The sequence below is a fragment of the Trichosurus vulpecula genome, chromosome 1 (assembly GCF_011100635.1).
Source record: "Trichosurus vulpecula isolate mTriVul1 chromosome 1, mTriVul1.pri, whole genome shotgun sequence".
NCBI lineage: Eukaryota > Metazoa > Chordata > Mammalia > Diprotodontia > Phalangeridae > Trichosurus > Trichosurus vulpecula.
In genome coordinates this window covers 484,590,348-484,734,526 of record NC_050573.1, presented here as the reverse complement: position 1 = coordinate 484,734,526, position 144,179 = coordinate 484,590,348, and positions in this window count along the sequence as shown.

Sequence of the window (144,179 nt, the reverse complement as noted above, 5' to 3'; positions counted from 1 at the left end):
GTTCATGCATCTGAGTATGACAGATAAAAAAAACCCATTAATGTCGCAGCTTAAACAGTTTAATGTAAAGATTATCCCAAATCTTCAAATATATTTTGTGAAACTGGAAAGTCCTAAATTCATCAATTGGAGTGTGGGATAAAATAGTAATCAATAAAGATCCATAAACAAGTTGTGGTATATGATGGAATATTACTGTACTACAAGAAATGAAAAGCAGGATGACTACGGAAAAAACTTTGAAAGACTCTTGTGAAATGATGCAAAGTGAAGAGAGCAGAACCAGGAGAACATTATATACAGTAAAAGCAATATTGCAGATGAAGAATTGTAAATGTCTTAGCTATTCTCTGCAATACAATGATCCAAGACAATCCTAAAGGACTCATGATGAAACATGCTATCTGCCTCCAGAGAAAGAATTGATACTGTCTGAATATCTGAATACAAACTGAAGCATGATATTCTCTCTCTCTCTCTCTCTCTCTCTCTCTCTCTCTCTCTCTCTCTCTCTCTCTCCTCCCTCCCTCCCTCCCTCCCTCCCTCCCTTCTTTCCTCCCTCCCTCCCTCCCTTCTTTCATGATTGACCATGTATAAATTTTATCAGGTTGCTTACTCTCTCAGGGTGGGAGAGGGGAGGTAGGAAGGTAGGGATACAATTTAGAACTCAAATTTTTTTTTAAATGTTAAAAACTATTTAACATATAATTGGGGAAAATATAATATATAAAATAGATGTGTGCAGTAGTGAGAGAATAAAGTGTGAAGACTTCACAGGGAATATATATGTATTTATATCTAAAATGTTTGAGAGTCGATATTTAGAGGAAAGGGAAATGGGGTAAATTTGAGTCTGTGGGAATCTGATTATTTAGCCTTTAGGAATGTCTTCCTTCCCTGAAGTTTTTGTTCTTTCTTCTGGTTCTGGTTTAAAGATTTACCAAATAAGAATAGGGTCACTGTGACCTGCTTCTCTTTACCGTGAGAGAGAGAGAAGGGTGTTTTCCCCTCCCCTTACCTTATTCTCTTTCTTTAGATTTATAGATACCACCTCAGTAACAGTTATTAAATAGAGAAAGTGGGGGTTATATTGTTTGTGCTTGGTTTCCCAGTTCTTGTCTGCCTTTTTGCGCTCAGATTGTAAGCCCACCTCCCAGCTAATGGTGAGAAGGGACAGAAGAAGGTGGGATTTTCTTGCCTTAGGAGGATGTATTTATTTGTGCTTTGTTCCTTGTGCCTTTGCCTCCTCCTTCTAGTCCCATCCTGGCAGAGGGTGCCCTTTTCTTGTGAGAACTCAATAAAATTTATTTCTGTTCCCACGTTGAGATGGCTCTTTATTAAAAATTAATTTTTTCATAATTGGTGAGGGTCTTTCACCCTACACATAGAGATCCAGTATTACCTATTTTAATAAATCTAAAAAGCTGCCTTCATTAAACTGATAAGGAGCTAAAATTAGGTTCAATTCAGATGACATTCTATAAAATACAATTTCAGTTATATAGTATTTTTGATAACATAGGATTTGAATCACAAATTAATATTGAGTATCTACGGGTCCACTTAGGGAACTCATTTAAACTTTGTGAGTCTTAGTTTTTTCATCTCTAAAAATGGCAGATTTGTAATAAGTACTTCCAAAAGTCCATTCCAGACATTTTAACATTTTAAAACACTACTGAACAATATACCCAGTTTGGGGAAGAAGGAGTGACTAGTGGAATACAGAAAGGTATTCTCCTGTCCTTCCCATGTGGCCACAGTGACACATTTATCCATGCACACTATATATTTGCTCACAAAGGAAATATTTCCATGTCTGCAAAATCTGATTAGAAAGAGAAAACCTACCAAACTACTGGCTCTAGCCTTTGGAAGAACTCATCAAAATCCCAGTCCAAAGTTTATGTTTCATTATTGCAAGCTCCATTAACCATTGCAAAAAATGATTAGTTAACACTATCAGTTTTAAGAGTGTCCCATGGCAATTTAAATTTGATTGGAATTTCATTATCTCATCAAAGTACTAGATAGAGGAATTTTTGCCCTAAAGCTCAAAAGAATTGATGAATTAAGGAAGGTAGAAGGAGGTGCTGCAAATTGGGGGCAGGGAAGGGGTTGAGGGGGTGGATTTTGCTTTTGCTACCCTCATGTAAAAGGTTTTTTTTAAGTCATTAAGTAATTAAGTAGGTATTTTATGGTGCCTTTTTAAAAAAAATTCAGTGTAATATTAGGGTTTTTTTCATATTAATTAAATTTAATTAAAGTAATGCATTTAAGGGGGAAATCTGTGTGTGTGTGTGTGTGTGTGTGTTTTCATTAGAGATAAGATGTTAAGTGTAAAAATTAAATGACCTGAAGTTAACAAACAAACAAAACACTTCTACAAGCCCTAGCCTCTTGACTTCATTACAATAAGAGTCAAAATACTCTTCCTCTTCTATCTTTGCCATTTTACTATTCAGCAACCTTTTAACACTGTTACAGGCCTCTGGAGTACAGGGATGAAAATTTTGAAGTGCTTTGTGTTCCTGGAAGCCATTCCATTGAAGAGAGAAAGTTCAATGGCACATATACCACTATATTTGTCTATTCATTACTTTCAGTGGAAGCAAAAATAAAAACGAGTGGATAGATGTGACAAGAAGCAAAATTTGTATGGTTATATATAGTGTCAAATAATCAAACTTGTAGGATAAAGGTGACAAAATGAGAGACTTTACAAAAGAAGACAATGCAGAAGAAAAAAGAAAAATCTGAATTAGATGCATTCATTTTTTTTTTAAATATTAAATGTCTATTGTTGGCAGAGCATTGTGCTAAGAACCAGGGAGTGAGGAGAGAAAACAAAGTTTGGGTGAAATGTTCTCTGAATTTAAGGAAATTTACAGTCAAATAAGGGAATTAGTCTCTAAAAGATAAGTATAATTCTATAGAGATCCGAAGGAATAAAAGTCAATAAAGGATCTAGGGAAGGCTTCTTCAAGGGTATTTTATATAAGTTGGGCTCTAAGGGATTCTGTGATCCACCTCATAAAACTGACTTATGTTTCAGCAGGTTTAAGCCATGGATAGCATTTTTAGAATATCAGCATTCTTCTTCAAGGTCACTCTTCAAAACTGATCTTCCAAAGTTACTCCTAGAAGTGTCCCAGGAGAAGACAGTTTTAAATTCAATACTGTTCAAAATTCTTATGTTTATCACTCTGTTAATAAGTAAAGAGTAACAATAATTTGATGTACTCCTTACTCTTTACACAAGCATTCTATGGTTATATATATATATATATATATATATATATATATATATATATATATATATATATGTATGTATAAAACTTGAAATAAGTTCTTCATATTGTTTTGGGGAAAGTGTTATATAATAGGTGATAAATGACTTTCTCAAATGTAGATCTATCCAAATATGGAAAAGTTTTTCTAAAGAAATAATATCTTCCCTACCTGCCAAATTACACAGTGGAACTATATGAATAAAATTACAAAACCCTTTTTATACAAAAAAAGACATGTGAATATTGTAGAAATATTCATTGTTCATTCATTGCTCATGATAAAAATGACAATTCTGTCTTACTTAATTGGCTTATTCAGTGCCATGCAATCAAAATACCAAAGATTTGTTATAGAGCTAGAAAAAATGATAAGAAAATTCATCTGTTAGAACAAAAGATCAAATCAATCAATGGAGTCAATTAAAAAAATGTGAAGGAAGGTGGTCAAACAAGTACAAAAATCAGACTATATTTGAGAGCAGTAGTTTTCAAAACAACCTGGTAATGACTAAGAAAGATTGCTTGATTAGTAGAATAGATTAGGTACACTACATATAGTAGTAAATGACTCATAATCTAGTGTTTGATAAAGTCAGTGTTCCAAGATTTGGAGGCAAGAGCTCAGTATTTGACAAAAACTTCTGGGAAACTGGAAAGTATTCTTACAGAAGCTAAGCATAGACCAACATCTGACAACACATACAAGATAAAGTCAAAATAGGTACATGATTTAGACATAAAGGTTGATATCATAAACAAATTAGAGAAGCGTAGCAAAATTTACTTATCAGATCTCTGGAAAAGGGAAGATTTTGTGATCAAATCAGAAACAGAGATCACAGGGGATAGAATGGATAATTTTATTTTCATGAAATTAAAGTTTTTGTACACGCAAAACCGATGTAGCCAAAATTAGAAGAAAAGCAGGAAACTAGGGGAAAATTTTACAGCCAAGTTTCTCTGATAAAGGCCTCATTTCTAAAATATTTAGGGAACTGAATCACACACACACACACACACACACACACACACACATATATATATATGTGTGTATAGGCATGCACATATACATATATACACATACATACATATATACAACTAACCAATACATGCATTATATATACATACATACACACATACATACATACATATACATGCATCTATCTATCTATCTATCTACCTATCTAATGTATGCATTAGTTGGTTGTTGTCTTTCTTTCTTGAAGAACACTAAAAAGACATAACTATGCTAGAATCAAATTACAGTGTGTCCGACTGTGGATGATCAGAACAATGCCAGCTCAGAATGTTCTACCACAAATGAGGCACAAATAGTCCATGTGAACTTTTGGGGTAGATTCTCTAAATTTGTACATCTTGCATTTCTTTTGAGCCACTTTAGTTCTACTTTGCTTATAGAGCACAGCACCTTCTCTGATGTGGGCAAGCCATGCTGAACAGTCTTGAGCCAGTTTCTCCCCTGTCACACAATCAATTCCACAGTTTTTAAGAGAGACCTTGAGACTGTCCTTGTATCACTTCTTTTGACCAATACGTGAACTCCTGCCCTGTGTGAGTTCTGCATATATAATCTTTTTTGGCAAGTGTAGGTTTTGCATTCAAAACTATCGCTAGCCCATAGGAGTTGTACTCTTTGAAGTAGAATTTGAACGATCGGCAGTTCAGTTCAAGAAGGGACCTCAGTGTCTGGTATCTCACCCTCCCAGGTGATCTTTCAAATCTTCCTAATTCAAATGGAAGCAATTAAGTTTCCTGGCATGGTGCTGGTATACTGTTCAGGTTTCATAGACATACAACAATGAGATTGGCACAATGGCTCTGTAGACCCTCAGGTTGGTAGTCAGTCTAATACCTCTTTTCTCCCACACTTTCCTTTGGAGCCCCCCAAAAAGTGAGCTAGCTCTAACAATATATGCATCATCCTGATTATCAATGTGTACATTCCTGCAGAGCACACTAACAAGGTAACTGAATTCATCCACAACATTCAAAACTTCTCTATTTGCTGTAACCAATGGTTCCACATATGTGTGGTATGGTGGTGGTTGATGGAGCACCTGTATTTTCTTGGTGTTATTTGTTAGGCCAAAATTAGCACAAGCAACAGAGAATCGATCCATACTTTGTTGAATCTCAGCTTGAGAGGCTTCGTTAGTGCACAATCATGTGCAAATAAAAAATCATGCACCAATACTCCTTTCACTTTGATCTTGGCTTGTAGCCTTATCAAGTTGAAGAATTTATCATCAGTGTGATAGCTGACCTTGATGCCATGTTCATCCTTACTAAAGACATTTGACAACATGACTAAAATCATCATGTTAAAAAGCATGGGAGCAAGTATACTGGCTTGTTTCACTCCATTGGTAATTGGGAAAACACAAGAGCATTATCCTTTATCTAGAATGCAGGCAAGCATGCCATTATGAAATGTATGTACAATGCTGATGAACTTCTGTATTAGTAAGGCAAAATTCATGATTTTAAGGATGACCATGAACATGCTGGCATGGTTCAGAATTGCAAAGTATGAAAAACTCTCTAGGTAGAAGGCAGAAGAAGTATAACATTTATTTAGAAACCAGAGAATCCATTTCCAAGACTAATGAATCTAATTCGATATAACAGTAATTATATTCCAAAACCAGTAAGCCCACCTCAGTGTAGCAACAAAGAAATTATAACACAGTATTATAGCAAGGAACCAAGTCATCCTGTAACCTTCCCCCGCTGCTGGGGCCTCCCCATAAACACTCACAAATCCTAACTGTCTGCTTGCTTGTATTCTCTCCCCGCTCAATTCTCTGGTCTCTGCAGCTTCCTGGTTTTCAGTCTCCACTAAGCACTCTTTCTGCAGCTCTGTTGTCTTGGAATTCTTACTTCTCTTCTTTGCGCTGGATTCTGAATTTTCACTTCTGACTTCTGAATTCTCAGTTCTCAATGGTTACCTTCTGGATGTATATACTCTTTTTAGGGCCCAAGGGCTTCACTCCCAATCAGCAAAAAAGTGTGGGCCTGAGACTTAGTGCCTAGTAAGTAAAGACCTGCCTACAAACAAATTTTAACCAAGCTTCCCTTTATTGGCCCCACCTGAGACCTGTTGAATGCGTGGGAAAGATCTTTAATCACTTATTGGCATCACAACTTCTCCAGGCAAACAAATTTTGACATAATTTTCCATAAGCTCCCAAGACTGACAGTATCAAAGTCCTTGGTCAGAAGTATGAAGGTTGTATATGGACCTCTGTTCTGCTCCTGGTATTTCACCTGGAGTTGGCAGGCAGTACATAGCATATCGACCATTCCTCAGTCATTTCTGAAGCTACACTGGCTCTCAGGTAGATAAACATCTTCCAGGTGAAGGATCAGCCTATTAAGGAGGATTCTGTCAAGAACCTGCCGGCAAAAATGGTGGAGTGAAAGCAGGGACTTGTTTGAGCTCTCCCTCAAACTCCTCCAAATACCTATAAGAAATTACTCTAAACAAATTCTAGAAGAGCAGAACCCACAAAATGACAGAGTGAAACAAATTTCCAGCTCAAGACAACCTGGAAGGTTGACAAAAAAGCTCTGTTGCACTAGTCTGAGAGAAGAGAGAAGTCCAGAGTGGGCCACGGTGGCACAGATGGGGCAGGAGCAGGCCTCATTGAAATGAATCACTGGTGATTGTGGTGGTTTCCAAACCTCTAAACCCACAAATGCCAAAGACTACTTAAAAGGTCAGTAGGAAGGGCCTGTCAGACCTGGATGAGAGAGGAGAAAGGCCCAGCCCTGGCCCCAGCCCTAGGGTAGCTGCAATGGCTGATTCAGGAGCTCTCAGCCCACAGACAGTGAGGGGATCCAACGGCTTATCAGAGATGAATTGCAGGGATCTCTGGTGGTACTGTGGCAGGAGAACTGCTTTGATATTCTAGTACCGGAGAAGAAAATAGATATTGAAAGAATCTACCAAACACCTCCTAAAAGTGATCCCTAAAGGAAAACTCCTGGGAATGTTGTAACCAAATTCCAGTATTATCAGGTCAAGCAGAAAATATTGCAAGCAGCCAGAAAGAAACAATTTGAGTATTGTAGAAACACAATCAGGATAAAATAAGATTTAGCATCCTCTATATTAAGGGATCAAAGGGCTTGGAATATGATATTCTGGAGGTCAAAGGAGCTAGGATTAAAACCAAGAATCACCTACCCAGCAAAACTGAGTATAATACTTCAGGGCAAAAAAAAAAATGGATATTCAATGAAATAGAAAAGGTGACTTTCAAATAAAAGAGTCAAGAGAAGCATGAAAAGGTAAACCAGAAAGAGAAATCATAAGGGACTTATTAAAGTGGAACTGTTTACATTCCTATGTGGAAAGATGATATTTGTAACTCTTGAGACTTTTCTCAGTATTAGGGTAGTTGGAGGGGACATCTATCTATCTATCTATCTATCTATCTATCTATCTACATATATATACATATACACATATACATATATACATATAGATACAGATATATTGCAATGGAGGGGAAGAGGAAGGAGGTGAGAGGGAATGAGTGGATTTTACTCTCATCAGATTTGGCTTAAAGAAGGAATAACATACACACTTAATTGGGTATGGAAATCTACTGTACCCTACAGGAAAGTAGGGGGGAGGGGGATAAGAGAGGAGGGTGATAGAAGGGAGGAGGGGGTAGTCAGAAGCAAACACTTTTGAGGAGGACAGGGTCAAAAGAGAGAATAGAACAAATGGGGGAAGGGCGAGATAGGATGGAAGGAAATATAGTTATCCTTTCTTGACATAACTGTTATGGAAGTGTTTTGCATGACTACACATGTATTCTATATCAAATTGCTTGCCTTATCAATGAGAGTGGGAGGGGAAGGAGGAAGAAAGATAATGTGGAACTCAAAGTTGTAAAAACAAATGTTAAAATTTGGTTTTACACGCAACAGGTAAATAAGACATACAGGCATTGGTGTATAGAAATCCATCTTGCCCTACAGGAAAAGGGAAAGGGAAAGAGGAGGGGAGTGATGGAAGGGAGGGTAATCAGAATGCACACCATTTTGGGGTGAGGTGATGGGAGAGATATGGGAGAAAATTTATAACCCCAAAACTTTTGGAAGTGAATGTTGAAAACTAAAAATAAATTAATAAAAAAATTTAAAAAAGAATCTTTCCAGCCATGACTAAGAGACCCCCATGTGATTGTCACAGAACAACCTATTTCCTTCACATTTATAGAGATGGACAATGGGGGCATCATTGAACTCCTAGGAATAACCTCCTGTTGCCATATAACCTGAAAATTTTAGTCAGCTTTTGCATAAGCAATGGATCCCCTACCTTGTAAATCTCAGCTGGAATAAAATCAATGCCACGTGCTTTGCCACATAAAAGGAGTGTAATGGCAATCCAAAATTCTTCTTCGGTTGCAACTTCAGCTAGGGAGGTATTGACTTCAACCTGAGGTAAATGGTCAGTGACTTCAGCATTGATTGCTAATGGTCTATTGAGAACATTATGGAAATGTTCAGCCCATCTCTCTAAGATCATGTCCTTATCACTCATCATAGTGACTCCATCAGCACTGAGTAATTAAGAGGCACTATAGGCCTTTGACCCGTAAGTAGCATTCAGGGCACCATAAAAGTGCTTTGGATTGTTACTGTAAGCATAAAACTGAGTTTAATCTGCCTTCTTACTGAGCCAAGAATCCTGCATCTCACTAAGTTTTACTTGTGCTTTACTTTTGATGGAATTAAATGTGCCTTCTCAGAGATGTTGGTAAACCCCATGGAGTTCTCATTTTTCATTTAGCAGGTTCTGAATTTCCCCATCATTTTCATCAGACAAGTTTTGATGTTTGCCAGTGTTCTGACCCAGATGAGTAAATGCAGTGCTGTACATCAAATCTCTGAAAGCTGCCCACTCCTTTTCTGCTCCATTGGTGCCAGCTATGTGTTGACTCAACTTTCCCTCCAAGTTAGCAACAAACTGTTCCTGCTCAGAGAAGAGCTCTAATCTGTTGGCATTAATTCTTCTGGTAGTCATTTTGCCTTGGGGATGCTGCCTTTGTTGAGTGAAAATATTTAGATTGTAGAGGATAAGTCTATGATCAGTCTAGCACTTGAACTACTTACTGTCTTTGTCATTCTCACATCTTGTCAGTCTCTTCTCACAATCACATAGTCTATTAAATGCTAATGTTTGCTGTGAGGGGGCATCAATGGTTTTATTGCATTTAAGTAAATGGAAGACAGTGTTGGTGATGAGAAGGTTATGAGATGCAAAAGTCATCAGTAGTAAGTCAGCATTGCTGTTACTGTTTCCAACTCTATTCCTCTCTGGGATTCCCTGACAATTCTACTAGTCTGAACTGACTCTGGCATTAAAGTCATCCAGAATAATAAGCTTGTACTTTTTTGGCACATGGCTGATAAGAGTCTCCAGATCTTCATAAAATTTTTCTTTGACCTCTTTAGGGTTTGTCAGAATGAGAGCATAGGCATTGATGATGGTTGCATGACGTTTTCCTGCAAGGGGCAATCACATTGTCACGAGCCTGTCATTCACTCCTTTTGGTAGGCATATAAGCTCATTGACTAGATTAGTCATGATTGCAAATCCTACACCAGCTTCCTAGTGCTCCCCTTCACTGCAGCCACTCCAAAAAACATGTATCCAGCTCCAACTTCAGTAAGCTGGCCTTCATTGGCCAGTCTTGTTTCACTCGGTGTTGCTATTTGGATGAGATACGTGCTGAGTTCTCTTGCAAGAAGAGCTGTTAGTCTTTCTGGTCTACTGGGTTTTTTTCTCTGTAAGTGTACTCATTCCATGTGCTGATGGTGAGTGGAATCATCTTTGCAGATTTTTTTTGTACCTGCTGGAACCAGGAGACAGTTGGGTAAGCAGGCAATTTTAGGGTACCTTTTGTAGCCCTTCATTCATACCAGGAGGTGAGCAGTGCAATCCTTAAAAGGCTGCTTAGACACCCAGGAGGCTGCTGAATTCCACTGCTGCTTCCAGTGAGAAAAGGACCCTATTACCTGGGCTGTCTGTGTGCAGGATTGTGATTACAATTCCAGTGTGTCCACATCTGCTGCTTTGTTGCTTAGCTGTCACCACAGGACTTTGAGATAGGTAAAATATGGTAAAATGGTATGTCTTTTGATTTGTGTGTAAATTGGATTTTATTGAGGCTGAGTTGCACAATGTGTTCAGCCTCACTCTCTTATCCAGAATCATCTTGAGATGCAGCGGACGATCTTGGTATCTTTAATGTTTAACCAAGCTCTAAGTGATCCATAGTGCCTGCTTCAGCTGTCTTCTTGGATCCTGGAACAAATTGTTCTCATCCACCCATTACAACAGGGGATGTCTTCACGTGCTTTGGGTAGACATCCCCTTAACTCACCAATGGGTTTGAGACCCCTCAGTTACCCTCAACCTAGTTTAGCCCATCTGTCAAAATGGCTTATGGAGGTGTGATCACTGCACATGCTACAGCTTCTTGGAACTACAGGTGAGAGTTAGGTGGAACAGGTGGAAACCAAAGGTGGAAAGTAGCCCTGGAAAGGGCTCAGCAGCCATAACATCAGAGGTACTAGTCTTCCCTGAACACACCCTATACCCCTTATATATTGGAATACACACACACACACACATACATACATATAAAATATATATGCCATTTAGTTAATTAATCAATAAGAGTCAATTAATAAATGGTTGAATCATATGAACAGGAAGTTTTCAGAAGAAGAAATCAAAACTACCAAGTCATATGAAAAAACACTCTAAATTACTAATAATTAGAGAAATGCCCATTAAAACAACTCTGTTACAATCTCAATCCTCTCAGATTAGCTAACATTACAAAAAAGAAAGAAATGATAAATTCTGGAGGGGATGTGAAAAAAATTAGGTAGACTAATACATTGTTGGTGGAGTTTTGAACTAGTCCTACCATTGTGAAAAACAATTTGGAACTCTGCTCCAAGGCCTATAAAGCTTTACGTTCTTCTCTCCCATCTGTGCCTCTACTAGATCTGAATTCCAAGGAGATCAAACGAATAGAACATATATGCACAAAAATATAAATAACAGCTCTTTTTTGTTGTGGGAAAGAATTGGAAATTGAGAGGATGCCAATCAATTGAGGAATGGTTGAAGAAGTTACAGTATAATATTGTGATGGAATATTATTTTGCTAGAAGACATAATTAGGGGAATTGTTTTATAAGACTTATCTGAACTGATACAAAGTAAAGAGCAAAATTAGGAAAATACTGTACATAGTAATAGAACTGATATAATCATGATCAACTTGTGAAAGCCTTAGCTACTCTGATCAAAACAATGATCCAAGACAATTCCAAAGGACTCATGATCAAAAATGCTTGCTATTCATCTCCAGAGAGGGAACTAATGAATTCTGGGGGCAGATTAAAACATATTGTTTTTTTTTTAACTTTCTTGTTTTTATAACTATTTTTGCAATACGGATAATGTTCAAATATGTTTACATGACTTCACATGCATAATGGGTATCATATTGCTTGCCTTCTCAATGTATGGGAGAGGGGCTGGAGGGAAGGAGAGAATTTAGAACTAAAAGTTTAAAAACTAATAAAAAAAGTATGTGCTCCTTCCCCATCACCAGGTCTTTAATCAAAGGCTTGGTTAGATTTACTATAAATTCTTGTTGTTGATTCTTGTGAAAGAGTGGTTTCAGTGAGATGTCTAACCATCCCATCCAAATCTGAGATCTGACTTTGTGATTCAGTGGAGAAAGTTGAGTAAGTATATAAAATTAGGAGTAATATGTGGAACACCATAATTTCATGCTTGCTCAAAATATATAACACACCATACCATCATGGTGTCTGAATAGCCACCATTAAATACGTTCCACTCCTTTCAATTATCTTATTATTTAAATAGTATAAACGATTTATATTCATCTAACTGAAAGTAGATTCCTTTGAGAATTAAACATAGGACAAGGAACAGTTCCAAGGGTCCTAAATCACAGAGCTGTATTTTGTGGATAGAGCACAGGCCTTGGTGAGGTGGTAGAATTGAAGACAATCTCCACAAAGGAATAGACACATTCCAAAATTGGGTGGAGTGTTGAAAACCTATTACATCATAATTCTGATTACTGACATTTCTGGTTCTGTCTATGAGCCTCTATGAAGTCATATGCCTTTCCAAAGACTTCTGAAGAATTGAATTGGACTTGTGCAATAATATTTTAGGTTTGAAATTGTCAGTGGCAAAAGGTATTGTAGGGTTTCTACAAAATTAGAAGAAAAAAAATGTTGTATTTCTTTAGAAAATTTTGGTCCTATTCTGTTTTCCAACAAATGCATTTTTTCCTAATAGTAAAATTGAGCTAAAGATACACAATGGCACAGAAATCAATTCCCAACCTCCACATGGAATGTTGTTTTAATTTTCTGGGATTAATGAATGATTAATCTTTCTGGATAAACAAGGATTTTACCCTTTAGAGGAATGCTGATACTTTGAAAATCAGATGGCACATTGCCTATAATGCACATGCAGCAGCAGCAGTAGTGTTTTATGTCTGTCCCTTCAAGGCTGAGCTGTAGGTGAACTTGTTTTTGTTCCAGGATGCAGATCCCTCTAGACTACTGTCTGGCTGTTGCTGGCTCTACTTTGCTAACAGAGTGTTTCCTCTTTGTTCTTTATAACTTCTACCACTGTCATTGCCAGTAGCACCATTCTTCTTATTTCAGCCTCTCTCTTCTCACTGCTCTTCTTTCTTTTCTTTTCTGTCTTTTGAAAATGCACTTGTTTTTTGTTTGTTTTGTTTAGACCTTGGCTGTCAGAGAAGTCTTTCCCTGATCAAATTCAATAATGATAGCATATCAGGTGTTTAATCTTCGCTTCCCCTTCACTATTTTCATCATTGTTCAACAACCTTTTCTTCAGTAATGGGATAGCTTTCCCTATTCTTTCTTGTGCCTCTGTTTAACACTGTATTGGCCAACTACCTCCAGGTAGAAACAGAATAGGCTGTACTACAAAGAACATCTATACAGGGGATAATTTCCTTGTGAGTGTGAGCGAGGTTATATGAGAAGTCCTGTTTTTTAAACAAATACAATTTTATTTTAAAGATAATTTAAATGATCTTCACTAAAACTTTTCTTGTATCTATGTGTCTATCTATCTTTAGAGACACACATGTGTATGTATATATCACATGTGATATATACACAGATACATATATATGTATACACACACACAAGCAAACAGCATATGTTGTACTTGATGGCCTTTAAATTTCTTCTAACTCTAAGATTTTATGATTCTGTGGAGACATCAGCATTTTATGTCTGCCTAGGAACCAGTGTTTTGGCCCCAATATACAAAATTCCCCTGTGGTTATTAATGCACAACAGTCTGACATAATCTGTCAACTTCACTGTTCTTCCATAGAAATGAGTATTGCTTCCTCTGCTAAAAACATTTTGTTTCTGATCCTATAATGAAGGAAAGGAGACAAAAAAGTAAGGGTTGTCCTATGGGTTCAGTCCAGGCTGCCACCGTTTTGCTGCCATTGAGGTGAGCAGTCCAGGAAATTGCAGACTGTCTGCCCCAACTCCATGAACTTTTTCTCCCTGTTCAAATATAATTGGAATGGTTCCTTCAACCCCAGCTGAATAACATTGGCCCAAGCCCAGCCAGAACACTCCTTACATCTCTAGATACTAGGGACACCAACACAATAAAGTAAACACAGGCTTATTCCGTCCCTTTTCCCACCTTTTATTTTGATATTGCTTAAATATCTCATTGTATCACTCTACCCTCTGAATGAATCACTTCATATATCATTTTTAAAAAAAATAAATATCAAGAATTTTTTAAAGAAAGTATCAGGTACAACATAGAAAGAACAATCACTAGATATGCAGTAATGCATAGGAGGCAGGATCAAGGAAAAAAAGTTGATGTCCTCAGATATTCAGATACATGCACAGAATATCAGCAATGTAGTAAGTGTGATCATATTCAAAACAAGCAAGTCACCAGCATACAGAGGTAATGAATAAAAAAGCCATTCTATGAATTTGACTGAAAAAGGAGAAACTGGGTTTCCAAATTATAAGGCATGAGAAACTTCAGAGGATATGACCGTGCTTATTAACATATTGAGATGACCTGCTTGGCATTGATTGATAGATATCCTAGATTTCAGGAGAGATATTAAAATGATTTTAAAATAATATGTAGGATACTATTGGCTCAAATTCTATAAGGAAAGTTATCTCAGTAGGAAAAGGATGCATTCAAATATGGAAACCTGGCAAGAAATAAAACATATGGTTTGAATTAAGACAAAGAGAAGGAGCTAAGCAGAGAAATTGATGTGGCTGCCTAGGCAACTCATCAACCAAGTCCTTTAAATAAAAGACATGCAAAAGATGGGAACAAGGGCAGGCAGCAAAAATAAAAGCTGTAATATAATACAGGTCTGTAAAAAGATGTCAGGAATGCTAAAGCCCAGAGAAATGAGAGATTTGAAATGAATGGTAAGACATGTTTGTATCGGAGGCAAGAGAAGATCAAGGAAAGGATCACATGGAGTAAATAGGACAATTATAGCAAAAGAGAAGAACTACTTTTATGCTACTACTTTACCTATGAAGAAAAATTCTTTCCAGATTGTTAAATGCAAATCAAAAGTCATTAATAGTGAACTGAAATAAGCATAAGTGAAGATCTTTTAATAATAGCTTGGTGTTTTCAGTGCATTTAAGACATTAGTCTCAGAAGATGTAGAATATAGTGCCCTGATAACACACTTTTGATGACCTTTGAAAAATCATGCAAATACAGGAGGGTGGAGGGGGATGTGGCTAGTCAAAGATTCCTATTTTTTTAAAAAAAGGATTTTACTAAACTACATGCTCAATATGATTTAACAGTATAATTTGGCAGCCAAAAGCAAGTCTTTTCAAAAAAAAATTTAACTTTAAGAAGAATCAATAGAAAGAATTATACTGTTCTAAAATTATAGTTATACTTCTGCTATACTCTACCATGTTGCATTATTGCTACCTATCTTCCCCTAGCATGCCACCCAGATTCCATCAGTGAGCCTCTGCAGGGTTCCTGAAAAAATTAGGACTCACAGAAATTTTCCCTATGACCTGATGCTGGCAGCTACAACATTCATGAGAGCTGCCTAAAGAGCTATAATGATGAATAGATCATATAAATATATATATATATATATATATATATATATATATATATATATATATATATATATATATATATATATGGCAAAAGTAAAAAAAAAGATAAGAAAAAATAAATTATCTGAAAAAAACTAAGTAGAATCTTAAAGGGGAAGAATGGACCTTTTAAAAAAATATTTCATTAAATATTTTTCAATCGCATTGAAAAATTTTAGCATTCATTTTTTATAAAATTTGAACTCCAAATAACCTCCCCCAACCCATTCTATGCCACTTGAGAAGGAAAACATGATATCAATTATACATGTGACATGCAACACATATTTCCATGTTGGCTACTTTGTAAAAGAAAACACAGACAGAAAAACCAGGAAAAATAAGGAAAGTTAAAAAAAATGCTTCAATATGCACTGATAATTCATCAGTTCTCTATCTGTAGTCAGATGGCATTTTTTTTATTGTTATCATGTATCCTTTGGATTTGTCTTGGGTCATTGTCTTAATCAGAGTAACTAATTCTTTCACAGTTGATCATCATTGCAATATTGTGTTAATGTGTGAAGTCTTCAACTGTTTGTGTTTACTTCACTTTGCATCAGTTGATACAAGTCTTCACAGGTTTTTCCGAAACTATCACCCTCATCATTTCTCATAATACAACAATATTCAATCAAAAATATAACTTCAACTTGTTCAGCCATTCCCCAATTGATGGGCATCCCCTCAATTTCTAACTCTTTGCAACCACAAAAAGAACCACTATATATTTCTAATAACAAGACACTTTTTCTTTCCTTTATCTCTTTGGGATATAACAGTAGTAGTGTTATTGCTGGTTCAAAGTAGATGGACAGTTTTATAGAGTTTTGGACATAGCTTCAAATTGACCTCCAAAAATTTTCAGCAGTTTGCAACTCCATCAACAATGCATTAGTGTCCTTATTTTTCCACTAGCATTTATTACTTTCCTTTTCTGTCATGTAGAACAATCTAATAGTTGTAAAGTGATAATTCAGATTTGTTTTAATTTGTATTTCTCTAATCAATAGTTATTTAGGGCATTTTTAATGTAACTATTGATATCTTTATTTTCTTCTGAAAGCGGTTCATATCTTTTGACCATTTATCAACTGGGTAATGACACGTTTATTATATATTTGGTTCAAGTTTTTTAGATGTTTGAGAAATGAGACCTTTACTAGAGAAATGTACTGTAACCTACCCCCCCCCCCCGTTTACTTCTTTCCTTCTAATTTTGGCTGCATTAGTTTTGTTTGTAAAAATGTTTTTTGTTTTTAATTTCATGTAATCAAAATTATCCAGTTTATATTCTCTTATCCTCTCTATTTCTTGTTTGATAATAAACTTCTTAATCTATAGATCTGACAAGTAAACTTTTTCATGCTCTCCTAATTTGCTTATATCAAACTTTGTGTCTAAATCATTTTTTCATTTTGACATTATCTTGGAATATTATGAAGGATGTTGGTCTATACCTAGTTTCTGCCATAGTGTTTTCCAGTTTTCCCAGAAATCTCTGTCAAATCAGAAATTCTTGCCCCAAAAGCTTTAGGTTTATTAGAAACTAGATTACTTTGTCATTTATTATTGCATATCTAATCTATTCCACTGACCCACAACTCTATTTCTTAGCCAGTACCTGATTGTTTTAACTTTGTAATATAGTTTGAAATTTGGTACTACTAGGCCTTCAAACCTGTCATGGTTTTCATTGGTTGCCTTGAAATTTTGACCTTTTATTCTTCCAGATGAATTTTTTATTATATTTTCTGTCTCTATAAAATAATGTTGTTAGTTTGATTGGTATGTCATTGAATAATTAAATTAATTTAGGTAGAATTGTCATTTTTAAAATATTGACTTTGCCTAGCCATGAGCAAGAAATATTTCTCCAATTGTTTAGATCTGACTTTATTTATGTGAATAGTGTTTCATAATTGTGTTCCCATAGCCCGGGTGTCTGTCCTGGCAGGTAGAATCCCAAATATACTTATTGTCTGTACTTATTTTAAGTAGAATTTCTCTTTTTATCTCTTTCTGGTGGATTTTGTTGGTTGTATCTAGAAATGCTAATATTTATGTGGGTTTATTTTATATCCTGCAACTTCACTAAAGTTAGTAACTGTTTAAACACATTTTTAATTTTTTTTTATTTTTAGTTTACAACACTTACTTCCACAAGTTTTTGAGTTCCAAACTTTCTCTCCCACCCTCTCCCCACCTTGCCACAAGACAGCATGCAATCTGATAAAAGTTCTACATATACCTTCATATTAAACTTATTTACACAATAGTCAATTTGTAAAGAAGAATTATAACCAATGGATAATTCTTCCTCTGGATGTGTATAGCTTTTTCCATCATGAGTCTTTTGGAGCTGTCTTTGAACCTTGTACTGCTGAGAAGAGCCAAGTCTATCAAAGTTAGTCATCACAGATACTGTGTGTCTGTAATTGTGTATAATGTTCTCCTGGTTCTGCTCCCCTCTCTCAGCATCAGATCATGTAAATCTTTCCAGGTTATTATTAGGTCTGTCTGCTCCTCATTTCTTATAGCACAGTAGTGTTCCATTACATTCATATACCACAACTTGTTTAGCCATTCCCCAATTGATGGGCATCCCCTTGGTTGCCAATTCTTTGCCACCACAAAAAGAGCTGCTATAAATATTTTTGTCAATATGGGTCACTCCCACACTTGTGTGATCTCTTTAGGATACAGCCCTAGAAGTGGTATTGCTGGGTCAAAGGGTGTGCACTTTTTTATAGCACTTTGGGTATGCCCAAATCACTCCGTAGTATGGCTGGATTAAACACATTTCTAATAATTACTTCATGGTTCCAAAGCATACCTTCATATTATCTGTGAGTGAGATGACAGACCTTTAAAAGAATAAAGAATTTTTAAGAATTCTTGATTTAAAAAGAAAGGTTGTTGGAGTCTTTGATAAGCAATAGAAGGGGCAAAATGATGATCTAAGTGCTTATATTTAACAGGGGAGAAAAGACAAGTGCCTTCATATTTCACTGCCTATGAATCATAGAAGGGGAAAAAGAAAGGCAAATTTAGAGACCAGCATGGTTTTGTTCTACTTTTTGAGGGAGGGAGTTTTAAGCAAGGAATGAACTTGATGTGAAAAGGAATTAGTAAATAAATTATGATTAAGTGGAGAAATTTGCTGTTTCTCAAAGTTTGGGAGTGCCACAAGAAGAGTATAAAAATGGAAGATGGGGTAGGAGCAAGGCTACCTCATGAATCTCATGCTATCTGAACTGGGTAAAGAAGAGTTGAATACATATATACATACTTACATATATACATATTTTAAATTCAGGAGGGGCAAGGATGGTTTTGCACAAGTTGAAGTATGATGGATGTATTAAAAAGAAGTTGATAAATGGGGAGAAAGTGTAAGAACCAGTGATTGGGATACAGGCTAGGTAAAGAGAAGAGGGATGATGTATCAACAACATTGTTTGCAGCTGCTGTGGAGGTGTATATCAGTAAAGCAAGATTCATTACTTCAAGGATGACTGTGAACACCCCTGAATGGTTCAGAATTGCAAAGTATAAGAAATTCTCTAAGTAGAAGGCAGAGGAAGTATAATATTTATTTAGATATGAGAGAGTCCAATCCCAGGACCACTAATTCCAATTCCATACTGTAGGAATTATAGTCCAAAACCAGTAAGCCCGACTCAATGTAGTAACAAGGAAATTATAATAAAGTATTATATCAAGGAGCCAAGCCATCCTGCAACATCCCCCCCTTCCCTTTTCACTCCTTCCCCGCTGCCCCCCCCACCCCACTAGGGCCTTCCTATAAACAATTGCTCACGAATCCTAACTCTCCACTCATCGCTCTCTCCTCCAGCTCTGTGGACTTTGAGTTCCTTCATCTCCACAACTCTCTCTTGTTCTGCACTCTCCACTCTGCAGTCTCTCTTGATGCTGGCTGTCTCTCAACGTCTGCTGCCTCAATGTCCACTTGATTTCTGCTTCTGAATCCTGGCACTCTCAGTTCCACTGCTCCCAGCTCTACTGCTTTCAGTTCTGGGCTCTCTTTTTGTACGGTAATAGCCAGCATCTGATTGACTAGAACTCAGTGCACATACCATTGGCTCTGGTCTTAGCAACTCCTCTTCTCTTAGCAACTCCCCTTTGGGCCCTGAGGGTTTCATGCACACATCAGTTTAACTAGCAAAAGAGGGTGGGCCTGGGGTGTCACACCAAGTTAGCAAAATGATGTGGGCCTGCCTCTAATCAGGTCTCCCTTTGTTATCCCCACCTGAGGCCTATTCCATAGGCAGGAAAGATCTTTCACTTACTGATTGGCCTTACAAGGTGTAAGATCAATAACACCAGTATGTAGGAGAGCTGCTAGCACAGCTTCTTTGATCTGCTTTTCAAAGAAAGCAACTTTAGGGGGTTTACACTCTCATTTTAATTAAACATACATATATCTTTCACTTAGTTCAGGTGAAAAAGTCAGCACCCTGAACTTCAGAGCAAATACAAACAGAAATTACAAACAGAGAAAATATAAATGGAACAAATAACACAAATCAACAGACAAGCTTCTAGCTGTCAGACCAAAGCTATGCATACCTAGTTCCCAAAGAGAGAAGCATCAACATCTGGGTTTTCAAAGCTGAGGGGCTCCTTAATGGCTACCCAGAGTCTTCACTCCAACACTCTTGCAATGAGTGAGCCCCAAACAAAATGCTAACCTCAGAGTATATATACACTTCTTCAGGGTCAGAGCACTTCACACCTCCTGAGGGTTCACACCTCTCATGACCTAATTAGCAAAAGAGTGTGGGCCTTCCTACAAAGAGAGGCAAAGCTCAATCAAAGACACTTGGTTGCCTTAGTGCTAAGAAGCACTCCAAAAGAAAAAAAACAGCAAAAAGTCCCACTTTGCTTGCAAGCCATTACAGATGAAAGTAAAAATAGACCATGTGAGGAGTAGAATATATTGCTGTAGAGTATATTGATATGATGAATGGGAAAATTGAATTAATAATCATAACAGTTAAAGTGAACAAAATGAACTCAGCCAAAAAATAAACAAGTATGGGGAAATGGATTGGTAAGCAGAATTCAACAAGAAGTAATTTAGAAGAACATAGATGAAACACAAAAACTCACATGGGATTAACAGTTTATAAAAGGAAATTTATTAGTTATAACATAGAAAATTTATCTAAAAAGGATACTCCAGTGATTTACTTAGGTAGACATAATCCTCTTGTCTCCATGTGGAAACATTCTAGTCATATGGGCAAAGTGTGGTGACATGTGAGGTCTTAAGACATATTCCAAGTCTGAAGGGCCTTGACCCCTCATGAGTGGGTCTTTTTGATATCCTTAGATGACCAGAAAGCCAAATCAATATGGCCAGACTACCAAAAAGCTTAGGCAAGAGAGATGTAGTTCTGGATTAATCAATTCCCATGGATAGTTTTGTGGCCTTTTAGGGGAAATATAGCCTATTCTGTGTTTAAACATGGTAAATATCAGTGCTATCACAGACATTTAGACATAAAATTCACTCCTCACTGTGATTCAGAAAGCTAGGAAATACATATCTCTATGGTTTCAAAAATATTTCACTAGGAGGTCTGTATTTATTACATGTTACCCTTCTCACCACTATCATTGGTTCCCCAAATTTCCTGAAGGGAAGTGAATCTTCAAACACAAACCAGTCCCTATAAACTTGTTTTTTTCATAATTATTTAAATCTCTATGAGCCAGTCATAGAGTTGCATTTTTCTAACAGCTCCACACAAAGCTGAGAAATCTCTATATCATTCTGTCTGTCTGTCTGTCTATGTCTATCTAGCTATAATCCTTTTTATTTGTATCCAATAATTGCCAGATATTTACTGTATCTAACTTTTCTAAAATTATATTTAGGTCTTTAATTTCTATCCCAACATTAATCATGAACTACCAGGCTACTAACCTGAGTCAGGCCTAGCCATAATAACATCACAACTACAAATTCTTTTACTAATATCTAAATGCCTTTTACTGTTTGTTTTACAAAAAAAAAAACAGTGCTGGGGCAACACTCAAATTCAAATATTTCAGTTTAGTTGGAAATCATTTGACTTCTATAGATACTGTACAAGATATTAGCTGAAAGCCTAAGTAAAGTTATTTTATCTTTTTAAATCTGAACTCAAATTTTCGCATATAGTTTACTGTAAAACTGAATGAATATAAAATGTAATGATATTTCTTGCAACAGATGGTGACATTGTAGATAGATAATTATGAAAATAAGGTAAAATGCTGGCATTATGTATCTTAGAGTCTAAATAACAAGTGACATAAAATTGTCATCAATCATCAGTATTTTCATTTTCATTATGGCTCAGACTTTAATTGTGAAAGTTCATCTAGGTTTTGTTATTGCTTTTTTCTTTTTTCTCAAACTAAAGACTTCGAAACAGATTTGATTTTATTGAACTACCACATTTTAAAAGTGTTTTTAAAGAAGGTTCTGATGTTCCAATTGAGAGTTCAGAGAACTAAATTTTTAGTTCTAAGTCATTAGTATTCTTTTTTAAGCCATCGCTGGTAATTAAGAAAACTAAAACACAGCTTTAAAAAACAGCTAAAATTTTCTTTTATGCTAGCCTTTGTCAAAATTAATTTTAGAATATTCCTTTCAGGGACAAGGCAAAAATTTAGCATTTTTAAATGGGTCAGGAAACTAAACAACATGCTTTACCTTAAACTTCAAAGCGAGCACAGTTGTTATGAGCCCTTCAACCAAAATCCTCTCAAAATGAAGTAATATGATAGTCAAAAATAAAACAGAAAATATAGCTATTTTTTTTCTTTAATTTCATATGGGAAACTCAAATTGAGAAGAAAACACCGAGAATTAAATGGAATGGTTGCTAAAATATTTACAATCTAGATATTAAAATATTTAATATGTTCAGAAAAGAAGGGAATATGTTGGAATAGTATGCCTCCAAGACTTAATTTAGCATAACACTACAATATAAGAATCATTTGGAAAAAATTCAGATTATTAAATAGTTTTAATATTCTACCTACTTTCTGAAATATTTTCCTTGTCAATAGCTAGTGCCAACACTAAACATTCATTTCAAATACTGTATTTGCAAACTATGAGATTAGTACATACAAAGGACCTTTCTTGTTCAAGCTTAAAACCTGGCCGAGGCAGGAGTAGATCTAATGGGGAAATGTTTCCCAGTAGAAATTTCAAGATCAAATTTCTTCACTCAGTGCACAAAGCTAAAATGAAAGTCTGGCTTGTCAGCAAATGTTTTAACGCCAGTGAAGTTCAAGCCTACCTTCGGTAAACTAATTGTATATTTCTACATAATTCGACTATGTGACATTCTGTGTCATAACCCTAGAGGAGGCTTACATTAAAACTCCCTTGTAATTAATATGCACTGAACATTTTGAGTGTCAACTTCCTTAGGAGACAGTCATAGAGAATAGAAAGTTATGTGAATTTAAGGACTGAAACAATTCCAAGAATGTTACACTTGTAAGATGAAACTCTCTTTAAGTCTGGAAAGAAAAATAATTCTTTACTACCAAATAATGTAATACTATCACTATAAGAAAGGACAAAAATAATAAAGTCAATAAAATGAAGTGTTCATAAAAGGAACCTTCATCAACATTAGCATAATGTCAGCCATGGAAATCTAAGTTTAATGGCCGAGTGAATGAAATAGGCTAGGCTATTTCAATGAAGATTTTTTTTTTCCACTTAGAGCAAAATGCAAAAGTAGGAAAAATGAAAAACAAAAAGAACACTCTCATCTTCATTTTATAGAAGGAAGTTTCCTGCTAAGTAAGAGAGAGAAATCAAGAGTCAAGGAATGCAGTTTGTGGGCTGAATACAAATTCACCAATGTCAGATGGGAGTAAGCAGATTCGCAAAACAAAAGAGCAGGTTAATGTCAGACACAGGGCAAAGCTGGAGAAGATAGACAAGCAGCTACAAATAAGAGCAAAGCAATTTGCACACTAAAGGGATTCTGTGGTAGTACAAATTTGGCCACAGGGTGGCCATTAACTGTCTCTTTTTAGGTTCTTTAAGGACCAGTGACTTGATTACCACAAGATCAAGCCACCTGACTGGAGAAGTCTTTTTCCAATTTCCTCTTTCATATCCAAGAAGGCAGGGATACATTACTATTTAAAATTTGTTGAAGCAAACGCATTTTGATGAAATAAAAAGTCCTGAATTTCAGTGATTGTTTAGATAATGATATTCATGTTGTGAATCAAGGTTTTAATTAAACTTCTTTTAAAACTGAAGGATAGTTTGTTTTGTATTTCATCTAAATGATTGTTATGTGTGCTTGTATCTGGAGTTCTTTAAAGTTAGTCTATGAAATGAAATCCCTAGAAATTCATTCATTGAGATGATTTCCAGGAAAATTTTATATACGTCATATATACCATATATTCACACATACATCTAGACACATGCACACACATACACACGCACGCACACACATATATATATATCCATATACATATCTAGACATAAATACATATACACACACAAATAGCTAGACTACAGATGAATAGATGCCTATTCACCTAGATATATAGCTATATGTGTGTATACATATTTATGTCTAGATATATATGTATATATATATGTGTGTGTGTGTATATATGCATATGTTCCCAATTACTCAATATCTATTTCCCATTTTTATTAAAATGCTGAAACTTTTCATGTAAATACATCATCATTTTAAAGTAGAAATATGAAATATCCTGAAGATCAAAGAAAAATTCCATGAAGCCATTAGATGTACAAAGAAAAGGTTGAAATGTGTGGCAGCAAATCTATTAATATCACATTTTAACTTGCCTACATATAAAAGCTTTGATTTCAAGAGAATTATAGAGGCCATGGATTAAAACAGTTTGGGTTTTATTAAATTAATAAATGTAGTCACTTCATTAGTTTCCAGAAACAAAGATAATTTACTTCTGTTAGTTTAGGAAAAATCCTTATTATTTAACAAAAAAATTTAAATTAGGTATTTTCTATAGTAATTACTTAAGAAGTATAATACATAGCCATGTGAAAAATTACTTAAATATTAACCAAACAAGTAGACATTTTATTCTTTATTTCTGCTGCAAATTCAAGTGTGAATTGATTGGATACTGATATGAAAACATATCTTTTAACCTCAAAATGTGTATTTGTTGGATTAGACCATTCTGTGATCTAAAATGGATCCCTTCTCATGAAGGGACTATGTAAAGAAGAAGAAAAAGTCCTTAAAAATTCCTGGACACAGATCTGCAAATATAGAATTCAGGAATGGTTTTAAAGGTTCTCTCTTGACTTGAAGCAATTTAAATCAAATGCCACTCCTTCAAGGAATATTTACCCACCTAAATCAACCAGCACCAAGAACTTAGTCAGTATGAGAGATCTGATTTCCTTTGATTTCTTGGTAACATTTATTACAAAATGGAAAAGTCTTTATGATTCTACAGCTAAGATACTGATGCAGGTTCTTAAAAAGAGGATATCCTCCCTTCAATGCCTGGGATTCCTACCTCCATTTGCCTTAATTCTTCCACATATATGACTCTCAGAAAACAAATAGGTATTATATGAGAGGTAACTTTTACTTTGAAGAAAACAAGGACCTTGAGTTATTCCAATAAAGGAGAAGAAGAAAATAAAGCTAATTGTTTCTGGTCAACAAGAATAAAACCATCGTATGTCAAAGTTTTGAAGGATGTAGAATTTCCAGGATTCTCTTATTTTATAAGGAATTCTGGGTGCCTAAGGAAAGAAGAGTTTGGAATGTTATTTTTCATTTTTCCAAGATGTCAAGGCAATAGAAAAACTTAGAAAACTCAGTTTAAAAAGTCATATCACATATGAAAAATAGTATGTAATTAATGAACATTTGTTGAATTTATATTTATTGATTTTTGCTCTCTCACCCACCACTTTCCTCAAAAAAGCAGATAGATAAATAGATGGACAGATAGATAGATAGATAGATAGATAGATAGATAGATAGGTAGATAGATAGATAGGTAGATAGATAGATAGATAGATAGATAGATAGATAGATAGATAGATAGGTAGATAGATAGATAGAGATAGGTAGGTAGGTAGATGATAATGCTGCCCATTTGGGGGGGAAATGTGATCAAAACTGTAAATGTTATCAAATAACTTGAAGGAAAATAAAGCCTTAGAAAAAATGGAAGAAATGCTAGAAAACAAGGGCTTTTGACATAAATAAATGACTCACTAATCCCAAGACAAGAACCTTTACATTGCGATACCATGAAGAAAATAAGCTTGTATTTTATGTTGGTCATAAGACTTGCTTTTATTTGTACATATCTTATCAAGATTTGTGCCTTATTAAATGTCACTATCCCCTGCCACTCAGTTTCATCTCCTTAATATAGCCTCCAAAGACTCTTTAGTTAATGTGCATTTGAAGTGCCATTCTACTTAAAATGAACTGTGGTGAAAAGTATTATCAAGCCCTTAGCACAGAAAGAAATCAATCTAGTGATGGTAAATGGTCTGTGGTCTCACAGGGATAGACTCATGTTAAAACTTTAAAGCTATACAAATCAAATATCCTTTGCTTTGAGAGGGGACTATTTTATATGGAATCCATGTACTTTAACTCAGAAAGCTAAGGATTTTTCAGTTCTTGTAAGACATAGTTATGTCCTTATGTCACCATGAAAATGATCATTTTCAGATAAATTCCTTCTCCCTTCTATCTTCCATGGTCATAATGATAAAATTATAGGCCATTGACTTATCTTCAGATAAATATCTGATTGTCGTCATCATCATCATCATTGCCAGTAACATTTATATAATGCTTTAAGGTTTGCAAAGTGCTTAATATATACTATCTGTTTTTATCCTCACAACAATTTTGGGAAATAGGTTCTATTATTAGCCCCATTTTAAAGCCAAGGAAACTAAGATAAGCAGACGTTAAGTGACTTGCCCATGGTGTCACAGTAAGTAATTGTCTGAAGCCGGATTTAAAGTTAGGTCTTCTGATTACCAGTCCATCACTTTATTCACTGTTCCCAAACTGCTTCTTATTTTAGATAATTTAATGAAATAATAGAATCAAATGACAGATCAATTGTCTGAACTTAATTCTAAAACATTTGGGGTGGGGTGTACAAGTGAAAGCTATACTACCACTAATTGCAATTTGTGTTTATAATGATGAATACTATGTTAAAAGAAAGGTGCTCACAAAGAAAATCATAACCTCTCTGTTGTTTTGGAAGGAGGAGGGCAGGGCAATTGGGGTTGAGTGACTTGCCCAAGGTCACATGGCTAGTAAGTGTGTCAAGTGTCTGAGGCTGGATTTGAGCTCAGGTCCTCCTGACTCCAGGGCTGATGCTCTATTCGCTGTGCCAACTAGCTGTCCCTCATAACCTCTCAAATGTAGAGTAATAAGAGTGAAAATCAAAGTTATGCCAGTCTTTTAGTGCCATGAAACCAAAATATACACCCAATACCAAGAAAAACAAGAAAATGAAGTAGCCAAAATAAATTTTAAAATTCAGAGAATTGTCCAGTTAATTTTTATCTTTAAAAATGAACAAATGAATCAAACTACTTTTAGAAACTTTTTTTAAATAAATAAGGTGATGCTCACTGATGAAATATTAATAATTTTGGAGGTATTGTACACTTTAAAGTTATCAAAAATCTAATGGCTCTTTAAGCTATGTAGGAAAACCTTTCATATGCTTTAAAACATATATGTCTAAATAAGAGGGAATGAACTTCGATCTATGTAAACAAAGTGAGATTAGATGAAAAGTTAGCAACATTTGCCCCTTGGATAATATAAAAATTTGATTTTTTTTCAGAAACAATAGTATTCCATGATTAAAGTCACAGAGAATTGTCAAAAGAACACTGTTTTTTTAAATGATTGGATTTTTTTGGTTTTGTGTCTGTGTATCAGGAAAAAACTTGAGGTCACTGGATAAACTGCATAGTCCTTCTTTTTTCCTCCAAATTTATTCAAGATATGTATACTGGTGGACCAGACTGACATTCTTTCAAGTACGTATTTAGTCTGGACATTTTTTTATTCACTTGGTGTTTTGTTGGTTTGTAAGTTATAGAAAACATTATAGATAATGTTACTATCCCAAAACATTACCATCCAAAAACAGTAGAACATTAACAACTATTAGCAATAGGCTTACTTTCTTATCTTCATAAAATCTTTTGGGGAAGTCGTGAATCACAGGAATCTGATGAAATTTTGGGATTGAAAGGTTTTCTTTCAAAGTCCATATATTTAAAGACCACATTTGTTCCAGATATTGCACCTTCATGGTTATGCAGTTGACTGAGAGGCATAGGGAAAATGTGTCTGTTATGTTAATTGCTTCATAATTACACACACACATACACACACACACACACACGCACACACACACATTTTCATTAGTGTAAAATTCAGCCTTATATTCTATCTTCCGAAATGATGTATCCCATGAAGGGATTAAGCTCATATAAAATTCTATGATAGATGTGACCATGGTGATAATTTGGGCAATGATTCATTGAGTATTAATATTAAATGAAGTACAAAACTTAAATTTTGAATTTTATTCCACCATTGGTGTTTCCTTACCGTGAAGAATACTTGACATAAAGAACTAATTAAAGGAGGCCAAACTTCTTAAGATGCTCCTGTTTTGTGCATGACATTGGGTTGACTGCATGAGTAGAACAACTTCTTCATAACATAATCACTAAGAAAGGATGGAATCTACATGGTAAAAGTAATGAATGGTGGATGCGTGATACCCAGATTATTGCATGGATATGAGACCAATTCAATAAATTAGTCCACTAGTACTTATATTTTGGGTAGAAATGAATATATATTTTGGCCCAGAAATGAATAGGGGATGATCAGAGAGAATTGCTTTGCACAATACTTTCAAAGAGGCCAAGTTGTTCAACTCCACAGAAGAATTTCTTTTAATAACATTTTTTTGCAGTGATGCTAAATGGCTGCAAATCAGGGAAATCTATGATTCAAACAAAGTTTCAATTTCATATCATTCAAACAGCAATAGTATGGGCAGATGGGTGTAAGAATGCTTCAATATTCTATGCATGCTGGGTATAATTCAGTTTCAACATACTCTCTTAGATAATTTGTTCCTGAAAAGTGATATAAAATATGTATTATAAAAGATGCTCTAAAACTATAAAGGAGATGGTTATTTCATGTAGAAAGAAGACAACCTGAATGTTGTACTGTTAACCACAAAGTATTAAAAGAATCAGAGGAAGGTTTCTAGAGTGTTGAGCACATCTTTTTGAGGAAGATTTATGATAAGACAGGGACAAGAATCACATAGGATAAAACAGTCTAGTGAGTTATGACCTGCTTAGAGTAGGGGAAGATATTCCTTCCCAGGGGGCAATATACAATCACATGCAGCTCGTAAGTGACCAATTTACAACTTTGATTTATTTCTTAGACTCAAAAATAATTATTTTGAAATAAGAATTGTTAAATTTGACCAAACTATTTAGAACTGTTTAGTCTTACTCCCTAAAGATTTTAAGTAAATATATAATTTAGTTTTGATATTTTTCTACCAATAAATAGTGGACTAGACTAGAAAATTCATATCTCTATATCTCTAGATATCTATATAACTATTAAAATGCATCTATCTGTATTTATCTTTAGACATCCAGCTCCATAGAATTTGTGATATTGAGGGAGGACTAGCACCTTGAGTTTGAGGGCTAGCTAAACCATTTTCAAGGTTACTCAACCATTTTTGATGTTCACCTGTCACCCAAATCTCACCGGTGGTTTCAAGAAGCTGCAGCATATACAGAGACTATACCCTGGTATGGTATATACCTGGTATGGGCTAAACCAGGTTGAGTGTAGCTGACAGTCTTAAACCCTTTGGTGAGTTAGGGGGATGCGATGCCTACCCCCAAGCATGCAAAAACTTCCCCTGGCTAAGTGGGTAGATGAGAACAATTTATTTCAATGGCTGTGAAGGTGGCTGCAGCAGGCACCACTGAACACTTAGCACTTGTCATATATCGAAGATCATTTACTGCATCCTGGGCCATTGCCAATCATCCTGACTTTTGTCCTGCCACTGGGCTTTGAAGACTCTGGAACAGTGAACAAAACTGATGACTTTCCATAACTCTGCCTCACTTAAATCCAATTCACATGGAAGACAAGATATCATCCCATGATCTAATTGGTCTTCTTTGAAAATGAAGGACAAACAACATAAATCTTCTACATTCATATCTCTATTCCCATAGATCAATAAAGAGATTATATATGTTTGTGTGTTTACACACATACATATACACACACATACATATATGGTTACATATACCCTTTGTATATATGTATACAGAGACATACATACATTATTTTTTCTATATGTACATACACATACCCATATGCATATACACATATATGTGTATATATGTAAATATATGCATATATGCATATACATACATACACTCATATGTATCTATATCTATACACACACACAATACAGCCTCTCTCCCTTAAACTTCACTACCACATCACCAATGGCATATTGGACATTTCAAACCCAGTGCTCCAGAGACATCTTAAACTCAACTTGTTCAAAATCATTCATTATGTACTATTCTCAACTCCTCTTTGACCTCACTGACATATGAAATCAGTTGCCAAATCTTGCTGATTCTACCTTCACAGCTTCTGTCATGTTCAAGCCCATTTCTCCATTCATACAGCTATCACCTTATTTCAGGCTCCTATCATTTCTCATCTGATTATTTCTAATGCTTTCCTGCCTCAAGTATTACCTACTCAATCCTACACACCGCTGCCAAAGTAAATTTCCTTACACACAGAATTAACTATGATACTTTTCTACTCAATCAATACTGGTTGCTTCCTATTGCCTCCAAGATGACATATAACTTCTCCATTAGCTTTTATAGCCCTATGCCATCTGGCCTCAAACTATCTTTCCCTATCTCCTTTCTGTACTCTGTAATTTAGTCAAAATGGCCCCCTTTCTGTTCTTACCCACAGTATTCCATTTACAATCTCTGTGTCTTACTTACTTGCTGATCTCGTGACTGAAATGCACTCTCTGATTCTTCTACCTCACAGAGGTAGAAAAAACTTTAAGACTCAGCTCAAGTACCATCTTACATATGAAGCCTTTCCTGATGATGTAAACTGCTAATATCTTCCCTTACAAACTGTCTTGTGTGAATCAAACAATCAGTCAATTAACCAACATTTATTAAGCCCCTACTATGCCTGAGGCACTGTGTTAAGCACCAGGAATACAAAAAGAAACAAATGACAGTTCCTGCTTTCAAGGAGCTTACAATCTAATGAGGGAGATAAGATGCAAACAAATATATACAAAGCAAACTATGTAGAGGATAAACAGAAAATAATTAAAAAAGTACTAGAATTAAGAGGGACTAGAGAAGTCTTCCTGTAGAAGATAGGATTTAATGGAAGTCAAGGAAGTCAATACTGGTAGCAGAGAAGGGAGAGCATTCCAGGTGTGGAGGACAGTCAGAGAAAAATGCCCAGAGACATACTTTTTTGCATTTGATTTTTATATATATCTGTGTGTATACATATATATGTGTATATATACATACATACATATACATGTATGTGCAAATACGTACACACGTATACATATACACAAACATACACGCATAAATACATCCATATACACACATACTTATACCTACATGCATATACATATACATACATACAATCCATATATATATATGTATATGTATCAATTTTTTCATTACTTGTTTGGTTTTCTTTAATTCAATGCATTGCTACATGTAGAGAGTCTGGAGCTTCCTACATCTGGTGGTGAAGTTAAGACTTTTCTCTTTCAGGGAATTTGCAAAGTTCGTTTGTTTGGTCCACCATTGAATGGGTTAAAACATATATCTGAAGATAAATCCAACAGAAAGCTCAAGAAACAAAAGCAAATGCATTAGATGAAGAGAAAGAAGGTAGATAAAGCTGTATCCTGAGCATCTTGAAACTATTGATGATGCATTATTGTGTGTCTCAATAGAATAGAAGCTGCTTTTGAGCAGAACATATTTGATTTTTTTGTACTTGTATCCCTTAGAACCTAGCAAGTGCCTACTATATGTCAGAAAGTTTAAAATAATTATATGTTTGATTGGTTAGAATTTAAACGAGAGTTAAGTTGAAGGAGATGATTCAATATATGTAATTCTTTGGGTACTTCAATGAATTAACATAGTTTTCATTCAATTATAGTACCTAGTCCAAGATGAATGTCAACCATCAGTCAACAAACATTTATGCAGTACTAATACTAGTAAGTACTGGTAAGTACTAGAGATAAAAAGAGACAAAAAACATGGTTTCAAGGAGTTCACGGTATAATAGAGGAAACAACACGCAAATGCCTGTATATAAAAGACCTATATGTTTCTCTATATATGTAAATATGTGTATGTGTGTGTGTGTGTATGGAAAATTACCTCAGAGGGAAGGGATTAGCAACAGAGAGTAATGAGAAAGGTCACCAGCAGAAGGTGAGATTGAACTAAATCTTCATGGAAATTTAGCAATGACAGGGCATCTAGGAAGCAGAGCTGCAGAGGGTGAACATTCTAGGCGTATCGGATAGTCAGTGCAACTACAGAGTCAGGAGAAGGAGTTTAATAGTGTAGTTTGGTAGAGTAGTGTAGCTGAATCAGAATTCATGGAGGGGAAGAAAGTTTAAGAAGATTGGAAATAGAGGAGTAGCTAAGTTATGAAAAACCTTAAATGCCAAATATGAGAGCTACTGTTCTATACTGAATGTGTGGGGAGGCGGTAGAAAACATGGTCAAATAACATGCAAAGTCAATTCAGTAGTTGAGAAGAGTAGGAATAGAGTGGGGAGAGACTTGAAGGAGGATGACCAATTACAAGGCCATTGCCATAATCCAGGAAAGAGGGCCGGTACAAGGGTGATAGCTGCATGTGAACGGTGAAAGGGGACATATAGAAAAGGTATTGTGAAAATTAAAATGATTATATTTGACAACAGATTGGATAAATAGTGTGAAAGCTAAGAGATGAGCTATGACTGAATGAGATGATAGTGGTACCCCCCCACAAAATGAAAAATAATTGGAATGGTAAGAAAATTTAAAGGAATTAAGGCAATTGATTGGATAGTGATTTTTAAAAATTGATTTCTTGTGAAATACTGGTGACAATTATTTCATGTGTTTATTCTAATCTTTCTACCTAGATCCTAAAGTTTTCAATGACATAAATTATATTTCTCTTATGTCCCCAACTGGGCCTAGCACAGTGATGATTGCATAGCAGAGATTAAATAATTCTTGTAAGATTTATTTTTAATTGTTACCAGTTGGTAAATCTAAGCCAATTACTTGTACATGCCCTTCAATTCTTCACTTTTTGTAATATGTGGAGATAGCCAAAGATAGACATAAACATAAAACCTATCATGAACTTCTAGTGAAACTATGGATCAGAATATTTCCTCTGTTGATGGATTTAAATAACTTAAGATTCAACCATACTTAAAGCAGAAAGACAATGTCTAGGTGAGCAATACAGAAAAATATTATTTTAATCCTTCAGTCAATCAATGTGCATTTACTAAGCATATGCTATGTGGCTATTACTGTACCATCTACTAGGGACACAGCAAAAAAAATCAATAGTCCCTGCCCTCAAAGAGCTTTCATTCTAGTTGAGATTTAACATGTAAATATATAAGTAGAGGCAAAATAGATACAGAGTAAATTAAAGGAATTAAGAATGGAGAGTATATGAAGAATGTTTGTACTGTAATTTTCACTATGTAAGCAATCCATTTTAGAGAGACAGAGTGCCTCTCCTGAATATTATGAGACTGTGATTACTTTATGGAAACCACATATCCTAGAATAACCTCTTTTCCATTATAACATAAATAAGAATTCTTTATTGTCTGGGCCAAGTTGGTGTGTGTGTTTTTTAATGTCTTGAGAATATAAAATGGCAATCCAGACTGTTGAATGGCACTTCTGGTAGAACTTTGTGGCTAATGTGGAACTTTGAATGACAGCATGCCAACCAATCAAAGCTAACCTCTAGTTGAAGCCGCTTTCAAAATCTTACATAATGAAAAACAGATTGCAACCCATGAGCTTGTCCCCAAGCCTAGAGTCCTTCTCAATGTACATTTAAAAAAATAAATGGCCTCCTTTTTTCTTGCTTGGGAACAAGAACTATAGCAACTTGGTCACACCATAGTATCACATATTGTGTATGTTCCAACCATACAAACAAATTACTCATCAAAACTGACATGAAAGTAATGACAATTCAGAATATTTGTTATTTCTTCATAGCATTTATTTTAAAAAATTCAATACTAAAAGAAAGTTAAGTTTTAAAATACTTTATTTAGATTAATTTTATAGGAAATTTCCAATGGCAAATGAACAAATTAAAATGAAAGTATCAAGATGATTTTTTCTTTTTTCCCTTCCTTCTTTCCTTTTTTCCTTCCTTCCTTCCTTCCTTCATCCCTTCTAAATTAACTGAATTGCATGGTTTCTTTCAGCTTCTGAAGTGAGGATAAAGAAATTGTATAAATGGGACCATTAAGAATAATAGATCTTCTAGAAATATTGTCTTAGCTGTTGGAAAACATACATACATACATACATACATACATACATACATACATACACAGACACACAGAGACATATATACATATGTGTGTATGTGTGTGTGTGTATGTATATTCCATTGACTAGCAAGTTCACTCTTGCAGAAACAACTATATCAATATTGGTTTTTGTACTATAAATTAAATAAGAAGATATATAGAATTGTAACTAATTGGAAGGATGGAGGAGAGCCAAGGGAGGACTAGAAAATAAGCATTTATTTAGTGCCTATGTGCCAGGCAACGTGCTTAAGCACTTTAAAAATATTGTCACATTTGATCCTAGAAAAAACTCTGCAAAGTAGGTATTGTTATTATCCCCATTTTACACTTCAGGAAACTGAGGCAACAAAGATTAAGTGGTTTGCCAAAGGTTGCACAGCAAGTAAATGCCTGAGACTGGATTTGAACTCAAGTCTTTCTAACTCCATGCCCAGTGCTCTATTTACTGTGCCACCAGCTGCCTCTAATCTAGCAGGGTTCCTAGATTCTCCTGAGACAAATAAAGTAGTTCATACAATTAGGTAATGTGAATCATCATTTCTTGTCATTACAAAGACAATCCTAAGTATGTCAAAATATGAGAATAAAGCTATATGGGTCAGTAATTTTATCATTCACTAAAACTTGAGAAGAGATCAAGAAGGCTTCAAGTATTATTTTCTGTAGCAGACAATATATTTTGATCATGCAACCTACTAACAGATACAAAGAGATGCTACTTTGTTCATAACTTATTGATCTTTAAAATGCATTCGTTGCAGTAAAATGAAAACTTGGTAGTTTTTTAAGATTTGTTCCATTCATATGTTAAAATTATATACAATTCTATATCTGTTGGAAGTGTATAGATAATGTTTTCACTGATCTACTAAGATATTTTCCTTTCCCAATACAAAAATTGTCAAAGGATATGAATAAACATCTCTCAAAAGAAGAATTTCAAAGTATTCACAATCACATAAAAAATAATCCTAATCACAAATTATGGGGCAGCTAGGTGGTGCAGTGGATAGACTACCAGACCTGGAGTCAAGAAGACTCATCTTCTTGAGTTCAACTCTGGCCTCACACACTTACTATCTATATAGCCCTGGGGAAGTCACTCATCCCAGTTTGCCTAATTTTCTTCATCTGTCAAGTGATCTGGAGAAGGACAAGGCAAATCACTCTAGTACCTTTGCTAAGAAAACTCCAAATGGGGCCACAAAGAATTGGACATGACTAAAAATGACTGAACAACACCAATCACTAATGATAAAACAATTGCAAATCCAAACAATCCTGCAGTTTCAGGTCATTCTGCAAACTGGCAAAAGAAAATGATAAAAAAAAAAGGGGAAACAGTCAACATTGGAGAGGCTGTAGAAAGATTTTAACTCATTGGTGGAGGTGTGAAATGGTATGACCATTTTGGAAAATAATTTGAAAATATGTAAATGAAGTGACTAAAATGTCCATACTCTTTAACCAGAGACTCTATTACTGATTTTATGCCCAAAGCAAGATAGTCTCCATTTACTCCAAAATATTAATAATAACACTTTTTGTGAGAGTGAAGAATTGAAAATAAAGTAGATGTGCATCAACTGAGCAATAGCCAAACAAAGTGTGGCAAATGAATGTAATAGAAAATATTATTACCTACAATATTGATCTTTCAAAGAGAGGTGTTCTGATTGGCTTGAGTATCATCATTGAACCAAAGTACCTGCCTTCTCCTTCGTTAATAGGATAAGCTCTTATTCTACTACAATAGAGTGTTATAGCCCCTATATCCAGCATAGTTATGTACCCAATCTCTGATATTTTTCTAAGTTCATCAACCTGATTATTCATCTTAGCAGGAAGTTATTATGGATCTGATGGGCATTAACACACCACAGAAAAAGGTGGATATGTTAGGAGGCATCAGCAAAATTCCTCCATGGGTTCTGACCCAAAAGGTCCAGTCTTCTTCTCTCCAAGACCCAGACTAGTAAATCAAACTCATGGTTATTACCTAGGAATCAAGATAGATGAAGATCTTATCCAACACATCCTTCACCCACTGGACAAATTTGCCAGTTCCACCATCTGTCATGGTAATCTCCATTACTGGATTTATGGTTGCTGAGGTACAAGTAACTATTTTCTATCGTAATGGGCAGGGTCATTAGTGAGCCAAATAATAAACAGCTGCTCAAAAATAAATACTCCTTAGGCTGGGATTCATGGGGCCACTGGAAGCACAATAGACATTGAAGTTGGGACTTTTAAGTCTCTTAGTTTCTAAGAAGTCATTCTAAGAAGAGATTAATACTTGAGGGGTCCAAGTAGGCAAATACAATATTGAATATGCCATTTTCATTTAATAATGGAAGCCTGCTACTCCCTAACCATCTAATCAAAAGGACTATCAACACCTAATTCATAATGGGCAAATTTGCCCAAAGGATAACTGTCTGACAACAGGTACAAAATTGCTTTTCCTTAAGTAGTTTATTAAGTATCTAGGGTGTATGGGGTGTTTGAGGAAAACTAGACCCTCTGGTGTGAGGGCTTGCTGAGGCCTTTTTAGGGCTGCTCATCCTCCTTTAGTATCCACTTGTAGTCAAACTCTCAACTGTGGCTTCAAGGAGTTACAGCATATATGGTGCCCACATTCTGGTAAAAATGATTCCAGCAAACAGGCTAAACCAGGTTAAGAGCAACCAACAGGCTCAAACCCTTCATTGACTTAAGCAATTGTCTACCCCAAGCACGTGATGACTTCCCACCACCAACAAATTATTCCAATGGCCATAAAAGAGGCTAAAGAAGGTGCCATGAAGCACTTAGAGCTAGGGTCAGATATCAAAGATGCCAAGGTCATCCATTGCATCTGTATCATCATCAATCACCCTGACTTTTTATCCTGCCACTGAACTTAGATGACTTTGGAAGAGAGAATGAAGCTGATGACTTTGTGCAACTCTGCTTCATTTAAATCCAATTCCAGTGCAAGTCAAGACATCACCTGTTGATGTCATTGATTCTCTTCAAAAAATGAATAATGAACAAGAAGCAACAACATTAAGTGTCTAGTTCAAGGAGCCTATGTCCCTAGAAGCCTAGTGGTCACATAATATAGCCATCTCTTGGTGCTTTCCATAGGCTTCATTTACCTTGATCCTTGCATACAAAGACCTCCAAAATCATAGGTGATAAACAGGACCTATGACTCATGGAGAATAGACTACTTAATGGTCTATTTTAGGTTTTCCAAGTCATCAATAAGCATTTATTAAAGCATCTCCTACGTGCCAAGAATTGGGCTAAACACTGGAAGTACACAGAAATGCAAAAAACATTCCTTACCCTCAAGAAATTAACAATCTGGTGGAAGAGATACAATGCAAACAACTGTGTATAAACAAGAAATATACAGAAAAAATTGTAGGTAATCACCAAGAGAAGTTGTTAACATTTAGGAGGACAGCAAAAGACTTCTTGCAAAAAGTGGGATTTTAGCTGAGATCTGAAGGAAAGTAGGAGGCAGAAATGAGGAAGAAGAACATTCTAGTCATGGGAATATCTAGTTAGAACACAGAAAATCAAGAGATAGAGTCCTGTGTGAAGTGAAGCAAGGAGACCAGAGTTACTAGATGAGTAATAGTTTCCTGCCACCCTGCAGAAGGATCAACTGGATTCTTTCAATCCACTGCATTCCCTAAACTTAACTGAGCAGGTTGGGCCCTGGATGTTCTTAGGATTGATTTCCCACCTCTTTTCCATGGTATGGGCTACCATTCAACTTTGGGCCTCAGCCATTGTTGCCTCACACACAGCAATGTCTCCAGGAAGCAGAATCTCTTTTCAGCTCTCTACCCCTTAAATTATGGCATTATGATGGAGAATTCTAGTGTCCCAAGGAAGGATGGTGAAAATTGCATTCTTTCATAGGTAAAAGCAAACTTTCCCCCAAAGGTTTCAGCCATTAGAATAGAGAAAATGTCATTGGAGTGATCTATAATCCCATACCATTTACCTCTGACTCTGAGCTACCTGGTCCATTACATTAATGAGATCAAATCTGCACTAATTGACAGAACAACTTTAATTGAGCTCTCTGTAAAGTATAGTGAGCTACCTTTTTCATCGTCCACTTAGGGTTATTATGAGGGGAATTTGAATATGGAAGCACCTCTGCCTCCTTCTTCTACATCATTAAGGACAGATATGTTTCACTGCTATTCCCCCACTGCATACTTGCACACACGTGCACACACACACACACACACACACACACACAAACACAAACATACACACCTTACATCATTTAAGATTAACTATAGCAGATACTTCAGGCAACTACAAGTTTTCAGGGCAGCTACATGGTGCAGTAGATAGAGTGCCACACCTGAAGTCAAGAAGACTCATCTTCCTGAGTACAAATCTGGCCTCAGGTACTTATAAGCTATGAGACCCTTGGCAAGTTATTTATCCCTGCTTGCCTCAGTTTCTTCATTTGTAAAATGATTTTGGAGAAGAAAATGATAAACCACTCCAGGATCTCTTCCAAAAAACACCCAGAAGTGATCACAAAGAGTCTGACATGACAGACCAATAATAATAAAGGTCTCTATTTGGCCCTACCCACAATAAAAAGCTTAGTAGTGACTGTAAGAGTAGTTATACATAAGCAAATAGTAGTTACTATATGTATATTGTATATGTGTATATATGTATGTGTGTATGTATTTATGTATGTATAGGTACCATTTGTACTGTCCTACAGTAGAGTCATTCTAATTAGAAACCAAATTGTGACCCAGACAGGGAGCCTTTCAAACACTTCAAACTGAGCAGGGATGTTCCATTCTTCATTGGTAAGGTTTCCATCAAGGATTTTAGGGTTAACACACTAAAATCTCTGAAGGAAACTATGGTGTTTCTGTGGAAGTGGCCCGACAATGAAGGTCAGTATGTAGAAGGCTTTTTATATGTCTGAGAGCTATTGCTTCTCTCAAGACAACCTGATACATTCTACCAATCTCAAAGCTAGAACAGCACCAGACTCAAGGCAACGATAGTCTTTGCCCTAAGGAGATTCATCCAAAGAGCCTGTCAAACCTTGATGCAAAGACCTAATGATGGGGTGCTTGGGTGCTTGCATTTGGACCCTAATTCTAACATCACATTTTTCCTTAGCCTCTGCTTGGGTGCCTGTGCCTAGACCCCAATTCCAAAACCCTATCCAGCTCTAAAATCACAATTTTCCCTAGCTTCAAAATACTGTCTCAGGCAGTTCCTCTCCAGTTCATGGGCAGCATTCCCTAGCAAAACACTTCTCTCTCCTCCTGATACTATGGCCAGCTGTACCTGCAGAATTTATTAGTTCAGACTCCCTGTCTGTGTGCTAAACTGGCTGTGTACTGGGTCATAGAGATATTTACTACTCACTGGCCTATGACGTGCATGCTACACTCAGACATATGTATATTCCCTTACATTTATCTTGTCTAACAAGACATTGATGGAAGCAGTCTGGATATTTCCAGGCAGCCCTGACCATTAGTTGACTTAGTGACATTTCAGGGCTAATACCACACCTCCATGTAGCCCCACCTTGGGCTATTTCTTAGTGAACTCTGGGTAAGATACCTGCTCAGCACATGTTCCTTCAAGAACTGAAAACCCTTAACCACTTCCTAATCCCACCCTAAAACAATTGATTAACATATTTGGCATGTTTCACCCCAAAATATCCTATAAAAACTTTAACTGCACCCCTGTAAGGTTGCTGGTTCTCTAAGAACTCTTTTCTGCCAAAAAGCATAATAAATTTTTGCTAGCTTGACTTAAAGAATGCTTGGGTCTGTGAATTCATTCCAGACAGCCTGACCCCCTCCAGTACTTGGGTCCTTGAGGGGTATTCCCCCTCAGCTATACCGTCTGGGGACTCTAGTCTTGGGGTTCCCGGACTTCATCTTGCTCAACCCTCAACACTAGGAGGCTCAGAACATACAAATGGAGGAATACTCTGGGGAGTATTCTAAATTTCAGTGGGACAGAAGGACCTTTAATGCCCTAATCCTAAATAACTAGATATAGTTTCATTAATTTCCCCACAGGTGAGCTGAAAATCAGCTTTTTTTTTCTTAACATAATCTCATAATCCACAGAACACCTATAAGACTTTTAGGCAACACAGCCAATAGAAGTGTTGCGTCTAGAGTCAAGAAGACCTGAGTTCAAATCCAGCATCAGATACTAGCTGTGTCACCCATAGCAAAACACTTAATTACTGCTTGCCTCAGTTTCCTCATCTCTAAGATGGGGACAAAAGTAACACCTATATCCCGTGGTTGTTGTGAGAATCAAATTAGATAATATTTGCAAAGAACGTAGCACAGTGCCTGACACATAGTAGGTGCTATACAAATGCTAGACATTATCATCATTATTATTGTTACTAATTTGTGTAGGCAATCATATTTGCTAAGGTAGCCAGTGAGGCTCTCCTACTATCTCTGTTGAATTTCAAAAGTCATTCTGCACAGGCCCCTGTGGTACTGCGTTAGGGGAGCCCCATAGTTAAGCCTGATGTTCAGGTAAAGCTTGCCAAGAGTGACATGGTTTGAAGGGGTTGGGTGAAGGTAATATAAACCCAATTAACCAAACCTACCACTTTTAGGAATTTGACCTTTTTCCTAGATGACCCCATTGGGAAGCCAGCTACAGAGTAACTCATCTTTATGGAGCCAGGTATGAATGATAACGCTATCTTAGTTGCCTAAAAAGGGTTATAGAAAACTTCCCTTCAAGGGCCTCTAACTTATTTAACTGACTTTGCAAAAGGAAAATTGGGAGTGGGGACCTCCACAAACAAGTACAATTCAGCAGAGCTGATAAGCTCAATATTGTTCCTAAAAGACTGTGCCCTCTATCAATTAATCAATGAATATTCACTTCCTACTAGGTACAGGTGGCAATTCTATGGTAATCCCAAACAATGCAAATACAACGAAAGATATAATCCCAACTACCAAGGAGCTCATGTTATAATGTGGCAGACAATAAGAACATATGTATGTACAGAATAAATATAAAGAAAAAAACATAAATGCCAAGTAAAGACAAGGTCCTTTTGTGGGAGTTAGGGAGCTAGCAGGTGAGGTGACCAGAAAAGACATCAGAATGTAAAAGATAGTGCTTGAGATTTATCTTGACATTGAAGGATTCTTTGAAGTAGAGGTAAAGATGCAGCGCATTTCAGGTATGAGGCAGCCCTTACCTAAGCACAGGAATGGGAAATAAGTTGCTCTTTGTAAGAAAGAGAGAGAAGGCCAATATGACTAGATGGCACAATATAGGAACCTTCCAATGAGGCTAGAAAGATAGATTGGGATAAGATTGAAAATGGCTTTAAAAACTAAAAAGAGGAGGTATAATGTATATATATACATATATATGAATATATACATAATTATTTTAAGAGCATCAGGACAACACTGGGTGTGATTGGGCAGGGAAGTGACCTGGTCAGATCTGTGCTTAAGGAATATCTGAGAACAGGGAGAATAATCAAGAGGCTCTTGGAATAAAGGCACCAGTTGGATGAGGGCCTGTACTAGTGTGGTGGCCCTGACTGATGAGGTTTCTGTTTAAACTTCTACTTCAACTCCCAAATTCCTTAGAGTTTACCTGCACTAATTCCTTATGTGTCCTCTAACCACTCTGAGGAGGAAATCACATTCCAGGAGGTAGTAATAAAATAAGCCTCAGGCTTTCTTACCGACTGTGCTAGTTCCCTGTTCTCACCTTTGCTCCCACTCCTTTTGTCCTCCTAATAGCTCTAATCTCAGCAGGATATAATGCATTATCTGAAAGTCATTGGAGAGGCAGTGTTTACCACATGCAGACTACTAGTCTTTGCCCCCTTCAGCATAGAATTTTTTCACTTGTACTGTTACTAAGTCTATGAATGGCCCCTCTGTTTTTAAGGTACAATCTTTAAAAATCAAAAGGCCATTCATATCTCTCTGCAACTGGCCAGTATTGCACAAACAATTTATTTTCATTTACCTTATACTGGCAATATAGATTTCCTAAAACTGTTAGAAATGGTTATAGGATACTGACTTTTACAAAATGTTTTTTATTCCTGTCAAATTCCATAAAGTATCCATAAGACTAGTTCTACAGGGTCACTGAGAGCTTCCACATAGACGGTTACCACTATACAATTAAAATGTCACAGCAAAAGTATACCAGAGTGTCATATCTGACTACAATCACCTGAGGCTTCTTTTCCACCTAACTCATCCTTCCTCCCACTTCAGCCACACAGCTGGAAAATAATTGCAGTTGAATATTTCCCATTAATGCCAGCTATTCCATGCCAGGCCTGACTCAGATCAGTCAAATAACTCAGGCTTAGGACTGGAAAAAATTAATGGACAATAAAATTCAATAGAATAACCATTGCTATAACAAAGAATTAAAAGCATATAATTATTAAAAAGGAAAAAAATGTTGCTCCCCTCTAACTCTACATTCAGCAGGGTTGCAAAGCTGGGTCAAAAGATGTCTCTTTTGGAAGTGGGAATTTGGCCAGATTACAAGAACACTAACTCAAGAGCTTTCAGCTACTTTAGGTCCCTAGTACTCTGGACCAACTAAATTTTGATGACAACTGCCTTACCTCCCGGAAGACAAACCATTCCATACAATGTAAAATAAATGTTGTTCCTATTACATGGAAAATGACTGGCATGTGGATATAATGGAGTGTTATTGTTCTGAAAACAGAACGAAAGAAAAACTTGGGAGGATTTTATGAAATTGTTAAAGCATGAGGTAGATAGATTTAAGATGATAATTTATGCAATCTTTCTAACACTGTAAAGAAAAACAACTATAAAAGAAACAATGATCAACAAAATGACCAGTGACAAATCCAGAGAGTGATAATGATTTTTACGTCCCTCCATGTCTTGAAGAGAGGTCACAGACCAGAGTTACAGAATGACTGACATATTTTCAGACACAGCATGTGGATTTCTTTTAATGACTAAGTTTATTTATTACAAGCAAGTTTTATTTTAATTTATATCTGGAAAGGTGAGTGTTAGGACTATGTGGATAGTGATAGTGATACTTTAAAAAAGGAAAACAAATTTTTTTTTAGTTCATTTTAAAATTTTAATAGTTCAAAATTGTACTAAGGCTTTTGGAGCAGTCTTTGTATCCTTATCATTTAGCATAGTGGTTGACAAATATTTAATAAATGCTTTTTTTTAATTAATTTTTTTTATTTTTAGTTTACAACACACGGTTCTACATAATTTTGAGATCCAGATTTTCTCCCCTCCCTCCCCCTTCCCTCCCCAAGACGGCATGGAATCTCATATAACTACCATGTATAACTTCGCATTGAATTAATTTATACACTAGTCAAGTTGTGGAAAAGAATTATGACCAATGGGGTGAATCATGAGAAAGAAGAGACAGAACCAAAAAAAAAAAACCCAAAAACAAAAACAAAAGAGAAGAAAAAAGGCGAGCATGAAGTGTGCCTCAATCTGCGTTCAAACTTCACAGTTCTTTCTCTGGATGAAGATAGCATTCTCCATCGCGAGTCCCCTGGAGTTGTCCTTGCACCTTACGTTGCTGAGAAGAGCGAAGTATGTCAGGGTTGGTCCTCACAGAATCCATACATCTGTGGTTGTGTACAATGTTCTCCTGGCTCTGCTCCGCTCACTCAGCATTATGTTGTGTAGGTTTTTCCAGATTGTTACTAAGTCCATATCATCCCCATTTCTTATGGCACAATAGTATTCCATTACTTTCATATAACACAGCTTGTTCAGCCATTCCCCAATTGATGGGCATCCCTTTGATTTCCATTTCTTGGCTATCACAAAAAGAGCTGCTATAAATATCCTTGTACATATGGGTCCTTTTCCCGCTTGTGTGATTTCTTTGGGATACAACCCTAGAAGTGGTATTGCTGGGTCAAAGGGTATGAACATATCTACAGCCCTTTGGGCATAGTTCCAAATTGCTCTCCAAAATGGCTGGATCAGCTCACAACTCCACCAGCAATGTAGCAATGTTCCAATTTTCCCACATCCTCTCCAGCATTTGTTATCCTCTTGTTTTGTTATTTTAGCCAATCTGACAGGAGAGATGTGGTGTCTAAGAGTTGTTTTGATTTGCATTTCTCTAATCAGCAGTGATCCAGAGCATTTTTTCATATGCCTATAGATATCTTTAATTTCTTCCTCTGAAAACTGCCTGTTCATATCCTTTGACCATTTCTCAATTGGGGAATGGCTTGTATTCCTATATAATTGGCTCAGTTCCCTGTATATTTTAGAAATGGGGCCTTTATCAGAGAAACTAGTTGCAAAGATTTTCTCCCAATTTTCTGCTTCCCTCCTAATTCTTGTTGCATTGGCTTTTTTTTGTACAAAAACCTTTCAATTTAACATAATCAAAATTATCTATTTTGCATTTTGTAATGCTCTCTATCTCTTGTTGGGTCATGAATTCTTTACTTTTCCATAAATCTGATAAGTAAACTATTCCTTGCTTTCCCAAGTTACTTATAGTATCAGATTTTACTCCTAGATCATGAACCCATTTTGACTTTATTTTGGTGTATGGTGTGAGATATTGGTCTATGCCCAGTTTCTGCCCTACCATTTTCCAATTTTCCCAACAGTTTTTGTGAAATAGTGAATTATTAGGCCAGAAGCTGACCTCTTCAGGTTTATCAAAGAGTAGATTGCTAAACTTGTTGATTTCTCCTACTTGTGTGCCTATCCTATTCCACTGATCCACACTCCTATTTCTTAACCAGTACCAGGCATTTTTGATGACTGCTGCTCTGTAGTACAGTTTAATATCTGGTATGGCAAGGCCACCTTCTCTAGCATTTCTTTTCATTAATACCCTAGATATTCTAGACCTCTTGTTTTTCCAGATGAATTTTGTTATTATTTTGTCCAGCTCAGTAAAATAGTTTTTTGGTAGTTTGATTGGTATGGCACTGAATAGATAGATTAATTTAGGTAAAATTGTCATTTTTATTATATTAGCTCGGCCTAACCACGAGCAACTGATATTTTTCCATTTATTTAGATCTGATTTTACTCGCGTGAAAAGTGTGTCATAGTTATGTTCATATAGGCCCTGGGTTTGTCTTGGCAAATAGACTCCCAAATATTTTATAGTGTCTATAGTAACATTGAATGGAATTTCTCTTTCTGTCTCTTGCTGTTGGGATTTGTCAGTAATGTATAGGAATGCTGAGGATTTATATGGGTTTATTTTATATCCTGCAACTTTGCTAAAGTTGTTTATTATTTCAAGTAGTTTTTTACTTGATTCTCTAGGATTCTCTAAATAAATCATCATATCATCTGCAAAAAGTGATAATTTAGTTTCTTCTTTTCCTATTCTAATTCCTTCAATTTCTTTTTCTCCTCTTATTGCTACAGCTAAAGTTTCTAGTACCAATTTGAATAATAGGGGCGATAATGGACATCCTTGTTTCACCCCTGATCTTATTGGGAATGCATCTAGCTTATTCCCATTACAGATAATGCTTGTCAATGGTTTTAGGTAGATACTATTTATAATTTTAAGGAAGGTTCCACTTATTCCTATGCTTTCTAGTATTTTTAATAGGAATGGGTGTTGTACTTTGTCAAAGGCTTTTTCTGCATCTATTGAGATGATCATATGGTTTCTGCTAGTTTTGTTGTTGATACGGTCAATTATGCTAATAGCTTTCCTAATATTGAACCAGCCTTGCATTCCTGGAATAAATCCTACCTGGTCATAGTGTATTATTCTTGTGATGATTTGCTGCAATCTTTTTGCTAATATTTTATTTAAAATTTTTGCATCAATATTCATTAGAGAAATGGGTCTATAATTTTCTTTCTCTGTTTTGACTCTACCTGGTTTGGGTATTAGTACCATATTTATGTCATAAAAAGAATTTGGTAGGACTCCTTCTTCACCTATTTTCCCAAATAGTCTACGAAGTATAGGAATTAGTTGTTGTTTAAATGTTTGATAGAATTCACCTGTAAAACCATCTGGCCCTGGAGATTTTTTCCTAGGGAGTTCATTGATAGCATGCTCAATTTCTTTTTCCGAGATGGGGTTATTAAGAAATTTTACTTCCTTTTCTGTTAACCTGGGCAGTTTATGTTTTTGTAGATATTCATCCATATCTCTAAGGTTGTCAAATTTATGGGCATACAGTTGGGCAAAATAATTCCTAATTGTTGTTTTGATTTCCTCTTCATTAGAGGTGACCTCATCTTTTTCATTTTTGATACTAGTAATTTGATTTTCTTCTTTCTTTTTTTAATCAAATTGGCCAAAGGTTTATCAATTTTATTGGTTATTTCATAAAACCAGCTCTTTGTTTTATTAATTAATTCAATAGTTTTCTTGGTTTCAATTTTATTAATCTCTCCTTTGATTTTCAATATTTCTAATTTGGTATTTAATTGGGGGTTTTCAATTTGCTCTTTTTCTAGCTTTTTCAGCTGTATGCCCAGATCATTGATCTCTTTTTTCCCTATTTTATTCATGTAGGCATTTAGGGATATAAAACTTCCCCTAAGAACTGCTTTTGCTGCATCCCATAAGTTTTGGTATGTTGTTTCATTATTGTCATTCTCTTGAATGAAGTTATTAATTGTTTCTCTGATTTGTTCTTTGGCCCACTCATTCTTTAGAATTAAATTATTTAGTTTCCAATTAGTTTTTAGCTTATTTTTCCATGGTTCTTTATTAAAAATGATTCTTATTGCATCATGATCTGAAAAGGATGCTTTGACTACTTCTGCTTTTCTGCACTGGATTGTGAGGTTTTTATGCCCTAGTACATGGTCAATTTTTGAGTATGTGCCATGTATGGCTGAGAAGAAAGTATATTCCTTTTTATCCCCATTCAGTTTTCTCCAGAGGTCTATCATATGTGCCTTTTCTAAAATTCTGTTTACCTCCTTAACTTTTTTATTATTTATTTTGAGGTTAGATTTATCAAGTTCAGAAAGGGGGAGGTTGAGGTCTCCCAATATTATAGTTTTGCTGTCTATTTGTTCCTGTAACTCCCTTAACCTCTCGTCTAAGAATCTGTATGCCTTACCACTTGGTGCATATATGTTAAGCAATGATATTGCTTCATTGTTTATGGTGCCTTTTAGGAGGATGTAGTGTCCTTCCTTATCTCTTTTAATTAAATCTATCTTTACTTTTGCTTTGTCTGAGATTAGGATTGCTACACCTGCTTTTTTTGCTTTAGCTGAGGCACAATATATTTTACTCCAGCCTTTTACCTTTACCCTATGTGTATCCCCCCATTTCAAATGTGTTTCTTGTAAACAGCATATTGTAGGATTATGGTTTTTAATCCATTCTGCTATCTGCTTCTGTTTTATGAGAATGTTCATCCCCTGCATGTTCAGAGTTATGATTTCTATCTGTGTCTTTTTCTCCATCCTATTTCCCCCTGTTTATGCTTTTATTTCTCCCTTTCCCCTTCTCCTCCTCAACAAAGTTTGCCTTTGACCGCCGCCTTCCTCAGTTTACCCTCCCTCTTTATTCCCCTCCCTTATCCTACCGTTTCCCACTTGCTACTTCTCCTCTCCCTTCTGACCACCCCCCTCCCTTTTTCCCCCCTTCCCCTCCCACTTCCCATAGGACAAGTTAGATTTCTAAACTTATCAGGGTATGTTATTCCCTTCTTGAACTAGATCAGATGACCGTAACACACAAATACTGCTCTTCTCCCTCCCTTCTTTCCCTCTACTATAATACGTTTTTGTGCCACTTCTTTTGGTGTAATTTACCCTTTTCTACTACCTCCTTACTGCTCCTCTCATAGCCCTCCCTTTATATCTCTTACTTATACTTTATATCTTTATATCAGTTAATTTATACAGGCATTCACAACCTATGTATATCCCTTTCAATTGTCAAAATAGCTGTACCATTCTCAAGACTGACTTATATATGTATATACATATATACACATGCATACATGTGCGTATATATATACACACACATGTACACATATACACATACACACACATATATATACATATATATATGTATATATATATATACACATACATATAAAACATACATAAGATGATATAATCCCACATAAAGATGTAAACAACCTGCCTTATTGGTTAATAAGGTTTGTGGAGTTTTTCCCCCAGGTTACCTTTTTATGTCTCTCTTGAGTTTTGTATTTGGAGATCAAATTTTCCATTGAGCTCTGGCCTTTTCATCAGGAAGCTCTGGAATTCCCTTATTTCATTGAATGTCCATCGCCTTGCCTGAAAAATTATGCTTAGTTTTGCTGGGTAGTTGATCCTTGGTTGTAGTCCCAGCTCCTTTGCCCTTCGGAATATCATATTCCAATTTCTCCTGTCTTTTAATGTGGAAGCTGAGAGATCCTGCGTGATCCTGACTGTAGTTCCACGATATTTGAATTGCTTCTTTTTGGCTGCTTGCAGTATTTTCTCCTTCAGTTTATAGCTCTGAAATTTGGCTATAATATTTCTTGGTGTTTTCAGTTTGGAATCTCTTTCAGGGGGTGATCGGTGAATTCTTTCAATGACTATTTTGCCCTCTGGTTCTAGGACCTCTGGGCAGTTGTCTTTGATAATTTCTTCGAAGATACTGTCAAGGCTCCTTTTTTCATCGTGGATTTCTGGTAGACCAATAACTCTTAAATTGTCTCTCCTGGATCTGTTTTCCAGGTCAGTTGTTTTGCCCATCAGATATTTCACATTATTTTCTATTTTTTCATTCTTTACATTTTGTTTTACTACTTCCTGGTGCCTCATAGATTCATTAGCTTCCACTTGCTCAATTCTAATTTTTAATGAGTTAGTGTTTTCATTTTGTTTTTGAGTCTCCTTTTCCATTTGGTTGACTTTACCTCTCAGGGTGTCATTTTCTCTCTTTAGATTCTGTATCTCCGTAGCCATTTCGCCAATCTTATTCTTTAGGGACTTTTCCATTTTTTCCATGTTTTCTTTTACCTCCCTAATTTGGTTTTTAAAATCCTCCTTTAGCTCTTCCAGCAATGCTTTTTGGGCTGGAGACCAGCTCACATTACCTTTTGAGGTATCAGACACGTCTATAGTGTCATTACCATCCTCTTCTGTATTGGTATTTTGATCCTGACTGTCTCCATAAAAAGAATCTATTGTCCTCGGTTTTTTTGTGTTCTTCTTCATGTTGGTTTGCCTTTTGCTGTCTTTACCCCGAATTTCTAGCTTTGGGCTCTCTGTCCCAGCTTTCTTATTCTGGGGCTTGTGAGTCTAGAATTATAACCTTCAGTTTCCTGAGGTGTGGGGGAGGGGTCTGGCTCCCTGACGTCTCTCTCCCTGTGGGTGCTCTCCAGCACTTGCTTTTCAGCAATGGTCTCAGCTGTTTGTTGTTTGAGCTGATGTCTGGCACTTCCCCTGGGGGAGCAAGGTTACGTCTGGGCTTCTGGCATTGACCCCTGCCGACTCTGCCCCTCTGGGACTAATGAGCTTCTAGTATTTGTCCTGTGAGGCCCCACTACTTTCTCCTCTGTTTCACATCTTTTTTTTTTTCCGAGGAATTCTCTGGGTGAGGGGGGCAGGGATTAGAGCCTTTTACCTGGCCATTGAGTCTTCCAGAAGTTCAAGAAGCCGAGTTCCTGGGTTTTGCAAGCATCAGGAGTGCATGTTTTCACGGCCGGTGGCCTTGCGCTGCCTCTCGTCGCTCCCACAGACTGCTGTCCTGTGTTGGGAGTCCTGGGGATCTCCACCAGTTTCGGTCACCCAGCTTTCTCCCCATCTGTCTCCCTCGTGGATTTCCCTGCCGGCCGCTTCCGCTTTGGTCTGGAGCAGCTCCGCAGCCGAGCACTCTCCGAGCCTACAGGATCGTGTCTTCAGCCTTTCAGACTCTCCCGGCTCGGAAATTGGCCCCACGCAGACTGCTCGCGGTTTCTGACTCTCTCAAATCTGTTCAAATTCACTTTTTTAGGGGAATCTGACAGACCTTGTGAGAGAGCTCCAGTAAGATGCTGCCTTCATGCGGCCATCTTGGCTCCGCCCCCAAAGGAAAACAAATTTAAAACATCTTTGATCAATAATTACAAATAAATAGAATAGAATAGAGAGAATTTCAGAAACAGACAGACAAACAGAATGGGATCAGAACTAACATGTTAAATTCAAAATATACCAAAACAGCAGCAAGCTATGCACTATGTAGAGTAAGGTTTCATATGCAATCCCCTTTCTGTTCTTCTGTTTATAGGGAATTGTTCATGTTTGTAAAATTGATGATAATCAGATTTTTTTAAAAATATGAATTACTGAAGTGTGGTACAGGTTGTCGTCTGCGTTAATGGTGGGATTACCCTCACCAATACAATTGTGGGGACTTTTAATTTCTTAATTGACCATAACTTGAATTCTCTACATTACCTTATCTCAGAACCTAGGGAATTTTGCCAACTACCATGGCTAATTTAATAGTCTACTACTGAGAATTCACACTAAAGCATCCTTGGAATTTTTGAAGTATGCTATCTGTTTCAGGATGGTTTCTAATGTCTGCTAGAATTCTGATTATTCATATGTCTAATGAGAGAAGAGGTATAACATAATGCTCAAGACGACCTGGATTAAAATACCAACTCTGGCACATATTGACCGTATGAAAGTAAAACCCCTCAGTGCACCCAGACAATTTTCTAAGACCATAAATTGTAGAACATTTGCTCATTGGCATTGATCAAGGGAGTTTCCTCTCTAGGATATCACTAAAATGATTAAATCTGGCCTAATTCTGAGAGAGAGAGAGAGAGAGAGAGAGAGAGAGAGAGAGAGAGAGTGTTGTATGTGTATATATATAGTATACATGTGTGTATATACATATATACATACATACACACACACACACACACACACACACACACATACACACACACAAGTATTTGGAGGCAATTGGGGTTAAGTGATTTGCTCAGAGTTACACAACTACTAAGTGTGGCCAGAATGGCCTTTGTTTTCTTTGAGTGACTCAGCTTACTTCATTGAGCCTCACTGGGTGCAGGAGCTTATCTTCTGGGGCAGGAAGCCCAGCGAGCATGCCAGGAAGCAGAGAACTTCCTGTGTGATGAGTCATGCGGCTGGCTGAGGGGAGGTGTTAATTCCAGAGCCATGCCCTATTGGGTGTTAACCTAGTCTACGCTAGGGGGAGGGGCCAACTCAAGAACCAATCGGCCCTGGTCATTCAGGCTGTGCTTGATGATGTCAAAAACTCTATAAGAGGATAGAGGACAGCTTGAAGAGCTCTCTTTCCTTTTCCGGTTGGTGTGGGAGCAGCGGCAAGCATGACTCTGGGCCAGCCCTTGCTCTTGGGCCAAGCCCAGATGTTGGTAACTATGAATTGTATTGGGTCTGTCTGTTGATATTTGTAATTTGTTTGTATTTTGTTTTGAAGTTTGGGGTGCTGGTTTTGTTTTCCCCTGAACTAAATGAATGTTCTGAACCTCAGGGTGCTGGCTTTTTCCCCTGAAGTAAGTGAGTGAATCTGTATTTGGCCTGTCTGTTGATGCTTGCCTGTATGCCCCCCTGAACTAACTGCATGCTGGCATTTTTTCCCCTGAACTAAATGAATGTTGTCTGCATGCTAACTGAATGCTGGATTAAAGTAAGCTGGTCAACCCCTTTACTGTGCTTTCCTTGTTTAAGCAGATAAAAAGAACCTGTGCTTTCCCGGCGTGTCAGCAGCCTCCTGGGTGCTGGCTGTGGGGAGCTCTTACGCTCCCACAGGAGCTGCTAGCTGGGTTGTTAAAACACTAAGTGTTTGAGGCTAGATTTGAACTGAGGTCCTCCTGACTCCAGGGCAGGTGTTCTATCCTCTGCATCACTTAGCTGCCCCCAAGGAGAAATATATTTCAATGACAAATTGCCTCCCCACATCCCACTCCCCCACCCCACCCTTCTCCTCGTCAGTACTCAAATTCCCATGTGCATAAAGGGACATTTTACAATGCAATCTTTTTAAATGATAAAAGTGCCCCATCACACATTCAAAATCATAGTCAAAGATGATTGAAGATGTTAGACTGTAAATGCTACAGCTTTTATGATCTTAGCAGAAGTTTCAAGATGTGGAACATAATAGTGAGACCTGATGCTAAGGAATCAGGTTCCTTGCTTTCTGACTAACAGCCTGATTCCCTCACAAATTTATGGAAGCCTTAACTTTTCTCATGGCTTTGTACTCAGAATTTCTAGGTCAAAATAAAAACTATAAAAATGCATTATTTCCAACATGAGCTTAAGAAACAGTGTTTGTTGAATATCTGAGATGAATAGAGCTTAATCTATGCAGACTGAAAGGCAGCTAGCTAGAGGAGTGGAGAGATTGCCGGACTTGATATCAAGAAGTGAACTACAGCCCTGGCTCAAATACTTGCTAGTTATGTGATGTTGGGCAAGTCACTTAACCCCTCTTAGCCTCAGTTTCTCTGTCTATTAAATAAGGAAAATAATAGCATTATCTCATAGTGTTGTTTTGGGGATTTATCATGTAACACATGCAAAGTGCTTAGATTGACCAGCTAAGTGGTACAATTAGGCCTAGAGTCAGGAAAACTCATCTTCCTGAATTCAAATCTGGCTGCAGACACTTATTAGCTGTGTGAACCTGGGCAAGTCACAAGCCTGTTTGCCTCACTTTCCTCATCAGTAAAATGAGCTGGAGAAGGAAATGAAAAACTACTCTAATATCTTTGTTGAGAAAACCCCAAATAAACTCATTAAAAATCAGACATGGGGGGCAGAGCCAAGATGGTGGCTGGAAAGGAGGGACTACTGTGAGTTCCCCACCAAGTCCTTCCAAAAAACTATAAAAAATGGCTCTGAACCAATTCTAGAACTGCAGAACCCACAAAACAGCAGAGGGAAGCAGGGCTCCAGCCCAGGACAGCCTGAATGGTCTCTGGGTGAGGTCTATCCCACATGGAGCTGGGAGCTGAGAGCTGGGAGCAGAGCAGAGCAGAGCTCAGCGTGAGCGGCGTGGACCAACCAGACTAGGAGCTGGGCAGAGCGTACCCTAGCGCCCTGAATCAGTGAGCTATGGCAGTTGCCAGACTTCTCAACCCACAAACACCAAAGACAACAGAGAAGGTTAGTGGGAAAAGCTGCGGGAGTGGAAGGAGTTCCCGGTTTGGCCACCGCCCCAGGGCAGCGGAGGTGGGGCAGCTACAGCTGCAGCTGCTTCCAGCCCCAGGCTCACCTGGTGGGAGGAATTAAGTGGTGAATCAGAGCAGGAGTGCACAGCCTGCTGAAGATTTGAGCCCAGTCCGGGTTAGGGGTTCTTGGGGAAGGAGGAGTTCTGGTGCGGCAGAGCTGGCACATCCCCCCGAAATGTGTAACATAGAACTCTTTAGTCTATAGGCAGTCATACCCCACTGAAAAACTCAAGGGTCAAGTTAGTTGGTTGGGAATATGGCCAGGCAGCGAAAACACACCCAGATTCAGTCTCAGACTTTGAATTCTTTCTTTGCTGACAAAGAAGACCAAAACATACATACAGAAGAAGTTAACAAAATCAAAGAGCCTACAACAACAGAAGCCTCCAAGAAAAACATAAACTGGTCCCAGGCCATGGAAGAACTCAAAAAGGATTTGGAAAAGCAAGTTAGAGAAGTAGAGGAAAAATTGGGAAGAGAAATGAGAAGGATGTGAGAAAACCATGAAAAACAAGTCAATGACTTGCTAAAGGAGACCCAAAAAAATACTGAAAAATACACTGAAGAAAACAACACCTTAAAAAATAGACTAAGTCAAATGGCAAAAGAGCTCCAAAAAGCTGATGAAGAGAAGAATGCCTTGAAAGGCAGAATTAGCCAAATGGAAAAGGAGGTCCAAAAGACCACTGAAGAAAATACTACCTGAAAAATTAGATTGGAGCAAGTGGAAGCTAGTGACTTGATGAGAAATCAAGATATTATAAAACAGAACCAAAGGAATGAAAAAATGGAAGCCAATGTGAAATATCTCATTGGAAAAACCACTGACCTGGAAAATAGATCCAGGAGAGATAATTTAAAAATTATTGGACTACCTGAAAGCCATGATAAAAAAAGAGCCTAGATATCATCTTTCAAGAAATAATCAAGGAGAACTGCCCTGATATTCTAGAGCCACAGGGCAAAATAGAAATTGAAAGAATCCATCGATTGCTTCCTGAAACAGATCCAAAAAAGAAATCTCCTAGGAATATTGTCACCAAATTCTAGAGCTCCCAGATCAAGGAGAAAATACTGCAAGCAGCCAGAAAGAAACAATTTGAGTATTGTGGAAACACAATCGGAATAATCCAAGATCTGGCAGCTTCTACATTAAGAGATCGAAAGGCTTGGAATACAATATTCTGGAGGTCAATGGAGCTAGGACTAAAACCTAGAATCACCTACCCAGCAAAACTGAGTATCACGCTCCAAGGCAAAATATAGACTTTCAATAAAATAGAGGACTCTCAAGCTTTCTCAGTGAAAAGACCAGAGCTGAATAGAAAATTTGACTTTCAAACACGAAATCAAGAGAAGCATCAAAAGGTAATCAAGAAAAAGAACAAGAAAAAGAAATTGCAAGGGACTTACTAAAGTTGAACTGTTTTGTTTACATTCCTACATGGAAAGATGATGTATATGATTCATGAGACCTCAGTATTAGGGTAGCTGAAGGGAATATGCATATATATATATGTATATATATATACATATATATATATACATATATATATATTTACACACATATATATATGTTTACATATATATAAGTGAATGTGTATGTATGTATATATGTATGTGTATACATATATATGTGTGTGTGTATATATATATATATATATACATATATGGAGAGAGAGAGAGAGAGAGAGAGAGAGAGAGAGAGAGAGAGAGCAGACACAGGGTGTGTTGAAGATGAAGGGAAGATATCTAAAAGAAATAAAATCAAATTAAGGCATGAGAGAGGAATATATTGAGAGAGGGAGATAGGGAGAGATAGAATGGGGTGGATTATCTCGCATAAAGGTGGAAAGAGGAAGCAGTTCTGGGGGAGGAGGGGAGAGGGCAGGTGAGGGGGGAATGAGAGAATTTTGCTCTTATCAGATTTGGCCTGAGGAGAGAATACCATACATACTCAATTGTGTATCTTACCCAACAGGAAAGAAGAGGGAAGAAGATTAAAAAAAAAGGGGGGGGGGGATGATGGAGGGGAGGTCAGATGGGGGTGGAGGTAATCAAAAACAAACACTTTCGAAAAGGGAACAGGGTCAAGAGAGAAAATTCAATAAAGGGGGATGGGTTGGAAAGGAGCAAAATATACTGAGTCTTTCACAACATGAGTATTGTGGAAGGGTTATACATAATGATACACCTGCGGCCTGTGTTGAATGGCTTGACTTCTTAGGGAGGGTGGGTAGAAGGGAGGAGTGGTGAGAATTTGGAACTCTAAGTTTTAAAAACAGATGTTCAAAAACAAACAAAAAAAAAGTTTTTGCATGGAACTAGAAAATAAGATACCCAGGCAATGGGGTGTAGAAATTTATCTTGCCCTACAAGAAAGGAAGGGAAAAGGGGATGGGAGGGAAGTGGGGTGACAGAAGGGAGGGGTGACTGGGGAACAGGGCAACCAGAATATACGCCATCTTGGAGTGGGGGGGAGGGTAGAAATGGGGAGAAAATTTGTTATTCAAACTGTTATGAAAATCAGTGCTGAAAACTAAATATGTTAAATAAATATATTAATAAAAAAGAAAAAAAGAAATTAAAAAAAAGAAAAATCAGACATGACTGAAATGACTAAACAAAAGTGCTTTGAGAAGAGTAAAGTGTTATATAAGTACTAGTTATTATTATAAAAGATTATTCCCATTGGTAGTATTGACATTTCAGTAAGTCAACAAGCATTTATGTAGCTACTATTTTTTCCCAGTATTCTGCAAAGCAAAGCCAAAAAAAGGAAAAGCTCCTGCCCTCTAGAAGCTTGTAATCTAGGCAAGGGAGAGAATCATGTGCACATACAGGTATACTCAAAATTAATGAATGATAGCTTTGGGAGGAAGGGAGTCAATAAAGCCTTTATCTAGATGCACTTGAGCTGAGATGAAGGATTATTATGTTGCTAAAAGATGGAGGTGATAAAGAAGTACATTCCAGTAATGGGGAATAGTCAATACAAAGACACAGTGATGGGAGAAGGTGTTGTGGATGAAGATTTTTTTTTAAAGGACAGCTTAGATGGACAATAGCATGAATGAAAGAAGTGATATGTAATAAAGCATGAAAGGTAGATTGAACTCCAGTTGAACAGGGATTTAAAAGCCTACGAGAGGAGTTCATATTAAATCCTTGAGGCTGTCAGGAACCACTGGAGTTATTTGAATAGGCGAGCGACATGCTCAGACTCACACTTTGGGAAAATCACTTGTGCATCTATGAAGGGAGGTGGCACTTTAGGCAGGGAGAAAAGTTAAAAGGTTACTACAAAATTTCGGACAAGAGCTGATATCAGCCTTAACTAGGGTTGTGGCTATATGAGTAGAGAGAAGATTATTTGTGTTTTAGAGGTAGAAATGTTAATATTTGGCAACTGACTGGATATTTGGGGTAAGAGTGATGAGTCAAAGTTTATAGCAAGGAGCAAGATAATAGTATCCTGGAAAGACATAGGAAAACTTGGAGACCAAGATAAGAAGTTGTATAATACATACATATATATGTGTGTGTGTGTGTGTGTGTGTGTGTGTGTGTGTATTCATTCATTCATCCATTTATTTATTTACTCATTCATTCACTTATTTTCCACATTCATTTCCACAAGATTTTGAGTTATAAATTTTCTCCCCATCTTTCTCCTCCCCCCACCCCACCCAAGATGGCATGTATTCTGATTGCCCCTTTCCCCAGTCTGCCCTCCTTTCTATCACCTCCCCACCTTATCCCCTTCCCTTTTACTTTCTTGTAGGGCAAGATAGATTTCTATACTTCACTTCCTGTATATCTTATATCCCAATTGAACATAAAAATATTATTTAACATTTGTTTTCAGAATTTTGAGTTCCAAATTCTCTCCCTTTTTCCCTCCCCACCCACCCTCCTTGAAAAGGGAGGAATTCAATATAGGTTATACATGTATCACTATGCAAAACATTTCCATAATAGTCATGTTGTGAAAGACTAACTATATTTCCCTCAATCCTATCCCGTCCCCTTTTATTCAATTTTCTCCCTTGACCATGTTCCCTTTTCAAAAGTGTTTGCTTTTGACTACTTCCTCCCCCAATCTTCCCTCCCTTCTATCATTCCCACCCCCCCTGCCTTATTCCCTTCTCCACTACTTTCCTGTAGGGTAAGACACCCAATTGACTGTGTATGTTATTCCCTCTTTAAGCCAAATCCAGTTAAAGCAAGGTTCACTCATTCCCTTTCACCTCCGCCCTCTTCCCTTCCATTATAACAACTTTTTCTTGCCACTTTTATGTGAGATAATTTACCCTATTCTATCTCTCCCTTTCTCCCTCTCTCAATATATTTCTTTCTCACCCCTTAATTTTATTTATTTACATATCATCCCTTCATATTCAACTCACTCTGTGCCCTCTGTCTATATATATGTACATTCCCTTCAACTACCCTAACACTGAGAAAGGTCTCATGACTTACAAATATCATTTTTCCATGTAGGAATGTAAACAGTTCAACTTTAGTAAATCCCTTATGATTTCTCTTTCCTGTTTACCTTTCCATGCTTCTCTTGATTCTTGTATTTGAAAGTCAAATTTTCTATTCAGCTCTGGTCTTTTCATCCAGAATGCTTGAAAGTCCTCTATTTCATTGAAAATCCATATTTTGCCCTGAAGTATTATACTCAGTTTTTCTGGGTAGGTGATTCTTGGTTTTAATCCTAGCTCCTTTGACTTCCAGATTATGATATCCCAAGCCCATTGATCCCTTAATGTAGAAGCTGCTAGATCTTGTGTTATCCTGATTGTATTTCCACAATACTTAAATTGTCTCTGACTCCTTGAAATATGTCCTCCTTGACCTGGGAACTCTGGAATTTGGCTACAATACTCCTAGGAGTTTTCTTTTTGGGATCTTTTACAGGAGGTCCTCGGTGGATTCTTTCAATTTCTATTATGCCCTCTGGTTCTAGAATATCAGGGCAGTTTTCCTTGAAAAGTTCTTGAAAGATGATGTCTCAGCTCTTTTTTTGATCATGGCTTTCAGGTAATTCAATAATTTTTAAATTATCTCACCTGGAACTTTCTCCAGGTCAGTGGTTTTTCCAATGAGATATTTCATAGTATCTTTCATTTTTTCATTCTTTTGCTTCTGTTTTATAATTTTTTGATTTATCATAAAGTCACTAGCTTCTTCTTGCTCCATTCTAATTTTTAAGGCATTATTTTCTTCAGTGATCTTTTGGACCTCTTTTTCCATTTGGCTAATTCTGCCTTTTAAGGCATTTTCTCCTCATTGGCTTTTTGGAGCTCTTTTGCCATTCGGGTTTGTCTATTTTTTAAGATGTTATTTTCTTCAGTATTTTGGGGGGTCTCATTTACTTTAGGAAGCTGTTGACTCATTGTTCATGATTTTCTTGCATCACTGTCATTTCTCTCCCCAATTTTTCCTCTCATCTTACTTGATTTTCCAAATCCTTTTTGAGCTCTTCCATGGCTTGAGACCAATTCATATTTTTCTTGGAGGCTTTTGATGTAGGCTCTTTGACTTTGTTGACTTCTTCTGGCTGTATGTTTTGATCTTCTTGTCACCAAAGTAAGATTCTAGAGTCTGAGTCCTTTTATGCTGTCTGCTCATTTTCCCAGACAATTACTTGAATTTTGATCTCTTTGTCAGGGTATGACTGCTTTCAGAGTGGCAGTGCTCTGTCCCAAGCTTCAGGGGTTTTGTGTTGCTGTTTTCAGAGCTACTTCTACTCTGAGGTAGTATGCTACTCCTCTCCTGGCCTGTGCTCTGGTCTTTGAGAGCAAGCACTCCTTTCTGTCATGTACTACCAGGAGGACTCCTTCTCCACAGCCTCCACAAGCTCTGACACAGCAGCACTCCTCCTCCTTCAAGGACCTGCCAACCAGGACTGTGACCCAGATCCAAGCCAGGCAAAGCAAGGGAATCCTGCCTCAGCACCAGCAAAGAGATCCCTGCACTCCCGTTGTGATCAGCCACTTCATTCCCCTACCATCTGTGGGCCTGGAGCTCCAGAAGCAGCCACTACAGCCACCTCCACTGCCCCAGGGCTGGAGCCAGACACTGCCCTTCTTTCACCCAGGTCCAACAGAGTTTTCCCACTGATCTGCTACATTGTCTTTGGCATTTGTGGGTTGAAAAGTGATTCAGAGCCCTGAGGCCTGCGCTGCCAGGTCTGCTCCAGCCTGGTCTGTCCTGGCATGGCCCAGACTGGTCTGCACTCTGCTGCCAGCCCAGTGTGATAGACCTTTCCCAGCAACCATCCAGGCCATCTTGGGCTGGAGACTTATTTCATTCTGTCATTTCATGGGTTCTGTAGCTCTAGAATTTGTGTAGAGTCATTTTTTAACAGATGTTTGAAGGGATTTGGGGGAAAGTTCAAGAGAATCCCTGTTTTCATACCACCATCTTGGCTCTGCCCCTAAGATAAGAAGTTCTGTCATATGTATGAGATGCTTGCAGGATATTTGGTTTAAAATGTGCATTTGAACAGTTAATGATGTGAGATTGAAGCAGCTGAGAGACTAGGGCTGGATATGTAGATTTGGGAGTCATTAGCACGGAAAAGATAAATTCATGAGAATTGATAAGGGTTCAATTCTCTCATTTCACATGTAAGGAAATTCATTCTCTGAAAGGTTTTTACTTTCCCAAGATCACCAATCCAATAAATGACACAGCTAGGAATGGTGAAGGTACTGGAGACAATCATCTGTAAGGATAGATTAAAGAATTAAATAACCTAGCCTATTTCTTCTTAAAGGACAGAACTAGGACAAATTGGTAGAAATTATATGAAATTTCATTTGTCTTAAGGAAGATCTTTCTATCATTTTAATATAACTAAAATAAAATGGGCTACCTCAGGAGGCAGTGAAGTGTCCATCATCAGAAATCTTCAAGCAGAAGTTGTTATGGATGTTATTTGGATTTATTTGTTGGTTAAAGGCTAGACTAACCTTAATCTCTAAGTTATCATATCTCTGATTCTAGCATGTAAAATCAGAGGTTGCTAAAAATTAGGCATATTAGGATATAGCTAGACATATATATATAATAAACAGATGATAGAAGTATAGAGATAGAAATGCTGCCACTGACCCATTTTAAAATCATTTCCTTGGATTTTTTTCCAGAAATAATATTGGGTTTGCAATGATACATTCATAGTACCCTCCTTTCCTCTGAATTTGTCAGATAGCCATTATAATGCAGTTCAGTCTGTGATTGGAGAATAATATAAAGTTAATTATATTGTGTATAGTGATCAAACCTATGATTTTGGTCTCATTAGTCTTACATTTGGTCTCATTTGGTCTCATTAGCTCCAGAGAACTCAACAGCAGAAATTATTTTGATTAGGGAAAATGGAATATTGTATATTGGACATGCCAAACTTGATGTGGTGTACATTGTATTTCAAAATACCATTTTAAAGGTCACTTAAAGGCAATAACAGTTTTGCAGTCCATTTTAAAGTTACGTTTCACTGACTAGTCCCTGTCTTTCAGAATTAATCTTCCACATAAATTGTCACCTCTGCTAAGAAATTTATTCTTTCCCACTGTGGGGGACAAAAGTCCTATTTTCAAAGGAGAAGATATTTTCTTTTATTTATTGTGACTTCCTGTTGTCCCCTTAACTTTTCATCATACTGTATTTTGTGGATTAAGGTGATTAACAGGCATAGGTAGGCTGATAAATGTTTAACAACTGGTTCTCTGGAGGGGGAAAATGTATGAATGTGTCACTTTTAGGTTTAATCTGCATGATTAATATTTTCTCCATCTCTTTCTTAAATCAACAGTGAGCAAAACAAAACAAAACATATTTGTAGCATTAGTTGATTTCTCAGGGTATAAATGCTCACTGAAAATTTAACAATGGGCTCTTGCAAGTAGTTCAAGCTGGCTCTAGTATGCTCTTGAGGTGAATATGGGTGGAGTATTAGAAGGCAGAATGAGGTAATGCAACACCTAATAATGTGGGTGTAGCAAGCAAGAATGGCTAATATCAATGTTTTTGTTTTTTGTAATTTAAGCAGGTTTTTCATTCTCTTTGTTGACAGCAATAATTTTTTTTTTTGCTACCATGTTGTATGAGCTTTACTACTCCTCCTGGGAAAAGCACCAAAGTCATGTAAATCTAAGTGTGTGCAATGTCAAGTTCCCCCAGAATAAAATGACTCTACCTGACAATGGAGGAAAGAAGCATAGGATCATCTATTTTTACATATTGGAAATTTTACATTTTACATATGAGGAAATCCAGGGTCCAGAGAAGACCTCTCAAGTAGAATGTGGCAGAATTAGGATTTGATTCCAGGGCATTTGTTATCAAGACCAGTGCTCCTTCCATTGTACCACACTGCCTTCCATGATAATGGCAATGTAACTAATGAAATACTCCAAGATTTTTGTCTACTTATAGTCTCAAAGGCACCAAACAGTTCAAAGTCAGGTGAACTGTAATGACACATTATATTTACATTTTTGATAGATTTCTAATTATAAGTAAAGGAATTTATTGGTTTCCATGTTATAATAGCACTTCATACACATGTTCATGGATATAAACTTTTTTCAAACAAAGTGTGTTAGAAAGCACAGATTTTACTTCCAGCACATTTCCAAGTTTTAAAAAGAGATTCTAAGAAATCCTTTATGAGTATTTGCAGACTACTCTTGCTATTCTCACATCTTTGCTTTAGTCAAGAATAGATGATACAGTGGAGAAATTCATGACCATATATCTTAGTCAGCTGTGAATTAGCTAAGAACAGCCATTATTCCTATGAGATAATGACCTTCTAAGGTAAGTCTAGATGAGAATGGTGTGGAACTGCTGAGTTTGACACATTAGTATGTTTTCTCAGTTTTGTCTCAACTTTCTTGGAAGATTTCTGAGCAGAACCATCCTGAGACTTCGTAAAACTAAAGTATGAACTTTGTGGATGGAATTCAATCAAAGTTGAATAATTTTTAAATTACTAAAAATGTATCCATGTTTCACTGTCCAGTATCAATTTTTTATATCAGTCTGGTATTAGTTTTGAAAAATGCAATCTTTTCTCATGAATGAATATAAAGTAGGACTCAAATTAAAATTGTTATTTTAAGAGAACTAAAGTTTGAAAGAGATATTCTGTTTTAGCCAAACAGAACAACCATGGCAAAATTAGCAGATTTTATAAATCAGCAAAAGTTTGTGGGTTTGTAATGGTAATCAGGAAAGGCCTTTTTTGCTGTTCTTCTCTTTTGGAATGCTAAGGCTATCAAATGCCTTTAATGAGTCTCACCTTTGTTTGAATGGGACAAGTAAAGTGGATCCCTTTTTCTTTTGGAGTGTTTCTCAGCACTAAAGAAATGGGGAGTCTTTGATGGGAAACAATGTATATGATGTGGTACTAGCCATCGAAGAACTTTCCCACACCCTAAATAGTGGGCCCCAGCACTCAAGGTCCTGAACAGTGTATCTATACTGGAAGGTTAGTGTTTGACTTTTGGGGGCACACTCATTGAAAGAGTGTGGGTGACAATACTTTAGGCAAACCATTGAAGCAGACCCGTGGCTTTGAAAACCCAGAAGTTGGTGCTTCTCTTTTTGGTAACTATGTAAATGAATGATCAGACAAGATCTGTCTGTTGATCTGTGTGTAATTTCTGTTTGTATTTGCCCTGAAGTTCAGGGGGCTGGTTTTTCCCCCTAAAGTAAGTGAATGATATATGTATGTTTAATTAAGGTGAGATTGTTAACCCTTTGCTTTCCTTAGAAAAGCAGATCAAAGATCCTGTGCTGGCAGCCCTTCTGTGTGCTGGTGTCATTGGTCTTACATAGCCACAGTAGCTACAACAACATTGTTGTTACAGGGTTTTTTTGTGTGTGTTTTTTAAAGTATTATCCAGTAAGAATGAGTAGAGATTTATGGGGGCTATCTTGTTTTTAAGTGTTATGTAAACCCTCTTCTTCATATAAAATGTAATGTTAAAGGTTATGTCTCTGTGATTAGTTGTGTAGGATGACTATTAAAAAGAGATATTTAAATTATTTCTAATCATTCCCAAGATAGCTAAGAAAATAATTTCTCATTATTTTGCCATTAGTGGAATTTTCTCTTATCATATGTATCATTAGTTACTAAACTAAAATATTTAACTATCGTGACAAAATGACATTTAACTCAGTGTAACAAATGTATCATAGACATCTTAAGATGCCTTATTCTAATGATGATGCCAGGCAGAAGAGCCATCCCAGAAATGTATTTTTTAATGATACCCTTAAAAATCTCTAGAAAAGATTCATTTTCTTCTTCTATAGTTTTCATCTTTTCCTTCATGAAGTTCTCTTAATGTCATGCCTAAGGCCTTTCTTCTGTAATTCATGTCCATTTTAATACTGTCTTTATTTCTTCCAATTGACATGTCTAAAAGTACAACATTTTTTCTTCTATGCCTTCTTTTTTCTGGGTTGCACAATAAATAATTGTTGTATATTCTCATAGATCTAAATCTCCATTCTATCCTAATTCTTCTTATATCACATTTTTGCAGGTGGCCTAACTTGAAGAACATACTCACTATATATAATTATTGGTAGTTAATTCCATTTATTTTTATACAATGCTTTAAAGTTCGTAATATGCTTTCCTCACAACAATCCTGTAAGGTAAATTCCTTGAGGACAAGGACTGCCTTTCCCCCTTTCTTTTATCCCAGTACTTAACATATAGTACTGGTTCATAGTAGGCACTTAATAAAGGTTTATTGGTTGATTGAAAGTAGGTAGTTTAACACTCTTACCCCAACCTCCACCCCCAGATCGTTGCCTTGTCTTGGCAGAGCGACTTGCATAGCTCAATGAAACTGTGACCTATTCTGTTCAGGGTTACTCAAGATGGACAGATCATAGCAGAGAATTCTGATAAAAGGTGAACCATCGAAGAAGGAAATGACAAACCACTTTAGTATCTTTACCAAGAAAATACCATTGACAGAACAAAATGTTAAAGATATGACACTGGAAGATGAGCCCCTCAGGTCAGAAAGTGTCCAATATGCTGCTAGGAAAGAGCAAAGGACAAACTATAAGTAGCACTAGTACAAATGAAATGGCTGGGCTAAAGCCAAAAGGAAGATCAGCTGTGGATCATCTAGTGATGAAAGGAATGTCTGATGCTACAAAGATCAGTATTAAAGAGGAATATGGAATGAAAGATCTATGAACCAAGGCATGCTGGATGTGGTCAAAGAGGAGATGGGAAAATTAAACACAGTGACCTTAAATGGATGGGAATGGGTGAATTTAATTCAGAAGATCACTATACTACTATAGTACCACTACTGTGGATAAGAGTCCCTTAGAAGAAATGAAGTAGTCCTCATAGTCAAAATGATGAGAAAAGAATTACTAGGTTATAATCACAAAAATGACTGAATCATGTGTTCGAATTTAAGGCAAACCACAGAACATCATAGTAATACAAGTCTATGCTCCAACCACTGATGCTGAAGAGTCCAAAATTGGTCAGTTCTATGAAGATCTATGACATCTTCTAGAAATGACACCAAAAGAGATGTTACATTCATTATAGTGGATTTTAATGCTTAAGTAGGAAATTAAAAGATAATTGAAATAATAGGCAAGAACGCCATTCGAGTAAAAAATGAAGCAGAGTAGAGACTGATAGAATTTTGTCAAGATAGCTTGCTGGTCATAAAAAACACTTTTTCAACAACCCAAAAGGCAACTCTACTCATAAATATCACCAGGTGGTCAATATACAAATCACATTGATCATGGACTTTGCAGCCAAAGGTGGAGAAGCTTTATGCAGTCAGTTAAAATAAGACCTGGCCTAGAGCTGATTGTGGATCAGATCAGGAGCTTCTTACTGCAAAAATCAGTCTTAAATTGAACAAGGCAGGGAAAACTATCAGAATATGTAGGTGTGACCTAAATAGTATCCATTGTGAATATTAAGTGGAGGTGATGAATATAAGGGATTAAATCTGGTAGATGGAGTGCTTGAAGAACTATGCATGAAGGTTAACAACACCGAACAGGAGGCAGCAACGATGAAAAAAATTCCCAAAGAAAAAGAACAAAAAAATGGCTGTCTGAAAAAGCTTTACAAATATCTGAGGAAAGAAAGAAAGTGAAAGGTAAAGGAAAATATGAAGACATATCCAACTGAATGCAGAATTCTGGAGCACAGCATAGAGAGAAAAGAAAGCTTTCTTAAAAGAATAATGCAAAGAAGTAGAAGAAAACAATAGGCTGGGAAAGACAAGAGATCCCTTTAAGAAAATTAGAGTTTTCAAGGGAAAGTTTCGTTTAAATAATGAGCATAATAGAATACAAAAATGGTAGGGATTTAACAGAATCAGAAGTAAATAAGAAGAGTTGGCAAGAACATATAAAAGAACCATACAGAAAATATCTTATCACCAATAACCACAATGGTGTGGTTACTCATCTAGAGCCATACATTCTGGAGAATGAAGTCAAACGGGGCTTAGGAAGTAATGCTCATAATAAGGCTGGTGGAGGTGATGAAATCCCAGATGAATTATTTAAAACCCTAAAATATGATGCTATTAAAGTACTGCACTCAATATGCCATCAAATTTGGAAAACTCAACAGCAGTCACTGATTTCAAAAAGGTCAGTTCATATTCCCATCATAAGGATAGACAATGTCAAGGAATAGTCAGATTACCAAACAATTGTGCTCATTTCACATGCCACTAAGGTTATAAGATTCTGCAAACTAGGCTTCAGCAACATGTGAACTGAAAATTACCAGAAGAGCAAGCTGGTTTGCAAAGAGGCAAAGGAATGAATATTCACTGGATTATAGAGAAAGTACAGAAGTTCCAGAGGAAAACATCTACTTCTGCTTTATTGACTATGCCAAAGCCTTTGACTGTGTGGATTGCAACAAAATGTGGCAAGTTCCCTAAGAGATGGGAGTACTAGATTATCTTACTTTTTTCCTGAGGAACCTGTCTGAGGGCCAAGAAGCAGCAGTTAGAACTGAACGTGGAACAACTAATTAAGACTGCAAAAGGAGTACAATAAGACTATGTGTTATCACTTTATATATTTAAATCATATTCAGAGTACATCACTCAAAATGCTAGGGTAATGTAAGCAGAATGGCCTTTGTTTTCTTTGAGTGACTCAGTTTATCTCATTGAGCCTTTCTGGGTGCTGGGCCCCAGGCCCAGAGCCCTGTTAGGTGTGGATCCTTGGTGGGGACCAAGGTAGGGCTAACTCTGGGGAGGGCTTAGTTTACATGTCTGGGACAGCAGAGGCTTTTAGACCATGTGGGTTTAGGTCTGCCTCTTTGCGACGATTCATGGGGCTGGCTGAGGGGAGGTGTTGACTCCAGAGCCATGCCCTATTGGGTGTTAACCTAGTCTACGTGGATGTGAACCTCCCAGGGTCCTAGGGGGAGGGGCCAACTCAAGAACCAATTGGCTCTGGTCATTCAGGTGACGTTTGATGATGTCAAAAACTCTATAAGAGGAGAGAAGACAGCTTGAAGATCCCTTTTCTGTTGGAGCAGCAGCGGTGGCGAGTGTGATTCTGGGCCAGCCCTTGTTCCAAGCTCTTGGGCTGAACCTAGATGTTGGTAACTATGAATTGTATTGGGTCTGTCTGTTGATATTTGCAATTTTTTTGTATTTTGTTCTGAAGTTCAGGGTGCTGGCTATTTTCCCCTGAACTAACTGAATGCTGCCTCTATACTCCCCTGAACTAACTGAATGCTGTCTGTATGCTGGATTAAAGTAAGCTGGTCAACCCCTTCACCTTGCTTTCCTTGGTTAAGCAGATCAAAAGAACCTGTGCTTTCCGGGCATGCCAGCAGAAGCTGTGGGTGGATCTTACACCCCCACAGAAGCTGCTAGCCGGATTGTTAAAACAGGTAAATGAATCGAAATCTGAAAGAGGAGATTGTAAAAGCTGGTTTGAAGCACACACACATATATACTATATATACATATACACATATACACACACACCCACAGACATACTCAAATGAGACTCAGACTTCAGATGTTGACTGTGGCTATGACATTACTCTTTGGAAGGAAAGCTATGGCAAAGGTTCATATAGTCAAAACTATGTTTTTTATTAGCAGGAATGTATGGTTATGAGAGTTGAAATATAAAGAAAACTGAGTGTCACAGAATCAATACTTTGAAATTGTGGTGCTGGGGAAGACTTTTTACGTTCCTTGGACAGCAAAGAGACCAAAATCAGTCAATTCTTAAAGAAATTAATTCAAGCTATTCACTGGAAGGTCAAATACTGAAGCTGAAGCTTAAATACTTTGTTCATTTAATGAGAAGATGGAAGTCATTGGAAGAGACCTGATGTTGGGAAAGATTGAAGGCAAAAGGAAAAGGGGATAGCAGAGCATGAGATGGATAGTTTCATGGAAACAAAGAACATGAACTTGGACAGACTTTGAGAAACAGTGGAGGATAGAAGGGCTTAGCATGCCCTTAGTTCATTGAGTCATGAAAGGTTACACACAACTGAACTACTGAACAATAACAACATAGTTTAAATTTGATTATCGCCATCTTACAGACAAGGAGATTGAGGTTCAAAATGTTAAATGATTTCCATTAAATCAGAATGCTAGCAAATAGCATCTTCTGTTCTGATTTCACCTTTCTCCCTTTTTTTGTTTGGAGGGGGGAAGACAGGGCAATTGGGGTTAAATGGCTTGCCCAAGGTCACACAGCTAGTAAGTGTGTCAAGTGTCTGAGGCCAGATTTGAAGTCAGGTCCTCCTGACTCCAGTGGCGGTGCTCTACTCACTGCACCACCTAGCTGCCCACCTTTCTCCTTTTCTAATCTCAATCGAGTAGTTATCCATCTCATCACTACTCTACTGTGTGCTCTTAAATGACCCACCTCCTTTTCCTATGTGTTCTTATCCTGTCAAACATCTTTGGGTAATTTCTGCCATTCAGTATCTCCAATTTTAATCAAGAGCCTCTGAACATAAGTGGAAGTGTCTTGCAACTGTACTAAGCATATTACAAATTCACACTCTCTAACACCTGGCCTTCACTGGATCAAGGCAGTCCTTTTATTCCTCCCTAAATGACTCCCTATCCCACTCCTCACAAAAGTTATTTCAAACATTCTTTTCCCTCCTTTAGTATTCCATAGTACCACTCCCCGCTCCTTGTCTCTCAGCTGAGGATTTATTTCTTACTTTCTTTTAAAAAAAACTGTGATTGTTCAGTGGGATCTCTCTTCTGCCCCTTCTCTTTATCTCAAAACCTCATGACACTATCTCCCACTCTTTTTGGCAAAGATGTGACCCTTCTTGCTAAGGCCAAGACTTCTAAATGTGAGCTTTCCATCCCTTCCAATCATCTCCAGAAGATTTCAACTTTAACTATCTCACCTCTTTCCCTAACTTTCAACCTTTCCCTATCAACTGGTTCCTTTCATACTGCCTTCAAAATTCTCATCACCCCCGTTCTAAGATCTTATTGGATGAAGCTATTGCCTTACATCTTGCCTCCCTTTCTCAGGCAAACTTTGAAAAAGCTATCATGTTCACTACCTCTACTTTCTCTACACTCACTCATCAAATGCATTGTAATCTGACTGTTTACATTGTCATTCAACTGAAGCTGCTTACTAAAAACCTTTTTCTTGTCAAATTTGATGTTCTTTTCTCAGTTCTCTTCCTTTTCAGTCAATCATTTGCACTTAGCAGCATTGACTATCTTCTGTGACTCAATACTTTCTCTTCTCTGGGTTTTTGTGACTCTTTCCTGATTTTCCTCCTACTTGTCTGACAACTCTTTTTCAGGCTTCATTGCTGGCTCTTCATTCATACCATGCCTCCTAACTCTAGGTATTCCCCAGGGTTCTTTTCTAGGCCCTCTTCTCTATCTTGGTCACCTAATTAGCTCTTATGTGTTTACCTATCATGTTTATTCAAATGACTCTGATATGTATAAGTGGTGTGTACATATATGTGTGTAGATATATATGCACATGTCTACACAATATAGTATGATATATAAGTATGTATGACTGCATACATATGTGTGCAGTCCAACTTTCGCACTTGAGAAATTATTTCCTTTAAGGACAGATCTGTCCATTGGCTTTGCCCTCCTAATCAACTCCAACTTTTGCCTCTTAGATTCAAGCTAATTAATTAATTAATTAACTCTTCTGTTTAACTTTTAAATTCCTATACAATATAGATCCAACCTACCTTTCCTATATTATTGGATATTACTCTCCCTCCTGAACTCTACAATCCATCCAAGCTTGCCTTCTTTTCATTCTTCAAAAAAAAACCACTCCATCTCCTTTTTCTATTCCTCTAGATTGTACCTCTCTGTGTTTGGAGTACACTCTCTCATCACCTTTACTTCATTGACTTCCTTGTCTTCCTCTTAGATCTTGTTCAATTATTACCTTTTGCCAGAAGACTTTCCTGGCTCCCCTACCATACTTCACTAATTTCTAGTACCCTCCCTCTCACACTGCCATATAATTAACTACTTTGTAAATATTTCTACTTATTAACTTTATATTTATGTTGTAAAAATATATGCTTTATGTATATATGCATATGTATATGCATATAAATACATGGATATAGGTTTATTTCCTCACTCATTAGAATATTGGAATATAAGTTCATTGCCAGATTTTCTTTCATTCTTTGTATTTGTATCATCAGCGTCTGAAACACATTATGTACTTAATCAGTACTTTTGGTTGATAGATTGAGAGGTGATTTCAAGCCCAGGTTACTTGGCTCAAAATTGATCATTTCCCATTTTGTAAATTTTCCAATTATTTCCCACAAGCAAATGTCCCAAATGTTTTCTTAAACTCAGCATTTTCTTAACTTAAAAAATACAGCTCTTGGTATATATAAAATTTGTTAGTAGCTCTGTGCTTCATAAGATAGATCTTACACAGGTTATAAAATAGACAATTTTTATATGGAAGAGACTTTAGAGATCATACAGCCTACCCCTCCTTTTACAAATGAGGAAATTGAGTTCCAAAGAAGTTAAGTTACTACCCCAAGGAAACATATCTAATAGCAGGGTGAGAGATTGAATCCATATCCTCTCAGGAAGAAGTAATTTTTTGTTTTGTTTTTTTCCCTTATTCTATGACCTATAACTAGTCTAGATTGGAGGCAGTTTCACTGGATTCTTGTAATCCAAGGCCTTCTTCTACATGTCCAGTTATCACGATGTATAGATTAAAATGTTCTCTCTCACAGGATTTCTTGCCCAGGTTTAAAACTTACTAATGTTACCTCCTCTTCATTTTATGTTTGTATATCTCCTTTGTTATTACCAAGTTTTTCTTTCCAATAAATTAAATACCTCTAAATACTTTTCAAGATGTATACATGCATGTGCACACAGAGTTGTTAGGAAGTTTTAAGTACATTTTTGTTCATTGTTGTAGTGTTTCTTTTCTTCTTGTTATGATAGATTACTGTTTGTTTTGAGTTTTGGAGTGACATTTCTGAAAAGACTGGGTGAAAGATAAATCAGTTTATTTAGACTGGGCAGGGAGAGGGGAGGAGGAGCTGCGTAGAGATGAGTCTCTTTGTCCAAGAGTTACATAATCAGAGTCACTTACCCAGCCTCTTATTAAAATAGGTCAACCTCTCATTATTACAGTAGTGAATATTATTTCTCTCTCATTTATTGTTAACCCAATCATAATGGACTTCCACCTGTTGGGAACACCCACTTTTCCAAGGGCATACAAACATTAAGTGGGCCTGAATTGTTCATTTTGGTTTCTGAGAGTGCCGCTGAGCTCATTTTATTATTTGGTAGTAATAATTAATGCATTAATTATTAATTACCCAGAAATTATGCCTGTTGGACTTTCCATTCATTATAATATATTCTAGAAGAAAATTAGTTTTAGAGAGAAAGAAAAAGCTCACTAAAAATCATTATACCAAAACCAAAGATGAGAATATTAGGCACATCAAAGACAAGTTAAATTTAAAGACAACAAGTAAACATAAGAATTCTTTAGATAAGAATTAGTCTACTATAGAAACATACAACTTCCACAACAATATTTTTAGTTGAACTCAGCAATATTCACAATGAATAATTGTATAGGAAATTCTAATATTTCAAACAGAAAACTACAACTAAGAATTAAAAACAGAGATAGGTTATAAAAATGTAAATGACCTTAAAACATTTTCCAAACTTTCTGTCCATACTGAACTATTTTGCAGTTCTTTGAACTTAGCAGTTCATCTCCTGTCTATACCTTTGCACAAGCTGACCATCAAGCCTGGAATGCATTCCCCCCCCAACCCCAAATTCTTACTCTTAGAACTCCTACATTTCCTCAAGGTACAGCACGTGGACTATCTTCTATGGGAAGCCTTTTCTTTTTTTCTTTCCTAGAAAACTCTCCCTGCCTCTTTTTAAAAATGCATTTATTTTTAGTTTTCAACATTAACTTCCCTAAGTTTTAAATTTTCTCCCCCTCCCTTACTCCTCCCTCCCCAAGATCACATGCAATCTGATATAGGCTCTACACATACATTCCTATTAAACACATTTTCACATTAGTCATGTTGCATAGTAGAATTATAATGAATACAAGAAACCATGAGAAAGAAAAAAAACAAACAAAAAACAAAATAGCCTGCTTCGCTTTGCACTCTTACTCCATACTCCTTTTTCTGTATGCGGTTGGCATTTTCCATCATGAGTCCTTCGGGATAGTTTTAGGTCCTTGCATTGATGAGAAGGGCTAAGTCTATCAAAATCAATCATTGCAGACTGGCTGTTACTGTGTACAATGTTCTCCCAGTTCTGCTCATATCACTCAACATCAGTTCAAATAAGTCTTTCTGGGTTTTTCTGAAGTCCACCTGTTTATCATTTTTTATAGCACAATAGCACAATTTTATAGCACAATCCATCATATTCATATACCACAACTTGTTCAGCCATTCCCCAATTGAAGAACATTCCCTCAATTTCCATTTCTTGGCCACCACAAAGAGAGCTGCTATAAATACTTTTGTACATATGGGTCCTTTATCCTTTTGTATGATCTGTTTGGGATACAACCCTAAAAACAGCATTGCTGGGTCAAAGTGTATGCACATTTTGATAGCGCTTTGGGCATAGTTCTAAACTGCTCTGCAGAATGGCTGGACCAGCTCACAGCTCTACCAACAATGAATTAGTGTTCCAACTTTCTCACATCTTCTCGAACTCTTATCATTTTCCTGTTTTGTCATGTTAGTCAATCTGATAGGTATGATGTGGTACCTCTGAGTAGTTTGGATTTCTATCTCTCTAATCAATATTCATGTAGAACATTTTTTCATACATAGCTTTAATTTCTTTCTGTGAAAACTGCCTGTTCATATCCTTCGACCATTTATCAATTGAGGAATGACTTGTATTTGTTTTTTTTAAAGCATATTTTTTAAATTTATTCAACATATTGAGTTTTCAACATTGATTTTCACAAGTTTGAATTATTAATTTTCTCCCCATTTCTACCCTCTCGTGCACTCCAAGATGGCATATATTCTGGTTGTCCCATTCCTCAGTCAGCCCTCCCTTCTGTCACCCCACTCCCTTCCCATCCTCTTTTCCCTTACTTTCTTGTAGGGCAAGATAAATTTCTATGCCCCATTGCCTGTGTATCTTATTTCCTAGTTTCATGCAAAAAAAATTTTTGTTTCTTTTTGAACGTCTGTTTTTAAAACTTTGAGTTCCAAATTCTCTCCCCTCTTCCCTCCCCACCCACCCTCCCTAAGAAGGCAGCAATTCAACATAGGCCACATGAGTATCATTGTGTAAAACTCTTCCACAATACTCATGTTGTGAAAAACTAACTATATTTTGCTCCTTCCTAACCTATCCCCCTTTATTTAATTTTCTCCTTTGACCATATCCCTTTTTGAAAGTGTTTGTTTTTTATTACCTCCTCCCCCTATCTGCACTCCCTTCTATTGTCCCCCTTTTTTTATCTTCTTCCTCCTTCTTTCTGGTGTGTGTATGTTATTCCCTCCTCAAGTCAAATCTGATGAGAGCAACATTCACTCATTCCCTACCACCTGCCCCTTCTTCCCTTCCTACAGAACTGCTTTTTCTTGTCACTTTTATGAAGGATAATTTACCCCATTCTATCTCTCCCTTTCTCCCTCTCTCAGTATATTCCTCTCTCATCCCTTAATTTGATTATTTTTAGATATCATCCCCTCATGTTCAATTCACCCTGTGCCCTCTGTATATATATACATACATATACACACACACACATATACATATATATGTGTATATATAGACATACATACACATATATGTATAGTCCCTTCAGCTACCCTAATACTGAGGTCTCATGACTCATACACATCATCTTTCCATGTAGGAATGTAAACAAAACAGTTCAACTTTAGTAAGTCCCTTATGATTTCTCTTTCTTGTTTACCTTTTCATGCTTCTCTCGATTCTTGCGTTTGAAAGTCAGATTTTCTATTCATCTCTAGTCTTTTCACTGAGAAAGCTTGAAAGTCCTCTATTTTATTGAAAATCCATATTTTGCCTTGGAGCATGATACTCAGTTTTGCTGGGTAGGTGATTCTTGGTTTTAATCCTAGCTTTGTCTGAGGTTAGGATTGCTACCTCTGTTTTTTTTTCTTTTTTTTACTTCAGCTGAAGAATAATATATTCTCCTCCAGCCTTTTACCTTTATCCTGTGTGTGTCTGCTTGTTTCAAATGTGTTTCTTGTAAACAACATATTGTAGGGTTATGGTTTTTAATCCATTCTATCTGCCTCTGTTTTATAGGAGAGTTCATCCCATTCACATTCACAGTTATGATTACTATCTGTCTTTCTTTCCATCCTTCCACCACCCTGTTTATGCTTTTATTTCTCCCTTCTCCCTTGCCCTCCTCAAAAGACTTTTGCTTTTGACCCCTGCCTCCCTCAATATTTCCTCCCTTCTACCAGCCCCCCCCTTTTCTTTCTCTTTTCCCATACTACTTTTCCCTCCCTTCTAACCACCCCTTCCTTTTTCTCTCTGCTTTCCCCTCCTACTGCCTGTAGGGCAAGTTAGATTTCTGTACTTAACTGAGTATGTTATTCTCTCCTTGAACCAAATACAATGAGAATAAGGTTCAAACAATGCTCATCCCCATCCCTTCTTACCCTCTACTATAATATGTTTTTGTGCCTCTTCATGCAACCTAATTTACCCTTTCTGCCTCCTCCTTTCCTCTTCTTCCATTATAATTCCTTTGCACTCCTTAATTATGCCTTTTCATCATCACATCAGTTACTTTATACTGACACTCTCAGTCTATGTATATCTCTTTTAAATGTCATAATAAAGATACATTCCCAAGATTTACAAGTATTGCCCTCACATGTAGGGATGTAAAGAGTTTGCCCTTATTGAATAACTTTTTTCCCCTGTTTACCTTTTTATACCTCTCTTGAGTCTTATATTTGAAGACCAAATTTTCCATTGAGCTCTGGCCTTTTCATCAGGAAGGTCTGGAAGTCCCTTATTTCATTAAATATCCATCTTCTTGCTTGAAAGATTATGCTCAATTTTTCTGGGTCATTGATCCTTGCTTGTAGTCCAAGCTCCTTTGCCTTATGAAATATCATATTCCAATCCCTCTGATCTTTTAATGTAGAAGCTGCAAGGTCTGACATGATCCTGATTGTAGTTCCAAGATATTTCAATTGTTTCTTTCTGGCTACTTGCACTATTTTCTCCTTGACCTGATAATTCTGGAATTTGGATACAGTATTCTTTGGAGTTTTCAATTGGGATCTCTTTTAGGAGGTGATCAGTGGATTCTTTCAATGACTATTTTACCTTCTGGTTCTAGGACCTTGGGGCAGTTTTCATTGATGATTTCTTGGAAGATACTGTTCAGGCTCTTTTTTCATCAATAATTCTTAGATTATCTTTCCTGGGTCTATTTTCCAGGTCAGTTGTTTTTCCAATGGGATATTTTATGCTTTCTTCTATTTTTTCTTTATTCTTTACATTTTATTTGACTGTCTCTTGATGCTTCATAGAGTCATTAGCTTCTACTTGCCAAATTCTAATTTTTAACAAATTGTTTTCTACAGTTAGCTTTGGTACCTCCTTTTCCATTCAGCCAATTTTACTTTTTAAGGAGTTATTTTCTTCAGTGATTTTTTTTCCTTTTTGTCAATTGTATTTTTAAAGGAATTGTTCAATTTTTCTTCTACCTCTCATATTTGACTTTTAAAATCCTTCTTGAGCTCTCCAAGAAGGACTTTTGGTCTTGAGACAAGTTCATAATTCCTTTTGAGACTTCGGATGTGGGTAAAGTATCAATGCTGTGCTCTTCTGAGTCCCTGTTTTGTTCTTCTCCATCCCCGTAGTAAGAATTTATGGTCTTGCTTTTCTAATTTGTTTCTAGCTCATTGTGATTGCTTTTTTTCCTGGATTTTAAAGTGGATTTCTGCTTCTGGGATTCAGGGGACTCTGTCCTACATTTCTTGTGCTGGTGGCTGGTGGCCTGGTTACTGGCTTTTTGTGCTGTAGTCTCTGGTTCTGGCTATATATATATATATATATATATATATATATATATATATCCATTTAATGAATATTTTTAAGCATTTACTATTGTAACGTGCTGTTCTGAGTGCTGTAGGGAATATAAAATGAAAAAGATATCTCTACCCTCTGTGAACTTGCAATCTAGTAGGAAGTGTAAGCTCTGGAAGCTATATAATGCTATGGCTGACCTGGTGCTGAGGTGGAGCTGGCTGGTGTGTGTTGAGGCTGAGGCCAGGTGAGGTCTTTCTGCATTTCCCTGGGGTTATCCAGAAGCTCATGGCATGAGGTGTGGGGGAGGAATGTCCTGGCTGTGAGAGGTCTTCTCCTCCTCTAGGGCTGTGATAGAGCCCAGGTAGTCTTAGCCACTGGTGGATGCCTGTCTGTGCTGTTGTCTGCTGATTCATCTGGCTGCACAAAGGTGCACCTGGGGACCTGGTGTCGGCCCTTGCTGTTCCACCACCCTGGGACTCAGGATCTCCCTCTGGTCCACTGAGGTGGGGCTTGCAGCTGGCTTTCTGGGAGGCCTCCCTTCCTGTACCTCAAGCCATAGCAAGTGGGACCTTTCTCATTAATCCCCCTTGCCTCCTGAGCTAAAAGACTGCCATAACTTTCTGCTGGCTTCGCTATTGCAGGATTTTTCCTGGGTCTGTATTTTCTGGGTTTTTCAAGGTCAACAAGGGAGTTGGGGTGAGCCACTTACTGTTTACTCTGTCATCTTGGCTCCTAGAAGTTTAAATAGGTGACTTTCAAACATTTAGTCTGTGGGCTGATTGCCTCAGGAGTAGCTGCTACTGCCGCCACAGGCCCTGTACAGAACTGCGCTTCTCTCTCACCCAATTCTGACAGACCCCTGACCTGACCTGAGAGGTCTGGGAATTGCCACTGCCACTGGTGTTTCAATCTACTGGAGTCTGCTCTGGCCTCACTATGATCAGGTCTACCCTGGTACAGCCTGTGTGCTAGGCTGTGCTCCTTTCCCAGCCTGGTGCAACAGATTCTTCCTGTCGACCTTCCAGGTTGTTTTGGGCTGGAAACCTGCCACCCTCTGTCTCTTTGTGGATTCTGCCACTCTAAAATTTGTTCAGATTCACTTTTTAGAAGCATCTGAAGGAATTTGTGGGAGAGCTCAGGTGAGTCCCTGCTTTCACTCCACCGTGTTGGCTCAGCCTCAAAAGTGTCACTATCTCTACTTCTTATTAGCATGAGTACTTACTCCCAGTAAACTTCTTACAAACAGGGACCATTTCTGTTTTTCTTTCTTTACATCATTAGGACTTAGAATAATGCCTTGCACTTGATAGCCACTAACAAAAGATTTTATAATTGAATTGCATTTGGTTGGATTCTGACTATGCTTCAACTAAATAGGGATCAAAGTGATTTTTTCTATGTGCTAGCACATTGTCTTCTGGTGATACATGGTATCTTTAATCTGAAGACTGAACTAACCAGGTTTGAGGAGGCATAAGGGTGGTCACAGAAATTTTAGAAGCCAAAACTGTCTGCTATTTGGGGGGACAAAATAGGGTGACTATGACATGTATCAGTAATATCAGTAAAATTAGATGACATATCAGACAGACACACATACAGAGAGAGAGAGATAAATATATATATGAACACATACATAGAAATGTGTACATCCAAACGTGTAATATTTAGGAGTGAGTCTGTATATATGTGTGTGTGTATGTACATATATGCAGATACACAAAGATACATGTGTTTGTGTATGTGTATGAATGCAAAAATATTCAGGACTAGTAGAGTATATGCTCTATGAAAGTATGAGTAATGCCTTATTTAAACTTTATACAATGCACGGCACTTATTGTTTGTTGACTAACTGAAATATCTACTTTCAGTTCTGGATGATATATATCTTGAACTGAAATTCCAATCAAAGAAAAGCTGCATAGCTAATGGCTTATTATATAAAGTATGCAGATATTTGAAAATTGCACACGAATATTTATATTATATATAAATATATATACATACACATCAAAATATACATACCTATACAGGAAATGCACACACACTATATGCACGTCTATATTTGTGTGGGTATATTCACATATACTAATATGTCTCTGTGTGTACACAGACAGAAACATACATGTATGTACATATACCTATAGACATACAGACTTGAAACCAATTATTAAAATTTTTCATTCATTGCATTAGAGACAGACGTCCAACATCACTACTTATATTTAAGCCCATGTTTTTAAAGCTATGGGGCATGAAACACAAGACACAGTGCACTGTGAAACAGTGGCCAAAATTGTTGAATATTTTCAGGTATAACACCTGCACAAATATGTGCAGATTCTCCCTGTGAAATGAACTTTGAATTAATGTAAATAAAACATGACCAGCAAGGCAAATCCACTCAATAGGCAGCAGGCATCAGAAGAGGGGTTATGGATCATTGAGGGTATAGGTCTCAAGGAATGGATCTGCAAAAGTTCCTTTTCCTCCTTTTCCTACCCACCCTCCACTGAAAGGTGGTTTACTGGAGGAAAAAACGTTGGCAGTTATAACATGGTATACTGAAAGATTATAGATGCTAACCTCCTTCCCTCCCTACCAGCCCAACTCCACTGGAAAGGCATGTCATAATAGGTTGTGCGCATATCCACTGATATGTTCATGTTCTTTATGCATTCCTTCTACTTTTTCATATTGTAGTGTAGAAAACTTTTTTTTCTTTTTTAAACTACTTACTATATGTCTCTGATTGTGTCACCAATGGTACAATAGTACTGTTCTCCACAATGTTAGTCTCGAAAGGTCTGAGGTGTTCTCTTAAATATCTTTATTTTTCTTCCACAAACTTTTGTTCAGTTATTTCAGTTGTATCTACGTGACCCCATTTGGAGTTTTCTTGGCAAAGGTACTGGAGTGGTTTGCCGTTTCCTTCTCAAGCTCATTTTATAGATAAGGAAACTGAGGCAAACAGGGTTAAGTGATTTGCCCTGGGTTACACAGCTAGTAAGTGTCTGAAGCCAGATTTGAATTCATGAAGATGATTCTTCCTGACTAAAGGCCCAGTGCTATATCTGTCGAGCCAGCTATACTGATAATAAATTTCAGTTTTTCACTGATGAGGTGTACTGCAAAGTATCTACTATATGCAATATAGTATAGCTGTAGGGATATAGCTAAAATTTCCCTATCTGCCTTATTATTTTTCTCAGCTACATTTTGCCTTAGACAGGCTGAGACGACAGCTCAGAAATATAGTCAAACAACCCTGAATATTAGGTCATCAAAGAGTTCCCTATCAGTCCTAGAGAATATGGAATGGGGTCTGTTTCATGTTCGTGTACAAGCTTTAGAAGTAAACAGTAAGGGAGTTTTTCTCCCTTTGAAAATTTTAGAGTTTGGGCCCAGATGTTCAAACAGTACCAGTGCTCATATACCCCTCCCCTACAAGAAGCACTGTGATTCTCTTTGCTTTGAGTTGGTGTTCACTGCTGTCCTCCCATGGCCTATTTTTTTTATTACTTCTTGAGCTACCTGTTCAGTCAGCCCCATTCATTTACTACAGAGTTATGTTTCCATGATGTTATAACTACGTCTTGCTCACCAACCCAATCTATTTATTTTTATTTTCATTTATGCATCCCTCTAAAAATATTTGCAGAGTTGCACAAATGATTTGCATGGGCTACATCACATTAGAGATAGGTCCCCCTCCTAGCTGCAGGGATATGGGGATATGCACATACACACATATGTGCATGTGCATATACACATAACATATGTATGCATGTATATTAATAAGTATATATGCATATAGATTTGAAAATTTAAAATGTGTGATGGTTTCTCAAACATTTTTATAGTCTTTGTTCCTTATTTTAAGCTATCCCTCCCTAAATTCTCAGTGTCATGAATCTGTCTTTTCGCTTCTAAAACTACAGGGCCAAATTAGTGTATATCTGAAAGGACTATGAACAGAGCTGTTATCTCAGCACATTCCCACTGGCACCTCTCGACAGGTATCCAAAGTTGGTGCAAATGTAAGGCAGACTTAAGATTAGCCAGTGGCAATTTATTACTGACAATTGCATACTCGTCTATTCCATCTGTAGAGACCTAAGGTGCTAAATCTGTTTGGAGGAGGGGCTATAAGTTCTAGAGGAATAAAACAAAAGAACAAAATGAGATCAAAATAAAGGGGTAAAAGAACTATCCCCATGAAGTGAATTGAAAGTGATAGAGGATAAGTAATAAAGAATAATTTAAAGAGATAAATCAACAAATGAACAAATAGATTTGTCTTTCCTTTTAAGCTTCTGAAGCTTCAATGCATATATCCATTTCTTCCTATATAGCTTCCATAATGGTTTTCCCATCACACCAATGACCTTCCTTGGAGTGTTTTGTCATTCTATGGTTATCAACACAGCACAGAAGCTGTCCCACCTTTATCTTTTGCTTTTAAAACAGGGTTGATCCACCTCCTTCCCCTAATGTACCGATCTTGTACCATTTCTCATACATATGCTTGTTGGTGCTAAAGCTTATTTTATCCCCTTTGAAATTTTCCATTCCCTTTCAGATTATGCGCCATTTGGATTTTTGTGTAGGTTTTGCCATTTCATGATCTTCAACCACGAAGCAGGACTTGAAGAATTCAGGTGTTAAAAAGAGAGGTTTCATGCTAGGGAGCCACTGAGAGTTTTGAAAAGCACTATGCAATTTTCCAAGTGCCAATATACTATCCTGCTCTGTCCTTCTTCATCAATTCTGGATACAGTTCCTGGTTCATCTGTAGTACATATTCAATACCTATTGACTGATAGACTAACTTAATAGTCAATCAATCTAATTGCTCATCATATTCATGAAGAATGCCTATTGCCCAGTCTTTGAGTTTTGCTGCATGTATATGTCCAGGCCTCCTTTTAGTCAATCTATTAAGAAAAGAGACTTTAGCAAATTAAGTCTTTGAAACAAGACTGCAGAAGAAATCATTAACCTCCTATCATTAGGGACTTGAGAAGCATCTCTTTGCATACAAGAATATTATACATTTACAAATATCTTTGAGGTTTGCAGTCCATCTTTTTCCAAAATTATTTTATGGGAAGCTTACAAATTAAACATAATGCAACATAAGATTAGGATAAAAAAGAATAAAAAAATAGAATGAGTGGGTACTACCTGGCAACCATTACTGCTTAAAGGAAGTGAAACTGGACTTTGAAGTTAATGTTCTTTCCTGTCAACTAAGGACAAACAAGAGACATATCGTGTTCTGTAGTTTTAATTTTTTTGACAAAAAGAATAAAACAGATTCATCTGCAGAAATACTTTTTCTTAGAACTAAGCTCAAGCAAGACTCTCACAAATGTCCTTGTGTATCCATTTAATGAATATTTTTAAGCATCTACTATTGTAAGGTGCTGTTCTGAGTGCTATAGGGAATATAAAATGAAAAAAGGTATCTCTACCCTCAGTGGACTTGTAATCTAGTAGGAAGTGTAAGAAAACACACGGAAAAACTGTAATACAAAGTTCAATCTTATGAGTCCCATAGGAGAGAGAGAAGTGCTATGGGGTTTCATTGTAAGTAGAAATAGTATCCATTTGGCAGGTAACAGGAAAATGCTCAAAGCGTTAGGTTGTATTTGACTTATGCCATAAAAGATAGATAAAAATTTGCCAAAAAAAAGATTGAAAAGAAGCATATTCCAAGCAAAGAAATAGCATGAGCAAACCTTTTGAAGTAGAAAAATTCAAGGTATCTTTAGGGTTTAGAAAGTAGTACAGTTTGATAGGTACACAGGACATTCTTTCTCTCTCTCTCTCTCTCTGTCTCTGTGTCTCTCTGTCTCTGTCTCTCTCCCTCCCTCCCTCCCCCCTTGTCTCTGTCTCTCTCTCTCTCTCTCTCTCTCTCTCTCTCCATACTTATATTCTGTTTCAATTCTCCTGGTGTTTTTAACAACTGGTCCATTTTTCATCACAAACTTCCAGGGGCCAATTTCCAAAGGATGGGTAAGCCATCAATTACTACTCTGAGTACCATGTCCTAACACACTTTTATACCTTTTTGTAAAGAAATGTCCCCTTTGACTTGGACATAGATCTGCCTTAGTCTAATTCCCTCCTTTGCCCAAATCTCTATCCACTTTGCATTATGCCAATTAGCATTCTTATATTTCTCCTAGTAGAATATAAGTTCCTTGTGGACAGAGACTATCATTTTTACCCTTGTATCTCCAACCCCCAGCAGTATCTTGTATGAAGTAGGTATTTTAAATAATGGTTGAATGTAATTGAATTGAAATAAAAAGGAATAACTGCTTCCTATGGGGAAGACGATGAGTTCAAGTTTAGGCACATTCTACTGATTAAGTGTATACATATATACCTGTCCAGAAAGTGTTTGTAACTGAGGGTTAAAAGCCTTTGAGGGTCACCCTTTTTTATGGTTAAGTAGACCTAAGTAAAGTACTAGGACACAAACCCATTTAAAACAGGACTTGTATCTATCACAAAGCCATTCCATGTACTCCTATTTTAATAATAGTATTTTGAGAGTGTCCAGAGGATTAAATAGCTGAGGAACCATATCAAGATTGTCTAATTTGACCTATATGTGATTCCTGTCTGTGGAACAAAAGGCTAATGGTAAATTAATGGATGTTGCAAATAACCTTAACTTTCTATAATATGTTTTATCAGTGAGATGGAAAAGAGTATAATAGTGATTAGAAATGGAATGATCATTCCCTAATTTGAAAGTAATAAGGATTTCCCTTTTTAAAGGTAGAACAAGTCATGCTTTAAATCATGCTTTGTATTCACCAGGAGGGAATTCTACCTAGAGATTTAAGCAGATATTCATTCTCTGTTCTGACCCATTCTGAAGCCTTTTTTGATTTCATGAAATTATCCAGGGTCTGAAAGACTGTTGGGATTGTTGATACCCAACAGGCAGAATACTGGCATCCATAAAATAGGGTGAAATACACTCAAATGAAATAATGATCAAAGAAGATGATATAACAAACTGTCTCTGCCAGCTGGGCCCCAAGACTCTCAGAGGGAAATATTGTAATCTTTTTAGGTTTCTGTGGGGGGTAGAGTGGGAAAGATATGTCATTTACAGGATTTGAATTTTTAAATTGTTTGGGAGTAGCTGCATCCACGGTGAGTAAGTATATGTTTAGATGGCTTTTTTCTTTTTCTTTATTTAACAAGAAGTAGCATGATGCAGTGAAAAGACAACTATGTCTGAGGTCTAGTGAGACTTGAATTCAAATCCTGGCTTAGAAATTTTGAACATGTTTAACCATAAGCCAGTCACAGCCTCTACGTCAAAGATACTAGAGTGGTTTGTCACTTCCTTTTCCAATAGATTAAGGCACACAGAGGTTAAGTGACTTGAGAGGGTTACCCAGCTAGTAAGATTCTGAGGCTAAATTTGAACTCAGCTATTCCTGACTCTCAGGTCCAGCTCTCTATCCCCTAGCCATCTAGTTGTCCTATATTCTATCTACTGCCACTAATTAAAGGAGAATCTTTCTCTGAAAGATAGTGTGAATAGAGCACTATCAAATCCTCAAATTTAAGGAGAATAGTAAATGAAAATTGGAGGAATTATTGCTTTTTAAACCTCTTCATCACCCAAATATCGTGTCTCTAATCAGAGTACATGGTCAAACTGAGGGTCAGTGATATTGAAAGTCAAAATAAGTTTTGGGAAAAATTATTACTATCAAAAGTATCAAATATATTCACCACCAATGCAGAGATAAACAGTGAAAGGAAAATCATTAGTCAATAATGTTGAGCCCTTTGTTAGAAAATTACATAAATTTCCCCAAGACCAACTTCAGGGACTGCCACCTTATAATGGTGATAAATGAATGGGTCCAGATGTTTTCCTCTTTGGGTCAGTTACCCTTGGAGAGACAGACATAGGTGACATTCTTCTAATTTATGTTTCTATACCTGAAACCTTAGTAGAATCCTTAATGATTTTGACTTTGGAGTTTCAATAATTATTATATTGATTATTATATTACTATATGAATTCAGAATGCAATGATCAAAAGAGTATCATGTCAGTATATAAAATTGTAGGCTGGATTTGGCACACATACAGGATGGAAGAGTGGAAAAAGCACTTGATTTGAAATCAGAAAACCCCTATTTAAGCCTCAGATCTGCTCTTTACTGCAAGGATAGAAGCTGGATCAGGGGCTTACAGTTCATATATGAACTTTTTTTTAAAATAATGCTAATATATTTTATTTTTTCGATAAACATTTCCCAACTACATTTAAAAAATTAACATGTATCTTTAAAAAAATATGTTACAAATCCTCTTTCTCTTTCCCAGCTCTCCCCTATCCTGTCATAATAATATTATTATTTCTATATTATCTATTATTTCTATATTATCTAGAGATCAAAGAAAAGGGAAAAGTACCTCTTTGTATAAAAACATTTATAACAACTTTTTTATGGTTGCCAAGAATTGAAAACTGAAGGGACACCCATCACTTGGAGAATAGCTGAAAACTTGTGGCATTATAAATATAAAGAAATACTATTGTGCTCTAAAAATGACTAGCAAAATGTTTTCAGAAAAAGCAAGGATGACTTATATGCACTAATTCAAAGTGAAGTGAACAGAACCAGGAAAATTTTGTACACTATCACAGCAATATTGTTACAATGATCACCTGCGAAAAGACTTAGCTACTCTAATCAAGTCAATGTTATAAAACAAGTCCAAAGGACTCATGATGAAAAACGTCATCCATCTCCAGAGAGTTATCTGATTAATTCTGAGTGCAACTTGAAGTATACATTATTTACTTTCTCTGTTTTCTTAGTTTTGTGTGTGTTTTCTTTGCAAAATATTTAATTTGAAAATGTTTTGTGTTACATATCTATTTGATATCAATATGCTTGCTTTCTTAAGATATAGAGGAGACAAGCTAAAGAGAGAATTTGGAACTCAAATATTTTTCAAATAAATGTTAAAAAAATCTTATATGTAATTGGAAAATATTTAACAAAATAAAATATATATTAAAGAGCAAAAAAGGAGTTATTTTCATAAGTGAAATTTTGTACCTCTTTTACCATTTGTCCAATTCTGTTTTTTAAAATTGTATTTTCTTCAGTATTTTTTGGGCCTCTCTTACCAAACTGTTCTTTCATAAGTTTCTGCTCTTGCTCTTATTTCTGTATCCTTTTTTCCATCAACTACTATTCTTTGATTTTGAAAATGAGTTTTTTACCTCTCCATGGATTCTCATTGGGCCTCTGTCAAGTTTTTTCCCCTTGGGGGTTTGCTTGTAACTGTTTTGACATCATTGTCTTCTTTGGTTTTTGTGTCTTGATATTCTCTGTCACCATAGTAGGTGTTTGTTATTTTTGGAAGGTGTCAAATTCTTTTTTTTTTTGGAGGGGGAAGGCAAGGCAATTGGGTTTAAGTTAGTTGCCCAAGGTCACACAACTACTAAGTGTCAAGTATCTGAGGCTGAATTTGAACTCAGGCCCTCCTGACTCCAGGGCAAGTGTTCTATTCACTGCACCACCTGAGTCAAATTCTTTTTTTTTTATTGTTGTTGTTATTTGCTTATTTTTCCAGGCTATTCTTGACATTGAACTTTGTTTTAAAGTTGGGCTCTGTCCCTGGCATGGGAGGTGGGGCAGGGGCATTGATGAATTATACTGCTAGAAGGAATTTCTTCATAGTCTAAAATCATGAGTCGAGTCCATATTTAAATTATTAAACTATGGTCTCACTTCTTCCATCCGCCCTTATGGTATTTAGGCAGGGCCATTTCAGTGTAGATTGTAGACTGCATGAACATTTTACAGAACTGCCATGTGTACAAAGTTGATAGAAAGGCTTCATTATTCAAATTTGGCTTTGGCAAAGACTCATATCCTGTAAATATAGTCTGCCTTTACAAGGTGAATGCCAAAGCCAAGAAAAATGGACAGATAGAGCTGATCTAGGGGCTGCTCATCTGTGTTTTAAAACCATATACTTACTTTGTCATTTCTAAAGATTTGTCCAACCTGCAAAGAATAATTAATGCTGTCCCATTCTGAGTGAATTTCTGAAGATGTGTGGTCACTTTAAAAGAGTTAGGAAATTAAGGTCATGTAAGTACAAAAGATATCAGTGAATTTAGAGAAATTAACTGGCAAAAAACCCACATCTGATGTTGTAGGGAAAGTGTGGTTCATTTGCAACAGTATTTCCATGTTGATCTATGAAAAGCTTCAATAGCAAGTTGAAAATGTTCCATTTACTTGATTTCAGTTTTCCCCTGCATTCTTTCTACAGAAATCTCTCTATGATTAGAGTAATTCATAAATAAAATTAACTATGATAGGTTCATACACGCCTATAACCTGCAAAGCAAATGGAATAATCAGCTTTATTTTTCCTCCCCTAATGGAGAAAGTGCTTTCCCTTCAGCTCAAGGATGCAAGAACGTTTTCCTACCTCATACCATCCAAAATCATGGTCTCTGTCCTCCCAGATGTGGCCTTAAGTGAGGGAAGATTAAGCTACATGCCAATAATCCAGCACATATTAATAGTGTGTTCTAGAGGACTGGGGGCCTGGAGTTCAGAGCAGACCCACCTAAATCAAGGACTAATATGTTTTCTGGTGCCATCCCCTGGCTCTACATCCTAATCTAGTTGCATGAACAGGGAAATTCATATGTCTTTATTCTTTTATTCATTCAACAAACACTCATTAAGCAACAATTCTATGCTTTTCACTGTGTGAGGAACTGAAAATATAAATAAAACAGAATACTTGCCTTCATATAATTTGGTGCTTTTGCACAGCTGGTAGTAACCCTCTTCCTCCCCTAAACCAGAAACTCTTTGCAGTATGGATGTGGGATATATGCTATAATGTGATTAGAAGATCTTTTTCTCTTCCCAGGTTGGAGTGGGTGGGGGGATATAGTGGTGGGGAGTGAGGTGATGAACTACATTTAGACTGATACCTGAAGACTGATAATGGAATTTTTGATAGATTTTAATTTCTTTAGTTCTATGCAAGCTCTTATGGATATAAAAGACAATTCTACATTCAGAAGAGCATACATACACTAACACAAGTGAGCCAAGTGTTCCAAGCCTGAATTAATTTCTACTTGTTAATTCCCTAAGGAGTCCTGAGAAAGGAAACATTTTATGGAAGAGCAAATCTTTTTATTCATCTCTCTCTTCTCCCTACTGGAGTTTTCTATTATAATTTAAATGTACATGAATAAAATAAAGTATTGTCTTCTAACCCTGAAGTTTCTGGCATCCCTTTAATGATTGCCAATTTACAAAGAAAATTGCCTATCTGAAGGAAGATAACAAATTGGGCCTATAGTCCAAAACTATTCTGGGACTCAGATGTGCCTAATTCTTTAAGGATATCAGTTTATTAGAGAGAATTACAAATTTTATCAATGGAAAAAATGTTCTGGCTTCAAAGTGAATTATAACAAATATGTTTAAGTATTTGAGATGTCTCTCCCTTTCTGTGCTTTCTACCCCTGTCTCTATATCTCTCTCTTTGCTTGCTTGTAGCTCTGTCTGTCATTCTGTGTCTCTGTCTCTCTCTGTCTCCCTTTCTCACACACGTGTGTGTGCACTTGCACATGCGCACACACATGCATACACATACACATACACACACACATACACACACACAAACACACACACACACTTCACTCCAGGACAATCCAATCTTTTTCCTTAGAAGAGCTCATGTATTTTCTATTCTTGAATAAATCAAGGAACTGAGATATTTAGCCTTGAGAATATTCGGGAGGAATATAATAACTTTGTTCAAGTATTTAAAGGGAAAGAACATAGAAGAGAACGTAGACTTGTTCTCAACAACCCCAACTAAAAAAAAAATTGAGAAAGATCTCGAAGAGACCAATTTAGAATTGAGATCAGGAAAACTATAACATATTCATCAGGAGACATTAGTGGCCCCAAAGCATCAAAGATGTGTGTCCTATCTTTAAACATGTCTGTCACTCCCCCACTCATTTTCCCTTTATGAAAGCCTCTCTATGTGTACAACCTACCCACTCATATTACCTACATATCTGTCCTGCCCTCCAGTGACCTGGCCACATGTGTTTTTATGTATGTGTCTCTTCATATTTATTCCCTGTGTGTGTTTAGTCTTCACACTGAAGATAAGATTTGTGGGAGAATGTATCCTAGGCTTATTAGAAAAATGTTTGTTATTTTTTTTATGAAACCACTGCCTTAAAATGACAAATCTTTGAATTAATTGTGTTTTCTGGCAGACTACTAAGGATTAACATCAATGGATGTTATGACAGTTTTAGTGGATGAGGACATACATAATGCCTTAAATCCTGAGTGGGTGCAAGAGCCACCCTGTTGATTGGGAATTGCCCTTAGGTGTCACATATCTATCTAGCTAATCTTTTTTTTTAATCCATCTCTTATCTATTATCTATCTTATGTGTGTTTGCATATTTACATAAACATGCATACACACATGCTTAAATGTGTATATACATGAATGTCTGATGCCTCTGGACATGTGATTTCATTCCACAAGGAAATCTTAATAAGAAAACAAGGAAACCCTGAGGCTAGTTGTCTATGCAATATGCCATGCTATCTCTCTGATGTAAACTATATATTAATAATGAAAATTTCCTTTTCCAGTATGTTGAAATTCTAATGATTGAATGCTTCCACATGGTGTCTGATGTTTCATGATAATATCTACTCATTCAACATCAAATTAATACTTCATCTAATATAAACAACTCAATGCAATGGTACACCATTACCCATATAGAATAATGAGATGAAGTAAAGAAAAACCATAGACGTAAAAACATATATTTTTGACCCTTCTCTGACTTTCTTCAAGTTCCAACTAAATTATTTCTTCTACAGTTAGCATTTCCTAAACTCTCCTCATTCTAGTGCATATATATCAAAGTATACTAATCAATAGATAGATGAATGCATGCATATATGCATACAACTTGGTTATACATATTTGTTTTCTTGTCTCCTCCATTAGAATACGATCTGCTGAAGGGGAGAAAATGTCTTTTGTTTCTTTGTTTTGCTAATGTATAGCACAATGACTCTCACATAATAGTGCTTAATGAATGCTTATTGACTGACTAGGATTTTTTTTTGTATTTGTATCCAATTAATGTACAATGAATCTATAGGTTTTGATGTAAACAAGTTGTTACCTAAATTAGTTTAATCTTACTTCTATTATTTTAAGAATGTCACCATATGGGGAGAGTGGAGCCAAGATGCCAGAATAGAGGAAGTACTCAGCCAACTTCTCCCAACATTCCTCACCAAAAAACTTTAATATAATGCCTCAAATTGAAATCTGGAGTGGCAGAACAATTAAAAGGTCTGAGCAAGACTTTTTTCGCCAGCTGAGAACAACATATGAAGTCAGAAAGATTTGTGACATGGGTGGGGAGGCTGAGTTAGAATCAATGAGGATGAAACAACAGTGGTGGGACTAGGTGGTGGTGAAAGAAACAACAGTAGCTTTGGAAGCTATAAAGCCAGAGATGGAAAAGGAACATGGCAACTAGTCAGAAAGAGTTTTTCAGGGGAACTCTATGATAGCAGTGGAATACATACAGCTTGGCAACTCCATTGTCTATGCTCACTTCTGCCTCCTACTTGAGTAGCAAGAGAGGAGCAAGGTCAGTGAACAGAGATCAGTAGACCTGAGAAACAGTATTGTTTTTGGTCACAGGGGAATAGGGGATCTGGAGATCAGTATCTCTTCCAGTTTCAAGGGAGCAGGGCACAGAGGAAAAGTACTGATTGAAATCTCAGAAGATTAAAAGCCCTTCCTGGGTAAAGACCGACCATCAGGCATCAGACCCAGAAAGCAGTGACCATACCTCTCCTTGGATCACATTACTAAAAACTTCCAATCTCCCAGAACTAGCACTAAAAAAAACAGTGTGAAAAACCCTGAAGTTGGGAACCGTGCCCCTCTCCCACTGTATCAGGAACAGAGCATTACTTTAACATAAACCGAAGTCAAGAAATAGGCTAGAAAAATGAACAAACAAAAAAGAACCTGACCACAAAAAGCTACGTGATGATAGGGAAAATCACTACACAAATTCAGAAGATGCCACTGATGACAAAATAACTACAAGCGAAGCCTCCAAGACTAAAACAAAGTGATTTGGGTACAAGGCCAACAAAAATATCTGAAAGAGCTAAAAATTATTTTCAAAATTGAATAAGGGTGGTAAAGGAAAAATTAGGTTAAGAAATAAGAGGAAGGGAAGAAAATTATGATAAGACAACAAACAGCTTGGCAAAAGAGGCACAAAAATACTGAAGAAAATAACACCTTAAAAATGTAATTGAATTCAGACTTTCTGGAGCCAAGATGGTAGAACAAGCAGGAAATCACTGTAACTTTCCCATATTCAACTCGAAAAAACCATAGAATAGCACCCCAAAATGAATCCTCAAACAGCAGAACCAGCAAAAAGTAGGGGTGAAACAATCTTATAGCCCAAGAAACTTAGAAGGTCAGCAAGAAAGTTCTGTCTCACTAGAGTAAAAGGAGAGCACAGTCTAGAACAGGAAGCATTCCATCAAGCCAGCAGCAAGCCCAACCTCGGAAAACTAGGGATAAATCCTGAGCCCCAGTGCAAAAAAAAAAGGAGGCAAATACCAGCACCGGGACTTCCAACAGGCCTCAGCATAACCAGGTGAAGGGGCTGACAATAGTGTCAGACCCAATAGCACAGAGATCCACCCACAAATCTCAGGACACTTTGACCCCAAACATGTCTAAGCAAACAGGCAGACACCTGGGGGGAGGGTGGGGTTGTTACCAGAGCTGGGACTATCCACATGCTTCAATATAGCCCTAAGAAAAGAAGGAGAAGCCACCTCTGAGGCACTACAGCAAACAGGCAGACATTAAGCAAACAGACAGACATGAATTCAGTGACCCTCTATATTACCCAGCATATATACCCAGGCAGACACCAGCACAAGGACTGCCATGTGCTCCAATTTTGGTTGGGCAAACAGGCAGATGCCAGTGCCAGGATACCCCCAAGGGTCTCAAGACATGGACAAACACCAGTATGGGGATCCTCCCCCATGGGCCTCAGCTCAACACCAGATAAGCTGTCAGAATCCTATGAACTCTAGCAGGGTCAGTCATTCCTCAACTTACCCCCTTAGCACAACATCAGACACAAAGGTCCCCCATGGGCCCCATGGCAACACTAATGTAGCACTGGATAAATAGCCATCTGCAGCTCCTGGAAGAAGAAGCTTGGGTCAATGTTCCTTTCACCCCAAGAGTAGAGCTCAAATTTAAAAGTAATAGAAAAGCCTAGAAAAGAAAATGAAAAGATGAGCAAAAAACAACAACAAATAATCTGACTATAGAAGACACAAACTCAGAAGACAACAACAATGTCAAAATAACTATGGGCAAAGCCCCCAAAGAAAAATGGGAATTGGTCTCAAGCCAAAAAAGAACTCAAGGTAGAGCTCAAAAAGGAGCTTAAAAATCAAATAAGAGAGATAGAAGACAAATTGGGGAAAAACATGAATGTGATTCAAGTGATTTATGAAAAAAAAGAGTCAACAGCTTGGAAAAAGAAAATAACTCTTTAAAAAGTAGAATTGACTGAATGGAAAGGTAGACACAAAAATCCACTGAAGAAAACAATTCCTTAAAAAGTACAATGGGGGAGGGGGGTGGGTGGGACGATGACAGCTAGGTGGTACAATGAGTAGAGCACCTGCCCTGGAGTCAGGAGGACCTGAGTTCAAATCCAGCCTCAGACACTTGACATATTTACTATCTGTGTGACATCAGGCAAGTCACTTAACCCCAATTGTCCTGCCTCCTCCCTCCAAAACAAAGCAAAACAAAACAAAACAAAAAGTATAATTGACCAAATAGAAAAGAAGGAACAAAAGCTAACTAAGGAAAATAATATCTTAAAAATTAGAATTGGGCATGTGGAAGCTAATGATTCCATGAGACATCAAGAATCAACCAAACAAAATGAAAAGAATGAAAAAATAGAATAAAATGTAAAATTCCTCTTTGAAAAAAACTGACCTGGAAAATAGATCCAGGAAAGATAATGAGGAAAGACAATGTAAGACTCATTAAACTACCTGAAAGCTATAATGAAAAGGAGTAACCATTCAGCATCTCTCCAGAGATTATCAAGAAAAAATTGCCCTAATGTCCTGGAGCCAGAGGGCAAAATAGGCATTAAAATAATCAACTGATCACCTCTGGAAAGAGATCCCAAAATGAAAATTCCAAGGAACATTATAGCCAAATTTCAACACTACGAGTAGAAGGAAAGAAACAATTCAAACATCAGGGAGCCACAATCAGTATCATAGAGGATTCAGCAACTGCAGCCTTAAAGGATTGGAGATGATGGAACATGATATTCTGGAAATCAAAGGAAGTAAGACAACAATTAAGAAACATCTACCAGGCAAAACTGAGCATAGTACTTCAAGGGAAAAAATGGTCATTCAATGAAATAACAGGATTTCAAGGTTTTATAAGGAGCAGACAAGAGCAGAACAAAATATAATTGATCTCCAATATCAAAACTCAAGAGAAGCATAAAAAGGAAAAAGAAAACATAAGGCATTCAATAGGACTAAAATGTTTGCAACCCTACATGGAAAGATGATTCTTGTAGTTCTTAAGAATTGTACCACTAATACTGCAGCTAGAAGGAATATTCATAGACAGAATGTATAAGTATAAAATGAATTTAAGGGAATGACACAAAAGTTAATTAAAGGATGATAAAGAGGAATATACTGCATGCAGAAGGAAGGGAGACATAGAATCAGGTAAATTATTTCACATGAAGAGGCACAAAAACCTATTACAGTGGAGGGGAAGATGGAAGGGTGAGAAGTGGGTATTGTTTGAATCTTACTCTCGTCAGAATTGGCTCAAAGAGGGAATAATATGCAGAATCAGATAAATACAGAAATCTATCTTACCCAATAGGGAAGTAGGAGGAGAGGAGATTAAGTAAAGTGGGTGGTCCACTGACAGAAGGGAGGGCAGATTGGGAGAGGTGGTGGATAGAAGCAAAACACTGGTGAGGAGGGAAAGGGTGAAAGGAGAGAGAGGAAAAACAAAATGAAAAATAGGATGGGGGGAAATACATAGTCAGTAATAATCATAAATGTGAATGTAAATGGGATGAATTCTCCCACAAAACTGAAGAGGATAGCAGAGTGGATCAAAAACCAGAATCCCACAAGAAACACACCTGAATAAGAGAGACAGACACAGAGTAATGGCAAAGGACTGGAACAGAATCTATTATGCTTCAGGTGCAGTAAAAAGGAAAAAAACAGGGGTAGCAATCTTGATATTAGGCAAAGCAAAAGCAAAAATAGATCTAGTTAAAGGGGATGAGGAAGGAAAGTACACTTAACTAAAAGGTACCAAATACAATGAAGTCACATCAATATTAAAACTATATGCACCAAATGGTATGGCATCCACATTTTTAAAAAAGAAGTTAAGTGAGTTATAGGAAGAAATATACAGCAAAACTATACTGATGGAGGACCTTGACTGTCCTCTCTCAGAACTTGATAAATCCAACCAAAAATAAGGAAGAAAGAAACTAAGGAGGTGAATAGAATCTTAGAGAAGTTGGAAATGACAGACCTTTGGAGAAAAATGAATGGAAGTAGAAAAAAATAAACCTTTTTCTCAGCAGTACGTGGCACCTATACAAAAGGTGCTCATGTATTCAGGCACAAAAATCTCAAAATCAAATGTAGAAAGGCATGAATATTAAATGTATCATTTTCAGATCATAATGCAATAAAATTACATTCAATAATAAACAGTGGAAAGACAGATTAAAAATTAATTGGAAAATAAATAATATAATCCTAAAGAATAAGTAGGTCAAAGAACAAATCATAGATAATCAACAAATTCATTAAAGAGAATGAGAACAATGAGACGACATACCAAAATTTATATGATACAGCCACAGTGGTACATAAGTAAAATTTATTTCTCTAAATTCATACATCAATGAAATAGAGAAAGAGCAGATCAATGAATTGAGCACACAACTAAAAAATAGAAAAAAAAAAGAATTAAAAATTCCCCATTGATCACCAAATTGGAAAGAAATTTGAGAAAATTTAAAAAGAAAATAACACAATGTAGATAAGGCGTCAGTTAATTGTATTTATAAAAAGAAAGAAAGAAAGGAGAAAACCAAATATCTAGTATCAAAAATGAAAAGGATAAAATCACCACGAATGAAGAAGAAATTAAAGCAATCATTAGGAAATGTATTGCCCAATTTTATTCCAATAAATATGACAATCTCAGCAAAATCAATGAATATTTATGGAAGTATAAATTACCATGATTAACAGAAGAGTAACTAGAATGCCTCAATAACCACATCTTAGAAAAAAAAATGAAGCCATAAATGCACTCCCTAAGAAAAAATTCCCAGGGTCAAATGGGTTCACAAGTGAATTCTGCCAAACATTTAAAGAACAATTTATCATAATACTATATAAATTATTTGAGAAAAACAGATAAAGAAGGAGTTCTACCAAATTTCTTTTAAAACACAAATATGGTCCTGATATCTAAAACAGGAAGAACAAAAACAGAGAAAGAATATTATAGACAAATTTCCATAATGAATATTGATGCAAAAATGTTAATAAAATACTAGCAAGCAGATTATAGCAATATGACACAAGGATCATACACTATGACCAGGTGAGATTTATACCATGAGTACAGGGCTGGTTCAATATTAGGAAAACTATCTGCATAATTAACCATATCCATAACAAAACTAACAAAAATTATACGATTATCTCAGTAGATGCAGAAAAAGCTTTTGACAAAATACAGCACTCATTCATATTAATAAACATTAGATAGCATAGGAATAAAAGGAGTTTTCTTTAAATGATAAGCAGTATCTATCTGAAACCATTAGCAAGCATTATCTGTAGTAAGGATAAGCTGGAAGTCTTCCTGAAAAGTTCCAGGGTGAACCAAGGATGCCCATTATCACCACCGTTATTCAATATTGTACTAGAAATGTTAGCATTAGCATCAAGAGAAGAAAAAGAAATTGAAGGAATTAGGATAGGCAATGATGAAACAAAACTATCACTCTTTGCAAATGATATGATGGTATACTTAGAGAATCAACTAAAAACTACTTTAAATAATTAAGAACTTTAGCAAAGTTGCAGCACATAAAATAGATCTACATAACTCATCAGGATTTCTATATAATACCAACAAAGCACAGCAGCAAGAGATACATAGAGAAATTATGTTTAAAATAACTAAAAACAATATAAAATACTTGCAAGTCTTCCTGCCAAGAAAAATCCATGGCCTATATAAACACAATTACAAAACATTGTCCATGAATATAAAGTCAGATCTAAGTAATTGAAAAAATATCGATTGTTCATGGAAAGTTTGACAAAGTATAATTAAAATGACAATTCTGCCTAAACTAATTTGCTTATTCAGTGCCACACCATCAAAGTGCCAAAAAAAAACCCAAATCAAAACAAACAAAAAAAAAAGTTTGATACAAGAAGAAAAAAATAACAACAAAATTTGTCTGGAAGAACAAAAGGTCAAGAATATCAAGGGAATTGATTAAAAAAAAGTGCAAAGGAAGATGGCTTGCTAATATCACATCTCAAGCTATATTATAAAGCAGTAATCATCACAACTTTCTGACATTGGCTAAGAAGAAAAGTGGTGGATCAGGTTAGGTACAGAAGACACAGTAGTAAATAACCATAGTAAACTAATGTATGATTTACCCCAAAACACCAACCTTTGGTATAAGAATTCAGTATTTGACAAAAATTGCTGGGAAAACTAGAAAACAATATAGCACAAACTAGGTATAGAACATCTTACAGCATACACCAAGATAAGGTCAAAATGGGTGCATGATTTAGACATAAAGGGTGATACCACAAGCAAATTAGAAAAAAAAAAACCAGGAATAGTCTACTCATCAAATCTATGGAGAAGAACAGGTTTTATACCCAAACAAGAGATAAGAGAGCATTACAAAATTTAAAATGGACAATTTTGATTTTATTCAATAAAAAATGTTTTTGCACAAACAAAACCAATGCAACCAAGATTAAAAGGAAAGCAGAAAGCTGGGAAACAATTTTTGCAGCAAGTGTTTCTGATAAAAGCCTCATTTCCAAAATATAAAGAGAACTGAGTCAAATTTATAAGAATGCATACCATTCCCCATTGGCCAAATGATAGGAACTGGCAGTTTTCAGATGAAGAAATCAAGTAACTGTAGGCATCTGAAAAAGTACTCTAAATCACTTTTGATTAGAGAAATGTAAATTAAAACAACTCTGAGATATTACCTTACACTTATCAGATTGGCTAATAGTACAAAACAAAAGGAAAATGATAAATGATGGAGAGGACATGAGAAAATTGGAACACTAATGCATTGTTGATGGATTTGTGAACTGATCAAACCATTCTGGAGAGCAATTTGGAACTGTGCCTAAAGGGCAACCAAATTCTGCATAATATTCAATCCACTAATACTACTACAAGGTCTATAGCCCAAAGAGATCATAAAAATGGGAAAAGGACCTAAACATCCAAAAATATTTATAGCATCTCTTTTGGTTATGGCAAAATGTTGGAAATTGTGGGGATGCTAATCAATTGGGGAACGGGTGAATAAATTTTGGTATATGGATGTAATGGAATACTATTGTAGAATGAGAAATAATGAGCAGACAGATTTCAGAAAAAACCTAGAAAGACTTGTATGAACCGATGCAAAATGAAATGAGAAGAACCAGGGAAACACTGCACACAGTAACAGCAATGTTGTGTGATGGTCAACTATGAATGATTTAGCTCTTCTCAGAAATACAGTGATCCCAGACAATTACAAAGAAAATGCTATCCACATGCAGATAAAGAACTGATGGACTGTGAATGCCGATTGAAGCATACTATGCTCACTTACTTTGTGTTTTTTCATGTTGTTTTTTTCCTTTTAATATGTTTCTTCCTTTACAACTGTGACTAATATGGAAATATGTTTTATATGATTGCATGCATAAAACCTATTTCAAGTTACTTGCCATTTTAGGATGAAGGGAGGGGAGAGAGGAAGGGAGAAAAATTCATGTAAAAATGAATGCTAAAAATTGTCCCTACATATAATTACCGAAAAATAAAATACTATAAAAACACAATTGGCCAAGTGGAAGGTCATTGAAGAAAATAATTCCTGAAAAATTTGAATTGGTTAAATGGAAGGTAATTACTCCATGGGATATCAAGATATCACGAAATAAAACAATGAAAAGGAAAAGGTGAAATATGTCATAATTAAATAACTGAAATAGAAAATAGATTGAGAAAGATGGCGGCTGGTAAGCAGGGACTAGCATGAGCTCCCTACCGAGTCCCTCCAAAAACCGATAAAAAATGGCTCTGAACCAATTCTAGAACGGCAGAACCCACAAAACAGTAGAGGGAAGCAGGGCTCCAGCCCAGGACAGCCTGGATGGTTTCTGGGTGAGGTCTATCCCACACAGAGCTGGGAGCTGGGAGCTGGGAACGGAGTGGAGCAGAGCCCAGCCTGAGCGGCTTGGACCAAAGAGACCAGGAGCCGGGCGGAGGGAGCCCTAGCGCCCTGAATCAGTGAGCTCCGGCAGGTACCAAGGCTTCTCAACCCACAAACACCAAAGACTGCAGAGAAGGTTAGTGGGAAAAGCTGCGGGAGTAGAAGGAGTTCGAGGTTCGGCTTCCAGCCCCGGGGGCAGCGGAGGTGGGGCAGCTAGAGTATTGCTGCTTCTGGCCCCAGGCCTACCTGGTGGGAGGAATTAAGTGGCGGATCAGAGCAGGAGTGCACAGCCGGCTGAATATCTAAGCCCAGTCTGGGTTGGGGGTTCTTGAGGAAGGAGCAGTGCTGGTGTGGCAGAGCCGGCACCGCCCCCCCAAATGTGGAACATAGAACTCTCTAGTGTACAAGCAGTCATACCCCACTGAAAAACTCAAGGGTCAAGTTGGTTGGTTGGGAATATGGCCAGGCAGTGAAAACACACCCAGATTCAGTCTCAGACTTTGGATTCTTTCTTTGGTGACAAAGAAGACCAAAACATACAGCCTAAAGAAGTCAACAAAGTGCAAGAGCCTACACCAAAAGCCTCCAAGGAAAACATGAACTGGTCCCAGGCCATGGAAGAGCTCAAAAAGGATTTGGAAAAGCAAGTTAGAGAAGTAGAGGAAAAATTGGGAAGAGAAATGAGAAGGATGAGAGAAAACCATGAAAAACAAGTCAATGACTTGCTAAAGGAGACCCAAAAAATACTGAAAAATACATTGAAGACAACAACACCTTAAAAAAAAACTCAAATGGCAAAAGAGCTCCAAAAAGCCAATGAGGAGAAGAATGCTTTGAAAGGCAGAATTAGCCAAATGGAAAAGGAGGTCCAAAAGACCACTGAAGAAAATACTAGTTTAAAAATTAGATTGGAGCAAGTGGAAGCTAGTGATTTTATGAGAAATCAGGATATTATAAAACAGAACCAAAGGAATGAACAAATGGAAGACAATGTCAAATATCTCATTGGAAAAACCACTGACTTGGAAAATAGATCCAGGAGAGAGAATTTAAAATTTATTGGACTACCTGAAAGCCATGATCAATAAAAGAGCCTAGATATCATCTTTCAAGAAATTATCAGAGAGAACTGCCCTGATATTCTAGAGCCACAGGGCAAAATAGAAATTGAAAGAATCCATCGATCGCCTCCTCAAATAGATCCCAAAAAGAAATCTCCCAGGAATATTGTCACCAAATTCCAGAGCTCCCAGATCAAGGAGAAAATACTGCAAGCAGCCAGAAAGAAACAATTTGAGTATTGTGGAAACCCAATCAGAATAACCCAAGATCTGGCAGCCTCTACATTAAGAGATCGAAGGGCTTGGAATACGATATTCTGGAGGTCAATGGAGCTAGGATTAAAACCAAGAATCACCTACCCAGTAAAACTGAGTATCATGCTCCAAGGCAAAATATGGATTTTCAATAAAATAGAGGACTTTCAAGCTTTCTCAGTGAAAAGACCAGAACTGAATAGAAAATGTGACTTTCAAACACAAAAATCAAGAGAAGCATGAAAAGGTAATCAAGAAAAAGAACAAGAAAAAGAAATTGTAAGGGACTTACTAAAGGTGAACTGTTTTGTTGACATTCCTACATGGAAAGATGACAAGTATGATTCATGAGACCTCAGTATTAGGGTAGCTGAAGGGAATATGCAAACATATATGTTTATGTATATATATGGGTGAATGTGTATGTATGTATATATCTATGTGTATATATATATATATGTATATATGTATATATATATATATATATATACAGAGAGAGAGAGAGAGAGAGAGAGAGAGGACACAGGGTGAGAAGGGGACAGGGTCAAGGGAGAAAATTCAATAAAGGAGGATGGTTTGGGAAGGAGCAAAATATAGTTAGTCTTTCACAACATGAGTATTGTGGAAGGGTTATACATAATGATACACATGTGACCTATGTTGGATTGCTTGACTTGTTAGGGAGGGTGGGTGGGAAGGGAAGAGGGGAGAGAATTTGGAACTCAAAGTTTTAAAAACAGATGTTCAAAAACAAAAAAAAAGTTTTTGCATGCAACTAGAAAATAAGATACACAGCCAATGGGGTGTAGAATTTTATCTTGCCCTACAAGAAAGGAAGGGAAAAGGGGATGGGAGGGGAGTGGGGTGACAGAGGGGATGGCTGACTGGGGAACAGGGCAACCAGAATATACGCCATCTTGGAGTGGGGGGGGGGAAGAAATGGGGAGAAAATTTGTAATTCAAACTCTTGTGAAAATCAATGCTGAAAACTAAATATGTTAAATAAATAAATTTAAAAAAGGAAAAGAAAATAGATTGAGGAGAAATGATTTAAGAATTATTGAACTATCTAAAAGCAATTTTTATTTTACCCTGTGTTCCTAGAAAACTACCTTATATTCTAGAACCAGAGTAAAATAAAAATTGAAAAAAAATCTACTAATCACTTGGTGAAAAAGATTCCAAAAAAAAAAAAAACCACCGGTGTATATTAGAGCCAAATCACAGAGCAACCAGACCAAAGAGAATATATTTCAAGTATTAAAGAAGAAACCATTTAAACATAATGGACCAATAGCCAGCATCACACAAGATTTAGCAGCTACCACATTAAGGGATCGGGGGCTTGGAATATAATATTTCAGAAGGCAAAAAAGCTAAGACAGACAAAAATAACTCACCCACGAAAACTGAGTAATAATCCTTCAAGGGAAAACATAAAGAATTTATGAAGTAGAGGACTTTCAAGAATTCCTGATGAAAAGCACTGAGCTAAATAGAAAATTTTCTTTCAAATACAAGACTCAAGAGAAGCATAAAAATAAACATGAAAGATAAATCAAAGGAGCTCAATAGAGTTAATTTTTTCACATTTTTATGAGAAGATGATAACTATAACTTCTAAGAACAATATGAATATTGAGGAAGTTAGAAGGATTCTACATACACAGAGGGCTCAGGAGTAAGTTGATTTCGTTGGAATGACATAAAAAATGCATGGATGAAAGAAGGGATGCCCTGCGAAAAGGTGAAAAGAGAAGAAGCATGGGAAAAATGATCTCACTTAAAATGAGGCATGAAAAGAAGAGTATTTGAAGTGGACACAAAAATGGTAAAGGGAGGGTAACATATGAACTTCACTCATATCTAAATTGGTTCAGAGAGGGAAGGGAAAAAAAGTGTGTCTATATATACATATGCATATGCACACACGCGTATGTATACTCAATTCATCATAGAAATCTGTCTTAAAAGAGACATAGGAAAAGAAGACTATAAGAAAAAGCAGGGAGTGATAAATGGCAAGGTCGGTGAAGGAAGGAAATGCTCAGAAAACAGATTTTACTGGAGGGAAAGGGAGAGAGAGACAGAAGGAGAAAGAGAAGAAAATAAGGTAGAGGGAAACATACAGTAAACAATCATAATTGTGAATGTAAATAGGACCAACTCACATATAAAACAGAAACAAATAGAATAGATTGGAAACCAGAATCTAAAAATACATAGTTTAAAAGAAACACGCTTTAAACAGAGAGACACACAGAGTTAAAATAAGAGGCTGGAACAGAATCTATTGTGTTTCAGCTGAAGTGGAAAAATGGGGGCAGGGGCAGGGTTAGCAATCATGATGTCAGACAAAGAAAAAGCAAAAAGAGAACCAATTAAAAGAGACAAGCAGGGGAGCAAAGCCAAGATGGCAGAGTGAAAGCAGGGACTTGCTTGAGATCTCCCCCAAACCCTTTCAAATACCTTTAAATAGTGACTCTGAACAAATTCTAGAGTGGCAGAACCCATAAAGAGACAGAGTGAGGCAGATTTCCAGCCCAAGACAACCTGGAAGGTCAACAGGAAAGGTCTGTTGCACCAGGTTGAGAGAGGAGTGCAGTCCAGCACAGGCTACAGCAGTGCAGACCAGAAAAACTGCAACAGGCCTTGGGAAACTGAATCACTGATAGCAGTGGTAGTTTCCAGACTTCTCAGCCCACAGATGCCAAAGACAACTTAGATGGTCAGCAGGATGGGTCTGTCAGACTTGGGTGAGTGAGAAGTGCAGTCCAGTGCAGGCTGTGCCAGTACAGCCTCAACTACAGCAAACCAGGAGCAGGAATTGGGAGTAACTGAATTGGCAGTGGCAGCACCAGTGGCAGCAGCTGCTTCTGGAGCTCTCAGCCCACAGAAAGACACTATTTCAACTTCCAAGAGCCAAAATGGCAGAATCAGCATTAAATTGCACTCACCCTCCCTTACTGATCAAGAAAAACCCAGAAAATACAACCCTATGAAAAATCCTCAAATAGTGGAGCAAGTAGAAAGATGGAGTGCAGCAGTCTTTTAGTTCAGGAGGCTAGGGGAATGTGGTGTAAATGTGATTAAAGATCATCCCCACCCACTCAATAGGCCTCAGGTGGAGCTAGTTAAGGGAAGCTTCTCAGGTGGAGCCAGTTAAGGGAAGCTTCTCAGGTGGAGCCAGTTAAGGGAAGCATGATTAGTAGAGGCCTGATTGTAGGCAGGCCTACACACTTTACTTACTAAGTGTGAACATCCAGGCCCACACACCACAGGTCATGAGAGGCACGAAGCCCTCGGCCCTAAAAATGGCTATCCAGAAGATAGCCATTGGGAATTGAGAATTCAGGAGTCAGAAGAGAAGCCAGAATTCAGAATTCAGCCCAAGGAGAAGGAGTGAGAACTCTGAGTCAACAGGGCTGCAGAGAGAATGAAGTAGAGAGTGGAAACCAGGTTGCTGAAGAGACCAGAGAACTGAGGGGGGAGAGAACACGGGAAAGCAGACAGCCAGGATTTGTGAGTGTTTATGGGGAGGCCCCAGCAGGTGGAACGGTTACAGGATGACTTGGATCCCTGCTCTTATATTTTGCTTTGCTGTTATAATGAATTGGACTTACTGGTTTTGAGATATAATTGCTATGTTGAATTGGAGTAATTGGTTTTGAGATTTGATCCTCTGGTGTTTGAATAAATATTTTACTTCCTCTGCTTTCTATATGGAGAGTGTCTTATATCCTGTGATTCAGAACTATACAGGCATAATCACAAACATGATAGCTGTTGTGTTTATTGCCTTAATGATACAGGGGATTAATGGGAAAGTTCCCTCTTGCTGTGGCTAAAAGGGACCAATACAGGACAGGAGGCATCTGGCAAGCCCCACCTCAGCAAACCAGCAGGAGATCCTGATCCCCAGGGTGGTAGAGCAGGCACATGCCAACACCAGGACCCCTGAGGGCTTTTGACACACCTGGAGAAACTGGCAAACACCAGCGCGTAGAACCACCACATGTGCCAGTAGACAGGCATCCACCAGCAACTGAACCTATTCATGCTCTAGCACAGTCCACATGGTGAGAAGGCAACCTCCAGCTGCTAGACCACCCTTACTCCCACACCCCTACCACATGAGCTTCAGTGTAACCCTGGGAAAATGCAGAAAAACCCCACCTGGCCTTGGCCCACACCAGCCACTACCACCAGCTCCAGGTCAGCACTAGATAAGCTACCAGACCCCTACAGCCAATAGCTGCCAGCACCTCAGGCCACAGAACACAAAGACAACAACCAGGTCCTTGGTCCTCAGTGCAAGAAACATGGCACACTGCACTCTGCGCCCCAGAAGCTGAGATCAAATTTAAAAACCAGAAAAAAGGCAAACACCATGATCAAAAAGAGAGGTAGAAGAAAAATCAAACAATTCCTTTAAAAATAGAATTGACAAAATGGAAAAAAAAAGTACACTGAAGAAAACAACTCCTTAAAAAGTAGAATTGGCCAAATGGAAAAGGAGGTAGACAAGCTAACTGAAGAAAACAATTAATTAAAAATTAGAATTGAGCAAGTAGAAGCTAATGACTCTATGAGACATAAAGAATCAGTCAAACAAAATCAAATAATTGAAAAAATAGAAGATAACATAAAATACCTCACTGAAAAACAACTAACCTGGAAAAATAGATCCAGGGTAAATAATTTAAAAAATTATTGGTCTACCTGAAAACCATGATAAAAAAGAGCCTGGACTGGTTCCTTGCTATAATAATGTGTTATAATTTCCTTGTTACTACATTGAGGTGGGATTACTAGTTTTGGGAAATAATTGCTACCATATGGAATTGGGGGTATTGGTTCTCTGGAGTCTAAATAAATATTATACTTCCTCTGCCTTCTATGTAGAGAATATTGTCTTACTGATATAATGACTAATCTGAAAATAGGTTTAATGTGAATGTACATATATAGAGCCTACGTTGAATTACATGTTGTCTTGTGGTCATGGGAGGGGAAAGATTGGGAGAAAATTTGGAACCCAAAACCTTATGGAAGTAAATGTTGAAAACTAAAATTAAATAAATAAATTTAATAAACAGAAAAAAAAATTTAAGAGACAAGCAGGAAAAATAAATTTTGCTAAAACACATTACAGAAAATGAAGTATTAGTAATATTAAACATACATGCACCAAATACTATAACATTCAAATTCTTAAAGGAAAAGGTAAATGAATTACAAGAGCAAATAGAACATAAGACTATACAAGTAGGAAGCTTAAAGTTTCTACTCTCAAAGCTAGATTAATTTAATCATAAAATAAATAAGAAAGAAGTTAAGGAAATGAAATAGAATTTTAGAAAAAGTTAGATGTGATAGACCTCTGCAGAAAACTGAATGGGAATTTAAAAAGATTATCTCTTTTTATCAACTGTACATGGCACCTTCACTAAAACTGACCAGGCATTGGGAATAAACACCTCACAGCTATACGCAGAAATAGTAAACACACATTTTTCACACCATAATGCAATAAAAATTACATTTAATGAAGGGCTTTGGAAGCATAGAATAACATTTAATTGGCAATTAAATAATGTAATGCTAAAGAATGTATAGGTCAAAGAACAAATCATAGGAACAATCTGTAATTTTATTAAAGAAAATGCCAACAATGAGGCAGCATTCCAAAATTGGAGGGCTGTAGTCAAATCAGTACTTACGGGAATATTTTTTTAAAATGTGTATATAGATAAAATAGAGAAAAGGTACCTCAATGAATTGGGCAAGGAACTAAAAAGAAACAAAAAAATAACAAATTTTAAATACCCAATTAAACACCAAAATAAAAATCTTGGAAATCAAAAGAGATTAATAAAATTGAAAATGTAAAAATAGCTAAACAAGTAAATAAAACTAGTAGCTAGTTTTATTTTAAAAAATGAAATATATAAACACTGGTTAACTTGATTTAAATAAGAAAGAAAAGAAAAAAGAAAAAGAGTGAATGCACTACTAATGAAGTTGAAATTAAAGTAATTGTTAGGAGTTATTTTGCCCAGTTAAATGCCAGTGACACTGACAATACAAGTGAAATTGATGCATATATAAAAATATAAACTGCCCACATGAACAGAGGAAGAAAAAGAATACATAAATAAAATTATCTTAGAAAAATAATTTGAAAAATCATAAAGGAATTCTCCAAGAAAAAATTCCCAGTGCCAGATGGATTTTCAAATGAATTTTGCCAAATATACAAGGAAAAATTAAACATAAAATTTGAAAAAAATAGTTATAGAAGGATTCTTTCCAAATTCCTTTTATGAAACAAATATGGTTTTGATACCTAAACCTGGAAGAGCAAAAGAGAAAGAAAACTATAGACCAATTTCCTTAAAAATGTTGATGCAAAAATTTTAAATAAAATACTAGCAAGGAGATTATAGCAAGATATTACAAAGATCATCCATTATGACCAGGTGGAATTTATACCAGGAATGTGGGACTGGTTCAAAATTAGGAAAACTATAAATATAATCAACTATATAAAAACTACAAAAATCATGTGATAATATGAATAAATGCAGTAAAATCTTTTGACAAAATGCAATATTCATTCCTATTAAAAATGATGGAAAGCATAGGAATCAATGAAACCTTTCTTAAAATAAGTAATATCCATATAAATCCAAGAACAAGCACTAACTACAACAGGGATACAGTTGAAGCCCTTCTAAAAAGATCAAGGATGAAGTAAGGATGTCCATTAGGACCCCTATTATTCAATATTGTGTTAGAAATGCTCGCTATAGAAATAAAACAAGAAAATATGGAGGAATAAAAACAGGCAATGAAGAAATAAAACTACTACTCATTGCAGATGATATGATAGTATACTTAAAAAATCTAAGGGAACCAAATAAAACATTAGCTGACACAACGAAAAGCTTTATTGAAGTTTCCAGATAAAAAAATAAACCCATAATATAATAAATAACTTATCAGCATTTTGATATACTGTCAATAAATCAGAGCAAGAGATAGAAAGAAAAATTTTATTTAACATACCTACAGACAGTATAAAATACTTCTGAGTCTTTCTGCCATGAAAAGCCTATGAATTATATGAATACAGTTACTAAATATTTTTCACACAAATAAGGAGAGATATAAACAATTGGAAAAATAGCAATTGCTCATGTGTAGGCTGAGCCAATATAAGAAAAATGATGATTCTACCTGAGTTAGTTTATTTATTCTGTGCCATACCCATCAAACTATAAGTGAATTATTTTAAAGATCTAGGAAAAATAGTAAAGTTCATCTAGAAAAGCAAAAGATCAAAAATATCAGGGTAATCAGTGAAAAAGAAATATGAAGTATCGTAGTCTGCACTAGATTTCAAGCTATATTTTGAAATAGCAATCATAAAAATAACTTGGTACTGGCTAAAAATAACGGAATGGTGGATAAATGGAATTGAATAGGTATACAATACACAGTGGTAAATGATGACAGTAAACTGATGTTTGATAAACTGAACAATTCAAGCTTTTTTTTGTTGCGGTTGGGGGTGGTAAGAACTCAGTATGTCACAAAAATTGCTGAGAAAACTGGAAAACAGTTTTGAAGAAGCTAGGAAAAAACCAGTTTGTCTCACTGTATACCAAGATAAGGTTAAAGTGGATAAGTTATTTATATATAAAGGGTGATATCACAATAAACTTTCACTGATTCCTATTCCTTTTTGTATTTTTAATAGAAATAGAAATTTTACTTTGTTAAAAGCTTTTACTGTATATATTGATATAAACAAATGATTTTTGTAGTTTCATTATTAATATAGATAATTATGCTTATAGTTTTCCTAATATTGAACCTGTCCTGTATTACTAGTATAAATCTCACCAAGTCATAGTGGATGATCTTTGTAATGTAGTGCTATAATCTCCTTCCTAGAATTTTATTTAAATTAGTGGAGTATGGAAAAATATACATGTCAGGTCTATGGATAAGGAAAGAGTTTTATGACCAAACGGGAAACAGAAAGGGGCACAGGAAGTTAAATGGATAATTTTGGTGACAAGAAATTTAAAAAAAGTTTTGCATAAACAAAATCAATAAAACCAAAACTTGAAGCAAAGCAGAAAACTCAGGGAAAAACTTACAAATTTCTCTAATAAGGTCTCGCTTCTTAAAAATAAATGGAACCAAGTCAAATTTACAAAATTAAAAGCTATTCTTCATAAATGGATGAATTATATGAAAAGGCAATTTTTAGAAGAAGAAATCAAAGATATCTACAATCACTTGAAAAAATGTTCTAAATCTCTACAAATTAGAGACATGCAAATTAAAACAATTCTGCGATACTACCACATGCCTATTAAATTAACTAAAGTAGCTATAAAAAAGGAAAGTGACAAATGCTGGAGGGGGTATGGAAAAATGGAGATACTAATGCACTACTGGTGGAATTGTGAACTAGTCCAGCCATTGTGGGGAACAATTTGGAACTATCCACAAACGGCTATAATACTCTACATATCCTTTGATCCAGCAATACAACTACTAAGTTTATATCTCAAAGATATTAAAGAAAAAGAGAAAGGTCCTATTCATACAAAATCATTTTTAACAATTCTTTTTGTGCTGGCAAAGAAGTGGAAATTGAGCAGATGCCCATCAATTGAAGAATTTCTGAACACAGTTGCAGTAGTATGAAATACTATTGTATTATGAGAAATGACTACCATGATTGTTTCAGAAAAGGCTGGGATAATTTATATGAACTGATGCAAAGTGAAGTGAACAGATCCAGGAGAACATTTTACACAGTAGCAACAATATTACAAAGATGATCAACTGTGAAATATTTATTTACTCTGATCATAAACAATGGTCCAAGATAATTCCAAAGAACTTGTAATGAAAAATGCTTTCCACCTCCAGAGGGAAAAAAATGATGAACTCTGAGTACAGAATGAAACATGCTATTTTAGCTTTATTTAGTTTTTCTGCTTTTGTATTTGTGTTTTCTTTTGCAACATGTTGAATATGGAAATAATTTTCACATAACTTCACATGTATAATTAAAATTATATAGCTTGTCTTTTCAAGGAATGGGGAAAGTTGGGGTGATGCGTAGAGAATTTGAAACTCAAAATTTAAAATAAATGAATCCTAATTTTTTTTACTTGTAACTGGAAAATATTTAACAAAATAAAAATATTTTAAAAGAATGTTGTTTGTTATTTATTTTATTACTATTTCAATTTCCTTTTGCCTGAATTTTCTATTCCTCTATTTTGCTCAAATGATCCAAACCATAATCGTTGTCTTCTTTCAGAGTTTTTTCTTAAAATAAACAGATATTTGAATAAAAATACAATTTTTTTATTTCAATTTGAACCTAATTATTGCAAATTTTAAAATGCAATAACTGTCACAGTTCAAAATGGAAGTATGTGACATGGAACTTGTTCTTCATCATGCTCAACTTATTAATTTGCTGAATAAAATAGTTTTTATAAAATTCAAAGTTTACAACAATAACTTGGGAATTAGATAGCAAAAGTTTAAACATTCATCTCATACATGAATAAAAAAGAATAGAAAAGGTAAGTATTTTCCCCAGGTCAGAAGGCTCCTCAGTGTCAAAACCAGACCTCAAAGCCAAGTTCCATGTCTCTAACATAGCCAAGTGCTTTCTCCATCACATCATGCTGTTTCTTCAGGGAAATGATGACATGATTGACAGTTGACCTGTGAGTAGACCAAGCTGCCTGAAAGGGGACCCAGTTAGTTGAATAACTCAGCTCCTTCACTTCCTCTCCTTTCACCTCTTCTTCTCTCTCTCCCTCTCCTTCTTCTTTTCCTCTCTGAAGGAAGATAAATTTTGATGGCCAGAAGCTGCCCACTTAACTTGGGGTTGTATGGGAGAGAATTTTCAAATAATAGGAGAGACATCTTTAGGAGAAACAAAGTGAATTTATTTTACAAACCTTGCAAGATTTGGGTGTCGCCTCCACTAGGTTTCCCTAGTGGGGGAGGCGAGGTAAAAGGGAATGCTGCCTTAATTTATACTCTTAATGAAAAGATTCCTTCCCACCTCTATCCTTTCTCACCATTGGCTGGGAGGTGGGCTTACAGTCTAGGAGAAGAAATGAGGAGAGGGTAAGGGAGACCTTCCTGGAGCAGAGAACAAGCAGTTCACAGGTAGTCCATTATGTCCCTATTTGGTGCTAGCATCTGAGAGAGGGGAAAGGGCATGCCTACAGCTTCAGTCCCTGACTTTCCAGAGTCACTACAAGGTTAAATTCTAAGCCTCTCCTACTCTCTCAGACATTCCGTATTTCAGAAATATGAGAAGAGTGTAACCCCTGTATTTTTACCCTGTGAAGTCTTCACAATTTATCCTTCCCATTCAAGGTTTACTGGCTAGATTTCTTTCTTTCTTTCATTCTCTTTCCTTCCTTCTTCCTTTCTTCCCTCCTTCCTTCCTTCCTTTTGTTCTTTCATTCTTTCCTTCCTTCCTTTCCTTTTCTTTCTTTCTTTCTTTCTTTCTTTCTTTCTTTCTTTCTTTCTTTCTTTCTTTCTTTCTGTCTTTCTTTCTTCTCTCTCTCTCTCTCTCTCTCTCTCTCTCTCTCTCTCTCTCTTTCTCTCTCTCTCTCTATTTCCCTTTCTCTCCTGTCTGTCTTTCTTTCTCAAAACCTTAAACCCAGTTCCCTCTGAAGCTCATAGATTAGTCCACAATAGGTCCTTGCCCAAGCTCCACTTAATGGCTGTATTTTGGGCCCTCCTGGCTTAGAGTGAATGTCAATGGTAACTGTTTCTCTTTGGAACAGCAACCCTGAGGGTCTTCCCCTCCCACCTAGATTTTTTTTTCTTTTGTTTTAATTAAAGGGACCATTCTTTGACTCATTTCTTAAAGAGGCCTATTCACTGAATGGGCATTAATTCGCTAAGTGAGTACATGAAAAGGCCTGAGCCTAAAAGGGCCAGTGTCTGCCATTGCTTTGTGGGTCATCCCCAGTCATCCTGATGAATATCAGGTCACTTGATCCAGATGCCTCTGGAGGAGAACATGAAGCTGGTGACCTTGCACAGCCCTCCCTCACTCAAATCAAAGTCAATTGCAAGTCATGTCATCATCTCCTTGATGTCCCAGTCCTCTTCAAAAATGAAGGAGAGACACAGCAATGCTATCTCATAGTAAATATGTAGTTTGGATTTCCTGCTATTTTGATTTATACACACACACATGTTTTGAAATTAAACATAATTAATGTTGAATTACTGTTTACTTTAATATACACCAAACTATTGAAAAGACCTACTATCTAGATGGCTCTGGGAGGAACACAATAATGATGACAGAAGAAAAAATGTCTAAGGATATGATCCTTTTAAAACAAGTTTATCAGTAATTAAAACCACTTACTTGCATATATAGTTGCTGTTCAGTCATTTTTTAGTCATGTCTGACTCTTCACGACCCCATTTGGGGTTTTCTTGGCAAAGATACTGGAGTGGTTTGCCATTTCCTTCTCCAGCTCATTTACGGATCATGAAATTGAGACAAACAGGGTTAAATAACTTGCTCAAGAGAAACCCAGCTAGTAAATGTCTGAGGCCAAATTTGAATTCAGGAAGATAAGTCTTCCTGACTCTAGGCTTAACACTTTATCCACTGTGCCACCTAGCTGCAGATTTAATAAAAGGCATCTAATTCAAAAATTTAATTACTGTGGTAAGACAAGCTTCTGAAAAGCTGAGGGCATCATGTAACCAACTGAGCAGAAAGGCTTTCTTTTTGAAGTGGGAAGAAAATCCAGAAACAAGGTGACATGTCTTGTATGTCTTATAACAAATGCCCACCTTTACCACCATCATGGCTATTGACACTTAAAAACATTAAATTAGGGAACCCTCATGCCTTTCCCAATAAAGCTCTTCTCAATGACTTAACAAAGTATGGAGGTAATCTCTAAAAGTAGGTCTGAAACAGTTGCTGGCTATCAAACTAACTAATTTCAGTAAAGCATAGAGGAGCTATTTGTAGAAGGATTTGTAGAAGGATTAATAACCAAACTGATCAAATTCTTGACCTACCAAAACAATTAGGAAGAAAACTCCTTGATCTATCACATTATTTAAATCTAGTTACAGAGAAAGAGTAAAAAGAAACCTCTCTCTAGTTTAGTAGAAAAGGCTCTGGTCTTAGGTGGTCAACTAACTGTATAATCTAGGGAAATGCATTTAGGCTCTTTCTTCTCACAGAAAAGATTGGATTATAAAAAAATTTGTAATATCCTGTCTGGTTTCCCAACTCTTTATCTTCATATAGGTGTATTTGAATTATATCTTTCATTATGAATATAGGACTTGGTAAAAATAGGAGCACAACATGACTCATAAAAATCACTATTCCATGTGTATAGTTGTGCCCAGTCTAGTTGCATCTTTTAGGTAATTGTCTAACCTTAACCATTGATTATGCCTATAAATATATAACCTTCAAAATTTTAAAGTTTAACTTTCTTCTGAATTAAATAGTACTGAATAGATTACCTCTCCCTCTCCACCCCTTCCTCTGAACCCTCCCTCTCTTCAAAAAAAATACAACAAACTTTGGCCAGTCTTTACGCTCCATATTACAACATTCATGCTGATGATACAGCACCTCACTAAATTTTAAGTGAATACAAAGCAACATCAATAAATAATTATCTTTTCTCTCTCCCAAGGATATATACTACATGAACTACAAGTTTTGACTTTAGTCTACTGATCACTAAGAGGTAAAATCATTGGATATGAGGAATAGTTCAGGTATTTAACAAATGGCCTTCTCATTTCATTTTTGCCTGCATGGAGCTTTTAAGTGACTTATGTTTATATGCCACTGACTGACATGCTGATTTCAGTAGGAAAAAAATGTGGTATTATTAGCTTTCATAAATTCATAGTATTTAGAGCCAGAAAGGACTTTCATGATCATATACTCCAATAGTCTCATTGGCCCAAGACCACACAGGTAGTGATCTAGGATTTGAATTCAGTTCAATTTAATGAAACTTAACAAATATTTGTTAAACACCTACCTTATATAAGGTATTGTGTGAAATGCTGGGGAAATAAAACCAAAACAAAAACATGGTCTACTCAAAAGGCAGAATAATTCTACTGAGGTGGTACAGGTTCATATTTAGTTATAAATACATATACATACATAAAGTAATACACACATACTAATATATACATGTATGCATTTATGTACATGTGTCTATATGTGTAAATACAGATACAGATATGATTTGATGAGGGGGAGTACCAATAAAAATCAATAAGATTTTATTAAGTACCTTATATTCAATAGCCACTTTTAAGATGAGATGGAGACCTTACCCTCAAGAAACTTACATGTAATTGGGAGAGCTACAAGTATCTACATAGATGTAAAGTGCTATGTCTTTAAGGTGTTGCATTTTTTATGGAGCAGTTTGTTGCAGAGTTAAGTATGCTTTACTGAGAATTGTAAAAGATCCAGTTGTTGAAGTTACTCATACTTAAAATCTGAGACAGTTGCTTGTCATTTCGAATGTACGAAGCTACAATATACTGGAAAGATTGTGATAACAGAACTGTTTTAGGATTATGAGACAAACGGAATTTATTTGATTATAGACAGACTATTAAAACTTCATTATTAACTATAAGCTAAAGTGGGGTCATTCACAAAAAGGACTCAGAATCTGAACTCAGATAAGAGAGGTGAAAAAAACAAATTTCCAAACTGCATCATTAAGTTTGAAGCTGGAAGTGACAAATATTACATTTGGTACTGAGGAGTAGATTCAGTTAGGCAAAATAGCACCTTGAAAACTGGGAATCAGTTGTCATTTAGCAGATCCTCTAGTTTGGTGGAGAAGCCACACATTCAGTGAGCTGTTAGGCAAGCACAGCATGGATCAACTCAGATTAGCAGTGGAAACATCTGTTCAACCAGTAAGTTATGTTCATCCAGAAACTTTTATAATCGGTTGTCAAAATAAAAAGTTTGCAGTTCTGGAGTTGTGAATTGTCCAGAGTACATGAGTTTTTCTCACCATGTACCTTCTTATCAGATTTCTATTAGTATGTGCTAAGAGTGATGTGGGTTACATGTTGGTTGTGATATATTTATGTTTGATGATTTATTTAATAAATACATGTGATATTTCTTTTTTTATTGTTAAGTATAGAGTTTTGTATGTGTCTTTATTGTGAGTGGTTGATTTTGTGTAAGTATGTATCAGTAAGGCAAAATTCATGACCTTAAGGATGACCATGAACATGCCTGTATGGTTTGGAATCGTAAAGTATGAAAAATTCTCCAGGTAAAAGGCAGAGGAAGTATAACATCTATTTAGACACCAGAGGGTTCAATCCCAAGACCAATGACTCCAGTTCAATATAGTAGTTATTTTCCATATAGCAATTATATTCCAAAACCAATAAGTCAACCTCAGTGTAACAGCCAGGAAATTATAACATAGTATTACAGAAAGGAACCAAGTCATCCTGTAACCTTCCCCCAGCTGGGGCCTTCCCATAAACAGTCACTCACAAATCCTAACTGTCTCTTTGCCTGTGTCCTCTCCCCTACTTCTGAAAGCACTTGCAGTTCTCAGAGTACTTGCAGTCTCCTGGATTATCTGGATTCTCAGTTCTCCAATCTCTTGATACTGTAGATTCTCAGCTCTTTGGTCTCTGCAACTTTCTGTTCTGCACTCTCCACTCTGCAGTCTCTCTCTTGATTTTGGCTCTCTCTCAATGTCTGCTGTTGCAATGTCTGCTCTTCAACACCCTCATTATGTCTGCTGCCTCAATGTCTTCTTGATGTCTGCTTCTCAATTCTGCTTCTCTCACACTCTGGGCTCTCCTTATATACAGTTCTAACTGCATCTGATTGGCTAGAACTCGGTGCATATGCTGTTTGCTCTGGTCTTAGCTCCCTTCGTTAGGGCCCTGAAGGCTTCACACCTCTTGTGACCTAATTAGCAAAAGGGTATAGGCCTGGGGCATCATGCTTCACACCTAGTAAGTAAAGGGTGTAAGTGAAGGCTTTATTGAATGGGCAGGAAGATATTTAGTTACATTAACACCACAAAGTAGAAACACATTGGTAGAGACTTAAGAGCTGAAGTGGTAAGTAAGAGAAGTGTATCTCTCCTAAAACAGTGTTATCTTCTAGAGCAGGGCTTCTTAAACTTTTTCCACTCACAACCCCTTTGATGCTTCTTAAACTCCATGGGTTCGAGACTCACAGTTTAAGAAGTGCTGCTAGAGTCCTAGACACTTTTATGCTCTGAGGACATTAAAGTAACTTGAGTGGAAACTTCTGGTTACAATATTTCTCTAGGAACCTAGATTTTTGAGTGTGAGGGAAGGTTGAAGTGAAGGAGCCAACCCAGAGAGGAAGCAAGTAAGAGGTATAAGGCATTGTATAATCATTAGCCACCTCAAGAACCTACTACCTAGGTATATAAAAAATAGATACAAGATAATATTTTAAATTATGGGAATGAGTAAACAAAAAGTGAGAGGATGATCAATAAAGGCTTCATTTGGAAGGTAAAGCTGAAGCTGACCCTAAAAAATATGACTAGAGATTCTAAGAGGTAAAAGCAAGAATATAGCCTCTTCCAGACTTGGCATATGCAAAAGCATATGCCATCAATAGTAAAAAGCCCAACTTGTCTGGAACTCAGAGTGGAGGAATGTGCTATAAAACCAGAAAAGGAGTTTGGAGCCAGGTGATTGAAAGGTTTAAATGACAAACTGAGATTTTTATATTTGACTTTAGTATAAATAGGGAGCCCTAAATGTTTATTGAGTAAAAGAATGGCATGATCAATTCTACACTTTATGAAAATAACTTATCCGTTGTGAGGATGGATAGAAGTGGAATTAGCTGAGAGACCAATCAGGAGGCTATTGTAATGCTTTAAGCCAGAGATGATGATGCTTGAAATGGGGTTCTGGTTGTGTGAGTGTGCACAAATTCAAGAGGTGTTATGGTGGAAGAAACAAGAGGATTTGGTAACTGATTAGATATATAATGTGAGAATGAGTTCTCAGGGATGACATAAAGATTATAAACCTGGAGGGTTTATAGACTGGAGGGCAGTGCTTTGTAAAGAAAGAGAAGCTCAGAAGAGATATGGACTTATGGAAAAGATAGTAAATTAGTTTTGAATGTATTGAGATTGAGATCCAGTTCAAAATGCCCACTAGGCAGTTGGCGCTGATGAATCAACCCTTGAGAGCTGATGAGGTCATTAAGTCAGAGTATATATTGAGAGAAATGATCAGACATCTGATAGTGATGACAAGACAAAAAAAAAAGGAGATTTAGAAAGAACAGTAAAACTGGAAGAAGAACCAAGAGAGAGAACAGTCATAAAAATGTAGAGGAGAGAGTACCCACAAAGACAGTAAGAAGGATGCACGTTGAGAAAAAGTCATCATAACTTTGGAGAGAATGATTTTAGTTGAGCGATGCTGTCACAAGCTGGACTGCAAATGGGAAAGAAGTGAATGAGAGACATGGAGACAATTCATGTAAATAGATTTTTCTGAGAGGCTAAGAGATAAAAAAGTATGAAGGCAGTTTACCCAGAAGAAGTGGCACAGGTCATCTGACTCCTTCCACTACACAACTATGGTCTTTTAGTTGGTAATGATAGGGAAATGTGTCTTGACAAGTGATGAGCTTTGTTTCCACTGTATACCAAATAAAAATCTTTGAAAGCCAGAGATCTTGAGAAGTCAAGTCATCCAGGCCTCAACTTATAGCAACAAAATCATACAATATTAAAGTTTGGATAGACCTTAACAGTAATTGTCTGGTTTAAACTCCCACTTGGTACAATAACCCCTGCTAAATAAATAATCTCATCGCTGCTTACATACTTTTTCTGGTGTGGAATCATTATCAGATTATTTCCCAGTAGAGGTATCCCATTAAAAGATAACTCCAGTTCTTAAAAGGATTTTCTTTGGACTGAACCGAAATCAAGTTCTTTGTAATTTCCTCTCACTTATCCCAGGTTTCACATTTGGAACCAGACCAAAAAAAAAATGTTTGCCTTTCTCCATGCCTTCTTATTATTCAATTAATTCTTTGAACCTGAATATAGCCTTAACATTTATTCCTCTTTTATGTCATCAATGGACAACAGAAATGACATCAACACCAACTATAATCATCTTATCAGAAATAGCGTTTATGTAAATAGAAATACAATCCATGTAAATTACAAGGACACTGAGTTGAAAATCACCTTAGTCAGCAAACACCTGACTTACTTGACAAATGGAGAGAGATGACTGCCAAAGGCAACAGTGAATTATAAATATAAAGTGGTTTGTAAAAGCTTTCAAACAAGAATGATGTGTGATTTTCAGTAATATTGAAATATTTAAATTAAATTAAATTAAATATTAAATTAAATTAAAAATTAAAAGATGCAATGAAAGTAAAAACACTTAAAGAAGGTTTGTCAAGAAAGCAAGCTAAGCAAAATAATCCCAAAGGTATTCCAGGAGGAAAGAACAAGGAGGACCCCATGCAGATGAAAGATGGATAAAGTTTGCAAATTTTCCTAACAAACTGTTCTCTATCAAAGATAATAGGACTTTTACACGTAACTCTAGTATCACAATCACAATGCTTGCAGAGTTAGAGAGGTGGTCTGATCACCTGAAAGCTCATCATCATTCTGTTACCTCAGTTTTAGATACTTGACACCTTGCCAACTCCCTCAGCCTCCTCTGCCATCTGATTTGAAGGCTGTAGGGTGGAGCACTAAATTCCCTCCAAAGTTTTTCTTTACAGAGGGCTCAGATCTGAACTTTCCAACTAAGTCTCCACTTTCTTTCTACAGCTCTTCTGGGTTTAATCTCCATGGAACAAGAACACGATAACCCCACTCCCAGTTTCCCCCATACATACTTTCCAGCTTCCTTTTGTTTTGTCTCTTCCCATTATATTTCAAACATCTGGAGGGCAGGGACTGGCTTTTTCTTACTTTTATCATCAATACTTAACACAGTGCCTGGCGCATAATAGCCATTTTAAAATGTTCATTATGTTGTATCAGATATGGCATTAAAATGGATGAAAAGGTAGTCATGTTGTACTAAGTATATTTAGAGAGTTGTACTGGCAGTACCTACATTTGTGAAAGTGCTGAGGGACTAACATACAAGGCAAATGAGGAAGAGAAGGTGCCAAAGTTATGAACAAAAAATCTTGGACCTAATGAATACTGATAAGAGAATACCAAAACTACTGACCTATAGTTCTAATCTCCCCCCTATACAAAACATTTATAAGATCCATCTTTCCCACAAGTGATAGGATTTTTAATGAGCATATAATGCAACTATGGATGTTATCCTTGCCATCTTATAATTAACTGAAAGATATAGAAAATATAAGATCCCATTATGCTCATTGTTTTTTAATAATTTTTATTGATATCTTATTTCTTACATCATCATAGCTAACATCAGTATCCCTCTCCCTCCAACCCCGAGAACTATACCACGTAACATATAGTATTTTTAGTGGGGGAAATCAGCACAACTGATTGACACATTAGAAAAATCTGAAAACATGTGCAATGTGTAACAATTGTGGACCTCTACAAAAGAATGAGTTGTGGGCGTCCTTTCATATCTCTTTATTCAGACCATGTTTGATCTTTATAATTTTGTTATTTTCAATTTTGAATTTTTGGCATGTTTCATTTAAATGGTAGCAATTTTTGTATATATTGCTTTCTTGGCTATACTTAATAAGAATAACTATATTGATTATTTTTTCCAATATTGAACCATCCTTACATCCCAGATATAAGTCCCATTTGGTTGTAATGAATGGTATTTTTTGATGAATAATTATACTCTGTTTGAGAGAATTTTCTTTAAAATTTTTTGAATTAATATTTATTCATGATATTGGCCTAAATTTTCCTTCTATGTTTCATCTTTCCCTGGTTTAGGTATTAGGATTATGTTTGTCAAATAAAAAGATTCTTATATGGTGCTTTCTCAATTTTTGGGAGTATGGGTACCCTTTTTAAAGTTTGATAGAATTCTTTTGTAACTCTATGAAGACCAGGAATTTCTCTTCCTCCACCCCAAGCCGCAAACACTTTGGTACATCCTTTATAGCCAGATTTCTGAGATTTATTTAAGATCTCTGTTCTTCAGACAGTTTGGATATTTAATATTTTTAAGATAATCCTCTATTTCTTTTGTGTTCTCAGTTTGTTGTCAAATCACTGGACATAATTATTTTTATTTCTTCTGTTTTTGTTTTTATTTTGACTTTTTCATTTGTTATTTTATTGATTTGATTTTCTGCCCTCTTTTTCTAATCAAATTAGCTAAAGGCTTAATGATTTTTTTTAGTCTTTTCAAAAAATCAGCTTTTAACTTTATTTTTCATTTCTGTGGTTTTCTGTTTCCAATTTGTCTATTTCTTCTCTATTTTTAATATCCCCTCTTTTGTGCTTATTTTAAGTTTGTTTATTTGTTGGGTTCCTATTTTTAATTACAAATTCAGTTCATGAATTCTCTTTTTATATTTTGTTTATAAGATTTATTCTTTGGCCAACTTGTTATGTAGGATTTCAATGTTAAATTTCCATTCATTTCTGTGTCTTTTGTTTTTGGTCCCTGAATTAATAACTATTTTCATTGTGTTATGGTCTATAAAAGGCTGTATCAACTATTTCTGCCTTATTAGACATATGTGCAATATAACTGTATTCAAATACATGGTGAATTTTATAGAAGTTCCATTTGGTGCTGAGAAATATTTATATTATTTTTAATCCCATTTAGAAGATACCATATGTCTTTTAACTCTAATTTCTCCAGCAATTAGTACAGTTCCATATGTTCCCTTTTATCATTGTTTAAGACATTCACAACTGGGAGAGGAATATGGAAGACTCCCATCACAATTGCATTACTGTCTATATTTTTTGTAGCTCAGTTAATGTTTCCTTTATGAATTTGGATGCTAAGTCATTTGGAGAATCTAAGTTTATTACTGATATTGTTTTGATGTCTCTGGTTTCTTTCAGCATGACATAGTTGCCTTGTTTAACCTTTTTTTAAACATTATTATTAAATGTTTGTTTTGCTTTGTCAGATAGCATGATTGTAACTCCTGTCTTTTTTATTCACTTGATGCATAATATTTTTTCCATCTTTTCAGTTTTACTTTATTTATGCCTGTTTTTAAAAAATATGTTTTTTGTAAGCAATAGGTTGTAGAGTCTTATTTTCTTATTCAATCTATCACTTTTTCATTTTTTGGATTGTTTAATCCATTCACATTTAAGTTGGGAGAATTCAATTCATATTTTCCTCTATTTGTCTCTAATGTGTTTTTCAAGTTATGATTTTTTTTCTTCTTCCCACATTTCACTATATACATGGTAATATGCTTCTTCAGTTACTTTAGTTTAATGCTTGTTTTAAGATGCCTCTATTCATACTTGCTCTTTTCTCCTCTGTCTCAATCCCTTCTCCTATTACTCCTTTTCTTCTGGGGTTTTTCTCATTAGTTTCTTTTTATCTCATGTTTTTATCTGGTTATATAATTCTTCCTCTTTTTTCCTTCTCTGTCAAGTAGATCCTTCCTTTTTCTCCTCCCCTTTAATGAGCCCTGTTCATAATTTTTTTTAATATCATTTTTTGTCCAAAGAGGTTTTCTCTTACTCTCTTCATTATCTATCTTTTCTTTTGTTCTGCTCTATGCTCTCATTCTCTAATTTATGTCCACTATAATTGCCTAGTCTCTCTCTATTGTCTGTCCTCCTAATGTAATCAGGACTTCTTGACTATCTATTCTGAGCTCTTCCCTCCAGGCCCTTTTTTCCACTCCCTTGTGGATCTTGGTCAATGGATTCCCCTTTTCTGTTTGTGTCTCATTTCCAGAACAATACCAATTCTTTCATATGACTAGAAGGAAATTACTCCATAATAGGACTCCTAGCACTATCACCACCACATCCCATTTGCATAAATTCTCCTCTTTTGGTCTATGTTCTCCCATTCCCTCAGAGTCGAATTCCCTTTAGATTTTCCAAATCCTCCCTCCCCCCATACAAATAGGTTGAGTGTTTTTTTTTTTTTAAGTGGCAAGTCCCTGAGATCATACTCAGTACAAGGTCTCCATCTTCACCTCTCTTTAACTTTAAGAGCATTTTTCAGTGGAAATGCCATCACCAAAGCATGGCATCCATTCTTTTCCGCTCATTTTCAAACCTTTCCTTCTCCTCCTCACCTACTCCCCTGCAGGGTCTTCTCTTTTTGAGAAAACATATACATCACCTTCCCCTCATTATTAGTCCTTAATTTGACCCAAGGAAATCATGCCATCTTTTCTTTTCCACTACTCCCATCCCTACTTTCATACACCCTTCCATTTTGTGATGTTTCTTACAACCTAAACATACTTCTGCAGTCTGGACCCCGGGACTCCATAGCACTGGGAAAGAGAAAAGGGCACTACGATAGGAGGTTGGTTTTTACTGTAAGCTTCTTTTTCTGTTGGGGAGGGGTTCTAAGTGAGCTTAGTGTAGATGTCAATTTATGGTGCTATTTTTTTTTTAAACTTTCTTTTGGGTTCCATGTGTCGTTGACCAGAGAGACAGATGAAGTTTATGTTTTGGAAAGGTTTGGTAGGTTGTGGAGATCAGAGAAAATGTCTAGTCCTTCATCTTGTTGGTCATGTGACCTGGAAATTACCTATGCTTAGTGTTTGTTGATTATAAAACAAACAAAGAAAAACCTAGTTGATTCTGGAGAAAGAATGCTGCTTTATAGGTATTTTTATAGTCAGCTATATTCCATCCATATTGTCAAGATCATTCCAGTCTTCCTTCAAGATGCGACAGCAGAAATGAACCTGTTCATTAATCCTCTGATAATAAACAGCAATTAAAACATAAAATAAGGAGATGCATTGATTAGCAAGAACATTTGCAACTGTGTTGTAAGAGATGCATCAGAAAATTCAAGTTAAAGATGGATTCTCTATGGATGATGAAATCTTCCAGATGCTCTTGTTTGAAGATGACTGTGTTGATTGCATCAAGCTCCAGAATACTACAGAACTTCCTGAAAGACATTTGTAATGACTCAAAAGACTGACATATTTACCCACAATGGAAACACAAATTGAATAAAACAAGTCTATTGCCCAGATTTCAATGTGTTTGGATATACATCCTGTAGTAAGATGGACATCCAATATACTTATACAGCCTGGATCCCAGGTCTCCATGGCACTGGGAAACAGAAGAGGGCACCAAGATATGAGGTTGTTTTTATTCCATTTTAAAACACCTTGAGAAAAAGAGATTTCTTTTTTTAGCAACTCAATGTAGAGAATCCAGGCCAGCAGTGTTACTAGTTTGAATTCAGCTGATAGAATATTACCACATGAAATATAATTAATAAATTAACAAGTATTTATCAAGCGCTTACTATATACCAGGCTTTTTGCTAGGTCCTGGGGTTACAAATAACTATGACCTTAATGGATATATGATTTACAAGGGGAATACAATATGTTCACATATAAAAACATATGGGATTTTAAATATGTATGTACACATACACATATGTATATGTATGTACATATATGTGTTTGTACGTGTGTGAGTATGTGGATAGATAGGTAGATAGATAGACAGACAGACAGATAGATAGATAGATAGATAGATAGATAGATAGATAGATAGATAGATGTGCACCTAGTTGGTGTAGTGGATAGAGTATTTCTGGCCTCAGATACTTACTAGGTGTGAGAGACAGGGCATATCACTGAATCTTGTTTACCTCAGTTTCTTCACCTATAAAATGACCTAGGGAAGGAAATGGCAAACCACTACTGTGTCCTTGCCAAGAAAACCTTGTACAGGTAAACAAAGAGGTAGACAGACCTGAAACTACTGAACAATTACAATAAGATCACAGGAAAGAACAAAATGAGCCAAAATTCTCAGAGCTTAACTTGTTTTCAGGCTTAACAAGTATCATCAGACAGGGAGAAAATTTAGAACTCAAAAATCTTATAGAAGTGAATGTTGAAAATGAAAAATAAATTAAATTTAAAAAAGAAGAAAAAAGAAATATATCATCAAATTTAATGCAATAGCCCAACTTCTTGCTACCACCAATTTCTTAGTTGCAAAAATTATGAACTATTTCATCAAAACAAAACAAAACCAACTGCTAATTTCTCTACTGATTTATGGTCAGAAATGTACAAAATTATTTCACATGACGATTTGACAACAAATCCAAGTATTTCTTACTTGTATAATTGAACAGCATATGTTAGTGAAATTTAACTTAAAGCTATGAGAGAAAGCATTTTATGGGGGAAGTGACCTTTAGCAAAGAAAACACAAGTACAGTCCTTATCTCTATCCCTAACATAAGTCCTTCTATCTTTTCAAATGTTTACAGAAGTTTTCTGTCTTTAGTTAATAATATTACAATTTAGCTAACTACCTGAGTCTGAAAGACTTAAAATTGAATTATTTTTTTCTGATTCTTGCAATTTTCAAAAGCAATTTGGGAATTTGAAAAGTTAGTTTTTATGAAGAGTATTTTGAATTTCATTTAGTTAATAATCTAATTTAAAATATTTTTTCATACATTTTTATTCTAAGTCCCGTGTTTGCTGCCAACGTTATGTCATTTTGTATGATATCTTGGAGAACAAATAATAAAGATTATTGTGACAGTTTGAATCTGTAAAAAAAGAGAAAGGCCTTCCAAAATATAATCAAATTGATTTTAATTAGAAAAATTAGAAAAAATTAATTAGAAGTATTTAAAATTAATGCTTAATTAGAAATATTGTTCCATAATCAGTGACTTTATTTGGATTTAGCATTGTTGATATAACTCCCACCAACTGTCATATAATGTTATGTCTAACTTTAAACTTCTTTGCATAGCTCTCTGTATAACTACTACATATTTTAAATTGCTTCTTTCCAAATAAAAAATGGCAAATTTTTCAGAACCAGCATGCAAACTTCTATAGTAACAGAACATTGGAAGGGCATAACTGAGCATATGGCAGTGAAAAGGGTATCATTTTATGACCCAGACCTCAAGTCCAGGGATGCCACATTACTCCTACAACAGCAAAAATATGGATTTCTTTGCAATCAGTGTTAACATCCCCTTCATTATCTATGTTGGAATGTCAGTAACATTTTGGAAAGATGAAAATGTCTTCTCATATCTCAGTCAGTAGAAGGACTATACTTTGGAAAAGGCAATAGTTCAAAATAATTATGAGCATCCTTTAAGTTTATATTCAAACTGATGATGAGTATGTCTTCAAAATGGAAAGTAATAGAGTAAGTTGGGGAATTGGGAATGGTAAACCTGCTTCCTGACAAGAATCTGATACTGCCTTTAATTCTTTTTCATTCATTTAGCAACTCAAACCATCTCCCACTGATTGCCAGATGCCTATAACAATATTTCTGTGTGTACACATTAAGCAAGACTGTTGTTGTTATGCTTTATTTCTTATTTATGTTAATGAGGCAAAATCGCTATAGTAGAGAAGAAGAAATTTTCCATTCTAAAGGATAAATAACATCTGTGGAAATTTTAAACATTCACAGCATGTCTGTCACGAGCTGCAAGAGCCTCCAAATTTTTATGACAGACATACAAACACATTCACACAGAAATACCTGACCAGATTAAAAATTCCTGCTCCATTAAAATAATATGTGATGCATTCAGTAAAGCCTTAATTGGTATTGATGTGGGAGAAGTATCAGTGTAATATTCCATGATTAGTTGTGCAGATCTGTTCAGTCCCTCTTTACAAGCTCAGAGCTGTGAATAGAGTCGGTGAATTGAATCTTAAAAGTCAATCAGCCAGAATCCAGGCATTGTTCTTTAATTATTATTAAAACTGAAGTCTATAGTAGGATGAAGGGGAAGAGCAGAGGAGGAAAGCAATGCTGAACAAATCATCCTCTTATTCTATTCTCTCAGAGAAATTTCATTTGTGAATCACACCTCCTCTCCCCTCCCAATAAAAAGGAAGGCACAGCTGTCATGGGTTCATGATTCCCACAATGCATTTCTTTTTCTCTTCATTAATCTGTCACTAATTCAATCTGTGATGCCTGTGTCATAATCATATCTTACATTTCAGTCCATTATGGTGGAACAAATTATAACATTCTTCATTTCAGAAAGTCTCTTATTATTTCTGCTGTTGATATGAGGTTCATAAGGTGTGATGGGGTTGCAGCAAGAGTAGATTCTCAGAGAATTATAAATTTAGAGCTGGAAGCAACCTCAGAAGTCATCCAGTCCAATTCCTTCATTTTACAGAAAAGAAAACCAAGACTTAAAGAGGTTAAGTGACTTCTACAAAATCAAACAGGCAATAAGAAGCAGGGCTGCAATTTAAATCCAAGTTCTCTGTCTAGAGACTCAATTCTCTTTCCTGCACCACCTGAATCTTCAATAAATCTATTATCTCAAAACAAAGTAGAGGGGGAAAATAAGAATACTTGTCTCATTCAATGTAGCTGAAACCTGAATTTTTTTTTTATTTTCATTTTGTCCTGGCCCAATATTTCTTTGGTGTGAGGAATTTCCTTGGTAGAAAATGCCTCCACTGATGGAGATAAGCAGCTTCTCTATATATTATATTTTTAGAGAATTACCTGAATTGAGAGGCCAAGAGATTTGATCATGGTGACATGGCTAGTATATGTCAGAGATAGAAATTAAACCTAGGTTTTCCTTTGACCAAGGCAACGCTCTATGTTCTATGAAACAATATCTCCTTTTTTTTCTAAATGAGATGACAAGAGAGTAGGAAGGTGGGTGAATGGAAAATAAAATTAAGCTAGAAAATCATACTTGCCTGTTTCTTAAAAAGCAATAAGCCACAAAGAAACAATTTCAATGCCTCAGATAATATTTTATTTGAATTTTACTTAATAAAAGCAACCATTACAGAACTGTGATAGAACTATGGTGGAATAGGAGCTCTCCTCACACATGAGTTAAATGAAAGAAAGTTCTATCTCTACAGCATAAAGCAAAGATGCCATTTAGAGTATCAAGAAAGTTTGATCAATGGAGACAACCAATGCAGATAATTAAAGCCCCACAATGGATTTTGTGGATTCAATTATCTTGTTTGACTTCCTATATTGATTAGACTAATTGAATAAAATTGCCACATAATATATTTCATGTGTATAGCATTTTAAAGATTTCAAAATGTCATCCCATACATCATCTCATTTGAGCCTCCACTAAAAAAGAGGGTTAAATTAGAAATCAGAAGATTTGAGTTCTAGTCCTGGTTGTAACACTTACTGTTACTTAGCCTATGTCAGGCTAAGAAATTGAGGAAACTGGGGCTCAGAAAGTTTGAGTTTAAATTTACTCAAGGTCACACAGTTTGTAAGTGGTAGAGTAAGGACTTGAATCCTGATTTCTAGATTTCCTGACTCTTTATTATAGCTCAGTAGTCTCTAATAGAAATTTTACGCTAGAATTTTTTTTCGAATTGAAGATATTTTTTAAGATAAATAGAAGTGTTAAAACTAAAGGTATTGTAAACAATAATAGTCTAGATTGATAATAATAATGTTAATTATAAATGTGAATCTTTAAAAAGATCTTTCATTTAAAATATCAAAATTTGAAATATGGATGTTGATTTATCTTGTTCTATAATCTCAAGATTCAAAGGAATAATATTCATCATCAATTAATATTTTTCGGCATATTGAGATAAGTAGAAGGCTACTATATTAAAGTAGGAAATACAAGTGCAGACACTAATCATTTTTATTATTGATTATGCCCAAATATGACTTTTTTATAAGGGTCTTTCCTCTGAGTCTGAGAGAAGATACCCCCACACGCATTCACTTTCTACACAGAGATGCTCAGGGAGGATTAAATTATTCTTAATTATTTAACAATATGAAGAAATAGCTTCAAAATTATGATCCTTTTCTCTTCTATAAGAATATTGGAAATACTTGCAACTCTAAAAGTTTATGTCCAGGCCATTTTCTGAAGCTATGCCACATGCATATAAAAATCCTCCACAGATTGGAGAATGCTCAATTTGAACTGCTTTTCACATAGTCTGCAGCTGTACATTCATGATGTTTTGTTTAGAAGGATGTTTGCTGGGAAATTAATTGACATGAGCCAGAAGTTGGCTAGCCATTTTAAGCACTTTTCTTTCATTGTCTCCAAGTTCAGTCAATGCAGAAGTTACCCTCAAACCCTAGCAATTCAACACATGAATACTGCAGGAAATGTGCTTTTTTTCATAATCTACAATGCCTACTTGAAAATGAAAGGGTTCAGAATGTTATTTTGTCAAAGAATTAAATACTAACTGGCTAACTTCCTTGATGAGGAATCCAGTTCTTTATTTTTGATAGCCAACTGAAAAACAGTCCACAGATAATGAACATATCAAAAGATAAAGGTAGGATTATAACCATAAACAGATTTACCTTTGTAATTCCCTGTCTCTACCTCAATGAGGTATTGCTTGCTCCATAACTGATAAACATTTTACATGCTCATGTAATATTTTGTTTTTGATAATTTTACATAGAGTTTGGATTTTTCAAACAATTCTTTTTTCTGAGTACAATTTTAGAGTCTTAGGTAAAAAAAAGCCTCCTATGACTTTGGATAGTTTTATTTTTGTATTATGCTGTATCATATAAATAGTCAAGATTAAAGATTATGGGTAAGACAAGGAAAGTAATATTTAGCTTTTGATCAATAAGGATCACAAGGATGCTGAAAGACACTGTCTGTGCAATGTGTCTTGCATTGCATAGAAATAGAGCAGTTCATGTAATTTTCAGAGCCCAGCATAAAGAACTTTCTTCTTTGTCTCTTGATAATCAAGTCAGAATTATGTTTCCATAATGTCAGTTTTTATTTGCTACCACCTTCTGCAAATAGATTAGGCTTTTTCTTTTCAATAATAAAACTTATTACCCTTACTATTATTTTATTGGCTATAGATTGTTCTACATTGTGATATGAAGTAATGTTATATGCTTTGTGATTATGTCATAATCCTATAGCAAAATTTGTGGTAAACTATTTCAATTTGCTAATTTTACCATAGTTTTTTAAATAATTACTTTAAAGTGAGCACTAAAATACATATTCATTTTTAACTGTAATTGAATATAATTAAAATGTTAGGCAAAATGTGTTTAGTTGTACCTTTAAAATTGTAATTCCAATTTATATGTGAATCAGAAATAGTGATCTTCCATAATAGGTGGTAGAGAACTTTTAAAAGAAATGGCAGTTTTTTTATTACAGTTTCCCTAGGTAATCTGAGAATGAGTTCACTTGATTGTTCTTATTTCAATTAAACCCATTTACATGAATGCTATTATGCAGCCACTCTGTCTCCCTTAGTTATAATTCCCTGTTTGATTTAAAATTGAATGGCAATATGTTGTATTACTTTCTTAAAATTAAATGTGACACAGAGCATAGACACTGGAAATAAAGTTGTGCTGTGCCTATATAAACATCTAAGGACAGTATTTAAAGAGGCTTACATTTCTATTTCTAGAAGGCAACACTAGAATATAAGGTCCTTGTGAGTATTTTTTTCTCATTCTTTATATTTGTATCCCCAATACCTGGAGCAGTGTTTAACACATCATAGGTACTTAATAAATATTTATTGACCTTGTGGTGGCAGAAGCACATGCTATGATGTCAGAGGGACTGGGGTCAAATTCAGTCTTTGATGCTTCTTATATGAGTAATGCTGAGCAAAGCATTTAACTTCCCTGGGCCTCAATTTATTCAACTGTAAAATGAGGAATATATGACTTCTGGCATTCAAATCTACATGTCCATTAGAAATAAGCAATGAAAGCCAACATATTCCTTACATTATAAAAAGAATCATTTTCTCAACTTTCCAAACAATGAAACCGACCCAATAGCATCTGTCTGTACCATTTTCTCACCTTTGATAATGAATTATTGATATTTAGTCAAAAAGCACTGGATTTGAAATAAAAAATAAATAAATAAACTTAAGTTCATTTCACAGCTCCACAATTTATCAATTGTAACTTTGGACAAGTCAATTAACCTAGTATTCTTTGTTGTATAATGAGGGGGTTGAAATAGAGACTTTCTAAATTAGCTTCAGACTTTAAAATCTTATGATTTATTTTCTATACTCAACATTTAAATACACTAGAGGAACAAATAGCTAGAGGAGCCATTTTGTAAAGTAAAGAAGCCTTTTGTAACATGAATTCTTCTTAATTATGTGAATAAAATAACCCCTAACTATATCTATTATGTTGGCTTAGATTGTCATATGCATTTTGATATAGTATTTTACAGGTACAAGGTGTTTTCATATACATAATCTTACCTAATCTTTACATTAACCCTATGAGCAAATGTCAAACCTAAGAACTGGCACTGATGGAATCTTGAACTTAATCACCATGATGGAAAGGCACAAGGACACATTATTGGGGGCTGAGCTGTGTTGCATGATTTTTACGTTCATTTGGAGCAAAATGAAATGGGATAAAAGGATAAGGAAAAGTAGACCTCAGACTTTGGGGGCTGGAGTGGAAATCAGATTTCTGACTTATTAGGGCAAGGATCAAAATTAATATGTCTACAAAAACATCAAAATGAGAAAATTATATGGTATGTCATGTATTATGAATTGATTTCTCAATACCATCACATTTGTGTAATTCCACTATATAGTCCCCTCATACATATTTGGTCTAGTTCATCTCCAAACTGACCTTCTTCAGTTATTAATTTTTAAAAATGAGATATGGAAAAAGGAAGCCTACCATTTATAATAATTTCACATACAAACTTAATAGATTGCCATAATAAAGCCAAAAACAAAATGAAAAACTAAAACTTTACATAATTGCTTACATGACTTAATTGCCAAGAAGAAAGTAACACTTATAGAATATAAATTTATCTATAAAATCTTATTTTAAATTATAATGGAATCTTATCATAATAATACGAAACACTTACAAATGGTTTTAATTTTTACAAAGATTTCTGCAAATATTACTTATTTGATTCTCATAAAAACCCTGTGAGGTGTGTACTATTTTTATCCCTATTCTACAGATGAGAAAGCTCAGGTTTAGTGGCTTACCAAGGGTTACACAGGTAGAAAAGGTCTGAGGCAGAGTTTGAACTTGGAGCCTCTCGAGTCCCAAAGTTGTGTTCACTATACTACTTTTCTGTTGTTAGATGGCTAGATATAGATATAACAGAAAAAAACACTGGAGACTAATAACAGTTTAAAGAAAGTTTCACAAGGGAGTTGGTTAAGCAAAGTTTTAGAAATGTGTTTGATAATGAAATCGGAAAGAGTAAAACCATGAAAAGAAAAAGATCTGTGGGTATTTTTCATTACAAACTCTTTTTATCATCAAGGAAAATGAAGTTGTCACACTTGAATCTTAAGATACCAGTCCCAGATGCGCATACAGGGAAGGCAGAAGTGGCAGCTAGGAGAATAAAGATAGACCAGACCAAGTATGTACAAGGGAAGTCTGTGGTGGAAATTACACAAACATAATGGTAATTGAAGGAGGAATAATCACTAAGGGCTTCATTGATGAAGCAGTTCTTTACACCAAGGAAATAATGGTCCTGGATAGAAAATAATAAAGCAAGGAGTTTGCAGTTACTCAGAATGCAGCTATTAGGATGTATTTTAGAAGTTAATAGGCATGATTTTCTTAATTATACTCTAGACTATACCACATCTTTACCATAATAAAATTAGAGACTGCAATAACTTACTATGCCTACAGCTTTTGATACAAAAAAATTATTAACTTTAGTTGAGGAAAACAACTTCTCCAAAAAGTAGTTGCTATTATTGTGTCAAAATTATTCAACTTTTCTTGAAAGATAGAACAACAGAAATGATTTTTTTGTTCAACCATTCTCTGATTAGTGAAAGTGTAAACAAAGAAAACAGGGAAAACTGGACAGAAGTCTGGTAGAAATTGCGTGTATCTAGCCAAACATTTCACTCAATAGTCAAGGTACACTTAAAATGGGTATATGCTTTAGACATAGAGTGTTACATAATAAAGAAATGAGAGGAACAAGGAAAATAATGGGAGAATTCAAGACCAAACAAGAATTCAATACCAAATTTAAGACAAAGAAAAGTTTAAATGAATAGTTTTTATTACATAAAATCAATGCCTTTTCTGTACAAGTAAAACCAGTGCCAGTAAAACTAGATGGGAAACAGCTAATGGAAAAATACTTACAATACTACCATTGCTATGATAATGATAATGATATGTGGTAATGATAACGATAATAGTAATAGTTACCATTTATATAACCCTTACTATGAATTAAGCACCGTACTAAACACTTTATATTTATAATCTAATATGGCCCTCATAAAAATCCTGGGAGACCGCTATTATTATTATCTCCATTTTACAGTTGAGGGAACTGAGGCAAACAGAGGTTCTATGACTTGCCCAGGGTCACAAAGCTAGTAAGTATCTGAAGCAATATTTGAAGTAAGAGCTTCCTGACTCCCGGCCTGGAACTCTATCCACTTCACTACCTAGCATTTAAGTGCCTATTATATTCCAGGCACTATGATAAGCATTTTACAAATATTGTCTCAGTTGACCCTCACAACAACGCGGAGAGGTAGGTGCTGTTATGAACTCCATTTTTTAGTTGAAGAAACTGAGGTAGAAGTTAAGTGATTTGCTCACGGCCAAAGAGATAGTAAATATCTGAGGTGATATTTTAACTAAGGTCTTCCTGACTCCAGGCTCAGAGTTCTATTGACTACACCAGCTAGCTACATCTAAGGATCTCATTTCCAAAATATTTAAATATTTGTTTAAATCTATTAAAATAAAATCCATTCTCTAACTGATAAATGGTCAAGGAATAAAAACAGGAAGTTTTCTAAGGGAAGAATCAAAATTATAGCCATGTTAAAAAATCCTCCAAATTACAAATAACCAGAGATATACAAATTCTAACAACTCAAAATTTCCATGTCATAGCCTTCAGATTAACAATACTGACAACAAAGGAAAATGAGGGTGTGTGGGAAAAGAGACAAATTAATGAATTGTGGATGGGCTTATGAATTGGTAAAGCCATTCAGGAAAGCAACTTGGAACTATGCCCCCAAAACTATTAAACTGTTCATACTCTTTGACCTAGTAATAATTACTGGGCTATAATCTAAAGAGCTTGAATAAGAAAGAAAAAGCCCAATAGGTACAAAATATCTATAGTAGCATTTTTGATAATGGCAATGAACTAGAAATTAAGAGTGCTAATCACCTGAGGAATGACTTCTCAAATTAAATTTTTGTATATGAATGTAATAGAATGCTGTTATACTATAAGAAATTATAAAAGAGAGAGTTTCAATAAAAACAGAGGAAACTTATTCTAATGGATGTGGAATAAAATGAGCAGAACAAAGCAAACAATTTATACAGTAGCAAGATTGTAAAAAAAAAAAAAAGAAAAAACAAGGTGGGGTGTAGCAAGATGGCAGCTGGAAAGCAGGGACTTGCTTAGGGCTCTCCCCCAGGACCCTCCGAACACCAATAAAAAAAAATGGCTCCAAACAAATTCTGGAACTGCAGAACCCACAAAATAGCAGAGGGAAGCAGGGCCCCAGCCCAGGACAGCCTGGATGGTCACTGGGTAAGGTCTATTGCACCCGGAGCTGGGAGCAGAGGGGAGCAGAGCCCAGACTGAGAGTTGGGCAGAACAGGCCCTAGCACCCTGAATCAGTGAGCTGTGGCAGTTACCAGATTTATCAACCCACAAACACCAAAGACAACAGAAAAGGTTAGTGGGAAAAGCTGCAGGAGACAGCGTGAAAGGAGTTCATGGTTTGGCCACCGCTCTGGGAGTAGCGGGGGTGGTGCAGCTACAGTACTACAGCTGCAGTTGCTTCTGGCCCTAGGCCCACCTGGTGGGAAGAATTAAGTGGCAGATCCCAGCTGGAGTGCAGAGCCTGCTTAACATCTGAGTGCTGTCCAGGTTGGCAGTTCTTGGTGGAAGAGGAGTGCTGGTGTGGCAGAACTTGCTGTATAGAAATAGCTCTGAAAACAACAGCACATCCCCTCAAGCTTGGAACAAAGTACTCTCTACTTTACAAGCAGTTAAACCCTGACGAAAAACTCAAGGGTCAAGTAGTTGGCTGGGAACATGGCCAGGTAGTGAAAATGGACTCAGATTCAGACTCAGACTTTGGAATTTTTCTTTGGTGACAGAGAAGACTAAAACATACAGCCAGAAGAAGTCAACAGAGTCACAGAGCCTACATCAAAAGCATCCAAGAAAAAACATGAACTGCTCTCAGGCCATGGAAGAGCTCAAAAAGGATTTGGAAAAGCAAGTTAGAGAAGTAGAGGAAAAATTGGGAAGAGAAATGAGAAGGATGTGAGAAAACCATGAAAAACAAGTCAATGACTTGCTAAAGGAGACCACCTAAAAAATACTGAAGAAAACAACATCTTAAAAATAGACTAACTCAAATGGCAAAAGAGTCCAAAAAGCCAAGGAGGAGAAGAATGACTTGAAAGGCAGAATTAGCCAAATGGAAAAGGAGGTCCAAAAGGCCACTGAAGAAAATACTACCTTAAAAATGAGATTGGAGCAACTGGAAGCTAGTGACTTGATGAGAAATCAAGATATTATCAAACAGAACCAAAGGAATGAGAAAGTGGAAGACAACGTGAAATATCTCATTGGAAAAACCACTGACCTGGAAAATAGATCCAGGAGAGATAATTCAAAAATTATTGGACTACCTGAAAACCATGATCAAAAAAAAAGAGCCTAGATATCATTTTTGAAGAAATCATCAAGGAAAACTGCCCTGATATTCTAGAGTCAGAAGGTAAAATAGAAATTGAAAGAATCCACAGATCACTTCCTCAAAATATCCCAAAAATAAAACTCCTATGAATATTGTTGCCAAATTCCAGAGCTCCAAGATCAAGGAGAAAATACTGCAAGCAGCCAGAAGGAAACAATTTGAGTATTGTGGAAACAAATTCAGGATAACACAAGATCTAGCAGCTTCTACATTAAGTGATCAAAGGGCTTGGAATATGATATTCTGGAGGTCAATGGAGCTAGGATTAAAACCAAGAATTACCTACCCAGCAAAACCAAGTAAAATGTTCCAAGGCAAAATATGGATTTTCAATAAAATAGAGGACTTTCAAGCTTTCTCAGTGAAAAGACCAGAGCTGAATAGAAAATTTGGCTTTCAAACACAAGAATCAAGAGAAGCATGAAAAGGTAAACAAGAAAGAGAAATCACAAGGGACTTACTAAATTTGAACTGTTTTGTTTACATTCCTACATGGAAAGACGATGTGTATAATTCATGAGACCTCAGTATTAGGGTAGCTGAAGGGAATATACATACATACATACATATATATATATATGTATGTATATATATGTATATACATATATATGTATATGTATATATATATGTGTGTGTATATATATATATATATATATATATATATATATATATACATAAATACTTATATATGTATATAGACAGAGGGCAGAGGGTGAATTGAATATGAAGGGATGATATCCAAAAAAATAAAATCAAATTAAGGGATGAGAGAGGAATATATTGAGAGAGGAAGAAAGGGAGAGATAGAATGGGGTAAATTTTCTTGCATAAAAGTGTCAAGAAAAATCATTTCTGTTGGGAGGGAAGAGGGGGCAGTTGAGGGGGAATGAGTGAATCTTGCTCTCATTGGATTTGACCTGAGGAGGGAATAACATATACACATAATGGGGCATCTTTCCCCACAGGAAAGAAGGAGGAAGGAGATAATCAAGAGCAAACAGTTTTGAAAAGGGACAGGGTCAAGGGAGAAAATTGGATAAAGGGGGAATGGATAGGAGGGAGCAAAATATAGTAGTTAGTCTTTCACAACATGAGTATTGTGGAAGGGTTTTACATAAAACACATGGCCTATGTTGAATTGTTTGCCTTCTTAGGGAGGGTGAGTGGGGAGGGAAGAGGGGAGAGAATTTGGAACTCAAAGTATTAAAAGAAGATGTTCAAAAAAAGTTTTTGCATGCAACTAGGATATAAGATATACAGGCAATGGGGCATAAACATCTATCTTGCCCTACAAGAAAGTAAGGGAAAAGGAGATGGGGGGAGTGGGGTGACAGAAGGGAGGGCTGACTGGGGAATGGGTCAATCAGAATATATGCCATCTTGGAGTTGGGGGAGGGTAGAAATGGGGAGAAAATTTGTAATTCAAACTCTTGTAAAAATTAAGGCTGAAAACTAAAAATATTAAATAAATAAATAATGATTTAAAGAAAACAAAACAAGGTGAGCAAAACAATGAAGAGCCTTGATTTTAGAGAACTGATAATAAAAATTCTGTCTATCTTCTGAAATAGAGGAGATGGACTTAGGATCCAGAGTGGTGTGTGTGTGTGTGTGTGTGTGTGTGTGCGTGTGTGTGTGTGTGTGACATGGACAACATAGGAATTTATTTTGCATGACTCTGCATATTCATTACAAGAGCTTTGCTTTCCTTCCCCCAACAGTACTTGGCAGGGGAGGAGGTTAAGGTGGAGAAAAATCTATTTTAAGTAATTTTTTTTAAAGATCGAATTTTAAAGAAACAAGAACATATTAAACACTGCCTGTATTCTAGACACTCTACAAAATATTGGTGATATAAAGAAAAAAAACAGCTCTTACTCTCAAAGCTCTCACATTCTACTGGGGGAGATAACATGTAAATTACTAGAAAAATAAAAAAATATATACAGAGTAAATGGGAATTAATCTCAGAGGGAAAGACACTAACTGGAGGACTGGGAACGACTTCTTGCCCAATGAAAGGTTTCAGCTGAATCTTGATGAAAGCCAGGGAGACTAAGAAGTAAAGGTTAAGAAGAAAGCAAATGAAATATTGTGTGAGGAATAGCAAGTAGGTCAGTTTACAGGATCATTGCATGTGTAGGAAGAATAAGTCTAAGACCACTGGGAAAAGAGAAAGGGACCTAGTTATTGAGAGCTTTAAATGCCAAAACTTATGTTTCATTATGGAGGCAAGAGGGAGTAACTGGAGTTTGGTGATTAGGTTCGGTATATTGAGGAGAGGGGGGATGTCATGGACAAAAATGTGTTTTAGAAAAAATCAATTTAATTTCTGAACAGAAGATAAGTTGGAGTGGGTATATAGTTGAGGGAAGGGAAACCAATTTGAAAGCTGTCTCAATAGTCCAGGAAAGAGGTTATGAGCACTTAACTTAGATAGTGGATATATGAGTGTGAGTGGACAGAAGCAGATAAACACAGAAATATTTTCAAGATAGAATTCAAAAATTTGGCAACAGAACAAAGATATACATATATATATGTGTGTGTGTGTGTGTGTATACATACATACATACATACATATGTATGTATATATTTGGGTGAGAGGTGTGAAGCTTAACACCAAAATTGTGATCCTGTGTGATTAGTGTGATGGAAATAAGGAAGTTAGAAGAAGAAAGGTTTTGGGAAGAAAGATAATTAATTTCATATTTTAGACATTCTTTGAGATGCCTGACTAACATTCGGTCATAGAGGACTAAAATGTCATTAGTGAAGTAGGCCTGGAACTACAGAAAGAGTAGGGCCAAATATATTGATCTAGAACTAATATCAATGGAAGTGACCATTGAAAATCATGTGAATTGGTAGGCAAAGACAAGATGGCAGAAAAAAAGGCAGCTAGTCACCTGAGCTCTCCCCAAAACCCCTCCAAATACCTTTAAATAAGGCCATAAAACAATTTCTGAAGTGGTAGTACCCACAAAAGGAGGGGGTGAAATAATTTTTCAGTCAGAGACAACTTAGAAGTTTGGCAGGACACTGTCCACTGGGACAGTGGAGCACAGAGCAGCAAAGACCTAGCTCCAGCAAACCAGGAGCAAATCTTGGGAATGACAGGATCAGCAGCAACAGTGGTTGCTTCCATAGCCCTCAGCCCAAAGATATTAAGGGGGTTGAACAGCCAATCAGAAGAAGATTACAGGTGTCTCCTTGCTGGCACTGGGAGCAGGACTCTGTTGCTTTGCCCATGCTCAGATCCAGGTCACATGCCTAGATGGCAGCTTGTTACCACAGCGAAGCAGGAACCCTACTCACAGTTCCAGGGAAGAAAAGAGTGCTTGTAGTCACTCACAGACCAGAGCACAGGCCAGGAAAGAAGTAAACACACCTCTCCTTAGATCATACCACCTTGGAAGAACTGAAAACTTACAGGTCCCTCGAAATATCTTTGGAAATAGCTGCATAAAACCCCTGAAGCTTGGGACAGTTCACCCTCCTCCCTGGAAGCAGAGCCCCACTTTAACAAAGAGTTAAATGTCAAGAAATAGACTGGAAAATGAGCAAATATCAGAAAAAAATTTCTTACCATAGAAAGTTACTATAGTGACAAGGAAGATAAAAGCATATACTCAGAAGAAGATAATAAAGTCAAAGCTCCAGCATCCAAAGCCTTCAAGAAAAATATGAATTGGTCTTAGGCCATGGAAGAGCTCAAAAAGGATTTTGAAAATCAAATAAGAGTAGAAGAAAACATTGGAAAAAAATGATAGTGATACAAGAAAATCATGAAAAAAAGAGTCAACAACGTGGTAAGGGAGACATAAAAAAGTACTGAAGAAAATAACAACTTAAAAATACAAATGGTAGAAGAGGTACAAAAAGCCAATGAGGAGAAGAATGCTTTGAGAAGCAGAATTTATAAAAAGAGGCAAAAATTCATTAAAAAACTCCTTAAAAAGTGGAATTAGTCAAATGGAAAAGGAGGTACAAAAGCTCACTGAAGAAAATAATTCCTTAAAAATTAGAATTGAGCAAATAGAAGCTAATGATTTTATGAAAAATCAAGAACCAATAAAACAAAACCAAAAGAATGAAAAAAATAGTAAAAACAAAGTGAAATATCTCACTGGAAATACAAGTGACCTGAAAAATAGATCCAGGAAAGTTAACTTAAAATTACTGACTACCTGAAAGCCATGATTAAAAAAAAAGATCCTAGACATCATCTTTCAAGAAATTATCAAGAAAAACTACCTGATATTCTAGAACCAGAGGGCAAAAAAGAAATTGAGAGAATCCACCTATCATCTCCTGAAAGAGATCCCAAAATGAAAATTCCCAGGAATATTATAACCAAATTTCAGGTCAATGAGAGAATATTGTAAGCAGCCAGAAAGAAACAATTCAAGTATTGTGAAATCACAGTCAGAATAACACTAGGTGTAGGAACGTCTGTGTTAAAGTATGGTAGAGATTGGAATGTGATATTCGGGAGGGACAAGTGTTAGGATTACTGCAAAGAATCATCTACCCAGCAAAATACAATATAATCCTTCAGGGGGGAAAAGGATATTCAGTGAGTTAGAGGATTTTCAAGCACTTTTGTTGAAAAGACCAGAATTGAAGAGAAAATTTGACTTTCAAAGCCAAGACTCAAGAGAAGCATAAAAAAGAAAGGGAAATCGTAAGGGACTTAATAAGATTAAACTGTTTATATTACTACATGGGAAGATGATACTTATAATTCATAAAAACTTTCTGATTATTAGGGCAGTTAGGAGTATATATAGACAGAGGGCTGAGTGGGAGTTGAGTATAAAGGGATGATATCTAAAAAAAAATTAAATTAAGGTGTGAGAGAGGAATGTAATGGGAGAAAGGGAAAGGGAGAGGTAGAAGGGACTAAATTAGTTCACATAAAAGAGGCAAGAAAAAGCTTTTACAGTGGAGGACAACGGGGTGGTGTGAGTGAACCTTACTCTCAACAGGATTGGCTCAAAGACAGAATAACACACATACAATTGGATATAGAAATATATCTTACTTACCTTGCAGAAAAGGGAATAAGAGAAGGGGTATGTGATAGAAGGGAGGGCAGATTGGAGGAGGCTTTGGTCTGAAGCAAAACAATTTTGAGGAATGACAAGGTGAAAGGAGAGAGAAGGAATAAATAGTGAGAGAATAGAATGGGGAGAAATATATATAGCTATCATAACTGAAAAAGATTGAAGCAAATTTCTCTAATAAAAGCCTCATTTCTCAAATATATAGAGAACTGAGTCAAAGTATAAAAAATAAGAGCCATTCCCCAACTGATAAATTATTAAGAGACATGAACAGTTTTCAGGTGAAGTAATCAAAACTATCTGTAGCCATATGAGAAGGTGCTCTAAATTGCTGTTGATTGGAGGAATGCAAATTGAAACAATTCTGCCCCATATCTATTAGATTTGCTAATAGGACAGAAAAGGTAAATGACAAACGTTGGAGGGCATGTAGGTAAAATGAGACTTTAACGTGCTGCTGGTGGAGTTGTAAATTGATTCAATCATTCTTTAGAGCAATTTGGAGCTATGGCCAAAGGGCTATAAAACTGTGCATACCCCTAGCAGTGTCACTACTACATCTGTAACCAAAAAGAAAAAAAAAACAGGGAAAAAAACAGGTATGGAAATATTTGTTGTGACTCTTGTCTGGTGCCAGGGAAGTTGGAAATTTGAGAGGATGCCCATGAATTGGGAAAAGGCTGACCAAATTGTACTATGTGATTGTGATAGAATACTATTTTGCTATAAGAAATGATGAGCAGGATGCTCTCGGGAAAGCACAGGAAGACTTACATGAGCTGATGCAAAGTGAAATGTACTTTGTACAAAGTAACAGCAATATTGTAAGATGATCAGCTGTGAACGACTTCACTATTCTCTGCAATACTATGTTCTAAGACAACTCTGAAAGATTTAGGATGAAAAGTGCTATCCATCCTTAGATAAAAAACTGATGGTGTCTAAATACAGATTGAAATGTGCTCTTTTTTTGCTTTTGTTTTTCTTGAGGGTTTTTTTTTTGTTTTTGTTCTGTTTTCTTTCACAACATGATTAATATGGAACTATGTTTTGCAAAACTAAACATGTATAACCCATACAAAATTGCTTACCTTCTCAATGAGAAGGATGGAAAGGGAAGAAGGGAGAGAATTTGGAGCTCAAAGTTTTACAAACAAATGTTGAAAATTGTTTTTACATGTAATTGGGGGGAAATAAAATAATTTTAAAAAAAGAGAGAAAAAGGGGAAAAATCATATGACCTGATTCAGGCCAATCTGCTGGTAGTTTAGCTTTAATACTGTAATGAAAAAAGATACTCTTAAGTCACTTAATTATAAATAAAAGAGGTTTATTTACCCATAGCATCAAAGGAATACACAAGAAGAATACTGCAAGACCACTTGACCATGTTTCCCACTAGTACCTTCACTCTCTGGAAGCAAGTTTAAGAGTAGAATAGGGTATGGTGACTTACCAGTCTCACTGACATCCACCAAATCTGAAAACCTCAGGCTCATGTCAGTGGGGCTTTTTCTGACCTAAGGTGACTAGGAAACTAAAATAATACATCCAGAAATTGTGAGCAAACTGAATCAAAAGAGGCATGCATAGCCCGTGCCTTAGTCCTCAGGCCCAATCAAGTCCCAAGAACAATTTTTCAACCTTTCAAGGAAAGAAATAGCAAATCCCAATGTAGGCTGGGTTTGGGTATTAGTGGTACCCTAGCATATAATAATAATATAACATGATAGGAGCTAATGAGATCACTGAGCTTTGGTGAAGGAGAGAAAAAGAGCACCCGAGACAGAAATAAGACAAACCCTTGGGGAATACCCCATGCTGGTGAACATAACATGGATATGATGAGGGCACAGTCTCTGGGAACCCCCTTGAATCTGGAATACAGTCTCTGGGAGCCCCCTTGAACTGGCCTTGAATCTTCCAACTGGATCTGGCCTTCCCCTAAGGCCACAAGCCTCACATTATCATTAGGCCCAAATCTCTACCTAGCTTCGCCCTTTATTGTCCAGCTACTTCCCCACCCTTGATATATCAGTATCCATGCCTTCAGCTACTTCCCACCCTTAATCCCATTCTCTTGGTTCCTGGACTCTAACCTCACCTGGTCCTCCTTAGACTCCTCCTCAAGACCCTCCCTAAACCCCTCCTCTAGTCACCCCAGACCATCCCTCAATCCCTCCTACAATCTTTGTGTACATAACCTCCATCTTGCCTCCATGAAGGTGCTCAGATTCAATCTAATTCAGTAGGTTGAATCTGGCCCATTTGTGGAAACAAGTGTCACAAAGGGTGGGATTTCTTAAGACAGCCCATTATGGTGAATCCCTAATAAACTTTGTCTTTTCCCTTGGCTGAGAAGGCTTGAGTCGAATTCTTTCGGCAGGACCCGGCATGTCGGTATTTTGGGGCTGCGGCGAGCACCCCTAGAAACCTATAGTTCCTTATCATCATCATTTTTACTATAACCTCTTCAGATAAACAACCAGAAAGGAAGCAATTAGAAAGATGGGAGGAAAACCAGGCAAGAGCAACATCATTAAAGCTGAAAAAGGAGAGAGTGTCCAGAAAGAGGTGATCAACAAGGGCAAAGGTTACTGAGAGGTCAAGAAAGAAGAAAATTCTGAAAAGTCCAGTAGATTTGTTAAAGATGAGATCATTGGTAACTTTGGAAAGAATAGATGTAGATGAATTATAAGGTCAGGAGCCAAATAGCAGAAGGTTTAGAAGAGAGTGAGAGGAAAGGGAGGAAAAAGGAAAGAGGAAAGGATTACTGGTTGGTTTAAACTGGGAGAAGGGAAGGGAATAAACATTTATATGGCACCTACTATGCACCTGATACTGTGCTAAACATCTTTTTAAAAATATTGTCTCATTTGATTCTCACAACAACCCTGAAAGGCAGATACTATTATTATCCCCATTTTACAGGTGAGCAATCTGAGGTAAATAAATGTTAAGTGACTTGTCCAGGTTCACCCAGCTTATAATTGTCAGAGGCCAAATTTGTACAAAGTATTGCTGTCCTCAGGCCTACCACTCTATCTGAAGAGGTAAAAGGTTGAGAGGTGCTCGACACCCCAAAATATTGACGCATTGGGTCCTGCCGAAAGAATTCGACTCAAGCCTTCTCAGCCAAGGGAAAAGACAAAGTTTATTAGGGATTCACCATAATGGGCTGTCTTAAGAAATCCCACCCTTTGCGAAGCCTGTTTCCACAAACGGGCCAGATTCAACCTACTGAATTAGATTGAATCTGAGCACCTTCATGGAGGCAAGATGGAGATTATATACACAAAGACTGTAGGAGGGATTGAGGGATGGTCTGGGGTGACTAGAGGAGGGGTTTAGGGAGGGTCTTGAGGAGGAGTCTAAGGAGGACCAAGTGATGTCAGAGTCCAGGAACCTAGAGAATGGAATTAAGGATGGGAAGTAGCTGAAGGCATGGATACTGATATATCAAGGGTGGGGAAGTAGCTGGACAATAAGGGGGGAGGCTAGGTAGAGATTTGGGCCTAATGATAATGTGAGGCTTGTGGCCTTAGGGGAAGGCCAGATCCAGTTGGAAGATTCAAGGCCAGTTCAAGGGGGCTCCAAGAGACTGTATTCCAGATTCAAGGGGGTTCCCAGAGACTGTGCCCTCATCATATCCAATAAACCACCAGCTTCCCCAATAAGTAGCCTCATATTACAAATGAGGAACCGTGAACAAGAAATTAAGTAAGAGTTGTCACCAAAGAAAAACATAATCTAAAAAGGAGGTAAATTCATCATATGGTAATAACAAAGGAGAAGTATGGAGAGATAACCTGGGGGCTCTAATTGTGTTCTCATGATATTGAGCAAAAGTAAGGAAATCTCCAAGGATGTGTTGGGAACTTCTCATTCTGTTGTAAATTTAAAGGAGTACATGAACAAGGGTCATTCCAATTGGTTGATGACAGAAATTTTAGTATAATGTTGTACAAATTTCACACTGTCACAATCAATAAACTGTTTTTTAAGGTATAGGTTGGGTAACCATTTTATGAACTACTTTGTAAAGAGAATAGTTTGGGTTGGGGATTTTGGGTGGCAAAAATGTCTGTTATGTCAAAACAAAAATATATCAACACTTTTAAAAATAAGAAAGTCCTTATGGTTGGTAAAAAAGAAAAATAAAATGATGTTCTTAATCACTGGAATCAGAACATGGTATAAATTTTGACCTAGAGGTTCATTTTATAGACTGAGCAAAACATCATTAAATTCTCTAAACATCATAGTGGATTTTCCAGTATGAGAAAATACCTTCCACCAATACTTTTCCTATATTATTTAGCTACAAAATAAATATAATAATATTGAATTGAACCTCAATCTTAAAGGGGGATATAAAATAATAATTACTTAAAATCATATTCCAGATTTTAAAAAGCATGATACTTCTAAACTAAACAAAAATGTTTTAAACTGAATAAAGCAGTTTTTAATCAGCTCGTTATTACTCTGAGCAAAGATCCTTAGTTTCAAATTTCAAATTTTGACATTCCTTAGGACACATTTTACTTTATGAGCAATTTTCTGCAAATTGAATTATAAAGCTACTTTTTTCAATTTACTATTTGTAATCATGCTCTTAGCTACATTAAAGGGGTATATAATGGACAAGTTCCAAGAGCAGAGTGGATAATAGACAATTAATTAGTGATCTGACTATCACAAAGAAAACTGTTCTTAATGTTGTTTTTTTGGATAAATCAACCTTGTGTTGGCAGTAGATGTCACTCAGGACTGACCGTGTTATTCTGAGCAAAAGGATGGCTACAATTCCGCTGTTACAAGTCAGTCTCTGAAAAAGATAATCTAAGCAAGCAAAGAACAGTATTGTTAATAACATTTTTAGAGGGAGCAAAAAGTCTCTCCTCTTCCATCCATCTCCTCGATCCTATAAGTTTCTGAAAGCCACAGAACTACAGAAACTGCACAAAATCTTTTAGTTGGTCATGTTTTATTGTTTAGTCATTTCAGTCACATCCAACTTTTTGTGACCCCATTTGGAATTGTTTTTGGCAAAATACTGTAGTGGTTTGCTATTTCCTTCTTCAGCTCATTTTACATATAAGGAAACTGAGGCAAAGAAGGTTAAGTGATTTGCCCAGGGTCACACAGTTAGTAAGTGTCTGAGGCTACGTGTGTGTTGTCACAATCTTGGTAGCAGCTGCTGTGGGGGTGTAAGGTCCACCAACAATCAGCACACAGAAAGCTGTCAACACAGGTTCTTTGATCTGCATTTCTAAGGAAAGCAACTTTCAGGGCTTAACAATCTCAGTTTAATCAAACATACAAATATCATTCACAGTTCAGAGGGAAAAGGTCAACCCCCTGAACTTCAAGGTAAATAAAAACAGAAATTACAAACATCAACAGACAGACTTTGTCTGATTCAAATCACAATACAGTTATCAGAGAAGAACCAACATCTGAGTTGTAAAGCTAGGGGGCAGTTGCAGCTTATCTTCAGTCTCAACACTCTTTCCATGAGTGTGCCCCAAAAATCAAATGCCAAACTCTCCTCAATTATATCCAGTTTGGAGCCCTGAGGGCTCTGACCTCACCCAGGCTGGGTCTGGGAAAGTTCTCCATCCCCAGGATCACATCATACACAAATCAATGACTCCCAATTGTCTCAGTGCTGAGAAATACTCCAAGACAAAAAG